The sequence below is a fragment of the Candoia aspera genome, chromosome 4, assembly GCF_035149785.1.
Source record: "Candoia aspera isolate rCanAsp1 chromosome 4, rCanAsp1.hap2, whole genome shotgun sequence".
Classification (NCBI taxonomy): domain Eukaryota; kingdom Metazoa; phylum Chordata; class Lepidosauria; order Squamata; family Boidae; genus Candoia; species Candoia aspera.
In genome coordinates this window covers 81,354,863-81,471,693 of record NC_086156.1, presented here as the reverse complement: position 1 = coordinate 81,471,693, position 116,831 = coordinate 81,354,863, and the positions used below count along the sequence as shown (strand labels likewise).

The 116,831-nt window shown below is 40.5% G+C and overlaps 1 protein-coding gene across 1 annotated transcript; it reads right to left on the bottom strand.

The window, feature by feature from the left end:
- Positions 1 to 27,958: 27,958 nt before the first annotated feature.
- Positions 27,959 to 116,608, bottom strand: TBKBP1 (TBK1 binding protein 1). The gene is made up of 10 exons (XM_063300758.1): positions 116,169 to 116,608; positions 103,146 to 103,420; positions 102,122 to 102,244; positions 95,399 to 95,503; positions 87,036 to 87,177; positions 83,260 to 83,456; positions 80,771 to 80,832; positions 33,580 to 33,698; positions 30,997 to 31,718; positions 27,959 to 28,795 (listed from the first exon to the last, which is right to left on the bottom strand). The coding sequence occupies exons 2-10, from the start codon at positions 103,365 to 103,367 to the stop codon at positions 28,667 to 28,669; spliced, it is 1,821 nt and encodes a 606-aa protein (XP_063156828.1). The 5' UTR covers positions 103,368 to 103,420; positions 116,169 to 116,608; the 3' UTR covers positions 27,959 to 28,666.
- Between the last annotated feature and the right edge of the window lie 223 nt (positions 116,609 to 116,831).

Below are 116,831 nucleotides of genomic sequence, written 5' to 3'. Positions count from 1 at the left end.
ACAGGAGCCACGACAAAAGACAACCCTTCCTGGTGACTGCCCAATTGCAAGGCTACACGCCCAGTAAAATGGGTGACCGGTTTGCCCCCTGCCATGGACCCATCCAATTGAGTAAAAGCGATGGGTCGTTGTAAAGGGAAAGTGGGGAGCTCCAACGCCGCCACCACGTCGGGGTGCATAAGACACCGGGAACACCCCGAATCAATCATGGCCCATACTTCCACAGTCTTGGATTGGGAGCCCAATTTCAATTTCACCATGAGTATGCGGTAAGTGCCACTCACCGATGGAGGCTCGCGCCCGTCGTCTACCACCTGCCCAGCGGCACCCTTTAGAGCAGGTGGCTGGCGTTTCCCGCCGGCTGCAGGATTTCGGTCTCCCCTTCAATTTCGTAGAACATCACATCGTCTCCCTCGGTTTCAGCCACCGCAGCTTTCTGTTTCCTCGGCAATGCAGGGGACTTTGCCGGCGGTTTTCCGGGCCGTTCCTCTACCTTTGCCTTCGGGCATGCTGCCACTCGATGCCCCTCCTTACCACATCTCAGACACAAGCCTTTTGCGTACCGCTTCTCCCGCTCCTCGTCCCAGGGTCGTTGTCCCGGTTTCCCCCTGGTGGTCGATGGGCGGCTGGGCTTCACCTCCCGCCCCGACTTGGCGGTCTTCCGCTGGGCAAAGATTTCCTGGGCATGTTCAGCCCTCCCCGCCAGCAGGATCCACTCATACAGCGTGTATGGGTCGTCCCTCCCCAGGGACCAGCGCAGCACCTCTGTATTCAAGCCATCCTTGAAGAGCTCGATAATGGTTGCTTGGGACCAGTCATCCACCTTCCCAGCTAGCGCTTTAAACTCCAGAGCATAATCGGCCACTGATCTGAACCCCTGCTTGAGTTCCTTCAGGGCTCGCTTTGCTCTCTCCTTTGCTAAGGGGTCCTCGAAGTGTTGCTTCAACGCCCAGAGGAACTCCTCGAGACTTTCCAGTTCAGGCGCCTCCGACTGGCACATCTGGACATACCAGTCTGCCGCCCTCCCCTTCAGTTTGGTGGCAATGGTGATGATCCTTGCCTTTTCCGATTGGAAAAACGCCCCCCATTCCTCCATGTAGGCTTTCGCATTCGTCAGGAAGAACGAGAGTTTGGTCGGGTCCCCATCAAACTTGACAGGGAAGTCTCGCATGCCGCCTCCCGCCGGGCTGCGCCCCACCACCGGTGCTGCCGCGGCTTGTGCTTCCCTGGCTCGGGGCGGCACGGGGCCCCGGGGCGATCGCCCTGGCGATGCTGCGATTTCCATCTGGACCGACTGGTCCCCTTCGCGCCTCCGCACCATCCGTCGCCGTTCCGGGGACGGCCCCTGGGACGAAGGGGTTGAATGCCTCTGGCTTGATTCTTCCCGGACCTCTCGCAACGAGGTCACATCCAAGCTCAGCTGTTTCAGTATAGCCTCCAACGAATCCATTTTGGACTCCAGCACTCGGATCCGATCCGGAGTGGGTGAGCCCTCCGTTGGCTGCACCTGCACCACGTTGGGGGATAAGGGGTATCTCTGCTTCCAGGATGGGCCCCCCGCTGCCGTGGCATCTCCTTGGGTCTCATCCCAGGTGAGCAGCTCGCCCGGAGATTTTACGGTGGTCTCCGGGGCCGTTTTCAGTCCCCCGGCTTCACTCTCCGACTCGGAGCTCGCCTCCTCTCGGACGGCTGACAGCTCCCCACCTTGGAACGGTCGGCCGGACTGCCTCACGGTCGAGTCCGGTTCCCCTTCCTCCATCATCATGATGTCGGGTTCGGTCATCGCGGGCTCTCTCCCTCACAGGGTTAGACGCTTGTCTTTCCTGGACAGGGGCCAGCGGAGTTAGGAACTTAGATTCTCAGCTTTATGTAATGATTGCCCTAGCCCCAAATACTCAGACTCACAAGAGGCTGCTAAATGAAATCTGATTTATTAGAGTACTAAAGACAAATACAGAGAAAGCTGAGAATGAGCAAAAGCGCGCCAAATACAAACTTAAACCCTTGGTGCAAACGTATCCCGCCTCCCTCGTAACAGCCCCGCCCGGCACAGGTGCTAGCAATCGTCAGAGTTGCTAGCCTGGGAAAGTAACCTTGAGCGCAGTAGATAATACAATTACATTCCAAAGCAAAGCCAAAAGATAATTGTTCCCATCCTCCCCAGAAAGATGAAACACACATCCAATTAATGACATGCGAAACGTTACGATGCATCAAAGACATTGAAACGGCGAACATGACACAGGGAGGCGCTGGATGCAAAAGGGTTGCTTTGAGACAGTAGGTGTCTGGATTGTTTTGTGGCTGGTCAGCAGGGCATCCACAGGAAGGGTTTAAAAAGTGGTGGTGCATCCATGTGATTGTATGGGCACAGCTGCCATCTTGACTTTTTTATACACACACACAGTCACTCCTGCTGGACAAATCTGTTTTACTAAGCACCAAGAAGAAAGGAAAGAACAAGAGAGGAGAACAAAGAGGAGGAAAGGAAAAAGAGCTGTTTGCCTGAAGGGAAAGTTGCCAATGTGGGGATCATAATACAAATAAATTCCCTTACTGTATATTCTATTTCTCAGGAAAAATGAATTCTTAAAGAAAAAGAGCCTTGTCTTCAGTGATTCATATTGCAAGTAAAATTATGTCTTTTCTTTGCTTTTTTTAAAGCAAATTAGCTTCTGGCTCATTTTCAAGTGGTGCCACAACAGAATAAATTAGAAGAACTACAAAAGGAAGTTGAAGAGCTTAGAAGAAAACTGCTAGAACAAGAAGACAAACATAAAGAACATAATGCTGCTCTTAAATGATCTAGAGTGGATAGGCTATATACATTTGATAAATAAATAAATGAAAATAAAATAAAGAAGATGCCACCAATGCTAAACTTCCACACAAGAGAAGGAAGGCTGTGCAGGTACTAATATGGGCCCAGTTGCAAGAATGTTTTGATCAAAAGCAAGGAACACCTTCAGATGAACTTCTGGGATTTGGCTCAGTTTGCCTTTGTCTGGGGAGAAGAGGAAGAAACATCTGTTTATGTCACCTGAGGCTCTAACTGAAAGAAAACTCAGGTGGGGGCTATATTCTCTGGAATGCCTTATGGACACCGGCTAAAAGTGACCACAGTTCATGAACAGTTGTTCCTAAATCATTCTGGAGTACAAAATGACCGGTTGGAGAAGGTACACAGGATGAAACTCGTTGGAGAAGATACACAGGATGTAACTCATAGCTGCCAATGGATTAGAAATCAACGATCTATAGCAGAGTATACAGATAGGCAGAAGTCCCCACAAAAATGTCTTTGTCATCAAGACATACACATAGACCTCAAAGTAAAAGGGGTATCTAGAATACTAGATGTGAATGTTGTGAGGGATGTATAAAATTTTCTTCTGAGCCAGCCCTAGGGAGCTCCACAAATTAGATTAGAGCCAAGAACACATCAGCAAAGTTCTGTCTGGGGGAAAGATCTGCATGGCACAGATCATGGCCAGAAGAAATCCTTCACTATGATCAGAGATTCAAGTAATAAACTGGCCCTACTCTGAAAAGATCGTCTCTTAACCCCATTCGACCAAGCTAAACTACTGTCCTAGTCAGGTGCCTTACAGAGTTGTCGGTCCTCACAAAGAGATAGAAATGCACATGCTGGAAACTCTATTGAACTAAATGAAGAAAATGATTCCATTATAATGGTCCAGATACAGTGTAGTACAAGACGAAAGAGATTTGCTCCATTTGTGCTGCAGAACCATATTTGGCCAATGTTTTTGCTGTCAGCTGGTAACATGCTGAAGAAGGAGGAGGACAGCAAAGCTGAAGGAAACAACTCCTGTTTTACTTATCACATGCAAGGACAGCACCACTCGGGAGTGGCTTGGAACAGAGACCACCAAGGCAAAATAGGAGTTGCGGGGGCGGCAGGGGGCAGTTATGCTGGTACAGTTTGGGTGCCAAGCACAGAAAATAAGGGCAAAAGGAAAGCAACAGTTTTACTTTTGCATTCAAGCTTGCTTAAGACTCTCTTTGAAACGGTTTCCAATTTTCTGAGTTGAGATGGTGGGTTGCTTTTTTTTTTTTCCACCTCTCTCCTCCTCCTCCTCCTCCTCTTCAGTAATCTTTATGAACTTTCTTGACTCATGCATTTGCCCTTGCTGGAAACCTTGCCCTGGAAAGTGAGGAGTGAGTAATTGTAAGTCATCTTGCAACAACTGTGGTGGTGTTTGAATTGTTATCACATGATTTAGAAAAACACAGTTCTCATTGCTGAGTTAGGTTAGGTGCTTATAGAGCAGACTGGTCAAATGAGCCTGTACAATACGACTGGCTTCCATATTATGGCGAATTCCATGTTTGGAGTTGAGTTTTTTTAGTGTGGGGGGTGGGGAGGGCTGAGGGAAGTGATTCTGATATGCTTCTGCCTCTTCAGGTGGACCCCCAGGGAGCTGTATGGGGGTGACATAGTAGCAGTGCCCTGTTGCTTTAATTTCCCTTAATGACCCCGACAGGTTAATTTCCCCCAAGCCCCTGACCTTGCATCATGCCACATTCTTCAGCATGTTTGTGATATAAATACACCGTGCATTGATATATAATGTTTTTAACTGGTGGCGCAATTATCACACAGCACTCGTTATGGAAATCATTGCCAGCTAGCTGTGAAGACTTCTGAGGCAGCAACATGTCAGTTTATAACTGGCAGCGAAAATTTGCAAAAATTTCTCTAAACTGGGTGCATTGGTGGAGAAAGGTCCCACAATGTGGAAAATACCAAAACTGCAATGCTGATACTGACAAAGAATTCTAACAATTTGAGGTACCAAAGAAAAAGGACAGTAACCACTCTGTAAACTGGAGAACTAAAACTGCAATCTGTTCCCCCCCCGCTTTTATCTCTCTCTCTTTCTCTTTGTGAAAGATAGTAGATATTCACCCCAAACTAGTTGCTTAGAAAGAGAATATAGACTTTCACACAACCTTAACATTGATGTTTTGTTTCCTAATAACCTGCTGCTAAATAGAGAAGCAGGAAGGTATTGGCTAAGATGACTGCTGTTGCCAGGGGCATCCACAGGAGGGGTGAAAAAAGTCAAAATGGTGACCACAACTATGCAAATGAAGCCCTGCCCCTTTTTTAAATATGCATCACATCTGCAACAGACATAAGGCAGGGTTCTGATTGCATGGTAGCAGCCACCATCTTGATTTCTCTGACTCCTCTTTTGGATGACCTTGGCCTATGTTATCATCTTCTTATACTAGTACCTCTGGACCTCCAAGGCATTATAGAAGAGAAGATGGCCACAACTGAGGCCATTTTTCTCTGCACTTTTCAGGAGACCAGACAAACATAGCAGTCTGCTATCATTACTCATCCCTGTACCCCAAATAAGCCAAACTTTGGGGGAAGGCTGCTCAGATGGATAGCAATTTAGAAGCATAGATTTGGAATGTTGAGTAGGGTAAATTGCTCCATATATAAACAGCCAGCAAACTCCACTCTCCCATGCACTGATGATGTTACCTAGCCTGGTAATGAAACGTAAGTAGAACTACCAAGCTCAAAGAACCCAAGAGTTCAATCCTGAGCTACATGTATTCCCTACTATTAGAGTTGGAATGGGCCTCTAATCCATTCCCCATTCAGTGAAGAGTAACCCACATCTCCTCAGGTGTATGGTGCCACTTTCTAACTGCTCTTCCTGTTAGAAAATGTCCCTAACATCCTACCAGGATCTTTCTTCCAACAGTTTAAACCCCTTATCCCATGTCCTACACTCAGGGCTAGTACAGAACAGCCTTTTGACTCCCTTCTGTGTAGCACCCATTCAAATATTGGAAGTATGCTATTTCCATCAGTCTTCTCAAAGCTAAAGAGTTTCCTCAATTTCTTTTCATAGGACTTAATTTCTAGTTCCTGGATCATACTTGTTGACCTTCCCTGAAGCTGTTCCAATTTATCTGAATCCTTCTTTAAGTATGGTAGCCAGAGAAACAATTGAAGTGCTGCTTTTTGTGTCTTTTGATATCCCTGCTTTTTATCCAACTGTTTTATTGGATGTTATTTTAATTGGCTTATGAGAGTCAGTTTGGTGCAGTGGTTAAGGCACTGGGCTAGAAACCGAGTGACTGTGAGTTCTAGTCCCACATTAGGCACAAAGCCAGCTGGGTGACCTTGGGCCAGTCACTCTCTCTTAGCCCTAGGAAGGAGGCAATGGCAAACCACTTCTGAAAAACCTTGCCAAGAAAACTGCAGGGACTTGTCTAGGCAGTCTCCAAGAATTGGACACAATTGAACGGATTGAAAAAAAATTATCTGAGCAATTTATACTCAGAAATAAGTCTTGTTGAATTCAGTCCTGTTTATTTCCAGCAGACTGTAGCCTTAGTTTTGTTTGCCATTTTAAATTATTTTGTCTTGAGAACAGTGGAGTATGAATAATGAAAAATAAATATATAAATATAGATGAAACATGCTAGGCGAAACTGTGGCCCACTTTAAACTGAGCATACAAGAGGAGATGTACTGTATATGTGCATATGAACATGTATATGCATTCTGACACATCACACTATTAAAGAGCAGGGCTTTTCTTTCATGCTTATTATAATTTCACAGAAATTTTATCATAAACATGGCTGATTCTCAAACAAGTCTTGCTGTGGGTTCTATTCTCTTTTCAAAACTGATTCTAGTTTTCTCTCAAGGCCTCTTTGCCACAACCTCTTCAAAAGCTGGGTTATCTCCTTCACACCATCTGGCCAGAGCTTTGTGGGGGGACTGCTTTGTTTTGTTTTTGCTCTACACACCACAAAAGTTCTTCAGAATCAATTTTGCAAGGAACTCTTGTAGGACAATATAAGGGATAGAGTAAATAAACAAACTATTTAGAAAGTTTACCATTTAGAAAATGGTATATAAACCAGAGTAAATAAAAAGTAGTTTAGCACAAACTTTGTACATTCTACAGTATATATGTTGGAACTACACTTTACCAAATTCCCAACTAGTTTGGGAAAAGCTACCAAAGAAGACACACAGAGGGACAAACTACATGTTACATTTGGATGCAGCTAATAACGTCTCAAGGGGTACAGCTAACAGGATGAAGATAACAGCAGAGACAAAATATTTTTAACATTAGGAAGGTAAATTATTACTTTATTATTGAATGTGTATTATTGCAATTAAACTTTTTGGCAAGCAATGGGAAGAGGTTCTTGTGGGGTTTTTTGCCTCAGGTGTCAAAGCTGTCTTGGGTGCTATGCTTCATAACGGGCAGGGTTGGTAAATGCTCCATTTCTGATATCCGGGATCTAGCCAGCAAGCCATAAAATATCAAGTGCCTGAACCCAACTTTCTAACAACATGTGATTGAATGATAAATGCAGTGACTAGTTTTTCTCAGTTATACCTTTGTATGCAAAGAATTGCATCTGATTATACTTTTCATTGGAAAACAAGACAAATCTCATCTATTCTGGCTGCTCAGCATGGGGTAACCTAACCAATGCTTTAGGAGACATTGCTGTACCTCAGCAAGCTAGAGTTTCATCACAGCCCCAACTCCCCTGAGTTATAATACATCTCCTTATGAAAATACCGATGGTTTCTGAATCAAACTCAGCTTCTTTTTGATAGTCAAAGAACACTGTGAGGAAATCTTTGACCACACAGTGGCATTTAATGCCAATGACTAGTAATTTTCTAGAGCATCTGCAAGGGTTGGGATTAGAGGATTTTTCTGCAGTGGTCCCATCCTTCTTTAGAAGTTCCAAGTGATGGCCTTAGGGGAGGAGAGGTAATCTCAGTGACTACTCTCTAGTGGGATGCCTCAGGGCTGCTGCCTCCTACTGTTTAACATTTACATGAAAGGTCATTCTTCAGATTGAGATGTGGTACCACCAGTATGCTGATGATCACAACTTTACACTGCTACACCTAGCCTTCTCCAAGATGGCCTGGATAACATATCTTGATATATGGAGGCTGCAGGGATCTGGATGGGAACAAAGCAGACTGAAGTTGAACCCAAGCAAGAAGCCCACTTTCACGAAGTGAGAAGACCTAAGATTTGGAGGTACTGCTTTTTAATGGCAACATCTGATCTTTGGAACCACATTCTGGTTGCAGTTAGACTTCCCCCTATGATCTTTTTTCAGGGGATACTGAAAACAGATCTTCTGAACATTTGTTGATCAAGTAGATGCCACCTAGGATCAGATGCTGGATGTTATACTTTGTTATTTAGGATTGTGTTGTCATTATTATTATTTCCTATTTACCTTACCATGGATTTTTTGTTTTATTCTTTTTTCTTACTGTGGATGTTTTAATGCTACGTAATTTGTTATTAACCAATGGAAATCCTTGCAGATTATGGTGGTATCCAAACTGAATGAATGAATATTTAAATAAAGACAAATTCTTGTTCCATCTCAATATTCTCACGCTCTCTGGGAATAAAACAGGATTTATTGATTCAATTCAATTAAGTAAATGGCTCTCTATATATTTCAACTGGAAGAGACACAAATGTAATGTGATACATTGCAAAAAAAAATATGGAGCTCTATGCAGGTTTCATTTTTGTGAAAGAAAAGTATTTATTTGTATTTACAAAGAATAGAGTATACGGATGCAGTTATTCCAATTCATTGTTCACTAAGGAGAAATAGAAATGAAAAGGCTAAACTTGAAATACTGGAGAAGAAAGCAACATGTAGGGATATCTGATTTCTCTGCTCTTTTATACAAACAAAGGGTTGAGTGGTAAACTGTCATTCCCTCTTTCCAGGGACCCTTCCTTGGGAATCAAAGTTCTGTGAGGCAACAATAGGGAATCTCAGCACCTCAACAAACTACACTTCCCAGGATTCTCTAGTGGAAGCCATGCCTGTAATCATAAGGTGATAAGCTTGGAGCCCAATGAGACAATATAGAAATGCTGATGCAGAGATTCCCTGGAATTCAAAATAAGTTCAGGGGCCAAGTTCCAACTGTAATGCAGTCCTACCCTGGTATTTTGCAAAACCACTCCATCTGTAAAACCAATTCTTAAATAACAAATGAATACTTTGCTTGAACCACCTTGAGAAGCAACTCTCATTTAACTCAAATTGGGTCAGTTAAACTTAGCAGTAATAAGCAAAGTTGAACAGCGGAGCTTTTTGTGATGGAGAGCAAGGAAGAGGTGTTACCTTCTCTACCTCAAAGAAGGAAGAGCTTATTAACACCTTCCCCACATTCCTAATAATGAAACAGGCCTCTGTATTGTGTGGGTTAGGGTGGTATGTTTCTCCCCCACAATGCACATGAAGTATCAGCCACTAATTAAGTTCTAATTATCTGAGGCAAGTTGATTTCTATTAACACATCTGATTCACAAGCAGGTGTATGATGCCTTAGCCTTAAAGCAGACTTCATTAGCACTACTCCACATCTGTTTTTGAAAGCTAGGGGAAGTTAGGGGAAGTCATCTTGCCAACCAGTCACAGACGGAGGCCTGAACCAGCCAATTGTTTTTATACCTCAGCCCCTGGACTAAAAGGGAAATTTATGAAGGGCTGGTGTTTGTAAGAAAGGGAGACATTTGCAGTGAGGGGTTTTTTAAAACACTATTCTGGAACTTTGTATCTTCGCATTGTATGTATTCTGGCTAGCTAGGGTACATACAAACAGCACAGCTGATTTCTGCATCAAGTAGCTAAGGGCCTAATGCAAAAGGCAAAAATTCCCCCCTGGTCTAAAGTGATAACAGAAGGAGATACTTGAGTCAGCACAGAGAAAATAGGTGAGGTTCTGCACAAGAGCCACTGCAGAACCCTACCAGAAAGCCTATTTGGTAAGTTAGTAAAGATAGATCCAGGGCAATTAAACTGATACCCTAGTGCTCCATGCTGTTCTTGGTTACTTTTGTTCTTTTTATGGGCAGGAAGGAACATGTCCCATAAAGTACTGGGCTGCAGCCATTCACTATTTTTATTTTCTAAAAATGTATTGGGGCACATTGACATAAACACATACTGGAGGCTAATGCTTTACTCTGAAGCATGCTAACTTTTCAATTCTTTTAATTAAATGAATGTTCTGAACACGTAAAATTAGTGGGTTAAGGGACCCTTATGGATGCCAGAGGAGGTGGCTCTGGAATAGAATCCAAGGCAAATAATAATGACAACACAATCCTAAATAACAAGTCTAACATCCAGTGTCTAATCCTAGGTAGCATCTACTTGATCAACAAATGGCAAAAAGCTCCAGTTTGAACTGTTTTGAACCTGAAATGGCTCATGCTCAGTTTGAAATTATTGTTCTGCATTTGAAACAATTATTTTTGCTGCTTTGGAAGTGTTTTAGGCAGTAAATACCTCAAAAATTATCAAAAGAGCCTGTTTCAAATGCAAAACTGGTGTTTCAAAAATAAAACAACTGTTTCATAAAATGGAGCATTTCAAATTCGAAATGTTTAGACATAACTACTAACATATGAATGCCACGTTAGGGATCATAGGATTAGTTAATCTAAGTGAAGTGTGAGCATTTATAAAGCATTATACAGATCTTAAGAACTGTTACTCCTCTGAGTATTTATCAGGAAGTATGTCTTATTAATCAGACTGAAACTCTTTTTAACATTTATAAACAATAATATGGTAGAGGTTTTGGTATTAAACCCAAAACTTTATGCTTCTTTTTATATCATAAGAATAATTTAATATACCCTGCTTGGAACCTTTACTAATGACATACTGAGTAATAATTGCACAACCTCAGTAATTATCTGTTCATTCATATATAGTATCTTTTTTGAAAATATACCTTTGTTTTAAGTACTGTTGAGGTACTTCTTAAAAGAGGGAAATGAATATATATCTGTCTATCTCTGTATATGCTGTATTTTATATAAGTCATTTCATGGAGAAAATCTATCTTTGTGGTCGCTAGGAGTTGAAAATGACTTGATGGCACATGGTCAATCAATCAATTAATCATACGCTGTATTATTGTTAAATAACTTTTTTTTAATTGGAAAATTCATGGTGAAACTCCGTTTAAAGAAAATATACATAGGCTAAGATGGTTAGGCTGCAGTCCTATATTTTACCTGGGATGAAGCCTTTTTGACTCCATTGGGTCTAGTTTTGAATAATGTATAGGATTGCAGTATTAGTTTATTACTTAGCATGTTTCTGAATGGAAAGAATGTAAAAGAAAATGGAGCCTGCAGTAGATATTATAAAAAGGATGATATATTGGGATAATTTGCATATTTTATTTTTTTAATAGTGCAAAAACATGAAATATATAATTTGAATACAGTATTTTTAATACCTGTTTCAATCTTCGAAGTGGTAACATCCCTATGATTACACCTATTTGTTTTAAGTTATAATTTGACATATCCTCTGACACATTTGTAAAAGATACCAATTTGTTCTTAAATGTTCCTCCATAAGTAATTGTAAAAATAGAATGCAAATTTTACAAAACCACACTGGAAAAAAAAGATCTGTGCCTTCTTAACAGCTGTGTGACAGGCAAAAGCATAACCCTAAATCTCTTCTTGCATGAATTAAGTCTACGTTTGTTAATTTCTGTCTGCATAAAGATAAAGGACATTCAGCAAGAAAACGTTTTTCCTAGACAGCAACTGCGCACCTTTAAAGGCTGTATATAGAAATAACTTTTCCCTATCTCTGAATACCATGCTGGGAAAAAAACTTGATTTCTTGCCTCTTTATTAAAAAATAGAGCAAGCTTTTGTTTACTATCATTTTGATTCATTCTGGAAACATCTGAAATTGCCCAAAGAGCAGCTTTATAAACTATGGCTTTAAAGTGGTTAGACTGTAGTTGTTGAAGCAGTATCTATTATTTCAACAGCCCAACATTGTAAGGCTCATATTACAAGGAGTTGAGATTATCTGTAGAGAAAGCCACAGCCTCTTAATCCAACCACATTGCAGCATTGTCAGGCACTTTCGCCACCACTTCCAGACCATCACCAGCCTTCCTGCAAACTATGTAGCAGCCAAGTTGGCAGGCACTACTAGTCCTCCTACTATTATTTTTCAAAAGCAGATATCCCCCCTCCCCCTGCTGAATACAGGGAAGGGCATTATGAAAGTTGAGAAATACTATATTCTAAGTGAACTCTTGATACTGCAAAAGGAACATCTCAGCAGCAACACTGGTCTTTTCCTCAAGTAATGGGTTGGTCTCCACTTCCTACAAGCAGGGAAGGTGTTTGGGTGGCAGAGACAATCCTTGCCTTCTCCAAGACTGACAAGTATAATTGTTGAGCATATGTAGGTTTTAGATTTATACAATTGTGCAGAGTAGAGAAAGCAGAAGACAGAAGTACTTTCTCTCTTAAAACACTAGAATCCAGTATCATCCAATTACCATGAATCATGAGAAATTTTGCCAGCAGGCAAAAGGAAATAGGTCTTTATACAATGCATAGTTATAAGGCATAATTATCTGGAATTTATTGCCCTAAAATGTGAAGATGGTAGTAGCTTCAGCAATTTTTTAAATGAGATAATGCACATTCATGGAAGAAAGCTTGTAGATGGCTATTAGTTATTCATCATGTTTATATAATCAGAGATACAGATTGATGGGGAAAAGTTATTCATGTATTGAAATTGCCTGGGAATTTCCTTCTGCTGAAGTCCTGTTAGTGTATCTGGTAAGCCATGTGAGAAACAGGATGCTATGCTACTTAGCCTTTGGTCAGACCATCAGGTCAGAACTGCTAAGGTATCCCTGTAACCTGGTGACAGTAATGCTAGAATCACTTGAACTTAGTGTTGTTTCAGATTTACTAAACTAATTTTCATGTGAAAATTAATCTTAGAACTTGTAGTTCAGTGTGTGGTGCGGGGAAGGAAATGAGAATAAAAATATAGGACAGCAAAAAAGGGGAAGCAAAACTTTCAGAAGAACCTCAGAAGTTCAGTAGGTAGAAGAGAAAGGCCCTGCTTTCTCTAGCCAGTTAGATATCTCCACAATTAGTTACAGATGTTGGATGCCCAGCATGGATGCCTCATTAATCCTACTGGATCAGCAGTGATCCAATGAGTTGCAGTTTGAATTGAAGTTAATCCCCAAGCAGCAGCATCTCCCCGCTCAACTCTCCACTGCAATCATGAAGAACAGCTTGAGTGAATTGTGGATGACAATGGCAATGTGTCAGAAATAATATTGAAGTAGAAAAGATAGACGGAACTATGCCAGGAAAATAAAAGTTGGCAAATCAAATTAACGGTCTTAGGATGTTTATTTTTTAAAACAAGTGTTGATAACCCTTATTTCTTATATGCAATTAAGAAATTATTATTTCTTATATGCAATTAAGAAATGCACTATAAAGTTGACTGATTAAAAATTTGAGATTTTCTTTCTGTTGGGTAGTGTACTTGCAGTTTATTTCCTGGCAAAATGGCACATAGAAGACAGAAAATATGAAGATTCCACATGATTGTGTGATTCCTCCCTCCAATGTACACATAGAGTAAAATGCAGTCCTTGTTACATTTTTATAGTTAAGAAGCAGCTGCAGGAGGTGACTCTCAACTATGGAACTTTGGATATTCAGTGGTGCCCCCATCTCGCTGCCTTGATCTCAGTGTGTGTGTGTGTGTGTGTGTGTATTGAAGTATGAAAAAAACTTCATTGCTGATAAATCCATACTTGCTCATATCTAGGATTTTGTTCCTATAAATTGCTCTGGGTGCCTGTTATCTCTGGGTGCTGTCAAGTAAACTGTAAAACAGTCTTCCCCAGATCCCAGCTTCTACTACTGAGATTCACTACGCCTAAACATGGAGGCTTCAATTAGGCCTTATGCCCATGATCCTTGGTACAGCTATTTACTCTGAATGTTTCTAAGGCTACAATCCTTAAATCCTTTTAAACTCAACTTCTGAATAATATGGATAGGATTGCAAGGAATGTTTGTGTTTTAAACACTGTAGATTTTAAAAACAGTCCTCTGAGTTAGTAATCCATCTAGCCCAACATATTAACGGCTGTCACTCTAGACCTGAACTAATCTTTCCATGCTTACAGATCAACAAGTAAAGGAACCTTTTCACAAGGTCTGTAATTTTATGGAATTTCAATAGTTAATTGCTCACTATGTGAAATTCTTCTTGCGTTGGACTTGAACCTCCTGCTAGCAGTTTCCATTACAGCATATATCCCTGCTAGGTAGTCTATGATACAAAGAAAAGCTTCCAGGTCTCTACCCCATTCTTCTAATTTCCACCGACTTTTAATTTTTTTTACAAAGTTTGAAACTAACAAGGAAGTTTGTGGGTATACTTATTATTTTGGTAAACCTCAGAAGAACTGCTTTTTGACAGGGCCCTATTTTAGTTTTCAAACACTATTGCCTCAGAAATCAAAAGCCAAAAAGTAATCCTATTTCCTTATAATACTGGCACCATTGCTTTAAACATTGCTGCATCTTAAAATGAGTTGGGTATTTTAAGCAGTGATTGTGTTGTGCCATTCAGGGCAGCACCTTTAGATACAAATGAATCAGACTCATGTAGACATAATCCATGTGAAACATCCTTTCTCTACATGCTGCCAAAGACCGTGCTGGCTAAAAATTCTGAAATCTGCTGTCTCAATATATCTGAAGGGTGCCAAGTGACAGAAATGAAAAGGATCCGCATATCCCCAGTGTAAAGGGTGCAGAGGAAAGCTTGCAAGGAACTCTGTTTAGTGGGAAAGATGCCACTTGGATTACCTGCTTTGGACCAGTACTCATTTAGATTTGAGGATTAGTTACCACTTCAAAGGAAAATGGTCTTTTAAATGTCACATTTTTCTAAATGAGTTATTTGTCCTTCATACAATGTTGCCCTCCTGGTGGTTCTGCTATCTGGAGTTAGGCACGTGGTGACCAGGGCATGAAGACCTTCCTAATAATTGCTTCTTTGATACATCTGTGAAAAAGTAAATTTGTCCCCCTTTGGGATCTTCTGAATTTTAGGATATTTTTGTCTCTAAATCAGTGTTTCTTCAACTTTTTTTGCTCAGGACCACTTCTTTCAGAAATTATGGAGGACCCCAAAACAGCTTTTGTTTGAATGGGCTATATTGATCAATATTTACTGTATTAAAAATTAAAATGGACACATTTGTAGAATATTTATTGAGTCATATAAAAATAATATTAAACTCATTAGATATTGACATATAATATTTTTCATTAAAAACTATTTTTAACAGATAAAAAATAAATGAGAAGAGTGACATTGTTTTAAATTTTCGCAAGTATCTTCAATATCTGGCTTAATAGAAGACAGTTGGATTCTTATATCTGGTTCTGCATTTAATCTATTGTGATATGTTGTTTTAGCTGAAGTATGTGAAGAAAATCCAGCTTCAAACAGATATGTACTTGGAAAAGGGAAAAGTATTTTGACAGCCTTTTCAGATAATTGTGGATATTCTTCTTTGATACTACACCAAAACTCGACAAGTCATAGTTTCTCAAAGGTTAGTTGCAGTGTGAAATCTGATTATCAATGAACTTTTCATATTCAGGTACATTAAAACCTAGTGGTCTTTCACTTTAAATGGATTTGTTACCCATGCATGACTTTGTAATAGCATGTTTTGATTATCTGGAAAATATTGGTTCACTGAGTTCTGTAGATCTTCGAAATGATGATACATTTCATTTTGTTGGCCCCACTCCAAGAAAACAGTCCAAAACCCAAAATATCCTCACCAGTCCAGGGCTTCCCCTCAGGCTGCCAGCCACCACAATCAAATCAGTCCATCCAAGTCCTGAGTGCCACAAAGAGGGAAGAAGAAGCTACCAAGATCGCTGCTGGACCATGTGGATGGCCAGTTGGCAGCCACAGGATGCAGGTCAGTTCTCCCACTGCACCACTCTGTTGCTGTCATCCACCTGGGCATCCAAGTCCTCCAGTCAGCCAGGACTCCTACTCCCAGGGCCATAGCCACAGCCACCTCACCACAGACAGCTGGGCCAGGCAACTGCCATCCTATTCCCAGAGTAAGCTGTGAAGTGAAGGACGGAAAATAGGCTGCAGTCTATTCAACTTCTGCCTTGCCGCATTGCTGCTCCTTCAGGGGCACCACCAGTCAGCTGCACCAAAAATAGCTGATCCGCGGCCCCACCAGGCTCCACCATCAGCCTATTGTGTTGTTCCACACTAGTCCATGCTCCTGATGCTGAGATGCCGCTGTCTGCAGCCAGCTCGCCAATCCACCTCTGCTGCCACTTGCATAGGTCCAGATAGAGCTCCTCTGTTCCTCTGCTACTGCCACTACCACTTCCCAGGATTGCTTGATGGGATTTTAATACTGTATTATTTTTCAACATAGCCTGACAAATCATTTTGATTTTGCAGACCCTGAGAGGCTCTTGGGAGACCTCCAGGATCCTTGGACCACACTTTAAGAAACACTGCTCTAGATGATATCAGAGCTTCATACGGGTCTTGCTGATACATAAAGGGAATCTGAGTGAACAAACAACATCCATGTTTGGTGCTGGTCTCATTTATTTCATGAACATTCAACATACCATGCAGTGTGAAAAAAAAATTGCTCACTCAGATTCAGCAACTGGTTGGACCATCTCTGGCTGCAGTAACTGCAACCAAACACTTTCTGCAAAGTAGAATCTGCCAGAATTCAAGTAGGAAACAGATCACCATCTGTTTCTTTCATGAATTCTGGCAGATTCTACTTTGACACCTGGCTTAGTAACATTTTAGGGTTTTCCAGCAAGAATTGTTTGTATCAGATCCTGGCACATTTTTGTGAAGCTTAGGTCTGGACTTTGACTTCAGTATCCCAGGACTTTGAACATACTTCAGGAGGAACTGACTGAAATCTGGAGCCCTCTCAGAACCTGCTCACACTCTGTCTGGATGCATAGACTATCGTATCATGTTCCAGCTTTCCTCTCCATTTTGTTTGGACAGTCTGACATCCAGCTTGTCTAGGCAAATGGCAGCAAATTCTGAGACTGTTTCCAGTTTACATGTAAAAGCCCTGCACTCCCCTTCAAATTTGCTTGTGGGTACCTGAGATTACAACCCACAGGTGAGAACCCCTGCCCTGGGCTATTGTGAGCACTTACTGTTAATGGTTAAGACCAGCACCAGTTAAACAGAAAGACTAAAAACAGCTGTTTGAGCCCTGGGTTCTGTAGAAAGGTGTCCTAGTTGAATAAAGTGTTTCCTAGTGAAGTGTGGTTTTTCCAAGCATTATCAACAAGAACACTGGCCAAAAAAAACCAAGCCATGATTGATAAAATCTCTTAGTTGGCAACTTTTATTTGAGTTATTCTGTTTCACAGAGTACAGAAAGAAAGGGACAACACAGACAGACCATCTCTCTCCCAAATATTTTACTCAAAGTGCTAAAAAAGGTCATCCTTTCTTCTTTATATCTGGGTTAAGCAAGCTAGAGAGAAGAGGGTTAGTTGAGTTTCTGAAAAATGAATAATAAAAAAAAGTCTATTTTCAAAGTGTCCCAAATATCTTCCCCTGCATTTTTGTGAAACTCTTTGCAAAACTGGAGGAATGACTTTCATGAGGTTGAATTTAAAGAATCTTCAGAAGACCTTAACCTTTTAATTATATGACCAACAGTACTGGGTTTTCCTTTGCACTAGTTTAAACAACAGCATAGCTGCTCCCGATGGATACATTCTATAGATTAAACTTGACAACTCTTTAAATTCATCAGCTGAAAATGAGTATTATCTTTAGGAGTATTTTGCCTCCTGAAAGTAAGGAAATTTGGCTGATGCAAAATTCAAGCCAATATTAAATAGTTAAGAAAAAAATACTAATCAGAAGAGAGGTTGTAATGAAAAATTATAATTGTTCACAAGAGCACTTAACATGAATTCTTAATATATCTTTCCATCTTTCTTTGTTGCATAAGCAGCAATATAAATGGCAAATGCTGGAGTATTCTGATCTTTTGAAAATACATTGGAATGGAGACTCTAATCTATATTAGTGTTTGTGGAAATCCTCGGAGTTAGTTAATAAAAAACAAAGACATCAACTGGGAGTTAAAGAAAACTATTTTAAACATGCATTGTAAGAGAGTGAAATAAGCTATATCATACTTATCATGCTGACTGACAGTAAGAATGTTAAGGATTAACATCATGGTTGAGTTTGCCTATTATGCCAAACCAAGGTATTTTTAATGATGACTTGTTGAATAAGATATAGACTGGTTTACATATAATACTAAGCCACAATTGGCAGGTTCACACATTGCCCTTACCCAAAAGCAAACAAACCACACTATAGTTTAGCATGAGATGTAAACTCAGCCACTATACTGTATTAATTTGTTAGTGTCTCATGCCATTAGTTCAGGATTGTGAGAGCTGGCCTGCTGCTTCAGAATAAGAATTATATTTATCCAGCACTCTCTTAACCGAGTGGATCATCTGAGGTTTTTGAAAAACTTTTTAGCAGGACATGACGTCAACAGCTCCCTGTACGAGAGATTGGTATTCAGTAGCATACTGCCTCTAAGACCATTTCACTTAGGTATTACAGTTAACAGCCATCAATCAACCTAACAATTACAGATAGTTTTAACTTCCAGCAGGCATCAGAACAAAATCAGTAATTTGTTTCATGTATTGGAGTAAAATACTCCAGAGTGTACAACTGTGGATATGTGGAAACCACTTCCCAACTAACTTTAAATTATATGTAGAGCGTAACTTATTGATTCCATAGATTTTATGTTGGATGTATACACTGAAAAAGTATTTATAAGAGCCAAGACTAAGTGTGCCTAATGTAGAAGGAATATTTTCATTCTCTCAGTCCCATTATAGCTGTGAGACTTTTTTCCCAAGGGATTTAGGAAAAATGTCCACTAACACCATGAGAATGGATATTCATTGACCTTTTCTAAGCTATACAATGTTTTCATAACAAATATAAAATTTAAACTAGGGAACTTGTGCATTACAGGTCAGTGGCATAGCCACCATTTTACACTAGCTGAAACAAATGTGAAGAATCTTGGTGGGGAACTATGTTTACATCTCCATGGTCATGGCTTCTCTCTCTTCCCTAACATTGCTGACTGCTCCTTGAGATTTTTAAAAAAGAATATGAAGCTTTAGGGCAAGAGGAACAATCTGGATGCTATTTGAGCCCTTAGTAGATTACAGATTTTTAAAAATATGAAATTATAAAAACATTCCCATAATTCAAGACCCACCCTCCCCCCATTCTTGGTTGGGTGGTTGGTTGGTTGTTTTTTTTTTTTTTTTGCTTGTAATCATTCCTGCTTCTCATAAACACTGAGGTAGATTTCATGTAGCAAATGAAAGAGAGGCGACAAGTTGCAAGATATATTTTCAAACTTGTTCCAGTTACGTGGCTCTCTTCCTATTTTAAAAAAACCAAATAGTTAGAGAAATCATGTGACTTATGCAGAGGAAAACTTTCTATAGACAGTTCCAAGATTTATGTGATAGAGAATATCACTGCCAGTGGAAGGCCTCTTTGAATTGCTTCACTTGATGATCTGAGCATGTGTGCAGACCCTCTGTCATGTTCACCGTCCCAATGTTGCCGGTGCATCGTAACGTTTCGCGTGTCATTTGGCTGATGCGTGCTTCGTCTGGGAGGGGAGGAGGATTCCATCTCGTGGGATTGTTGTATGTTAGCAGCTGGATTGGAAAGTGTTTGGGTTATCTTGTGTGTTCAAGGTTCCTTTCCCAGGACATCAGCAGAAACGGTTACCAGCACCTGGGGGGGGGGGGAGTTTGCAACGGCAGGGCGAGGGGAGGGATTACGTTTGAGCCGAGGGTTTTTAGTTTGTATTTGGCGCGCTTTTGCTCATTCTCAGCTTTCTCTGTATTTGCATACTATTCTTTAATAAATCAGATATCATTAAGTTCCTGCTTGTGAGTCTATTAGGGTAGGCAATCCTTACATAAAGCTGAGAATCTCAAAAAATTTTCTGTTAGCCCCTTTCCAGATTTATTTTGTGAGGGAGAAGTGCTAGCGATGAGCAAACCAAATCCCCAAACCACGGAAAGCGAGGAATCGAGCGAGGGGGAACCCAACTCCACGGTGATAAGAACAGAGAGGGTCCCTACTCGGGAGCTCTCAGAAATTCGGGAGGTGTCGAGCTCCAGCCTGGGAGAAGAGGAGGTTGGAGGTAAAAGAGCCCCTGAACCGACCGGCGAGTCGCCAGGCGAACTGGTCACCTGGGATGAAACACAGGGACCCCTACCAGGGATGTCCAAAACGTCTTGGAAACAGCGGTACCTGAGTTCCCCAACTGTGGTGAGGCAGGAGGGAAAGGAGGATTCCAAAACCCCTGACCGTATAAGACTGGTGGAGGCCAAATTGGAGTCACTAGAATTTATGTTTCAGAAAATGTCAATGGACTGGGGTCCCCGGGAGAGGAGGAGAGAGGAGTCTAGTAATAGGCATTCGTCTCCTTCTTCGCCCCTACCTTCTTCGGAGGAAAGGAGTAGGACCCGGTGCAGAGAGGAGGCAAGGGTGCCGAGGGTGAGAATTTCAAGGTCCCCTCCTTGAGAGCAGAGATCCCTGGGAGCTAAAAGAAAGTCCGACTGCCCAGCTGTGGCGAAGGGACCGCCCGGAGTGGGGGTTAAGGACTTTACAGTCAAATTTGATGGAGATCCAACTAAGCTATCGTTCTTCCTTACCAATGCAAGGAGTTATATGAATGAATGGGAACCATATTTTCGTTCAGAAAGAGCCAAGATTAATGCCATTGCCACTAAGCTCAAGGGGCGGGCTGCCGATTGGTATGTGCAGTTATGTCAATTGGATGCCCCTGAGCTGGAGGAGTTCGAAGAATTCCTGTGGGCATTGAAGCTACACTTTGAAGACCCGTTAGCTAAAGAAAGGGCAAAACAGGCGCTGAGGGAGCTTAGCCAGGGGCCACGATCAGTAGCAGACTATGCTCTGGAATTTAAGGCTCTGGCTGGGAAGGTTGAGGATTGGTCCCAATCTACCTTAATAGAACTTTTTAAGGATGGTCTGAACATGGAGGTCCTGAGGTGGTCGCTCGGTAGGGACGACCCAGATACCCTGTATGAATGGATACAGTTGGCAGGGAAGGCTGAGCATGCCCATGAAACCTTCGCTCACAGGAAGGTGATGAGATATTCCGGGCTCAGCAAGGGTTCCCGCCCTGCTGCGCCTACTGGAAAGTCCAGTCAACATGCCTGGGAGGAGGAGAGGGAGCGCCGCTATGCGAAAGGGCAGTGCCTCCGATGTGGAAAGGAAGGTCACCGAGCAGCGGCGTGCCCAAAGGGCAAGACCGATGATCGTTCGGGGAAGCCGATGGGGAAATCTCCCTCCCTACCCAGGAAAATGAAGGCAGCCATGGCTGAAACTGAAGTGGAGGAGGTTCCTTACTTCGGGGGCGAGGGGGAGCCCGATCTACACCAGCCGGCGGGAAATGCCAGCCACCTGCTCTAAGGAGCGCCTGTGGGCAGGTGGTGGAGGATGGGCGCAAACATGTTTCGGTGAGTGCCAACTATCCCACACTGAACGTGAAAGTGAAGTTAGGCTCCCGCACAAGAACCGTTGAAGTTTGGGCATTGATCGATTCGGGGTGTTCGTGTTGCTTGATGCACCCTGACGTGGTGGCTGCTTTGGAGTTACCCAGCTTTCCACTGCAACGTCCCATGATTTTCACCCAGCTGGATGGTTCTACGGCGGGGGGGAAACCGGTCACCCATTACACGGGCATGGTGGCGTTGCAAATGGGCAGCCACCGTGAGGGGCTGCCGTTTGTGGTGGCGCCTGTGGGGCATCCCTTAGTCATTCTGAGGATTCCTTGGTTGGTCCAACAAAACCCCTATATAAATTGGGTACACAGGACTTTGACTTTTGGCGATGGTTTCTATCAAGCCCCTGGGGAGGACGACGCTCCAGAGGCTGCAGTGGGGAGGGCAGCGGCAGCAACCCCGCATTTCACTGTCACACCACTGGAGGGCTTGCCGGAGCAATACCAAGGCTTTGCAGATGTGTTTGGTGAGAAAGAAGTGGACCAACTCCCACCCCATCGAAAAACTGACTGTGCGATAGAGTTGGTCCCCGACGCTCAACTGCCCAAACCAAAAATTTATGCCATGACTCAAAAGGAACTGGTGGCGTTGAGGGAGTTTGTGGACAAAAACTTGGCCAGGGGTTTTATTGAACCAGCAAATTCGCCAGTGGGCGCCCCCATCTTGTTTCGAGCGAAGAAGGATGGGACATTGAGACTTTGTACAGATTACCGCGGATTAAATGCGGTCTCAATATTAAACAAATATCCTCTGCCGTTAATAAAAGACATGTTAGCACATCTGGCTAAGGGGAAAATCTTCTCTAAGCTGGATTTGCAGGAAGCCTATTTCTGCATCCGCATATGGGAGGGGGATGAATGGAAGACTGCTTTCAATTGTCCACTGGGTTCTTTTCAGTATAAAGTTTTGCCTTTTGGGTTGGCGGGGGCACCAGGGGTGTTCATGCAATTGATCTATGAAGTGTTACATGAACATTTGTTCAAGGGTGTACTGGTCTATTTGGATGATGTTTTGATTTATACTGAAATGGAAGAGGAACATGAGCGCTTGGTGAAACAGGTGCTTGGCAAACTGAGAAAGGCTGAGCTCTATGCTAAGCTTTCTAAGTGTGAATTTCATCAGACTCAGCTTGACTACCTGGGGTACAGGATCTCTGACAAAGGCATTGAGATGGATCCTGCGAAGATTCAAGCTATTTTGGGGTGGGAGCACCCGTGCACCTGCAGGCAGCTCCAAAGTTTCCTTGGCTTTTCCAACTATTACCGCCAATTCATCCAGGGGTTCGCCGAAATTGCGTTGCCTCTCACTGACTTGTTACGTACGAAGGGGTTGGGGGACACACGCAAGGTAAAGAACCCGGGGGCATTGCTCAATTGGACACCTGACTGCCAGTTGGCTTTCGACAAACTCAAAAGCCTGTTCACTGCTGAACCCATTCTTCAACACCCTGATCCCAGTAAACCCTTTGTGGTTCAAGTGGATGCTTCCGATTTCTCAATTGGAGCGCTCTTGCTGCAAGTGGATGCTGACAACCGCCTGAAGCCATGTGCGTATCTGTCCCGGAAATTTTCTGAGATGGAAAGGCGGTGGCATGTTTGGGAGAAAGAAGCTTTTGCAGTCAAGGCTGCTTTGGAGGCATGGCGCCACCTATCAGAGGGGGCTAAATGTCCTTTTGAGGTTTGGACTGACCATAAAAATTTGGAAGCACTCAGCACGCCCCGTAAGCTCAGTCCTAAGCAGATCCACTGGGCTCAATTTTTCAGTCACTTTGACTTTAAGTTGAAATTCATTCCAGGCAAGAAAAACTTCCTGGCTGATGTGCTTTCCCGCCTGCCCCAGGATTCGGTCCAGGCACCTGATGTTGTGGGTACACTGTGGACAGAACCCCAATTGGGTTTGCTAGCTGTCACACGCAGTCAAACTCGTGCGCAGCTGCCCCCAGCTTCAGTTTCACCGGCTGGGGGAAGGACGCCAATTCCCTTGCAGTTGCAACAACAGTTTCTGCTAGAGGTGAAATCTGATACTTGGTTGCAAGCAAATAGAGACAATGTTACATTTGACAGAGGCTTAGCTTGGAAGCAAAACCGCCTCTATGTCCCTGACAGTTTGCGAAGGGAAATTTTGATTAGGTCTCATGACGATAAAGTGGCTGGTCATTTTGGGTTTGTCAAAACCTTGCATCTGGTACGCCGCCAATTTTGGTGGCCCACATTGAGACGTGATGTAAAAAGTTATGTTGCTTCTTGTCCTGTCTGTGCCATGTCAAAATGGAAGGGGGGTAAGCCGCACGGGCTGCTGCAGCCGGTGGCCAGCCCCTCCCGTCCTTGGGAGGAGGTTTCTATGGACTTCATTGTGGATTTGCCTCCTAGTCAGAGAAAGACTGTGATTTGGGTGGTAAAGGACTACTTTTCCAAGCAAGCCCATTTCATTCCATGTGCTTCTATTCCATCTGCTCAGCAACTGGCCTGCCTTTTTCTAATCCACATCTACCGGATTCACGGTAGCCCCTCCCGCTTGGTCACGGACCGTGGGACACAGTTCACTTCCCAATTTTGGAAGGCATTTTTGAAGCTGGTGGGCACCAAGCAGGCGTTGTCCACTGCGTCGCATCCGGAGACTGACGGATCTACGGAGGTTCTTAATTCCACCCTGGAACAATTTTTGAGGGCATTTGTCAACTATCAGCAGGATAATTGGGTTGATCTGCTACCTTTTGCTGAGGTGGCTTATAACAACGCCGTCCGTCAGAGCACAGGGCACACCCCTTTCCATATTGTTTTTGGACGGGATTTTGTTCCCATTCCTGAGTTGCCTCAACCCCCCGCGCAGCCCTGCTCTGCTTCTGATTGGGCTGCTCAACTGGCAGATTCGTGGCCAGTGATTCAGCAGGCGTTGGCTGATGCCCAATCTGCCTATAAACTGCACGCTGATAAGCGACAAGCCCTTCAACCTGCTTTTAAAGTTGGTGATAAGGTCTACCTTTCCACCAAGTTCATTAAGTCCCCTCAGCCCTCGAAGAAGTTGGCTCCTAAGTTTGTTGGTCCTTTTCCCATTGTGGGAGTTGTGAACCCTGTCACGTTTAAACTCGATTTGCCACACAATCTGAAACGTTTACACCCTGTTTTTCATTGCTTACACCCTCACTGTATTCACCAGGAGGGCTTCTTTTGTTTTCTGGGAACATTTGCAGAGATTTGGGAAATCTGTTCAGCCCTTGTACTGAGCTACAGCACACCAGGAAAAATTTAACGTGGGTGATTACGTATGGCAGCTATGACAGCCATTTGTTATAAAATATATGTGGTCAAGGTGGGCTTGAGCAGAAACAGGTCTATCATGTGAGAAAGTTAAAGCTTCAAGGCTGGTTTGGGTCCCCATTAAAAGGCAGTAGGCTGGGAGAGAGACAAAGTGGAGACAACAGGAGGTTCTCCTATGCAAGCCCCAGGAAAATAAGTCCCTAACTTCCATCTGAGTCCTACCACACCGCACAATACTGGTTTTACAAGGTTTTTCAATGGAGGATGAATTTCCTCCATGGCATCTCAGCAAACTCTATGAGGAATCGTTAAAAGATCAGGTAAGTTTATCAGGTTTATCCCGCAGAAGAGATGGCTGAAGAGATATGATAGTAGTCTCAAATAACTGAAGGGCTGTCACTTAAAAGAAGGAATGGAGTGATTTTTTATTGTTCCAGAGGGCAGGACCAGAACCAGTGGGTTAAAACTACAAATAAATAGGTTCAGGCTACACATCAGGAGGAACTTCTGGACTATATAGGTTGTTAGCCATTGGAATGGACTGGTAAATGAAGCATTGAGTTCATCAAACACAGACTTGATGGCATTTGTCAGATACGTTCTAGTAGAACCAGCCCTGAGCAGGGGGTCACACTAAGTAACGTCTAAGGTCCCTTCCAACTATACCATACTATGAAATGCAGTTTGCAAAACGCTTCCAGGTTTCACTAGGAGGCAGGGTATGGTGGGACTCAACCTCCTCAATCCCAAAACAAAGGTCACAAGACATGTGCCCACTTGTACATTTCTCCTGACCACAAGCACACAAATGAGAGGGGGAAAAGCAAACAAAAGCAAAACCCTCATTTCCTACAGTTGCACAGCAGCTAGAATTTTTGGATGCTGCAGTATTCTGCCTCCAAATCTCAGCTGATTTTGTGCAAGGGTGACTAGTTGGCTGCTAACACAGGGTATGTTCCGCACCCTATAGCTACTTGCTAGTTAGAACAGGAATAAGGTTTGGCTACTGAGCTCAGATCTGGAGGGCATTGAGGACATAAAGCACTGTCCAAGGGCTCAGCCTCCAGACCAGTGAGACACTTTTCCTAACCAATCTGTGAATCTTCCTTTTGGAGCAGGCAGGAAGAAGGGGACTGTGGAACAGGCCAGGAACCCAGCTTGCAAGAGATGAAGAAATGCATCACTGAATCTATCTTCTGTTCCTGTATTATGGGATGTCAACATTTTGAGAGCCTCCCTGCAGCTTGTTCTAGTCCTGTAATTGTCCCGAGACACAGGGACAGAAGCATGTCTGCGCACATAATACTGGCCCAGAATACTACATTTTCAAGGGATTTCATTTGGTTCTTTTTTTTCTTTTTCATTTGGTGTGCAGCTGAGGCAAATCAGAGAAGATCAGCTCCAAGTAAGGACCAATATGGCAATATGGAAAGGGTCATAACAACCATTCAGTCCTTCAGCTTTCTGCTGCCAGACATACCAAGAGGTTTCCTTTTATATATGCAAAATCCTTGCCAAATTGCTTTTTTAAAATTGGGTTTGGATCTTGAACAAAGTTAGTCTGAACCTGATGCAAGTATTGGAAGCTTCTCTCTGGGTGTGTACATAAATGCTGGGGCTACTTAGCTTTTCATATGCTATCTGGCCTATTTCCATTGCTAGAAGGCTGTGTTCCTCCTCACAACTGTATTTCTATGGCCTCTGAGACTGAAATAAGCCTGGTTAGATTAAAAATACCTGAGCAAGCATAGTAACTGAAGTTGTAGGAGTTCAGTACCTTTTCTGCTACCAGCTACTTTTTTCTGTAATCCCTACCATTCTCTTGTTTGACAGTGGTTTCACCACAAGGAAGGTTTGAAGACCTGAGCCTCCTGCTGTTCAGTTTCACCCTCGGCATGTGAAGAATTTAAACAAAGGATGGGCATAATGTTGACACCCAGGGAGCAGAGAGTGAAAGTCTGATTAAGGAGAAGGGATGGGGGAAATGTGGTGATTTACAATCTTGACCAGAAAAAGATGGGAAGGAGGAAACTGTTAGATTATATGATGATGATGATGATGATGATGATGATGATGATGATGATGATGATGATGATGATGCAACCTCCCCCAGATGCACTGGATTAATCATGCCTCAGCAGCATGGATTAGAATGAAATTCAGCACATATGGAGGTGCCTGGCTGGGGGAGGTTGCTTTAAGTCTTAAAAACACTGAAGGAACTCCAACTGGTTTTACGTGGCCAAGAAGATGGAGATAAAGAAACCACAATTGAAAGAAGTTTCTATTCTGTGATTCATTTCTAAAATTCAAATTCCCTCTTAGTTTGCAAAAGAAAAAAAAAGAAAAAAAGACTGCAAGCCCCAAGGACTCATGCCTATTGCCCATTGGGCATCCTGAGACCTTGGGGTAAGGCAGGCTGTAAATCTCAACACATACATTTGTTAATAAAGAACTTGGAGATAGGAAGACAGTTGCCTCAAGAAGGAAAAAAAATCTATGTAACTCTTCTTGCCCTCCCCCCTCCCCCTCCTCCCATTAAAGCCTGATGTACAGACAGGCTGTTTCAAGGAGATAATCCTCACAATACAGAGGCACCAGACATCTGGAAGCAAAAGACCAATTGGAACATGCCCCTCATCCTAGATCAGTATAACAAAATATATGTTCAGTAAGGCCAGAGAGAGAGAGAGAGAGAGAGAGAATGAAAGAAATACAGTGGGTGTCAAATATGGGAAGATGTTTACATTTACACTGTTACCCCAAATAGTGTCAACATGCTGTCACTGCAGGAGAATAATGAGGTAAAATGTGGCAGGTACAGTTCTTATTATACAGGAGCTATCTAAAGCAAGATGTGAAGTGGTTATGAAAAATGTGTAAAACAGTCGCCAAAAGAGAACACAGACTGTCATGTGGGAATGCTTTCTGGGCTTCTACCTAAGTGTGCAGTGTACAACTCCTCCAGAACGACTCACAAGAAGCCAACACAGAGGAAGAGAGGAGTTTCTTTTGTGGAAAAAAGCTTATTGTTCAGTGCAATAACATAAGAATGTCCATGCTACACTTTTGGAAGTTGGCTCTATTTCTCAGCAGCATTGCTAAAAGTGGACTTTTAATGTAAAAGACCAACACAAAGACACTTGAACCAGCAATTGGAGGCCAAGGCTTTTTACATCTGTTAAATGACCAACCCCAAATACCCTTTGTAGTAGCTGAAGAGGCAGAGAAATCTGACCCACTTGGATATCCCTGTGTAAAACAGGCACAAACAAAATCTTTGTGATTTGTTGTGCCTTCAGTGGGCTGGAGTTCATTAGTCTGTTCTCCTACCCCACCCCAAAAACACGCAAACTTGGGTTATTTCTCACCCATCCTACCCTGAGATCTTCCAGAGACATCAAAACTGAACCATGTAGATAGAGTCTCACCATCACCAGAAGCAACCTTAGTTCTGAGCAATCAGATGGTGAAGGTAACTGTGCCCTGCTAAGCCTAATTCCAGCATATTTCTCATTTCTTTCCCCACCTTTGTGGCTGGTTGAAGCACTGGAGAAATATTGCAGGTCCTGCCCATAAAGAACAGTAAGGAGAGGCTACCCACTTTAAAAACCAAGGCAAAGAAGACAAGAGAGAGGCAAAAATGTTCACGCTTCAGTCTAACGGAGACTTGGAGGTATTTTAGAGAGAAAGAGCCCCTGTTGTGCCTCCACTTTTCATGCAGCATCCAAGAAAGGTGGGGTGGGGATGAGGTGGGCAAATCTCCTTAAGGAAGCCAGAAGAGGAAGGACGGTGGAAGAGACCTCAGATCTTACTGTTCTCCAGGTGTGAATCAATGTGTTTTATCAAAGCATCGTCTGGATAACCGATGGGAAAGGCCACCTGGCAGAGAGGGCAGCTTCGGATGTCAGAGTCTACTGTTTCCATCAGCAACTAAGGGATACAGGGAAGGAATGCAAAGTAGAGAAAGATATCATAAAAGTGAAGTTATTATATCTTTATTTTGTGCTAATTAAATTAATCACCAAGATTCTGAAAGGCGGATCCTTTAGATACACTCCTATAATGGAAGGGTGGACAGCCTATGGCCCCCTAGGATGCATATCAACTACAACTCCCCAAAGTTCTTCCAAGCCAATAGTGAAGGATGCTGAGAATTGCAGTTCAGCCACAGTGGGAGAGCCACAGGTTCTCATTCCTAATATAAGGGTTTGGCTGGTAACAGCTGAAGTTAAAAGGTAAAATTTAATTACATTTAAATAGATTTGTGGCTAAAAATGGCAGGTGCCTGTCATAGAAAAGTGACCATAGTTATAGGGAAAGCATATAACCAGATGTGGAAAACTCCCAGAGGAGATATATATTGCTGCAAATTGTACTTTCTGGAATCCTCTGTATGGCACCCTGAGCATAAAATGGTACAATTAAATAGCACCGTCCTGTATTTGACATCAACTGTTAGAATAAAACCGGATAATTTAAGGTGATTTCACATACCACCAAATGTAGCAGCTACTTGAAGTTTTAGATCTGCCCTATGGCTCTATAACATGGGTTCATGTAGTGTTCTGCTGTGATCTGAGACTACTGGTGTCACTCATGTTATTTGCAATACATTTATCAATGCAATATTATTCTTTGTTAGCCTCCTGCAATATTTATCTGCACAAATCACAGCCTATCTATATGGCACATTGCTGATAGACAGCCTCTGACTAAGATTCTCTCTCTCTTTTTTGAGGGGGGGTAAATCTTGAAAAATATGCACGCAAGCTATCATTTGTATTTAAGAACAATGGTGAAGGTATTATTAATCAACTTCCAAAAGTAGCTAAACCAGCCTTCCTACAACTGACGCCATCCACATGGGTCTAGGCTATAATTTCCTGAATTCCAAACCAGCATCAATATACTGGTTGGCTGTTCCAGGTGCTGTACTCCTAAAAGAACTGGAAGGCATCAGATTGGGGATCATTGATTTAAAAAAGCCAAAGTCTCCTGTTTTTTCCAGGCAATTGCTAATTGGTACAAAATCTTGATTCCCCTTTCTTACAAAAGGCCTTGTAGAAGGTACTTCAGGCCCGCTCCCCTAACAGTTTGGATATTTAACCTTCTTTTAATTGATTTTTTAATTTCATTGATTTTTAAACTGATTTTTTTTATAACTGCCCCATTCTTACAAAAAGCCTTCTACAGGAGGTACATCAGGCCCCTCCCCTAATAGCCTTCTTTTAATTGATATTGGGCTGTATTTTATAGTTTTATGTGATCATTAATATTTTGGGACCATAGCGAAATTGTTTTCTACTGTTGTTGTTCTAGCTGTATTTTTAATAGAACTGTAAACATCATTGTTGTATGGTACTTTATTGTACAAACCAGCGTGAGAATGCAATTTAAAATAAGCAGTAAAAATGAAATAATGTTAAACCAAGACAAATGTTGAACATGGGAAAATAATTAAAAATCACAAACAATGCCTACAAATATGATGATACAAGAGTATCATTTTCATCTTTATTGAAAAGACCTGGGCAACGTTAGAGTGCAAACCCTGACCAGATGTGAGGAAAAATATTGTAAACTTGTCAAAGATCAAACATCTTCTGGAACATCATCAGGAACTACTTGGGTTGGATTTTAACGGCTGAGGTTAGATACAAGAGTTGAACAAATTTTAAAGATAAATGATCTACTTGATTTATAGTACTATTGATCTTTGCATCTTTTCCAACCTGATGTCCATCAGATGTGCTAGAATTCCTAGCCAACATAGCCTATGCCTAGGGACCCTGAAAACTGTACTCATAACAGGAGAAGCCTGATGTATTAGGACCTGCACAGAAGTTGAAATAAAAATATGAAAGTTTAACAGGATCACTGAGGCCTTGTCTATGCATAATTAAAAGACAATTGCCATCATCCTGGAAGCATCAGATCTCACAAATTTTGTTCCTTCCTAAAAAGATTCAGTGTGTGGTCTGTAACATTAAAATACTCACCATAAACACTTTGAAGTCTTACAAAACCTTTTAAGGAAAGTAAAATAAATTTGGCAACGTAACATCTACTTAACTGATTCTGAATAGGGTGTTCCAACTGGGTTGAGGAAAAGGCATATGGATGTTGCTTACATTGATGGAGGGCCAGGACTGAGCATGTTCAGCCCTGGAGTACGAAGCATCAATCCGGTGCATGGAGGTGTCGGGAATAGGGAACCCTGCACAGAAGGAGGCGCAGCGGATGCCCCCCGCTTCAGGGCTGGGGGGGCTTGGGAGGGCCCAGTCGTCTTCATCCGAGGACTGCTTCTCAAAGCGCAAGTGCTCTTCGAAGGTGTCTCTGGCATAAACCTCGCCGTAGGGACGGTGCTTTGGTAAGGTGGATATTTCTGGCTGCAGCCAGAGAGAACGGTTCTGTTGGTACAGAGCAGCATCGCTCACCTCCGAGTAGCTTCGACGGCCCTGGAAGCTTGCTTTGATGTGGTGGCTGGAGGGCTTAGAATATCCCAGATCCATAATGTTTCTGTCGGCCCCTGGAGATCTATGTTGTGAAGCGATGGCAGGGGATGAACAATTTTGGACTGGTGAGCAGCGCTGCTGGGCAGGAGACTGGCTGGGTGGTGGAGCTGGTGACCGACGCTGGGAAGCAGGAGACTGGCAAGGAGGAGGAGCTGGGGAACGACGCTGATGTGCAGGGGATTGACAAGGTGGGCCTGGGGACTGCCTCTGTAGGGCTGGAGACTGGCACTGAGGAGCAGAAGGTCTCCCTTGCTGAGCTGGAGATGTGCACTGAGGAGCTGGAGAGCAGCGTTGCTGGGCAGGAGAATGGCGATGGGAATGGGGAGAATGCCGCTGACCTGGAACAAGTGAGAGAAGAATATTCTAGCTGGGAGGAAGAATAGACGCTTTGAGGATGCAGGAAGCAAGAATAGATGCTTTGAGGATGCAGGAAGCACACACAGCAATGGCTGACTGGCTTCCAGAAGACACCGGGACAATTTCAAAAGATCACCTGATCTGTACCAGTCAAAACTGTGGTCCCATACAGTCATTACATTCCTGTTTGGTTCTGTGATGTGAAAGGTCCCCTGTGCAAGCACCGAGTCATGTCTGACCCTTTGGGGGGACGCTGCTTTCTTGGTTCTACCCAAGAAAATATGTTTTATAAATAGCAAAGGCTAAAGGGGCTTGCAAACTTTCTTGCTCATGACTGAAATCAGAATAATCACCAACTCATATTTATCAAAGCAGGTGGGATGGGGTGAAATACCATCTGTCTCTGCAACATACAGCATCCTTTCCTCTGCACTTTTACAGGGTAGGTATTTTAAAATCCCACTAGCCAAGGGGCCCTGCCCTGAGGATCTAGAAATAGTTCATCACGTGTTATTATACTGTAACTTCTATGGAGATATTCAGAATAGTTGTATCTTACCCCAGTGTTACGTCAATACCCAGGAAGGACAGATTAGGCAAATCTCTTTCTCTCAGACATCAAACTTTCTATCACCCATATAATGTAAATAATTTTTTGATGCTGTAATGAAAATGAGTCGACAGCCGATGCAGGTCTGAACATTGTGGCTTTCCCTTTTAAATAAATGTTTTATGTAATTTATTGATTGTTGATCAAAGTAAAATTTCTTCATTGGTCTGTCTCTGAGACATGTAATTCTTGTTTGTTGCAGCTATAACTTCTCTAGGCATTATTGCAGGATAGTGAAAACTTAAGTGGTCTTGAGAACCACTCTGAACTAATTTCTGTAAACTTGGAGCACGGAATTCAATTTTATTTATTATGGCCTTTAAGAGTCAAAATAGATAAATACAAATAAGCATATACAGCAATCCATCTTAAATCTTACTATGGATCCCCTGCTGAAGCCTTAATGCTAAATGACAAAACTTTGAAACACTGTAGTTTGTATACAAAATCTTATTGGTGAGCAGAAAATGGAAAATAAATGTTGGTGAACCTGGATATAGTAAGTTCACATGAAATATTTAAAGGGTTTTCATCTGTTAGTGACTGACCAGGAAGCAGATCATAGAGTTACAGTAAATAATTCAATGAAAAGGTTAGCCCACTGTGCAGAAGTTGAAGGGGGAAAAAGATGAACTCCATTTGGAACCATTATAGCAGCTGAACTGACTTGCCTATACTTTCCTTGAAGATGAAACCCACAACGCCTGAAGCTTCCTAATTTAGAGAATAAGATAATCAAATGTCTAAAGAGGAGGAGGAGGAGTGGGAGGAGGAAATAGTTTCAGGATGTTCAGCATGGAACCTGGCTTACCTCAGAACTTAACTGGTGTGAAATTCAAATACTCTTCCACACAGCAAATTATTCAATGTTTTGTTTAAAAAAAGGGGGAAATCATAAAATGAAGTGACTATAATTCATATAAGTTTAAATTGGGATTAGATGAGTCAATGAAGGATATTGAGGACATATTCTAATCCTGCAAAGCTTAATTTATGTTTTTATGGGCAAGGGAACTGGGTGGACAGATTACTCTCTTTTCTCTTCCACTTCCTTTTTTTCAATTCCTCTTCATGCAGGCCTTGCCTTAGGAGCTACAAATTATCTATCATTGTTTAATGTCCAATTTGCGGCAAGCTATCTATACAGTCACTCCTTTATGCCCAAAAGTCCACCCCTTGCCGAAATAAAACTAAATCCTGCTCATCTTCTCCCTCTCCCACGTTGCACTCACCACCATTTATGACCTGCTCCTGCATAAGGGTCCGGAGAATCTGACTTTGAAGAGAACTCAGGCTTCTCAGGCGGCACAGCTCATCAGTCAGTTCTGTGTAGGCAAGGGCCAAGTTTACCCTAGCAAAAGAGAAAAATGGGCAAAGCCCCAAAACATGTAAGTAATGGATATTTTGAGTATGGAAATCAATTTCCCCCAGCTGTTCTTTTCCTTTTGCTGCAACCTTTCTGGGTCATTGTTGGTGGAAAAAGCCACAGAGCCTTCCTTTGGAGCTAACTTCTGAGGACCCCAGTTCTACCTATGCCTGTCATAAGCAAACAATTTTTTCTTGCACTGGATTAGTACCCTAGAACTGGGGTCCCAGGTCATACTCTTGATACTATCCCATCCTTCCGTCTCATTACTGGCAGGAAAGAAAGGTTGATCCAGCCATGTGCATAGGACACTATCTGACCTCATCACACTGCAGCATACTTCAGAAATTTATTTAGGCAGTGGCAATTTCTGCATTCCTTCAGAAAGGGTTTCTGTGCAGCTGGATCTCCAGAAGAAATAATATTTCTGTGCACAGTCAGATGTGGAAGCATAATTTGTCAGATCTTCCCATATCCCAGAAAAGGCAAGTTGTTAAGTTCAAGTTATATATTCAAGGAGGCCTTGAGCTGCAGGGGTTTGTATCTGGTGGCAACATGTAGCAATGGCAGTATCAGCAATGCTCTGAGCAGCAATGGGTGATGCGTTTAGCTGTCAGTTATATTCCCCACAACACCCCAGAGTGACATATGTCAAGAGCATTATGGGAAATCAAATGGTGCTAGCTCCAACATTATTAATAAATAAATGAAGAGTCCTGGGACATGTCGGTGGGGGGGCGGTCCTGTTGGGGTTTCCAAGGATGCTGGATGCTCTACGATGCGAACCCTGCATCACAAAACCAATTGCTCTTACTGTGCTGATGTGGAAACCAGTTTAGTAATACCATTTCACTAATGCAAAATTAAGCAATTGGCAAGTTTATGGTTATATTGTGGTACTATGCCTGATGTCATATGCCCTCTGCAAGGGAAACTCCCTTCCTTGACAGCCTATTGCTTGGAAAGAGATAAGAGATGAAAGAAAATGATCTGTCAGGACAACCTGGTATGAGCTTGCATATCCCCTTTGTAATTTAATGTATCAGGAGCTTTTCACAGTAGAGAGTGACTGCAAAGATCATTCCCAGCTCTGTCTCAAATACCAAATAAAAGAGGAGGTGGGGGGGGGGATTAGCACAGAGCAGTGGATTTAATTGGCCAAAATGTCACCTTGCAACTCCCCTGTCCTCAGAGGCCCTCGCAATGCCTAAGAAATAGAGCAGTAGCCCAAGTTTGTCATTTAGGTGCCCTTCTTCAAATAAAGAATATAAAAATATGGCTGAGCTTTTATTTTGCAGGTGGATGGTGCTTCTCCTTCTTGGTTGTTAAGAATGAAGCCAGGGATAATCCATACTATATTCTCCCAAATCTGGTTAACATCCAGATGTATCAGGAATGCAACTTCCAGAATTGGGGGTCAGTGGGGGGAGTAGGGATTCTGGAAACACAACTGGAGGCACCAGGTTGGGAAAGCCTATTGTGGGGTTTCTGGCGTCCCAAAACTATCTCAGCACCTCCAGAGTGAATCTCAGCAGTGGGGTCAATTCTTATACCTGCCCCCCCTTCCATGCTTAAAGCTAGAGAGGGAAGCAAAAGACTGAAATTTCACTTCAGAGGTACAACTTTAGCAAGGATAAGCAATGTAAAAGATTTGGAGTTCCCCATGCCCTTGTCCTACCTGATTTTTACAAGAATGTTTTTACAAGAATATATACAGGTAGTCACTTGTTCAGCTAGCATTCTTACCAGCCACTTGTTCAGCTAGCATTCAAAGTTATAACGGCGCTGAAGTTATAATGGCACTGACTTATGACCAGTCCTCGAAGTTGTAGCTGTCGCAACATCCCCACAGTCACAGAATCACAATTTGGGCACTTGGCAACCAGTGCGCATTTACAAAAGTCACAGCATCCCACAGTCACAATTGCCATCTGCAACCTTCACAGCTGGCTTCTGCCAAGCAAAGTCAATGGGGAAGCCGTCAGGAAGTCGCAGTCACATGACATTGTACTTAATGACCACGGGTGATTTGCTATTGACAGCAGCCAGAACTGCTGTCATAAGTTGGGCAGTCATGTGATTTGTCACTTTACAACCATGTCACTTAGTGATGGAGTTGCCAGTCCCAATTGCAGTCAGTAAGTGAGGACTACCAGTATGTATATTTTCTTAGAACATAAAATTCCATGTCACTGCAGTCCATTACTTATCAATTTTCCCAAAGTTTTGATGTGACAGCAGAAAATATCCTGGCAGTTTAGACAAGATGGCAAAAGACAGTTTCATCAGTTTGCCTTCAGGTAATTTTTAAAAAGAATTATTGGTCAAGCCTTCCATGGTAGACATTTTGAAAAATAGGCAAGCTTCTCCCAAGAAATCCATTGTGTAAGAGCATCTATAACCTGTTCTATTAGTTACGAAAGTATTTATCAGACAGTTGTCTACATCTGATGTAAAGGAAAGGACAGCTGTTGGTGATCAACCGTTTTCATTGGCTATCAAGGTGAGTCAACGTTTCTACCAGGACATTTTTGTGTCTAGCTTAAAAAATAAAATATGATGTGCCCGTGTGGTAAAATAAATAAATAATAAATCCCAAGTATTATATAATACTGCTATATAAGACTTCTTTTAACACTCCTTTTGTGATGCTTCAAAACATGGCTTAGATTCAGAAGTAATAAATTATCTTAGATGGAAGAGGGCTGCATGGAGAGCTCTTGTCCATAAAGTCGCCAAGAGTTGGACACAACTGGTTAAAGCAGCAGCAGCAGATGGAAGATCATTCAACCCAACTGCTTCCTTGCTGCATTATAGTTTGGTTGCACAGCAACTGCTCTGACTCTAGAAAGTCCCAGTATTATAAAGCGTTCTTAAGCAACATTATCCAAAATACCTCTGCTTAGAGACCTAAGAGTTGCTGCCTGTCAGAGCAGCTATAGGGGACCAGCAGCCTTCTTTGGTAGATATGTGTTCAAAAATGCATGGTCTAAAAATAACTTTTACCACCACCTCATCTCCAATTTGTATCAACTAGGTCATCATGTGGTTGTTTTCTATATAAACATCATCTGTAAGTTCATGTGGAAAGGAACCATATATTTTGGCCCACCCATGTAGTTCCTTCCTTTTTATTACTGGATCAATGTAGGATGATGCTTGTTGTTTATTTGTTTAGTCACTTCCGACTCTTCGTGACTTCATGGACCAGCCCACGCCAGAGCTTCCTGTCGGTCGTCAACACCCCCAGCTCCCCCAGGGACGAGTCCGTCACCTCTAGAATATCATCCATCCACCTTGCCCTTGGTTGGCCCCTCTTCCTTTTGCCCTCCACTCTCCCTAGCATCAGCATCTTCTCCAGGGTATCCTGTCTTCTCCTTATGTGGCCAAAGTATTTCAGTTTTGCCTTTAATACCATTCCCTCAAGTGAGCAGTCTGGCTTTATTTCCTGGAGGATGGACTGGTTGGATCTTCTTGCAGTCCAAGGCACTCTCAGAATTTTCCTCCAACACCACAGTTCAAAAGCATCGATCTTCCTTCTCTCAGCCTTCCTTATGGTCCAGCTCTCGCAGCCATATGTTACTACGGGGAACACCATTGCTTTAACTATGCGGAACTTTGTTGTCAGTGTGATGTCTCTGCCCTCAACTATTTTATCGAGATTGGTCATTGCTCTTCTCCCAGGGTTAAGCGTCTTCTGATTTCCTGACTGCAGTCAGCATCTGCAGTAATCTTTGCACCTAGAAATACAAAGCCTTTCACTGCTTCTACATTTTCTCCCTCTATTTGCCAGTTATCAATCAAGCTGGTTGCCATAATATTGGTTTTTTTGAGGTTTAGCTGCAAGCCAGCTTTTGCACTTTCTTCTTTCACCTTCATCATAAGGCTCCTCAGTTCCTCTTCACTTTCAGCCATCAAAGTGGTATCATCTGCATATCTGAGATTGTTAATGTTTCCTCCAGCAATTTTAACTCCAGCCTTGGATTCCTCAAGCCCAGCATGTCGCATGATGTGTTCTGCGTACAAGTTGAATAGGCAGGGTGAGAGTATACAGCCCTGCCGTACTCCTTTCCCAATCTTAAACCAGTCCGTTGTTCCGTGGTCTGTTCTTACTGTTGCTACTTGGTCATTATACAGATTCTTCAAGAGGCATACAAGATGACTTGGTATCCCCATACCGCTAAGAACTTGCCACAATTTGTTATGGTCCACACAGTCAAAGGCTTTAGAATAGTCGATAAAACAGAAATAGATGTTTTTCTGAAACTCCCTGGCTTTTTCCATTATCCATCGGATATTGGCAATTTGGTCCCTAGTTCCTCTGCCTTTTCTAAACCCAGCTTGTACATCTGGCAATTCTCGCTCCATGAATTGCTGAAGTCTACCTTGCAGGATCTTGAGCATTACCTTACTGGCATGTGAAATAAGTGCCACTGTTCGATAGTTTGAACATTCTTTAGTGTTTCCCTTTTTTGGTATGGGGATATAAGTTGATTTTTTCCAATCTGATGGCCATTCTTGTGTTTTCCAAATTTGCTGGCATATAGCATGCATTACCTTGACAGCATCATCTCACAAGATTTTGAACAGTTCAGCTGGGATGCCGTCGTCTCCTGCTGCCTTGTTATTAGCAACGCTTCTTAAGGCCCATTCAACCTCACTCTTCAGGATGTCTGGCTCTAGCTCACTGACCACACCATCAAAGCTATCCCCGATATTGTTATCCTTCCTATACAGGTCTTTTGTATATTCTTGCCACCTTTTCTTGATCTTTTCTTCTTCTGTTAGGTCCTTGCCATCTTTGTTTTTGATCATACCCATTTTTGCCTGGAATTTACCTCTGATGTTTCTAATTTTCTGGAAGAGGTCTCTTGTCCTTCCTATTCTATTGTCTTCTTCCACTTCCACACATTGCTTGTTTAAAAATAATTTCTTATCTCTTCTGGCTAACCTCTGGAATTTTGCATTTAATTGGGCATATCTCCCCTTATCACTGTTGCCTTTTGCTTTCCTCCTTTCTTGGGCTACTTCTAGTGTCTCAGCAGACAGCGATTTTGCCTTCTTGGTTTTCTCTTTCTTTGGGATGTATTTTGTTGTCACCTCCTGAACAATGTTGCGAACTTCCGTCCATAGTTCTTCCAGAACCCTATCTACTAAGTCCAGTCCCTTAAATCTATTCTTCACCTCCACTGCATATTCCTTAGGAATATTAGCGAGCTCATATCTAGCTGATCTGTGGGTCTTCCCTAATCTCTTCAGTCTGATCCTAAATTGTGCAAGAAGAAGTTCGTGATCGGAACTACAGTCAGCTCCAGGTCTTGTTTTTACTGACTGTATAGATGTCCGCCACCTTTGGCTGCAAAGGATGTAGTCAATCTGATTTCGGTGTTGTCCATCTGGTGAAGTCCATGTATAAAGCCGTCTCTTAGGTTGTTGGAAGAGAGTGTTTGCAGAGTGAGTTGTCTTGGCAAAATTCTATCAGCCTATGTCCTGCTTCGTTTTGTTCACCCAGGCCATGCTTACCTGTAATTCCAGGTGTCATTTGACTGCCCACCTTAGCATTCCAGTCTCCTGTGATGAAAATAACATCTCTTTTAGGCGTGTTGTCCAGTAGGTGCTGCAGATCCTCATAGAACCGCTGTACTTCAGCTTCTTCAGCATCTGTGGTTGGGGCGTATATTTGGATCGCTGTGATGTTAGATGGCTTGCCCTGAATTCAAATTGAGATCATTCTATCATTTTTTGGATTGTATCCAAGCACTGCTTTAGCCACTTTACTATTATTATGAAGGCTACTCCGTTTCTTCTGTGGTCCTCTTGTCCACAGTAGTAGATCTGGTGGTCATTTGATGTGAAGTGGCCCATTCCAGTTCACTGACGCCCAAAATGTCTATCTTTAATCTTGACATCTCACTAATAACCACATCCAATTCGCCCTGGCTCATAGATCTTACATTCCAAGTTCCAATGGTGTGTTGATCCTTAGAACATCGGATTTGCCGCTTGCCACCAGCACCGTCGGCTGCTAGCCGTCCTGTCGGCTTTGAGCTAGCTGCATCATCACGTCTGGGGCTAGTTGAACTCATCCTCTGTTCCTCCCCAGTAGCATTCTGACCATCTTCCGACCTGGGGGTCTCATCTTCCGATGGTATACCGACATATCTCTGGTTGTACTGATCCATTTAGTTTTCACGGCAAGAATACTGGGGTGGGTTGCCATTACCTTCCCCAGGGATCCCATTTAGTCTGACCTCTCTGTCATGACCTTCCCGTCTTGGGTGGCCCTTCACGGTTTAGCTCATGGCATCACTGAGGTGCTCAAGCTCCAGCACCACGACAAGGTAATGATCCTTTGCTGAAGAGGACGATGCTACAAGGAAATATTTCCTACAACACTGCAATAAAGTCACAAGCCACTATGTCACTTTTGGCTATAGAGAACCCTAACGGAGTAGAGCAGAGATGTCCTTGTCACAAGATTCATGGATGGTCTGCCAGTGCTGGTAAGACATTCTAACGATGTTTTGGACATGCAGTTTCGAATATGTGCCAAGAAAGCAGACATAAAATCATACAGTGTTGTTAAAATGTAGCTCTTACAGTTTTCCAATGCTTTTCCATTTGAACCGTAGAGAATGTCTTTGGATTTGTCACCAACCATCCCTTCAGGGTACAGAAGGATTTTTAAAAAAGGATTACTCAGTTCTGCCAAAAGTATTATTGTTGTTGTTACTGATAATATATTGCTCATGTATAAAATAAAACAACAATCCTCTCAGAGGGTACAATGGCTTCTCCAATATTTGGCAGGTTTCATTGAGAGGTTAAGATGGATGGTGAAATTAAATGGCCGCAAATATTTCATTAAGAATCGAATTACTGTTATGGTCTGATAAGCAGTGCGTCAGGCCCATAAAACAAAAAAATAGTTCCTAGTTGGGCTTGACAGTGGATCTTACTGCCAAAGATAGCACTTCCATTTCTAAGATAGCGACATGTCCCAACTAACTTCTGCACCTACAATAACAATAAGCTTTTATTACAGTCTACTGAGACTATTGATTTTAAGCATACTACCCCTCTTCTCTTTTCAGCCCTGAACTCAAGCTCCATTTAGGAGTTCAAAACAGCTTAACAAAATGCTGACTGTGGTTAAGCAAACAAAGCATCAGGGGTCTACCAATGCACTCACCATGGTCAAGGGGATTTTTTAATTGGGAAGCCCCTGCTCTTTTCTGAGCTTATAATAAAGTGGGGATTCCCCCCCCTCCACCATCCAGAAAGACTTTAAATACCGTATATTCATAGATATACTTGAAACATCTTGTTTGGTATGAGGGAGAATCTTAGTGTGGGGAAAATCAGGGGCTTAGCAGGATGAGAAAGAAACTCACCCTCCTCTGGAGCCTGCAAAAAAGAGAACGATTTCGAACCCGTAGCCCTAGGTTTGGAACACTAAGGATTTTTCATTAGATCCACTTCAAAGGAGGAAAATGATAACCTCCTTTCCCCCACTTGTTGCAACCTCAGTAATTACTAGGCTCCCTAAGTTTTCTTTAAAATTGTCATTCTTTCCATCTCAGCAGAATGTATGGTACCAGGTGAGCCTTCCAAGGGAAGAGAGATCTCCAATTTGGATATCGTATCTCAGGTGGCCAGAGTTGCCTCAAGGTACTGCTGGTCAATTCCAAGTCTGTCTGTAACAAAACTTTGTCCATCCATGACTTGATGATGGACAGACAGACCTGGCTGGTATAACCAAGATCAGGCTGGGCAAGGGCAGTCTCCTTGTCTATTGCGTCAGCAGGCCGTCATCCAGCAGCCTTGTTTAGGGCCACTAATTCCCTTTTGGGGAGGACTCAAGATCTGCCTGGCTGCTTTGAACAAATAGCACAGCACTTGGCCGACAAAGTTGCTCAACCTACATGATCTTTCCAGGAGAATCAGCTCATGGTCCCCCATTTTCAGGAGATAAGGGGAGCTGAAGCTAGAAGGTAATTCTCAGTGATAGCACCAGTCTTTGGAATGGCTTCCCAGTTGAAATTAGACTGACTCCCTCCTTAGCTGCCTTCCAAAGAGAGCTTCAACCAAAGCTATTTCATAGTGTTTGGTGACTGCCATTTTTTTATTTTATTGTAATTTTTCCATGTTTTATTTTTAATTTTAACCATGGATGTTTTAATTGGACATATGTGATGGTTGCCTTGCTCCTAAAGAGACATGGACTCACTTAGATGGGCTAAGGATTTCCCGTTTAATGGGAACAGAATGCATACACGGAAAAAGACGGGAATGAACACATGGCATGCGGGGTATCCCGTAAACACCCGCGGTGCGGACCTGGCCCTCCTCCACCCCCCATTGTCCCGCGGTCCGGATCCGGAGTCTTGATGGGCGATCGGGTGCGATACCAGGGTCTCGATGGGCGATCAGGAGGATTAGCGTTGATCGCCTCTGTCTCCACCCCCATTGCCCCACAGTCCGGATCCGGAGTCTTGATGGGCGATCGGGGTGCGATACCGGGGTCTCGATGGGCGATCAGGAGGATTAGCGCTGATCGCCTCTGTCTTCTTCCCGTGTCCGGCGCAGGTGTGTCCCCGGGGTAATGCAGAGATCTCCGGGAGATATGATGATGGCTTCTCTGGTCAGGGCAAAGGTATGTCTCCTTTGTCCTCTAATTGCATTTGTATCTGAGTGATTGAAGGATTGGTATGATTCCTTCCTCCTCCCTCCCCTTTTCCGGAAAGGCATGTTCCCCGTTGTGATGCATGATTGCATCGCAACGGGGGACATGACAACATGTCTGTATTTGTGAACTGCTGGGAGTCTTTAATTGGACTACAGTGGGATATAAATGTAATAAATAAATCCTGGAAAGGAATTGGGCAAAGGGAGTTGGGATTCTGTGCATTCATCGGTAGGACAACCCTCCAAAAACAGAACCAAACAAGATCAAAAAAATTTGTGGGGGAGGGGGCGAAGCCAACATAAGAAATAGGCCAAATCTGGCTGGGGACCGTGGAGAAGAACATTCCAGAAAAAGTTTGCCCAATGCAATCCTATGGGAGAGGTAGTCGGGCAGTGATTCAAAATGCCGTTGACTGTTCCATTCTAAACCCATCTCCTTCCTGGTCACAAGAGCCAGAGCAGGATGTATGCTTCCCAGAGTACATAGATGCAGTACATGGATGCAACTGCACACAGATGCAATACTCTAGGACAGCATAAACACACACAGATGTACCTGAACAGATTAGACCCTTACAGATGCACATGTGCATATATAGGCAACATATATGCACACACCCTGATTAGTCCCTGGGGAGAAAGTGAACACACTGACACATGCATACCTTACATATCGCATTCTTCATGACAGTGATGAAAATACAGTTGCCTCCTAAGGCCACTGCTGGTAAAGGAATTGGAAAGCATTCCAGGAATCATGCTCTGCATGCTGTTCCTGGTTTTTTTTTTTAAAAATATACATATGAACTTCAAAAATGTATTTAATGTCACTTCAAAGTTTGGCTCTAATGCCCTGCAAGATCATGTCTACTCCCCAAGTTAGGGAAAAGGGCAGGGGCTCCGTCATTCCCATCTTCCAATCGCCATATGCATCAATTTGGGCATATTAGATAAGGCCTTGGGGAAGGCAGGCAGGATCATGAGAACATAGTGATTGTCATAGTCAAAACTTGTGGACTTCTGTAAAACAGGACATAAAACTGTATGAATATAAATCAGAAATAACAGTATACCAAAGGGGTGGGAAACTGCAGCTCTCCGGGTATTCCTAAAGTCTCAGCAGCCTCAGCCAACTGGCCAATGATGAGAAATCTTGGTGTTGCAGTAGCATTACTAGCTTGTGATAAGATCCTCGCTTTGTTTCTCAGCTTTTGTTTACATAAAAGTTTGCAATGAAAGTTCAAACATATGCATTTCTCATAAGATAAACAGTTTAGGGTACACTTTACTTGACACATGCATTTTTTTTCAATACCTAAATGACAATGTTTCCCCTTATTATGCTGCTTTCCTTTGAGAATATCCAGTGAGATCCTCTTACATGTCTGTTGGAGATGGAGGCTTCCTCTGTGGTCAGAAAAATACCTTGTGTACTGAGGAAGGCAGCTCTCCTGTATTTGAGGTCCTCCAATTTGCTGAACAAGAGCCTGGGTCTTCCCTAAAGTGCTGGTGTGACAACAGCATTTTCTGTTCTGGTACTCAGGATGTTCAACCTCTACACAGGAGGTCACTTGTCTCCATTTAACTGATATTCCAGCTTCACCTTAAGACTTCTCTCTCACTCCCTGACAAACTTTTTGTCTAGTTTATCTGCTGCACATTTCTTTTTGTTTCAGTTTTGGCTGTTGAAAGGTATGTAGTTAACTGCCGCTTGTATTTTAATCAACTTTTAATTTCTTTAATAATGGCAGTTTATTTTGTGCATCTACTGTACATTTCCTTACGGGAGCTAGAACAGTATGGTAAAAGTAAGAAGACTTAATCAAATGCTGTGAGAATTTTTGTGCAGCTTATTAACAACTGATAACTTGACAAGGATGAAACCCAACAGGTGCAGTTTTCTTCACCATGAAGTTGTAGCTGGTTGTACTGTGCAGTCACTTCAGAATCAGGAAACTTAATTAAAAGAGAAGTTGGCAACACAATAATAACGATGCAATATATATTTTTCATGCAATTCTGTTGAAATATGGATCATTTTCCTCTTTCCTCTGTTATACTCTCACATTCATCTGTAGCACCTACTTGATTTTTTTAAAGATGAGACTGTCTTTTTATATACGTATAAGAAGAAAATAAGTCTCTAGTTCTCATGGTCACAGCAGGAAAAGATGAAGCTTAAGTACCTATGCCAAACTTAGAGAGTGGAACTGCAACAACTGTGGTTTCATAGCCTCAGCTGCAACCACCAGCACCAAATACACAACTGTGTGGTTTAGCTACATGCTTGGTTAAGTTAAATTTTACCTAGAGACAGATGAAACCACGAAGTTTGCATTTCAAGGCCCCAATCCAGAAAATCATTGATATAAAATAGATCATGTGTATGTTATTCAAATACTCAAGGCCTCTTATAGTCCTTACGAACAGCCCTGTAAAGTAGGCTGGTATGATTCTTCCCACATTACAGATATGAAAGAAAGATGATGAAGAAACAATTCTCATATGCCAGTCTTCCACAACCTTCATATCTACCAGAGGCATGACTTTCTACTCCCAGAATTCCCCAGCCAGCATGCTATTGCCAAGAATTCTGGAAGTTGAAATTCATATATTATATATGGAGGCCATCCAGTCTGGAGAAAGCAGCCACAAGTTCATTCATCAAGTAAACATGTGAAATGCGATTTGTGGTACCCTAGCTCTTTATATGTTTTTGTGTATTTCACAAATTATGCACATAGAGATGGAACAGAAAAGTTACAGAGAAATATTTGTGCATTTTGTGACTGTACATATTTGAATCCTTCTTGGATCTTTCCACAAATTTGTTCCTTCCAAGGCAAGCTGTATTGTTTGGATTAGTTTAAGTATAAATGATCGATCTTATATCTCATAGGGCACTTTGATCCTAGAAAGACAAAGGAATATCTGACATGCTTCTGAGTATATACAGATTTCCCTCTTCTTCACCTTCCATCTGAAGATGTCACAGCTTAAATTCACACATCATGCTAAACTGTGGTTTGATTAACCATGGTTTGTTGAATAAACCATTACTGGCTGCTTTCACACATATTAAGCCATAATCTATGACTTCTGAATCACAATTGGCTGACTTTATGCTAAACCCAAACTGAACAAACTATACAACTTGATGTGAAGTGTGCAACCAGTCTTAAAACACTTCCACACACATGGATTTTTCCTCACTGGAAAGGAGCAGAAAGGACATTGCGGAAGAGATTGGCAGCCAGCCAGTGAATTCTAGCCAGCGCAGTCTCTCCAGAAAAAGGAGAGATTGTGAGATTGCCCACTTGCACTCCAGACAGCTGCTCCTTGTGAGTAAACTGTAGGAACTGAAGTTTTTGTGGTCTGCTCATGAGTTGAGCAGCTGGAAGTCGAGGGATTTCAGTCAAGCTCACAGCCGTTATGAAGCCTATTCGGACATAAGGTTCGCACCAGCCTCATTTCTTAAACAGTTTTGGATGTGACTAATTTATAGCTAAAGAGAGATTTTCTGAGGAGCAGGATAAGAACATTCCACTAGGTGAGTCAACATTCTTTATGGATTACAAAGGAAAAAAAAGGTTTTAAAGATTTTAAAACTTTTGGCAAAAAACTTAACAAGGAATGAAAGATTAAAAGTTTAAAATGGATAAAGGGGATAGTTATTCTGAAAGATTATTTTTAGTGAAAATGCTTTTGAACAAATTAAAACAAGCAAATGAAATGGATCTTTGTGGGTATGTTTTTTGTTTATTTTTAAAGAGGGCACACAATTGGTGGATTTTACAAAACAAAAGATAAAGGTTATATGAGCCAGACTCTGATGCTGACTGAAACTATGGGGTGCCATTTGAGACGAAAAAGAAAAAAAAGTGGGGAGAAGCTTGCCCTTTCTTTTTCCCTTGTTTGAGACACTTTCAGTTTTGGATTATAATACCATAATGGCAACCACCAGAAAAGTGGCGAAAATGCAGGGGAGGAAAGGATTGCTAGAGGAACCTGCAGAGAAAGGAATTATACTAGATTTGCTTCAGAAAATGTTTGAGCAACTGGCCAGTAAGTTAACTGAATCACTTGATACCAAATTGACAGCTTTTGAAAAAGAATGGATGAAAGGTTTGTAAAGATGAAAGAGGAGATGAAAGAAGAAGTTAAGAAGACAAAAAGCTCTGTAAAACAAGTGTCTGGAGATGTAAAACAAATTAATGACAAAGTGGAAATTCTGGAGAGTGAGACAGAAGTTATCGACAAAGAATTGAAAAGCGAACTAGATAATTTAGCCTTACTGGAATTGAGAGAGAAGGAATTTTGTTTGAAATTTAGAGCAGTCGCAGAGGATTCTGGAGAAGATATTAGAAAAAAGGTTATTAAAGCTTTAGCAAAGTTTTTGGATTGGGATGAGTGGGACACAGTGGCAGAAATTGATAAAGTATATAGAATAAATACAAGATCTGCAAAAATAAGAAATGTTCCAACCGATGTTTTGGTGCACTTTTGTCAGGAAGAAGACAAGGGATCAAGTTTTGCAGCAGCATTTTAATACAAGACTGAAGATTGATCGTACAGATGTGACTGTTCTTAAAGAAATTCCTATTAGAACCTTGCATAAGAGAAAAGGGAGGGGGGGGTTGACTGAGAGATTAAAGCAGAAAGAGATTCCATTGTGATGGGACAAATTGGAAGGTGCGATTTTTTACTTTTAAACAGCAGAGGTTTTGATTGAAGCGGGTGCTGCTGAGAAATAGAAGGCTCTTGGAGTTAGGACACAACCTGAGATTTGGGTGTCATGGATATTTGCCGTATGACAAAGACAAGGTTAATGTGGATTTTAAAAATCATTATTCTATTTTTCTTTTACTTTTTTTTCCTTTTCTTGCACTTTTAGCTTTCTCTTTGATTTCTTTTTCTTTTCTTTTTCTTTATTTTAGTCTGTATCAGTTATTACCTTTGTTTTTAAAAACTTTTAACAGATTATATACATATAAAAAATAAAGACAGAAATAATACATCTTCCTGTTTTTTTTAGCCCTTAGACTTTGAATTTGTAAGTTGTTCCTTTATGGCTTTCTAAGATATTTGAGACCCTTACAACAGACTCCAGTTCCTAAATACATGGCAACTGGATGAAATGGGTTTATTTCTGATCACAACCTCAGATGTTAAGCTGCAAGTGAAAAGCTAGTTGGATGAACTAAAATGGAGTTGGGGGGGTGTTGCTAAAAGAAGGCAGGAGATACTTTTATACTAGGGTATTTTACACCCGAGATATTTTGCATCCTTGCAGAAATCAAATGCAAAACAAATGTACATTTTGCATTAGTTTCAAAAACCGAGTAAGGGTTCATCATGAAGAGAGGATATATAACATTTATTTATTTATATTTCAAATTTTGTCACTGCCCATCTCGCATGAAGAGACTTTGGGTGGTTTACAATAAAGCTAAAAATAAATACAGATTAAAATACGCTAAAAAACCATACTTCTAATATAGTAAAGGTAGAGGTTTCCCTTGACATTAAGTCCAGTCGTGTCCAACTCTAGGGGGCGGTGCTCATCTCCGTTTCAAGGCCGAAGAGCCGGCGTTTGTCCGTAGACACTTCCATGGTCATGTGGCCGGCATGACTACATGGAACGCCATTACCTGCCCGCCGAAGCGGTACCTATTAATCTACTCACATTTGCATGTTTTCGAACTGCTAGGTTGGCAGGAGCTGGGACTAGCAACGGGAGCTCACCCCATCACACGGATTCAAACCACCGACCTTCCGATCAGCAAGCTCAGCAGCTCAGCAGTTTAACCCGCAGCGCCACCGCATCCCTTACTTCTAATATACAAATATAAATATAAAATATAAAATCCAGGATGGTGATATTAAAAGTTCTTAAATTTAAATTTGTAAATTCATAAATTCATGGAAGCCTCTTGGATTGGCTACCCACCTCCTGCCCCAGGCAAGATGGCAGAGCCAGGTCTTTACTCCTTTCCGGAAGGCCAGGAGAGTGGGGGCCTGCCTCATGAAGAAAATATTGCAGAAAGTTAAATTTGTTAAAAGAATAGAAAAAAGGGGTTCAAGCAACCTAAAGCAGTTGCCTTCCTTGTAGGAAAAGCTAGCACTATACGAGTTAAAGATGCCTTTTATAATGGTTTATTTTGGCTGATATTAATCTTGGGCAGTGGCAGTGTATGTCTGGAACAGGATTTAACTGGGATGGATTCACACCTGCATTTTTGTAACTCAATTTCCCATATATTTGGACTGAATATATGGGAACTCAACTTCCCATATATTTGGACCAATGGTGCTGAAATCTATTTGGACCAAAAGAATATAGTATTATGATTGAATATTACAAGCTATACTTTTTTCCTGAAATCTTTTAGTTGGAATCCTGTAAAGGCTAACCTCTAAGTCTACCTAAACCAAATGGATCTTCTGAGTAGACAAGACTGTGCATGTAGTTAGGTTCTGGGCTAAAGCCCCTTTTATGTATGATGCAATGGAATCTTGCATTTACTCAAAATACAATTGGTCCAATGGGCAACATTGCTGAATATAGCACAGCATCCACTAGGTTTCAACCAAGAGCACAAAACTTACATCACTCCAAAGATGTAGCAGGTAGCTTAAGAAACAGCCTCTTTTTTACAATCTATAATGCTACCACTGTGGGCTCCAGTTACTGCCATGATTGTTTTTAAATACCTTAAGAGTTTCAGAATATGCACTTCAGCACAGAAACACATTTTCACACTGTGGTTATTCACAGTTCCTCATTTCTATACATTCATATTAGCATTCAGTTGTTTACTTGATTTTTTTTCATCACTAATTTCTAGTTAGTGACCTTAAAGGCACTCAAAGGAGGAAGATCTACTCTAGCTTCTCTGCAAGGCAGGCAGATCCTATTTGCCTGCCCATCAATACAGCTAGATTTTGAAACTACTGTACTGTTGCTGGTAACAGCTGAAATGCACCTCACCACGCATCACACAGAAGCCCTTGTCACTCGTAACCTCATAAAAGCAGTTCTTTTAAAGCAGACACCATATGGTTCATATTTAGGTGGAAGACCCAGCAATCACAGGGAGTCAAAACATTAGCTTTCTTAGTGTCAGGAAAATGGATTGGAGAATGTGTCACGTGCCTGGTGAATGAATCAGAAATCACATTGATGGGATAAAACAGATTGATTTTTCCAAAGTTACATTATTTAAATCATTTGCTCAGTCCTTTATGACCTGTGTATCTTTTATATGGCAAATAATTTTGCCAGATAAATGAGCCAAATGAGCCAATGTCCCTCCCAGGGTGGGAGCGGCCTGCCAGCCGTCTTGCGACATCCCAGCTTTGCAAACTCCTTTTCCTAGAAGTCAAACTGGCCTCCGCATGGTTTGTTTTTCAAGATCAGCATCAAGTGAAGTTCTGGCTTTTTAACTCATGTATTTAAGTCTTAAAGATCACAGCTGGCTGCACCTATTGTTCCTGATGAAAACCTTTATTTCTCCACTGTCTTCTATAGTCACTGTCTTCTATGGTCACTGCTATTTTAAACTTTTAAAGTATTATTTATTTCAGTTTTATCAGGATTCATCCTTAGGGCAGTAGTTCTCAACTTTTTTGGAATCCGTGGCACCATATTGAATATAGCAGGAGTTCTATGGCACACCAGAAAGGTATTAATCGTATATACATACAGTATTTTTAAATGTGTAAGGCGTGATTGGAAGGGAAGTTATACAATTTTTTAAAAAAATCTGCACTGTATTGAATATATGGATTATGCAGAATATACATAATTTTAAAAATTGAAAAAAAAAATCAGACAAAATTGTTGTCTGCCTGAGAACCACTGCATTAAGGTAATGGGCAAGCTTTTTTTTTCAAATAATTTTATTAAGAATTATAAATGAAAGGAATAAAAGCCAATACAAAATACAAAAGGAAGAAAGAAAAAAGGAAGGGACGGAAAGGTTTGGAAAAGAAAAAAGAAAGGGAAAAAAAAGAAGCGACCTCCCCCTTCATCCTAGCAAGTAAAGACAATTTTAATATCCTGTCACCATCTCTAAATGCAACATAATCTCTTTTCTCCCTATAGCTAATCTCTTAAGCAAAAAAAAAAATCTAAATGCTTTGTCAATCATTCTTTATCAGCAAAAGTCCAGTAAGGGCAACCAGATATAACTATTTTCCTCTTTTAGCCCTGATCAAACAAGCCAACCTTGTATTCCTTCCCAGAGTTTTAAAAAATATTCTTTAACTCCTTTAAAGAGAGTCCCAGAGGTAATTTGCTGGTCATCTGTGTTTCAAGGCAAAAATCGTTCAGAACTTTAAGAAGTTTCTTTTGTATATCCAATAAGTAAAGTTTATCCTTTTGCTTGTCGCTTGTAATAAAATCCTTCAAAACCATAACAGAACTCTTTTGTATATTCAGTAAGAAAAAAATATCCAAATCAGTTTCCTGGTTTGATATCTTTACGTGTCTTTTAGGGAATAAGTCATCCATCAGTACCATTTGTGTTACATTTAAGTCCCACTTCCAAGTAGTTTCCTAGACATCCATTGCAATTTGTTCTTGTTCTATATTTTCATTACAACATCCTCTGTCCATCTTGTCAAGCAGTTGATCCATTCTATTAAGAAGCTTAATAGAGAGATATTCAAAAGTTTGAAATATAGATTTCTGTTCTATATTCTTTATTTGCTCCATGTTCTTTATCCTCTAGCTCCCTCTAGTGTCTGACCTTCAAGGTCTCCTTATCCTAAAAAAAGCCAAAACAGTCGCCATTTTCTCATGAGAAAATATCTTCTATTTAATTCAAAGTTATAAATCCAAATTCCTCTGGCCCCTTAATCCATTGTTAACTTTCCAAAATCCATATACTAAGCATCCTTTTGCCGCATAGTCCAAAAAACATAGATTTTCAAAACTTTTAAAAACAAATTTACATCATCATCCTCTGAGGAGGGGGAAACTCACCTGATAAATACAGTAAAGACTTGCCAGTTCAAAGGGTCTTAATCTCTCCAGTAAACAGGGGGGGAAATTAATAATAAAAAAAACTGATTAAGAAATGAGGCTCAGTCAAGTTTAGTGTCTGTAAAAGGGTGCTTTGCTAGCATGAGTTTGATATAATCCCAACAATCAGCCACTCCACTCATAAACTGACCGCAAAATGACAGTTTCCACAGTCTACTCACAAGTAGCAGCTGTCCAGAGTCACATAGATAATCTTAATGAAGCAAATATTTGTAGCTCAGGGTTGAACTGTGGAGTCCTTGGTGCTCTCTGAGCCCTGTTGTTTTCTTGCAGACATTTCATTGCCAGACTAGGCAACATCTTCAAGTGCAAAGAGGGAGTGGGCCTTGCTCTCTGTTTATATACTGTGGTTTGTCCAGCTTGTGGTGGTGGAGGTGTTGTTCTCTTCTTGGGAGAACATCCTAAGTAACCCAAAAGACCCAGTAGCCCAAGAAGAAAAAACAGGAGTTATCTACAACATACAGTGTTAAGGACTGTAACAGCCACTATGTAGGACAGACAGGCAGAAGACTAGCAGAGCGCATCCATGAACACCAACTGGCAGTCAGAAGACACAATGAAAACTCCTTAATCTCACAACACATGGACAGACTTAACCATACTTTCAACTGGGAAACTCTGAGCATCCTAAACCAAGCCAAATCCAAAAATGCCAGAGAATTCCTGGAAGCCTGGCACTCAGACAAAGCAGCCATCAACAGACACATAGAGGTAAACAACATTTACATACCATTCGAAAGAGACAATAGAAAAGCCAAAAGACCAGAACACCTCCTCCCCAGCAATCAACACCCAGATATGCAAAAATCAACACTAGGATTAACACCAGATGAACAACCAAACAGCACAATACGTCCTAATCAAGGAACTATTAACTCAGGCAATCAACCAAGCAGCAAACAACAGCCCAATCAAAGAACTCCCAAGGGGAGAACAACACCCCTACCAACACAAGCAGGGCAAGCCACAGTATATAAACAGAGAGCAAGGCCCACTCCCTCTTCACACTGAAGATGTTGCCTAGTCTGGCAATGAAATGTCTGCAAGAAAACAAGAAGGCTCAGAGAGCGCCTAGGACTCCAAAGTTCAGGGGGCTTGAACTGAAAATGTTATATATTCAAAGGTATAACTTCTGTTCCAAAGAAGGAGGCAGTAAAACACTGCTGTTTCCCTGGGTAAGGTTCTAAGAACAATGTTCTTAAAAAATAGTAATAATTCACCATTATATAGAAAGTATAAGCATTGTAGTGCACAACTAGGTTGGGAGAGATTACTGTGCAGCATAAACCTATTCAACAGGAGGGTTTTTCTTTTTTACTGCATTTTTGCATACAATGTAGAATTTATTCTAGCCCACTGTACTCATCAATCTCAGCTAAGATTCCCTCATCGTCACTTGACTGGAATTACTGCATTTATATATGAAACTATTTTACTCTTTGGTCCTGAAATGTTTACATCCTCAGTTAAGAAACTTAACATAAGAAATAACAACAAAGAATTAAAACAAACAGGCAGTTAAAATTAATTTCTACATGAGGGGCAAAACAACGAACAAAACAAAACAAAAACCAGCCCAAACATTTAGTGAAACAGCAAAGCTTTTCTGAATTTTGTCAATGTTGTATACTGTGACAATCATACAGTAAACTCCTGGAAATAGTCCTGGTTATTGAAAAGCCAGTTATGGAGAAGCTGTAATTGCCAAGTTAAAGTGACACAGTGGCCTCGGGGGTTATATTTCTATTTATATTCAACGAAGTCTGGTATATACCAAGTGTTTAAATGAAAGCAATTAATTTTTTTTTTCTTCAAAACCAATTTTCAAAATCTACAGGCTAATCTATAGTAACTTCCTTTTTAAAAAGTGCTGATTTGGGTTTTTTTATTCTTTGTTTTGACTGGCTTTTTAAAACAAGTTGATTTTTACAATGTACAGTACTAATTTGTTAATAATCATTAGTTCAGAAATAGATAAACATACTAACACTTTTAAAAAACTGACCCTTCTTAGCTACCCCTTTCCAACTGTTTGAAGTAGGTAGCACAAATTAAAAAAACAAACAAATTGCACAATATACTAAACAATATAAAGTTGGACTTGATAGTTAATAAGGGAAAGTAAACTTTAGCCTTTAAAAATAAAAACTCAAGCAAACCTTGAAACAGGCATAGAGTTTTGAGTATTTGAAGCTTTATGGGGTTTGAGGCCTGCAGCATTAAGGCTGATTGTCTTTAGATATGCTGGACTAGAATAGCGAACCTACCAATGTAGCCTATGTATCTGGAGGACAGCAATTTCCAAAGGGCTGATTTATGGCCTGATCGGATTACTCGTTCCTTCAGGGGCAAGAAGGAGCAGTACTTTTTCCTCATCTTATGTTTGCCCAAGGTTATGGTGAAGAAGAGTCAAATTTAATTCAATAGTTGTTTCTTTCCTCATACACTCAGGGCTCCTGTAAACCCAGTTCTCTCAAATCAGCTGCAGCAATTAATTGCAACCAACAATCTGCAGCAATGTTCATTCTGTGGCATTCTCTCCTTGGTGGCTTCCCCCAGTCTAGTGCCTTCCAGATGGGCTAGGAAGATGCTCTTAAGATACTTGCTGTACTTTCTGAAGATATTTAAAAAAGCAAATTCTGCAGAAATATATGGAAGTAGTTATGGACACAATGTATTTTACCCAACCCCTCCAAAAAATGTCTGTGGAAGAGATCCAGATTCAAATACCCAGTCATTTAAAAGCTTACTGGGTGGCTTTGGGCCAATCAGTATCTGCCAACCCAAAATCAGCAAGGACTGCTTTGATTTTTTTTTAAAGGGAGGTATAAATGTCTACCTCAGCTCCCTGAAAGAAGAGCAGAGCAAACATGCCATAACATAACATGCTTATGTTATGACATAAATAATCCAACAGTATATGAAAAATTTGGAAAGACCAGAATTAGAAAATCAAAAAGAAAGAACACTAAAATATTATACGTTTATGTCTGTGTGCTTTGATGCAGTAGAACTAAGGTTGATATATCAGTTCTGTAGCTCGGTCATAAGCATTCTAGCAAACCCATCAGCACAACACGATAAACGAATAAACTGAGAAGGTGGCTTTATGTGGTTCTTAAAAGGTTTGTGTGGGCTCTAAGAGCTGCAACAAAAATTGCCCCAAACTGTTACCTTTAATGGGACAGAAAGGGGCAAGCATTTAACACAGGGAGAAGAATCAAATAGTTGCATTTAATTTATTTAAATTTAATATAATCATACAAAATGTATAACGTTATATTAATTTAAATTTTCATTCACTTTAGAATCTTGTAAAAATTTTTGTTTAACTCTGGGTCTTTTCCCACTCCATATGAATTTACTGACAGTTTATTGCCATTCTTGTAAGTTTCTCTCTAATACTCTGATGGGTGCCATTTAAAATAAATAATTTATCTTGGATAATACATTCATTTTAATAGCTGCAATTTTTGTTCTGACCTAACTATTCCTTTAAACTGATCTTATGCAATTTTTAGAGTATGGTCTCCAATATGCCACTCAAAAGTGAAGGGCTGGTTTTAATTTGATTTTAACTATACATTTTATTTCTATCGTATCAATGTTATTGCTACATTTTATATTTTGTATTTTTTTATACAAAATATAAAATGTAACAATAACATCAATACAATTGTTGAGTGTTTATGCAAACAGAAAGAAAGGGTTATAATTTCAATAAATAAATAAATACGCAAGCAAGCTAGCAGCCTTCAACAAGAAAAACATAACACACTCCTACAGGTAAAAGAAAAACTCTTGCTACAACAATATTAAATATCTTTCCCCCTTGAAAGAAATGTGACGGTCAGTACTTCCTTAAAACTGAACCTACAGTATATACCAACAATAGAAGAATGGATGATTAAATTATTAGATTTAGCACAAATGGCAAAATTGACATTTCTGATGAAAGATAAAAATACTTTGAGATTTAAGGAATTATGGGAACCTCTTCTTGACTACCTGCTTATAACCGAACAAAATGAAGCTATGACTATGGGTTTTTTATATTAATGAATTAGTTAAATAGAAATAATGGTAATATAAGGGTAAATAGAGCAAAGAGATTATAAAAGGCAAATATATCTATAGCTATGATAGTCGGAAACTCTTCCTTTTTTCCTTTTTTTTTTTTTTGTCTTAACAGAAAATATTTTGTTTTGTTATTTTGTCTTACTATATTTGTTGTACCATGACTTTTTGTACATAGACTGTACTATAACTATAAATGTATTTTAATAAATAAAGGATATTAAAAAAAACTGAACCTACAGTCTTTATTAAAATTCTTTGGACTTATGTTAAATAAACACAGTTAAGACAGCAGATGAACTGGATTCTTGTGCACAAAGTTTATGTCAAAATAAGCTTTATTAGACTTTATATCATGGGACCGCTTGCTCCAACCAATGTGGCTATCCTGTCTGCAAAGACATAGAATTTAGATCCTCACATTAACTTCTTTTTGCAATGCTTTACTGTATTGCTCTCAATTAAGAGCAAATCACCCTACTTGAATTTTTAATCCAAAATAACTCAACAAGAATATCTTTCCTTTTTAGTTCTTTATCTTATCAACCCCAACTACTGATACATCTCAAAATCCACCCTTAATTTTTTTTAATGTTACACTCTCTCTATTCTTTTTTTAAAAAAACAAACTTATTAGAGTAAGGTAGGAATCCATATCAACTAAGGCAACTTTTAAATTATATTAAAACCTTACATGAGGAACCTCATTGTTAATATATTTGACTCCATAACAAAAAAAATTAATTGGCTGTGTTCACATAATATATTTAAAGATGCAACAGTTGTACCTGCACTGTACACTAAGCCTGCTTGATGTTAACCATAGTTAGCATTTGTGGTTTAGTATATTGTGTGAATCCAGTTGTTTGGTTAGTTTATGGTTAAATGTATTATGCAATCCAGAAAATGGGCTTATTCAGCAATCAAGTTGTTTGAATGCGATCATTGAAATAAACAGGGCTTACTTTCAGTTAAGTGTACATGCAATTGAAGTCTTAATTAACACATATAAAGAACCTAGAACTTTCCCTTAAATTAATGTGCAGTGTGTACATTTGAGATATTTTTGTCTCAATCCTATAAAAGAAACGAAAGGAAACCCATAACGTGAGAACCTTCTCTGGTCTTTCTTGCCCCTTTTAAATTTCAGCCCAGGGAAACTTTTCTGTAATTGAACTAATTAAATAGTCCTTTTGATTTTTTAAACCATGTTCAAGCAATGGTTTTTCAGTGCTTAGTTCATAACATCTCCCACAAAGATTAATATTATCAACGTTATTTTCATTACCCTGATCTCAAAAAGTAACAACCTCAGGAGGAAATAATATGCATAAAGATCAAGACCCAAAGAAGAAACAAACATCATCACTATTTGTGCACAAACACCTCAGAATGTAATCAGAAAAATGAACATTTCATTTTTTCAAAGTTTCTAGCCCTCATGGCTCTGGATAATGTAGATGAGAGGTTTTGTTCACTAAAAAAAGGACTTTGCTGGCTTTTGGTTCATACTCATTACAGAATGAGGGTTGGTATAGTTTATGAAATATACTATATGAATGAAATCTGAAAAGGATGGACATTTTACATTGACTTCCATATTTAGTAAACATGGAAAATTGTCATGAGTGCCGTTGAGCTGAAGTCATCAGCGCAATGGCACACATGACAATAGCAAGGAAACAGGGGAAGGGGCTCAAGATAAGTAGCCATCAACCCACAACGACTGAAGGTCAAGAAACAATAGCTAAACGGATCGCGGAGCACACCCAAGCCATTAGCGCTAATACAACGGAGATCGCCCAGCTGACAGCAATCACCGGAGGAATAGAGAAACCGATGATGGGCGATCCCGGAACGCCAGCGGGGCCTCGCAACCCCTCACCCACCGGCAGGTCAACGTGTTGGACAAAGGGGGGTGACGTGACCGCGAGTGAGGGGGCGCTGACCGGCGCGGGGTATTTAAACCCCGCACCGGCGCGCTCCTGTCACTCTCAGCTTTTTTTCCGATGCTGTACCTGCGCTGTGAATAAACCAGAGCCTGTTCCACCGAACCAGTGTCTGAGCATTATTCAGAGGTAGGCAGCGCATGACATAAAAATGTTGGTTCGTATAAATCATGTATATGATTTATATGAAGTAGAAAATGTATTCCTCATCAAAACATTTACCTTGCCTTACTCAGTGGTCCCCAGTGAGAAATAAAGACTATAATAAAACAATATACAATAAAACATGAAATAGTTAAATCAGGAGCTGCAAGACAGGAATTAAAACCAATTTAACTCGTCTTCCATTGCTGCCCCATTTGTTTACAGCAAATTTGCAGGAGACCTGTGAGACCATTTTCCTTTTGCTGAGGAAGAGTACCCCAAATAAATAAATCAGAACAAGCCAGGATGCAGATCCACATAAAATTCACTTATGCCAAATTCCATTTATACTTTTACGTTTAGCAATATTGCAAATAATTTAAATAAAAATACTACACAGAGTCATCCACAGGATCCAACACTTTCATCAAAACAATGAAAAGAGTATCATCATGCTGTTACAAATGCAAACTCCGTTCCTTTTACACCTGTGTGTACGCCACAACACGGCGCATATACAAAAGGGGCAGAGCTTGCAGTGTGTCATTGTGACATGGCATTTGTCATTTGTCATTTGTCCTGCCCTGCCCCTCCCTGCAGACATCTGACAGGGACTAGCTGACCAACAGGGACTGCTTGATCGTCCATTTCAAAGCCTTCGCTGTCTCTCGACCCTGAATTTGACAGCCTTCAAAGAGAGGTCGTTCTCCATAAACAGGACGCCTGATGGCCACCACACTTTTATAACGTCACCTCTCTTTCTTTCCCTTTACATCCCAACTTTTCTGTAAAGCCTTAGCAAAAGTTCTGTAGCCCCAGACACTGCTATAAATATACCTAGCTAAGTATGATAAATCTTTCGTTCTTAACTACCATCCCCTTTAATAATAAACTTTTCTTTTTGTATTCAAAGTGTGGAAAAACCAGCTTGGGACGAGACCCTAGCATGGGAGGGAGGGAGCTTTCACTCATGCCCTGCTCTGGAGCATATCACCATGTTTGTAAGCTTTACTGGGGAAAAGCTGTCCCCTTGTACTCTAATAAAATGCCACATAGCCTGATGGAAGGATCATCAAAATAAAATGAACTGTCCTCATTTTATTAATACAGAGTACAATAAATTATTATTCTTATCCATCGTCATTCCTCCTATCTCAACTTTCAGGATCAAATCCTACTGAACAGCTTATCAATCACATCAACACTCAAATCAAAACACAATAAACAATATGTTTCAAGATCAAAAATAACAGTGGCCGTGATCCCTTGAGAAGCTGATGCCAGAGGAAGAGACATGGAAGCTGTTGCCTGCCTTCCATTCTCTTTGTCAGACCCAGTTCATTTGAGCATTCACACAATAACAGTCAGGAGACCAAGATCCTTTAACTGTTTAATGAAGCGAAATGGAGCGGCCGAAGGTGCTGGTGGTGAACGGCGAATCCGATATTCTAAGGATCAACACACCATTGGAACTTGGAATGTAAGATCTATGAGCCAGGGCAAATTGGATGTGGTTATTGGTGAGATGTCAAGATTAAAGATAGACATTCTGGGCGTCAGTGAACTGAAATGGACTGGAATGGGCCACTTCACATCAAATGACCACCAAATCTACTACTGTGGACAAGAGGACCACAGAAGAAATGGAGTAGCCTTCATAATTAATAGTAAAGTGGCTAAAGCAGTGCTCGGATACAATCCAAAAAACGATAGAATGATCTCAATTCGAATTCAGGGCAAGCCATCTAACATCACAGTGATCCAAATATACACCCCAACCACAGATGCTGAAGAAGCTGAAGTAGAGCAGTTCTATGAGGATATGCAGCACTTACTAGACAACACGCCTAAAATGTTATTTTCATCACGGGAGACTGGAATGCTAAGGTGGGCAGTCAAATGACACCTGGAATTACAGGTAAGCATGGCCTGGGTGAACAAAACGAAGCAGGACATAGGCTGATAGAATTTTGCCAAGACAATTCAGTGTGCATAACAAACACTCTCTTCCAGCAACCTAAGAGACGGCTTTATACATGGACTTCACCAGGTGGACCACACCGAAACCAGCCAAATGGTTGGTTGCAAACTACATCCTTTGCAGCCAAAGGTGGCGGACATCTATACAGTCGGTAAAAACAAGACCTGGAGCTGACTGTAGTTCAGATCACGAACTTCTTCTTGCACAATTTAGGATCAGACTCAAGAGATTAGGGAAGACCCACAGATCAGCTAGATATGAGCTCACTAATATTCCTAAGGAATATGCAGTGGAGGTGAAGAATAGATTTACGGGACTGGACATAGTAGATAGGGTCCCGGAAGAACTATGGACAGAAGTCTGCAACATTGTTCAAGAGGTGGCAACAAAATACATCCCAAAGAAAGAGAAAACCAAGAAGGCAAAATGGCTGTCTGCTGAGACACTAGAAGTAGCCCAAGAAAGGAGGAAAGCAAAAGGCAACAGTGATAGGGGGAGATATGCCCAATTAAATGCAAAATTCCAGAGGTTAGCCAGAAGAGATAAGGAATTATTTTTAAACAAGCAATGTGTGGAAGTGGAAGAAGACAATAGAATAGGAAGGACAAGAGACCTCTTCCAGAAAATTAGGAACATCGGAGGTAAATTCCAGGCAAAAATGGGTATGATCAAAAACAAAGATGGCAAGGACCTAACAGAAGAAGAAAAGATCAAGAAAAGGTGGCAAGAATATACGGAAGACCTGTATAGGAAGGATAACAATATCGGGGATAGCTTTGACGGTGTGGTCAGTGAGCTAGAGACAGACATCCTGAAGAGTGAGGTTGAATGGGCCTTAAGAAGCATTGCTAATAACAAGGCAGTAGGAGACGACGGCATCCCAGCTGAACTGTTCAAAATCTTGCAAGATGATGCTGTCAAGGTAATGCATGCTATATGCCAGCAAATTTGGAAAACACAAGAATGGCCATCAGATTGGAAAAAATCAACTTATATCCCCATACCAAAAAAGGGAAACACTAAAGAATGTTCAAACTATCGAACAGTGGCACTCATTTCACATGCCAGTAAGGTAATGCTCAAGATCCTGCAAGGTAGACTTCAGCAATTCATGGAGCAAGAATTGCCAGATGTACAAGCTGGGTTTAGAAAAGGCAGAGGAACTAGGGACCAAATTGCCAATATCCGATGGATAATGGAAAAAGCCAGGGAGTTTCAGAAAAACATCTATTTCTGTTTTATTGACTATTCTAAAGCCTTTGACTGTGTGGACCATAACAAATTGTGGCAAGTTCTTAGCGGTATGGGGATACCACGTCATCTTGTATGCCTCCTGAAGAATCTGTATAACGACCAAGCAGCAACAATAAGAACAGACCACGGAACAACGGACTGGTTTAAGATTGGGAAAGGAGTACGGCAGGGCTGTATACTCTCACCCTACCTATTCAACTTGTACGCAGAACACATCATGCGACAAGCTGGGCTTGAGGAATCCAAGGCTGGAGTTAAAATCGCTGGAAGAAACATTAACAATCTCAGATATGCAGATGATACCACTTTGATGGCTGAAAGCGAAGAGGAACCGAGGAGCCTTATGATGAAGGTGAAAGAAAAAAGTGCAAAAGCTGGCTTGCAGCTAAACCTCAAAAAAACCAAGATTATGGCAACCAGCTTGATTGATAACTGGCAAATAGAGGGAGAAAATGTAGAAGCAGTGAAAGACTTTGCATTTCTAGGTGCGAAGATTAGTGCAGATGCTGACTGCAGTCAGGAAATCAGAAGACGCTTAATCCTTGGGAGAAGAGCAATGACCAATCTCGATAAAATAGTTGAGAGCAGAGACATCACACTGACAACAAAGGTCTGCATAGTTAAAGCAATGGTGTTCCCCATAGTAACATATGGCTGCGAGAGCTGGACCATAAGGAAGGCTGAGCGAAGGAAGATCGATGCTTTTGAACTGTGGTGTTGGAGGAAAATTCTGAGAGTGCCTTGGACTGCAAGAAGATCAAACCAATCCATCCTCCAGGAAATAAAGCCAGACTGCTCACTTGAGGGAATGATATTAAAGGCAAAAATGAAATACTTTGGCCACATAATGAGAAGACAGGACACCCTGGAGAAGATGCTGATGCTAGGGAGAGTGAGAGGCAAAAGGAAGAGGGGCCGACCAAGGGCAAGGTGGATGGATGATGATATTCTAGAGGTGACGGACTCGTCCCTGGGGGAGCTGGGGGTGTTGACGACCGACAGGAAGCTCTGGCGTGGGCTGGTCCATGAAGTCACAAAGAGTCGGAAGCGACTAAACGAATAAACAACAACAAAAGCTGTGAATGGAGAGTTCCCGCTCAAACCTACATTTAAAACTACATTCCTTTAACTTGTTCCCTTTCCCACGAAAGTATGTCACCCTGCTTCCCATCCAGGTGGTGTTTCTGGTGTATCTCTACCAATTGTCCTTGATGTCTGCCATCATAAATATGTAGCTATAATAATACAATTCACACTCCAACTTCACACCTCCTACCCAGCGACAGAGAGTCTACACCATTGATAAGGAAATGATGGAAGATGCTCCAATAAGGGGTTCTGTGAACCCTTTGATTGGAGGGATCTGACACTCTTCTTCAAGGTCCCTCCCCTCAGAGCTGTTGGTGGAAATAGCGCTGTACGCAAGGGAAGGAGAATCAAGCTGAGCAGGCTTCCCTGTTGGTTTTCCCCTGCCTTTCTCCCTCTTGGTTCAGGAATCCATCCATCCCCCTGGGCAGGTGCTGGTGGCCACCGTCCTGTATGAAAGAAGTGGAGGATCTAGCTGGAATAGGCTTCAGGAACTGTCATTGCCTGCCTGCCTGCCTTCTTCCCTCCATCCAAGGAAACATCTTCCATAAATATTTTGGAACAACTTGTCAATCACCTTTCCTCCAATGTAGTACCCTCTTGATATGTTAGACTATAATTTCAATATTTCTTAGAATGGTCAGGGAATTGTAGCCCAGTATATCTGTGCTACCATCTGCACAATACACCACACCATCACTTAGATTTAGAATTTGTTAACAAAGTATTTTATTTCAATTTATTTTAGTATTTTCATTCTTAATTTCAGATCATATTATACTAATTGTTATTTTTGTTTGTTTTATATATATATATACAAGGTAAAGGTAAAAGTTTCCCTTGACATTAAGTCCAGTCGTGTCCAACTCTAGGGGGCGGTGCTCATCTCCATTTCAAAGCCGAAGAGCTGGCGTTTGTCCGTAGACACTTCCGTGGTCATGTGGCTGGCATGACTAAACGGAACGCCGTTATCTGCCCGGCGAAGCGGTACCTATTAATCTACTCACATTTGCATGTTTTCGAGCTGCTAGGTTGGCAGGAGCTAGGACTAGCAACGGGAGCTCACCCATCACGTGGATTTGAACTGCCAACCTTCCGATTGGCAAGCTCAGCAGCTCAGTGGTTTAACCCGCAGCGCCACCATGTCCCTTTTATATATAAATGTAAAATTATTGCTATTATATAATTTTATTGTATCTGGCCTTAGGGCTGTAATAAACGTGTTGTTGTTGTAGTCTGAGGGGCATCAGAGTGGGGAAGACTGTCTTAAGTCAATTGTTTTTCATGCATGTGACTGCTTGCTGATAATTAGTGTGAGGTACTTTCTTAATGGCCAGTAGGCATGAGCAAGAACATAGAATTTGTCTTGCTCAATGAGGCCAAGGGGCCATCTTAATCCAGTATTTTGTTTCTCACAGAGATACCTCTGAGGTGCTCACAAGGAGGTGGAGACATGCCTTTTTCTCTCACTGTGGTTCCCCTGAAACTTGTATTTAAAGGCAAGATGCCCTCAATTTGGAGATAACATGAGTCTCTGACACCAACAGCCCTTGAAAGACTTGTCCTCCGTGAATTTGTCCATTCTCATTTTAAAAAGTAGCCAAGATAGTGGGGGTCACCGTGTGTTGTGGTAATGAGTTCCATAGGTTAATTATACACAAAATGCTTCCTTTTGTCTTTTAAAATGTCTCTGGGTTCTGGCATTTTGAGAGAGGGGAAAAAACCTCCCTGTCCACTTTCTCCATACCCTGCATGATTTAATACAACTCAGTCCTATCCCACCCCCCACCCCCCCCAGATGATATTGGCCATTCAGGTTAGGGGTACCTATGTTATTCTGCCTATGGACAGCAGAACTCCAGATGACCTGCTGAAGAGTTATTTAAAATAATATTAACATATAACCAATCAGTATTTAAAAGTCCAAGAAAATATAACCATCAACACCATCATCCATATATAAGTAAGCAACCATCAACAGTAGCAGTAAACTGCAAACAGGAAAATGCCATGAATACTCCCCTTTTTTTTTCCTGGCATCTAAGAACCATCATTGAGTATCACTCATAGAAACTCCACCACCACCACGAATGTGCCAGAACTTGAAAAAATTCAATGTATTGTGGTCCAGAAGGGAGAAAAAAGGTCTGAATTTTATAATTGGATGAAATAATCAGCTTGGAAATAGTAGATTAGTAGATGTCCTATGGCTTAGAACTAGGATAGGCAATCTTTTCTGTCTGGTAGGCACCTTTGGCATTATTGCTGCTTCTCAAATGGTTGCCATAGAGACTATGGCAAGTTAAAGAACACTCTTTAATACAAGATTGCTCCGTGCCACTCACACACACACCTAAATACATGAGCACACAAATACATAGAAGCCGTTCTTCACCCCAACCGATATTTGGCTTTTTTTTTTCTGGACATTGAACACATAGTTAAACAATGCCATTTTTATTTTCTAAGCATGCAACTGGAGCCCCTGTGGTGCTGAGGAAAGGTTGAGCAACCTGTGATTCCCCCCCACTCCCACCTTTTATATCTCTCCTTCCTAAATCTCCTCCATTCTCCTCACTTGTGCAGTGGAACACAGGGCTCTCTCTGTGGTTTCTAGGTGGCTAGAAAAAGTCTCGGTCTTCAGCCACTGCAGAAGGAAGGAGCAAAAACGATACCTCATAAACAAGATCTGCCTATACACAACCAAACAACAGAGCAGAAACCACAGTGTTATCTGCCATCTCAGGGCGGATGAATAGGCAGAGTATTGTGGGAGAGGAAATGGCCAGGCAGAACTGAAATACCACCCTTTAAAAAAGGGCTGAGAATGAATGGGGCCACAAAACCTTTATTTGCCACATATACTCTTGAGTGCTATTTTTGAAATTAAGCTTTCGTACATGTGATATGTTTACCAGCTAAGGTTGTCAGTGAGACAACGACCACTGGGATTACGTAGGACCTTATTTTAGAAATAAGGACCGCTAAGGACTGTGTCATGTGCATTTGAAAAACTGTGAACAGCAATAACATTTGGAGTATCAAGTTCAAAACTATATCTGAATTTCTGAGGTCTGATGGCTTAGGTAACCAAGAGGAATACGTTATCTTAATCTAAGAAACATGTGCCAGAATCTCTTCCCAAACCAGTACATAAAAACAAAGAATGCACTGTGAGCAAGTACAGCTGTCTCATAATTCACTTCCAGCCTTTGATATCTTGCCATCTTCTAAACTGATAGTGCCCCAAATTGCACAATCAAGGATATACTCATCAGGAAGTTCAGTTTTTTCAACCTTAGATTTGGTTCATCTTATTTCTACATCAGTTTGCAATTTTTTAAAAATGTGCACAAAATTCTTACATTTAAATTTAGACTACAATTTAAACGTTTCAGTATTCAATTAAAAGTATGCATTTCAAATAAATAATATCTCACTATATAATGTATTTATATTAACCCTACACCTTTTATTGGAGAAATATATTGGAAAAATTAAGGGAAAAACCAGTCCCGAAGTGTTCATATTGGTTTTATATAACAAAATCAGGCAAGTTCACGTAAGATGTGATCAGAATAAAAAAGTCTGTGTATGATCCCAGATTTCAGCTTCTGCTTTAGAAAGAGATTGCCATGAGTCCCTCCTCTCATGCTTTGCCCTGCATTCTTTTTTTCTTGTCCCAGTCACGCTTCTTTCCTGATGCTGTCCCTGGACATAACTGGGCACTTGGAACCCAAAAATTTGATTTTAGAGTCCAAGGAGAGTAATAGAAATCCTAAGGGATTGCCCCCACCTCAGCTACTGTACTTCAGGAATGGAACCAAAGCTTTATACTGAAATGTGAAAGAGGGCAGAAAAGAAATACCCATCCAAGTAGTATTGTTATGTGCTGTTGGCTTTTCAAGGAGCACATTTATGTTGGTGAACTCATAACAGAAAAAGAGAATTGCAAAATGCATACAAGCTTCCGCTAAAAAATCCCAGAGAGATACGGTCTGTTACAATCAAATATGTATACCATGGCACCTCAAGATTGATCTACTGGAACACAATTTTTGGTGAAGTACATCCTCTATTAGATCCAAAGTTTACCATTATTCCCTTGCTGTAGCCATGATGACTACATGCCATGCAGTAACATTTCATGATGGCAAATATTCTACCCTATGGATGTAGCAAATATTTTGCTAATCTTTAAAATTACTTTTTTGTTGTTGTTTTTGTTCAGTGAAGTAACAAAATAACTTGAGCTCAAACCAGTCTCTGCAGAACAGGCTGAAGAAAGGAAGAAGAAAAACATTTCTGCAAAGCACACATGCTACAATTGGCAGAGCACAATTCAAAGGACTGGTGCTGGAAACACTAGGTAAGTCCAATCTTCTGTGCCATTTTCAAAAAAGCCAATCCTTCCCCAAGATAGAAAATTGGGAATTTTCTGTGATTTTGCAAGAACTTCCCAAAATGCTCTGTGCACACTGTGGAAATTGAATTCACAGGGTCTCACATACATTTTAGAACAAAAATGAACAACCTGCAGCTCTCCAGAAGTTGTTCGCTAGACTTATCATTGAAAGAATTTTTTTGAAGTCATCTAGGACAAGGGAGCCTGGAGGCTAACAAAGGCGGTGGTGAGAAACGTAGCCTCAACCCACGTACCTCCTTGAAGGCACCGTCTCTGCATCAAGACAGGACTGGGACCAAGGGAGTGCAAGGTGAAAGTGCCCACAGATGTTTTCACCCATGGAGTCTTACTTTCCTTGGACTCAAAACCCAAGTCCAAGGGAAGATTGAAAGAGGAAGTATTTATGAGTCAGGACTTCTTTTATCGCACTTCTGTGGGTTGCAAACCCCCCAGGAAATTTTTTGACAAAAGCCCCACAAAAATGAACAGTTTCTCTTGTACAGTCCCCATTATTATAAAGAAAATTCTGCAGATTTTTTTATGATATTCTATCATATCCCATGGTGATGGGGGGGAGGGGGAGGGGGAGGAAGAGGAGTCATCTGGGCTTTCAGGTGTCAAACCAGCCTTCGAAATCTGGTGCTCTTCAAATGTATTGGGGCTGCATAGGCATTCTGTATTTAGGATGCAAATATCCAGATGACCACTAGGGGGTAGTCATCTCGTGGCCATTTGGATATCTGCAGCCCACCTATGGGATGCCTGAGTGTAATTTCCAGAAGTCTAGATATGTGCAATTGCACACAGCAAACGTTATTACTTTTATTCATTTCTACTCCATGTTTTAGCACAGCCTCCCTTATAGGATGACTTAAAAAAAATATTGAACATAAATTGTACCCTGCCCAACCCCCAAAAGAGGAAAATTGCAATTCCTGTGCTGCCAATGTGCAAAGTTGTTTGGTATATCTTTCAAATTTATGGACCTTTCAGAGGGTGATCTTCCAATACTTTTTTTTTTATATGCATGCACGATTTAATTAAACAGAAGCAAAATAGGTTTCATTTTTTAAATTTGTAATTTTTTAATATGTTCCTATTCACCCTAAGGTTATATAATAAATAAATACTGATATAAAATCCAATGGCCATTGTATTTTAATACTAGAATTCTAAAAAAAAAAAAGCCCGTACATTGTTGGGTTTTATTCATAAAAGGAGTTCCATTGCTTTGCCATTTCAATCTCTTGCAGTAGTGTTGCCAGGCATTACTGTGAGTTTTTAGCTGACAACGAATATCTAGTTAGACTGGAACTGGAAGTCTTCAATTTAATTATAGACTCAGTTCCAAAATAGAACACAGAAAGTTGTCCTACATTTCTGATACTCCACCAGCATATTTGTTATGCTTTTAGTTATTAAGTTTTATGCTTTGGAGTTGTTTGCTATTTTCTGCAATTAAATAGGGGGTTTAAAAGTTACATATGAGCTGCTTTACTTGTATTTATATTACTGTTTGCCCTTTTAATATAATGTCTCACTCTCCAATATAAATTCAGTATGTACATTTTTACCAATGCCAAGCTCAGCCATCCAGAATGAAGCCTGCTCCCACATGCATAGAGCCATGCTAAGGGGCAACAACGTATTAAGAACAGGCATATATTAAGGTCCTTTAAGTTATCAGATGTCCAAGCTTTCTAGTATCATAGTCTTCTCACTGTGAAGAGTATTTGAAGTCAAGCTTGGCTCTTAGTCACTATATGGATGCATCTATGGACTTTTCTTGGCAACACTATAAACGTTATTTGTCATTGCCACCTTCTCTGATGGATTCTCAACTTTCCAAGCTGGCCTGAAACCCTAGGATTTTCTGGTGCTGCCCCCTCCAAATACTAATCACTTCTGAACTGGCTCAGCTGTTTTTCTAAATCAGCCAAGATGCTACCATAGGTATGACCTTCTCCTCTACCTTACTTTGTTTTACTCATTTTGTTTATGGAATCTGTTACATATTTTTGTTTTCTGCTGTGGCCTTTACCAAATTTAGATTTAAAACTAATTTAATCTTCTAATCCCTTTTTCCCAATTTTGCTGAAAGGTCTTGGCCACATTTACCACCACTCAGACTTGATTTATCAAATGGGAATAATAATGAATCTGCAGTAACCATTTGGATGGTTACTTCTAAAAAATTTGTCAAAAATTATATTTAAATTGACTTAAAAGCTAACAATTTGACCACAGCACAAGGCTTATATTCCTTATGTAAGAACTATTCCATCAAGTTACGAAACAAATATTCAGCACAAGATACAATATATAAAGCTCAGAAATTATTACTTCTTGCACTTCAATTAGAAAAAAGGGGGGATTTATCTAGATTTCTATCAATAACAAATTCAATGCTACTACATAGATCTCCTTTACATATAACAAAGGAATATCTTTCCAAGTGCTGGCATCCACGTTATGGGATACAATACATATGGAATCTGCCCAGTTCCCTCCTTCCAGTCATACTACTGACAAATGAGAACTTTGGTTTTGAAAAGCATTTCAAATCACTGGTGATGTTTCCATTCACTGGTTTTGTTAATTTCTTTTTCTTCTTTTTAATATAACTTTCTCCCAATCTTTGTTGAGTTGCCACGCCAATCTCTTTATGTGTGTCATGAGTGCCGTTGAGCTAAAGTCATCAGCGCAATGGCACACATGACAATGACAAGGAAATAGGTGAAGGGGTACAAGTTAAGTAGCCATCAACCTACAACGACTAACGGCCAACAAACAATAGCCAAATGAATCACGGAGCCACCCAAACCATCAGCGGCAATACAACGGGGATCGCCCAGCTGAAAGCAATCAGCAGAAGAATGGAAACCTGATGATGGGCGATCCCGGAAACCCTCACCCACCGGCAGGGCAACGCATGGGACAAAGGGGGGTGACGTGACCGTGAGCGAGGGGGCGCTGACCGGCGCGGGGTATTTAAACCCCGCACCGGCGCGCTCCTGTCACTCTCAGCTTTTTTCTACCAACGCTGTACCTGCCCTGCAATAAACCAGAGCCTGATTCGCAAACCAGTGTCTGAATGTTATTCAGGGGGAGGCAGCGCATGACATAAAGCTGAGAGTGACAGGAGCGCGCCGTCTTCCATTCGTCCCCCTCCCTGATTCGGATGCGATAGTACGCCTCGCGAAGGTCCAATTTGGAAAAGACTTTGCCCGTGGACAGGTGGGCGAGCATGTCCTTCACCAGGGGTAAGGGGTATTTGTTGGACAGGGAAGCCGCGTTTAGGCCCCGGTAGTCGGTGCAGAGCCGTAGGGTCCCGTCTTTCTTCTCCCGGAATAAGACGGGGGCTCCGACCGGTGAGCATGCTGGCTCTATGAATCCCCTGTCTAGGTTTTTATCGATGAACTCCCGGAGGGTTGCCATCTCCTTCGGGGTCATCGAATAGATCTTTGGTCTAGGTAAGGGGACGTCGGGCAGTAGGTCGATCCGGCAATCCGTCTTGCGGTGGGGGGGTAGTTGGTCCGCCTCTGCCTCTCCGAAGACCTCGGAGAAGTCGGCGTATTGTTCTGGTAGGTCTGCTGTGGTAGCGGCGTTGTCTTGTGTGGTCGCCTCCGCTCGTCCTACCGTGGGGTTGCTTTTGCCAGCTGGTACTGGTGCTCGATACTCGCCGTCGCCGAATTGAGCCAAACAAACAGGGTGTGGTTGGAGCATGCGCACGCCAGGTCAGAACCCGAGCATGCGCACCATGGACACACCCTGGGAAGGCACGTGGTAGAGGGAGGAGCAAAGGGAGGGGCGACAACTACTCCGGCGGGAACTTTGAAAAAAAAAAAAAAATGTGGCGTTTTGACAGCTCCACGGGGAAAACCCAGAAACCCGGGGGAGAACACTATTCGAAAAGGGGGCAGTATGTCATGAGTGCCGTTGAGCTAAAGTCATCAGCGCAATGGCACACATGACAATGACAAGGAAATAGGTGAAGGGGTACAAGTTAAGTAGCCATCAACCTACAACGACTAACGGCCAACAAACAATAGCCAAATGAATCACGGAGCCACCCAAACCATCAGCGGCAATACAATGGGGATCGCCCAGCTGAAAGCAATCAGCAGAAGAATGGAAACCTGATGATGGGCGATCCCGGAAACCCTCACCCACCGGCAGGGCAACGCATGGGACAAAGGGGGGTGACGTGACCGTGAGCGAGGGGGCGCTGACCGGCGCGGGGTATTTAAACCCCGCACCGGCGCGCTCCTGTCACTCTCAGCTTTTTTCTACCAACGCTGTACCTGCCCTGCAATAAACCAGAGCCTGATTCGCAAACCAGTGTCTGAATGTTATTCAGGGGGAGGCAGCGCATGACAATGTGTTGGATTGCAATTCCCATCACTCCCAGCCAAAAAGGGAGTTCTACGCTTCTGGAAATAGGAACTGTAGTGACCTAAGCTGGTTAAAAGTATTTTAAGAGCATAGTTATGGTCACTTACTTGAAAATAAGATTAAGCATGATCAATGGAATTTAGTTTTACTTACAGGATTGCACTGTTTACATTGCAATTTAATGACAGTTTCACATTCAATACAGTTTTGAAATAGTAATCATATTAACAATAGCCTGAATAAAAGTAAATGGAAATTTACTATTTCCACTCACATGTAAAGAACCAGAACGGATATGTTTGTTTCAGTCTGGCAATTGCAGCATCACCAGTTCATTTCAACTATGCTCAGTGAGACTCCCTCCCTCCCTCCCAACCTTGCATTTTCATTTTCCAAAAAGAGAAATGAAAGGAAGAAAAAGATAATGAATGAGGACAACATGATTAAAACCAGAAATTCCCTCCGCCTATTTGTGGGTAAGGTTTGGGAGGGAAGTGACTAGTTCAAGAAGTCAGAAGACCAAAATGAAAGAAATTGGCATCTAAAAAAAATTTCTACTGCCAAGCGATGGAAAAGCGTAGTTGACAAGAAACGGAACTGCAGTTACAAGAACACCGATTACAAGAAAGCCAAAAGGATCGTTTCTTCTTCTTTTTGACGACTGAAATGGTTTACAGTGTGCACTCTTGTTCTTTCCCACTTTCCCTCCCCCTCCTCAGTTCAGAAGATTTAGTCAGAATTAAGCCCATTTATTTGATCAAGGTCTATTTGTCCATTTATATTAGGACACCAAAACTAATTCAGAACACACTAATATCTCTGGATAACACTATCAAGTTTGACTTCCATATATGAATGAGCTATCATAACACTTCTACAAATATAGTTTTTATAACACCTAGTATAATCCCAAATACAATGGGTTTTCAATGGCACAAGTTCCATTGCTAGCCAACACATTTCATGAGGACAAGGAATACAGGTAGTCCTCAACTTACAACCATTTGTTTACCAACCATTCAAATGGTGCTGAAAAAAGTGACTTATGACCAGTTCTTGCACTTACAACTCTCTCAGCGTCCCCACGGTCACATGAACTAAATTCAGGCACTTGGCAACCAGCATGTATTTACAACAGTTGCAGCATCCTGGGGTCACGTGATTGCCAAGTTTCTGTTAATGTAGCCTTATAATAAAGTAGAATTAGTTCATCTAGTCATGTCTGGTTTACCTGGAAGGGCTGACATGAATCTTGCAAGTCTCAAAGTACAAATCTCCCGCCCTCCCTATTTATCGCTTGAGTGGTCCGGGAGGGTCTTTCCTAAGGTTCTTCTTTAGACCGTTACCCTCTTGTGGACTTCCTTTCCTTTTATTTGATCATTCCCTAGGCAGCATCTCTTCCCTCTGTTCTCCAAGGTCACCCTCATATTCTATCACATTGGCTTCCAACAAGCAAAATCAATGGGGAACTGCATGATTCACTTAATGACTGCATTATCTGCTTAATTACGTGATTCACTTAACAACCACCTCAAAAAATGTCCTAAAATCAGGTGTGGTCATGTGATGCCTCACTTAGTTTTAGTGGTTGTAAGTCAAGGACTTCCTGTAAAGTAATGAAGTGACGTATATACAGAATTGAACCAAGTTATGGCCTCTACCAGAAGCTAATCTTTGGGAAACCTGCATGTTTATCTAAATGGAACATGACATTGAATTGAAGACAATCTTACTTCCAAATTAGACAAAAATCTAATCTGCCTCTACTACCATATTCTCAGCAAATGTAACAGAGAGAAATTCAGACAGAAAAAGAGAAGGACAGTGCAGTACTTCTGATTTGATAACATCCTTCTTCAACTCTTTTAAAGCAGCTACAGCTTTTGGTGGGAAAATATATGGCTGACATAAAGAATTGCAGACAGGTACTCTATGTATGCCCCTTCATGTTCTGAAGTACTTTTTTAAAATCAAATCTGATAAACAAACAGATATAGGAAGGCTGAGTTAATTACATTCCTGGAGAATATGGCCATCATACTAAATAAAACCCTTCATGTTCTCAGAAAATCCTCAGTCTCTGCATATGAGTTCTCCTTAAGAACCGAGAGACATAACCATCAGTTATGATCTGATGGTGTTTACTTATGACCTATCTTCAAAAGCCACTTGTTACAGCACTTTTGCAACCAGAATGCTAGGCTAAATAGAATTTGGATCTGGCACTGTGGTTCTTACTTTGTCATTGCTTTGTGTGACTCATCATACCAAAATCCAATAAACTGAGATTAAATGTGTGCAAATTGTAGGCAACCAATAATTGAAACTGTCCCTCTGGTTAATTATTTGGTTTCTTAACATCAGAAAGAGTCCTTTTTTGTTTTTGAGTAGAACAGAATAGAGTCTTTTGTAGTTTATTGAATAAACAATGGTTAACAATCATGGCTTAGAATAATGAACCCAATCAACATAGAATAAGTCAGTTGTCGCTGGTGATGAAAGGCATTTTGTGACATTCACTCCATACAACCTGTATTATGACTTTCTACATGCCTGGGTCACGCTGACATCCAAAGTAAACTTTGAGATTACGTTCTCTTTGAGCTGAGTACTGCTGGAATATAAAATGCTATTCTAGAAGATTTTTACAAGTGATAGATCTAATCCTCACCGCAATTGTCCTCAACCTATTGTCTTTCTTAGGCGTTAGGCTGCAATACCAATTATCTCCAGCCAGCATGACTATTGGGCCATACTGAGGAAACTAGCTAGGGCTGTAGGCAGTTGAAAGCACTATTCTGGGAAACACCATCTTGCAACAATACAAACATTAGCAAAATGGTTCAATTCTCCTAAATTTCTTAGTCTGTATCAATGTTTCTCAACCTTGGCAATTTTAAGATGTACAGACTTCTGGCTGGACCTGGCTGGCTGGGGAATTCTGGGAGTTGAAGACCACACATCTTGAAGTTGCCAAGGTTGAGAAACACTGGTCTATATCAGTCTGAACATATAAGGTCCTACAGCTGTCTTCCTTTTATAATCCTACATTACATCAATGGATCTCTATTAGGAACATAGAGATAAAAGAAAACAAGAATCCTTTCAGCCATCTGCAAGCCAGCACATTTTCATTAACCGCTCCATAAAATGTCATGATCTATCTACCCTTTGTCTCCTTGATTTTTGTTTTGGTACACAGATTGTTGATCCAGTTTATTTGAACATTGCATAGTTGTCAGGGGACACTATTTCACACTTTATGAGGTATAGGAAAGTTGAATTTTACATGCTGGCAACTAATAAACAGAATAATAGAAGTCCCAGCCACAATAATACAAAACATAGCTTAGCTTGAGTTTAGACTAGCAGTCCTTTATAAGTTCAGTTTGGTGAGGGGAATTGGAAGAGAAAGATACACTGTATGCTCCGAAATGCTCTCAACATAAATCAATTAAATAAGCCTTTGTTAACTAGAACTGAAACTGCTAAGCAAAGACTGTATCAAACTGGCAATTATCTGTTTTAAGATCAACCAATGGGTCTCTCGAGAGCCAGTTTGGTGTAGTAGTTCAGGCGTCAGGCTAGAAACCGGGAGGCCATGAGTTCTAATCCCGCCTTAGGCACGAAGCCAGTTGGGTGACCTTGCGCCAGTCACTCTCTCTCAGCCCTAGGAAGGAAGCAATGGCAAATCACTTCTGAAAGACCTTGCCAAGAAAAATGCAAGGACTACTCCAAGAATCTGACACAATTGAACGGGGAAAAAAAGGGTCTCTCGATAATTGTTAAATCATAGTCCATAGAATTCAAGATTATTTCCAGGTTCCCCTACATCTAAAGTATAAAAAGTTATAGTGCAGTCATATTGACACCTGGTAAAGACCTTATTATTATTGTAGGCCCTTTAATCTTTTAAAAATCTGTGTGACCTTTATAAAAAAAAATCTGCTTTTGGGGCTTTACATCTGTTTGTTTTCAGTTGGTTTTAGTGGTTTTTTTAGTGTTCCTGAAATGATTTTTTTTTTTTTTTTTTTGCAATGCAGCTATACTAAAGGGAGAAGTGAATTTACTCACTAGGTCAAGGAGAGATTTTGTCAGACAAACCACCAGGTTTAAAAGTAGCACTGATCCCAGTGACATAAGAGGATACAAAGTAGTATCCATTTGCTTCCTGGCAAGGCCTCCTCTTCCCCTTCCTCAATGAATACCACAGGGTGGAGGAAATTGAATTTTTACTCAAGCTTCTTGCAAAATATATTGTCAAGTAAAAGCAGTAAGAGTTGAAAAGAACGAACAGTTTAGATCAGCCATTTGCCGCACAACAAATCTTTTAAAAATGTGCTTCCTAAATTTATATTGCTTTAGATTACAGATTAGATTTTTAAAACTCAACTCTGTCTTGAAAAATTTGCTACAGCTGCTCAAAATTACTCTACCAAAGCACCAGACATCAAAGAACCTGTAACCTATTTATAAGGTAGTTAAAATGTTTAGATGTGACTTTTTTTTGTTAAATATGGGAATGAAAACAGAGTGCTAGATAACTGACATTTTTTCCACCTTGTGAAAGAAATTCCCATCAAATATTATCCTAAACAAAATTTAAGAAATGATTTGAGAGAAAAGGAATAGGCAGAGGAAATCCAGTAAGATAAGAATATGTCCACATGCTTTATATAGAACCCAAATATATACAGTTAAATAAGTGTGTTTTGAGTTGGAAGCCCCCAGTCCAAATCTACCCCAATAATTAATTGGGTGTTAAATTACTCCCATGTCTTTATTTCTTCTTCCTCTGGCACACTTCCATCATAAGTAGTATCCTCTCAAGTATTTTTGGGAGAATGACAAAGGTAATATGGGAAGCAACTTGAATATTTACAAAAATAGCTATATAAAGACTAAAAATACTGGCTTAATCTATGAAATTTATATGCTCAGAAAGAGTGAATATCAGCAGAAAGCACCAGTTTCCTCTGCTCATCCTTTTACCTCATTTCCTTTCGTACTTCTCTGCCTCTTGGCTTTCTTCACAATTGTCCCATGAAGCTTTTCTTCCTTTCTGTCGCTCAGTCTTTCTTACACATACACACACACACACATTCTCCTACCTCCACTCCCATCATTTATTTGCTCCTTTCCATCCACCTTCAAGGCCATATGTTACCACCTTAAAGAAAGCAGGCACTCCAGCTGCTGCTTGGTTCTGAGGGAGGGAGCAAACCATAGAAGGGACAAGACACCAGTGAACAAATGCTCAGGGTAGTGTTGGAGTGCACAGGTCTTGCTCTTTCTAACCAGTGGGGAAAAGTTACTTGGGTTGGGTTAGGCCTTAAATGGTAAATTGATTTGAAATTGTGATGTGAAATTGAAACAGCAAACTTGTGACACAGTAAACTCAAAGCACCTCCATCTAAGTTACCCATTAATGCACTTACTAATAAGCCAGAGAGAGCGCCAGTTTGGTTTAGTGGTTACGGCACAGGCTAGAAACCAGGAGACCGTGAGTTCTAGTCTCGTCTTAGGCACGAAGCCAGCTGGGTGACCTTGGGCCAGTCACTTTCAGCCCTAGGAAGGAGGCAATGGCAAACCACTTCTGAAAAACCTTGCCGAGAAAACTGCAGGGACTTGTCCAGGCAGTCTCCGAGAATCGGATACAATTGAGCGGATTGAAAAAAAGAATATTACATACAGTATATTAATGTGACAAGACAGCCATATGAATTGAACTGCAGCCTAGTGAGGATCCAACAGAAGGAAATGAGTAAAGAAGAGGAAAGGACGGCATGAACGTTTTTACCCTCTCAATTGCTCTCTGAGCTAGATTTCAGCTGAGTCAGGCAGATGACTAAGCTGTTCTATTTTACAGAGCTGTAGAGAACAGAGGCAATGTACTTACAGTTCATTCAGAACCATGGTCCCCTGTTCTCCCTTCATGCTTCCATGCAGAGTTCAGAAATCTATGGCTCAGAGGCCTCTCTTCTCACTCAGCACAAATAAAGAGCAAGTTAAGTGTCACAGCAGCTCCCTTTAACACATTTTAAATTCACACTTCACACCCCTTTTCTGTAATCTTTCCCTCGTCAGACCCTGATTAATTAAAAAGAACATGCAAATCAAGATGCTAGATTTTTTTTTCAAAAAAAAAAAAGCTAAAGCCTAAACCTCACCTCCCCCAGAGCCTCTACCAGAGTTATCATACTTCTAGTGTAAACTGCCCAGAGTCCCCTTTTCGGGAGAGATGGGCGGTGATAGAAATTTGAAATATAAATAAATAAATAAATGCCAATGGGTAAAGTAAATCTCAGATTAATATTGACAACAATAGATGGTTAAAAATCCTATGAGGCTATGTGGAAGAATAATCATTCCACATAGACTCACATGACTTTTAAATTGAATGTTATTTCAGGATTGATATATATTCTTGGAAAGAATCCTATCTTAATACCTGCTACATATTTTAAGCATATTAAGATACTGAGAAAGTTTCTATGGGATCTTTCTTGATTCTCAGCTGTCAGTTGGGCTTATATTTTGACCTCTATTTCCTAGTGGAAATTAAATGATTTAAGTGATCTCTATGGCTCCAATTAAAAAGTTATTAATTGAGCTTCCTGGCAGGGGTTCCTGGTCTGACCAACAGTGAGCTGCTTTTTCAAAATTAAAGGTTGCAAGACATAGTTATACGAGATTCAAAAGGTAATTTAAATTGGACTACTATTTCTATGAGAGATTGTCACTCAGGGATAATCCTACTCTGAAAATTGCAGGAAAAAATTCTTTTGGAGTTCATGTGCAAAAAAATTGTATAAATTCACCATGTTGCAATTTGGATTGTCTAAAACGGCTGAATAGCAATACATTCAGTTAAAATATTTGTTGACCATACAATTTGGACTGGATATATTAGCAGCATTAGACACTCATACATTTTTATTATCATTTGATCGAATGTTGAATCATTCCAGATTTACAGTTTATTTTTTATAAACAAAAGAGTATCACTTATACACACACACATACACACAGAGAGAGATATTAGTAATTTGCAAAAAATGTGAAATAAATCATTGGAATAACCTGTTTTAACAAATCAATGAGCTATTGTATTAAAGAGTATGAAATTTTGTGGTCTTAAGATGCAATTAATTCAACAAAATTCTCTTTTGGTATTTTCTGTACACTCCAGAAGATGTTTAGCAAGGCCTGGCTATCAACTTCAGTATCTTCAGAAATGCAATATGGCAGAGATGACACTGACACACATGTTGCGCTTGTTCCTTAGTTGTCCCATTTTGGCTGAATATACTCTGATAACTATATTAATATGATTAATATGCTAAGAGGAAAAAAGATTGAATTGAAGATTGACTGTTATACTAAGGTGTATACCAAAAATTTGATTATGTATTGATTCATGAAAATCTCTGGATTTATCATGCATGTAGCCAAAAATGGTATTTTACTTTGATGTAAAGAATCTGTTACACCAGATTTAAAATCCTGCATTGAAGATAAGTGTCACTCTCCATCTATTAATGAACTTACTGTCAGTGCATCAAAGAAATTAAGCAACAGTATTTCCTGTGGTCAAGGCTTAATCTGCTGTTTAAAAACAGAGTTATTTTTTATATACATATTTTACTATGTACTTTTAAATTTCTAATTTTTCTTTTGTTTCTTGTTTATTTGTTTTACTTTCTTATGTTTGTATTTTACCCTTTCTTTTGTATATTCAAGCAATACCATTTTTAAGTGTGTGCCTGGTTAAAAAAAACACAATATAAGGTGCTGGTCTTTCACTGATTAAACATACATCCCTTTTTACGTCTTGAAATGAAAATTACTACTGGAAGACATGAAAGATAGCATCAAATGAGAAACACGGTGGAACTAACTGAAACCATGCTCAGGACATCTCCAAACTGTCAAAGGGTTTGTTGTGTTAGTTTATAGTAGCAAAAACCATCAGTCTTGTGACCCCTTAAAGACTAACAAACTTATTACAGCATATGTTTTAATAGAATAAAATATGCTTTTTTTTTTTACCCCACAAAAACTTTTGTGATAATCACTTGGTTAGTTTTCAAAATCCTTTCTCAGTTAAGGACATAAGGAAATCTAGTTTTGGTAAATACAGGATGCTGTTTCAACTCTTCTGATCTCCATAGCCTAGAACCTTGTTGTGCTGCTGCCACAAAGACATGAGTTCTTATGGTTGTTTAAAGGTAACACAGTTATTGTGATGTAAACTTTCATGGGCTGAAATTTCATGAAATCCTTGGTGCATTATCCCAACCCTGTTAGTCTTTCACAAGGCACTGAGGCCCTGGCCATTTCTGAGCTCTGCTACTACTGATGGCGAGTGGGATTAACAATTTATCCTTGGGTGGCAGAGGGTTATATTTGGTGGGTTGGTTTGCTCTAAGCTTGTAAGACACCCAGAGTCACTTAGGTGGGATGGGTGGCTATATAAATCAATTAAATAAATAAAAAGAATGGAATAAATGGGAAGAGGAATTTTAAAAGAAGTCAGATGAAAATGAGATGAAGGAGATGCAGACAAGAAATAATTACTGTCTTGTGTTAATTCACAAAACAGTTGCTGATTATGACACTGATATTCTTGCTGATGTGTTGATTGGGGTATGATCAGAGACTTGGTATCCATTAAATTAGATTATCACCTAAATTTTAAAATGCCTAAAATTTCAGATCTGTTCTTTTGTTATGAAATTAGCCTTTGAACTCCTTGGCTCAAGATTGATTACCTTGAAGTCAACATCAGACAATACTGGGGAAGCATTCCTTGCTGGTTTTTGGATGCAGCTATTTTAAAGTCAGATTTGTGTCCATTATTGTTCTGCATAGGGATTGCAAAATTTATCTAGTATACAGTGCAACAGACTGCTGCTGTCAGACTGCTCTCAGCTAGCTAGTGAGACTCTGCAAGAATAGATTTCCAAGTACATGAAAGCTCAAATAAGTTGGTTGGTTGCAGAAAAGCTAAAGAAGCTTATGAAAGAATCTCGTCAATTGTTCAAAGACCTATTTATAGAGAAATCAAGGTTTCAAATTCTTATGGCTCTTTCTTCCACCCATTCAATTAGCTAGAAGTCAATCTCTTTGGGGCAGAAATGATTGTCATGGTTTTGGTGATGGTCTGATCTGGTACCAGGCTGTTCACTTGTGGCTGTCTAAAAACTGGCTCTCACAACTACTAATGAAAGATGGCATAACTCCTATAAGCAGATGTATGGATCTCTGATGCTCTGGCTAACAAAAGGGAAATGAAATGGATAAAAAACAGAGAGATTTCATTACTTATAGAGTGTGACCCTTTACAAAACTGTTACAGCGTTTTTGCATAAATGAGTTGGTTATCCCATGTAGTATGGTAAGAATCTCCAGCCTTCCATTGTAATAAAAATTTTGTTCTTTAAAATACCACAAAAATTATTTTGCTTTTGCTGAGCTGAAGTATCTCAATTATCACATGACAAGGAGTCAGGGACTATCCAGGTGTTGGGATGAGATACCCCCTTTTCTACCCTCAGGATCAAAACAACTAAAGGCTGCTTGGCTTTAATCACTAACTAGGACATCCTTTGAAGGGCAGCATTTGAGGAATGGACATTTTACAGGCCTGTCATTATACTTGAAGTCTTCACAGATCTCCATAACATTAATTGTTTCTTACTATGAACAATCCTGGAGAGAGATTGTCAGGCAGAAAGGCAGGATGTAAATACAAATACACTGAATAATAATGTGGACCCACCACCTATACTCACATAATTAACTTCTTCTTGGAAACTCTCTGGCACTTCTACCTCCTCTCAGTTGCATGATGAGCACCAGCCATTATTAACCTGAGATACCTCAACTTTGTCACAGTGGACATCATTGCCTTGTTCAGCCAAATCTCAATTCATCTCATTTCACAAGTTGACAGTTCAGCACTTGCACATCCAGGCAACTCTATCCCAATAAACATGATTATCTACTAATAAGAATAGCACTTACTGGTCATCTCCAACCTTCTTCACCCATGCCATGTCCCTCTCCGACTGACTAGCTGCAAGGTCCTAAAAAAAATTAAAGCAAACTCTGTTATATGTACAACCCAACAGTTCCACAATCCCCAGTACAAAAATCAGGGGAACACAGCTAGGGCGAAGCTGCAATCTGCACCTGGAACAAATGAGGACTCATTTAAACTATTTTGATTTAATTTGTGTCCATAAGGCTTCCACAAAAGTTCTTCACAGTAATCTGAGTCTGAAATCATCATGTACAATTATAAAGCATTATCTTTAAAAAAGGCAGAGCATGGATATAAAAATCAATCTCTGAAATCTGGGCAAAGACAAATGTAGGCCAAAAATTGGAATCAGGTTTAGCTGACAGTCAAAATATGTAATAATTTCATGCAATTTCTGGTTTACACAAAGATGTCTGTCACAAGGAGCCAAACTTATTGAATTCTTAGCAAACTACTTAAATAGAAGTATGAAACAGAATGGGATTAGTTTTAAATAGGAATTCTGACACTGAAAATATTAATATTAATTGTTAAAAAATAATCTTACAATTTTTACTCATGGATCTCAAGTCAAAGCTTTATCAAACCTAAGCATTCCTGGCCATTGCTTGGAGGAAACTATATGAAATACTGTGCCTTAATAAAAGTTGATGGCAGTTACAGTGTGGAGTGTTTCTGCTCAGAAAGTTAAAAGTGGTTTTGCATGGGAATCCATATTTGTAGAGAAATCTTCCATTTCTAATAACCGGGTTTTTATAGGTTTGCATTTCCAAATATACAAACCCTACTTTCTGTCCTATAAAACCTGCTTGATAGGCACGAAAGCCGGGTGGGTGACTTTGGGCCAGTCACTCCCTCTCAGCCCAACTCACCTCACAGGGTTGTTGTTGTTGTGGGGAAAAGAGGAGGAGGAAGGAGTATTAGGGATGTTCCCTCCCTTGAGTTGACCCAAATATATAAAAGGTGGGATAAAAATCTAAAAATAATCACAACAGCAACTCTCTTCTCCCCCCCCCAATAAAAGTTCAAAAGTTCATCAGGAGGAGAAAAATCTCCTTCGAACTGTTTTCAGTAGAACTGTCTATTTTCATACAGAAATCGTTTGGGCTTTCTCAGTTACACAGAAAATTTTACTCCTGTTTACCAGTGAACATGGCAAAGATGGAGCTGTTTGCAAGGCCAATATTCACAGTCAATCCCCCCTCCCAAATATACATTCTGAAACCACACATGTTCAAAAGAACACTTACATAGAACTACTGGATTAAGTCATTAGATCAAAGTTTTTTTAAACTCTTCAAGGCCACAGACCAGCAAAGAACGCACATATTTTAAAGGGGAACCCCTATGACTGTTTTGTTAAAGTGTGTGGAATAAGAGGCATACTGAAATAAAAATATTTAAATAATAAATTTTTAATAATATTAGATATACTAATTTAATTAGGCGTATCCACTCCCATATGATGGCATACTTCATCTGGAGTGAGAGTTGTTAAAGAAAGAGTCACCCAACATTCAGCCTTTTCAATACTTGGCTTTGGGTGTAATGAGCACTGAAATTCTACTTTTCAGAAAGACGGTCTGCAAGGAAAAATAGCAAGAACTTCATTGCCTTTAGAAGTGCCACTGAAAGTTTTTAAGGTGCTGAATGTTGCAGAATATAGTTGATGAAACACTGATTTGACAATGTAGGACAGTGTATCTCAAACTTGGCAACTTTAAGATGTGTGGACTTCAACTCCCAGAATTCCCCAGCCTTGCTGACTGGGGAATTCTGGGAGTTGAAGTCCACACATCTTAAAGTTGCCAAGACTGAGAAACACTGATGTAGGACATACCCAAAGAGTAGGACAAGAGTTTTTGCTTGTTGTACAATGTGGTCTAGTTTCACTAGCTTGAAGACAGAAGGACTGAGATGGATATTCCTCACTGAAGCCTCTGGAATTATAGTAGATAGAAGAAAACTCCTATCTGAGCTCCATTTTTATTTTTTAATCAGGGAGATGAGAATAATTCAAGGGCATTGTCTCATACAGCAAATATCTTTGCATATAACATAACTAGCTGCAATTATCAGCTAAGTTCACCTCCTTTCTGAAGGTGGGAGTTACAATACCAGGGCTCAGTTATTTTCGTAGCCAGAAGTCACAGAGACCCCAGAAAAATACAACCCCCAGGATTTCCCAAGGGTATTTTAAATATCCTTCAGCACCAAACAGACTTCACCATGGACATCCCCCAAGATGTGATACCACTAACAACTAACATCAGTGCAGACAGGAAATTCTTTCCAAATTATTTGCCACTTCATAATTTCCCCAGTTTCATCTTTTGAGGCCTCAGTTATGGGGATTTATTACAAATAACATTTCAGACTGCCTTGATTTTTTTATAAAAGCAATTAAATGTTTCAAACAAGACTCCCCCTGTCATTAAACAACAATAGTGGGAAATCGAGTTAAAAGTACCTGAGCCCGGGTCTCCTGCAGCCGCTTCACCTCTGCCTGCAGCCTCTCACATTCAGCCTTCAATTGCTCTTCCCGGTGCTGAGAGTTTTGGACTTCTTGCCTTGACTTCTCAAGCTCCACTTCCAGCCTTTGGACCTCCAAGCCTTCTGCCTGTTCCAGGCTCCGTGGGCTCGGCCAATTCACTGAGCGATCCAGTACTAGGGACCGGGTGTGTGTGAAGGAGTAAAAAAAGGTGGGAAGAGAGAGAGAATATGATCTTCAAAGATGGCAGGATTGAGAACAGGGCTAATCGTTTCGCAAAATGATGAAGCACCATTTTGTTGAGAGTTCCTCAGAACTGGAATTGCAAAGAAGTTTGACTCCTTGTACTTTTTTTTTTTAGGACAAATAATTTGTGGCAACAATACTCGAACAATAGCTCCCATGAAAACAGGCCATATGTGACGACAATCTTTGGTGGCCACTGTAAACTAGCAGAAGGTTATCTCCTGCCAGAATTCGAAATATGCAAGCAGGCTTGTGGTTAATCTCTAAACCTGAAGCAAGAATTAATAACAGACCACTTAGTTTACTGACTTGTTATTGATTTTACTTATTCATAATGATGAAGTTAGAAAAAAAGCAGAGACTGAATTAAGTATTATTGATATGGAGGCATGATCTATTGCAGCAAGCACAATATGTAAAGTTTGGAGAAGTCTGGACAGTGCTGACTCCAAGAATGAGATGGGCCCAGCAACAGTGCTTGCTTTTTCTCTGTGGGAGCCTTTTGTTCATCAACGGGCCCATATGACTGTGCTGGCAGCCTTCAAAAAAATCACCAAGGATGATGCATCTAACAATCCAGTTAATTTCCACGTTGTTCAGAATAATGCTAAAACAGGGAAATTGTGGGGAATTAAAAAGATCCATGTACGTGGCACTGCTGGGTGCTGGAACCAAAGAAAGAGACAGATGGCAAATCCTGAAGTGGGACCATCATATACAGATGATTACTTCTTTCAAGGTTGCTTTCTAGTGTCTTTAAAAGGTGCTCCAGCCATATTTATGACTGTATTCTCACTAAAATAGAGGTTCATGATCTGAGGCCCCAAAGCTTTACATAGAGGCACCAGAGCCCATTCTAAATTGTAAATCCATGGGGGAGTTTATTTTCATTTTCATTTAATTTAAAGCATTTTTAGTTTTATCCTGGCCATACGTATGGGGATGGAGGTGGGGGGTGGGCATGGCCTGAAGCGTACAACTCAAAGACCAGTTGTGGTCCTTGGTCGGAAAAAGGTTGGCCACCCACCCTTGCAGGGACACTAAGGTCTGACTATGCAAAGGCCAAGGTCGGTTTGTACTCCAGCACCTTTAAATTAAGAAGCTAAGACTCCCTTCTGATATGCCTCTAAGGTCATAGCTCTGTATCGCCAGGATCAACAAGCATTTCAGATCTTCTCAGAGATGGGCAGCTGCCCTCTAAGCAAGAGCAGGAACTTTGCTGTAAGAAGTCAAGAGGTAATAGGTAAAACCATCCAGAAAATTGGACTGTGAAAACAGATTCACTAATTAACCCTTTTATCCCTTTCCTGCCTGCCTTCTAGGGTGAACTCTTCTCCTAGGAATTCAAGGCAAATAAGGGTCAAAGAGTTGTAAGGGAATCTTTTGGAAATGGGCTATCCTGCACCCACCCAAGATTCAAGGAATCACAGCACCATCTACTGGCTGGCAAATATTTGTGCCACAGTGTGAATAATCTCCATTTAAACATGGGAAATCAATAGATTGGGCTATGCCAGCCTGATTAATTAGATTCTGGATTATCGGTGTGTTTGCCTCATTTTTCCAAGCCTCTAAAAACATATCTGAGGACCTGACTGAGAAACATTTTCCACTGATAATCAGGTGGAAATCTAGTGTCAGGGACTAGAGTGCATGGACTCAACTACAATTACTGAATCCAGTAAAGGAAATATTCACACAGAAGTCATTGGTCTAGTAATTGCGGTCTCACAATTCCCCTTCAGTCTGCAATATTTCTTGTCAGCATATAACTCCTCCCTCAATTACCTAGGATGGATGGATATTTTTATGTTTTAATGTAAAGTAATAGCTACTTCTGCCAATTATTGATATTAATAATGATTTTAGCATTTATACAGCAGGAGGTGGAGCAATTAAAATATTCCAATCCTCATCAATCCCACACATCATGGTGAACTGTGAGGCATGCTGGGAACTGTAGTTCAGCACCTTCTGGAATGCCCACAAATTCTACATTTCTGATATACAAAGTTTCAGGGTCTTAAAATATTTCACAAATATTATCCTACAGTACAATCTTGTTTTATCCCCTTAAGGCAGTGCTGGGATTTTAGTTTAAATTCAACACAGCTAAAGTGATCCTGTTTGGGTAATTGTGGTATAGGATTTAAAATGAATAACATTGAACAATTAAAAATCTGAAATAGATTCATTGTTTAATTCATACATTAATCATGTTTAAGTCAATTTTCATACATTCATTATATTTACAGGTTCAGTGTATCTGTTCACACAGCCCTTTGAATGATTGGCACTGCTCTACATTTTCAGCTGGATACTAATACTGTGTTACATTGACAGGTTTTTAAGGGTTTAAGTTATATGTTATTAGCTGTGTTGTGTGTCTGTATATGATAGATTTTTACTGGATTATATTTCCTTTTAACTATAACTGTTTTCAATTCAGTATTTTAATTCTTTTTTATTTTAAATGTCAAGATTGTTATACAATGAAAATGCAAGATACCAAAGTTATAATTTATTATATAATTTATTTCTTTTTATATAATTGAATAAAAAATGTTGATGAGTCAATGTGCCACGGTAAGGTAAGACTTTTTGGGGTTAAGACTTCCCTCTAGTCTCTAGGTCCAGACTCTCAAGAGTCTCAATAGTCAGCTGACCCCACAGGCTGAAACTACTAGCTGACTTCAGAGGACATATTTGACCACCATTCCACCCTACTTCATCTTCTGCCTCTCTGAAATCTGAGCACAGACCCATTTCTGACCACCTCTCCTTTCACTGGCCCTTTGGACATGCAGCTGTTTTTTCTGAACTATGACTACTATGTCATGCTCCCTGATTAAATGTTCCCAGAACACCTTATAAGACTTGCATCCATCTTCTAGCAACCCGTGTCAACCTGCAAATCGCCAGCAGGGAGTGGGAGTCAGGCTGGAATGTGAATCATTTTGTTTAGGCTAGATGCTCCTTGCCCCAAGGTCATTGGGAGAGAAACCGTTCCAGCCATCTGCCAGCACTGGAAGGAGGGGCACATACCTACAGGGATAGTGGGGGGGGGGGAATGAAGCCTCTGTGATTTTAAATGTAGAAATGCGTGGGAATTGGCATTCACAACTTTTTCCCTGTATTGGACACTTCGCTTCATTAAATAGATTTCTAGGCATTTGCTTATGAGTCTTGACTGCGTGAAAAACTCAAGCGTTCTAGTCATCACAACTGCCTACTTTTGACCCACCTCAACAGTCTGCAGTCCTTTTAACCTTGTATTGTAGGTACCAAAACTGAATCTCCCAAATTGCAGTGTCACATTTTGGCTAATGCAACATTCTCTAAACAAGCACCTCCAGATGTGCTGTAACTACAATTCCCAATATCCCCACCCAGCATATCTAATTCTGGGACTTGTAGTTCCAAACACTGGAGGGCACAGATTGAGTAAAGCTGGTTTCAAACTTAACAACCAACACCCTGTTCCCTGGACTAGAAATCAAAAAATTCACCATGAGTGCCATGAAGTGACCGGAACTGGACTTCTTGATTTTGAAGTTGAGTGTTGAGATTTTGGTAAGTGTTGCCATCTCTCTGCCTTAACTGTTGTTCCAGGCTCCGGATGCGATTCAAATGCGTATCAACAAGTGCTCTCTGCAGAGAGACCAAGATAGAAATGGATATGACGACAGAAAGGACAGTTAATCACCATTAAACCAGCAAGCAGAGAGGCCTTCAAATCAGAAGAAGCTGCCCTCCCCCCCACCTCAAATTTAAGGCCAATCCTCACTCTTATTTTCTGAAATCTTTGTTCTTAGTTTACTCTGATCCTGATCAGCTTCTCCTTCTTTTTAGTTTTCTGAACGAAGTCACTGGCTTCCCAAGAGCTTAGCTAGCAAATCAAAGCAATAACCCAACAGCTTATCAATTTATTGATGTTTGGAGGACTAGTAACTCTTCAATTAAAGATTTTACACGCTATTCAGCTAAACATCAAATCTACTCAACAATAGCATTTTAATTTCATTCAAGTAGGGCTCATATATTAAGCAAGAGTATAGCTGTAACAATAGCAATTTCTGATAATGCTCCAATTGCATTAGGTCTTTTTAATGCAGGATCTCGAGTTTCCTTCCTTTTAAATTGAGATTAAATATCTCATTATTACATAATGCTTGGCTTGAAGACAGCATTGCTAAAGGATTACAAAATTCCTCCAAGGAAATAATACAATTGAATGCATTACATGGCATGCCATGAAAACTATTTTTAGAGGACATTTTACAAGTCTGATACATTATGTTTAAAAATGGAGACAAAGAACTAAGATTAAATACTGAAGTTCATGCTGCTCTTAATATGAAATGTAAAGAATCATTAATATTGGATTGCGAAGATATTTATAGAAATCTAAATTATTTGAAATTCAGATACAGTAAAATTTTCAGTTGAAAGGACTTTGGATGCAACAGACAAATTTTCCATTGTACACCCCACTGAAATGACAGACTTATCTGTTGCATTGCAGCTAAAGCTCTTAAATTTGCGTTACATTAGGTTATATCTATTTAATTTGCATAATGAGGTCATAGCTTAAATCACCACAAATTATATACTTTAAAATTTAATTGACATTTTGAAATATTGGATATCTTAATCCCCCAAATGGCTCATTAAATCAAGATTTTACTGTATTAATAGCTATAAGAAGGGAGGGAGGGAGGGAGGAAGCTCTATGATGAAAAGCGGGTTCCATTAACTAAACAAAAGGACATACAGAGTAATTACAGCATATTATTTTATTTATACATCTAATAATTCTCAAAATACTAAGATCACAAATTGCATGGTAAACTCTAACCTCACTAAATTAATTGACGAACATAGAGATTATCTTGGTCAGGTAAGAGAAGCTGAAGTAGCACATTTTTTAAATGGTAAAATGAATGGCTTTGAACTGTTTAAAGCTTTAAAAAAATGAATGAATGCCAAATCTATATTTTTTATATAAAAAGTGACATAGAGGTTCAAAAATTCCCTACTCTGTGGAAACAAGCTAAGTTTTTTTATTATTCCTAAATCAAATAACAATCCCCACAGGATGTCAACATATAAGCCTATTACATTCTTAAATCAAGATGAAAAAATATTCATCACTTTATAAGCTAAACAGTTCTGTAAGTAATTAAGTGTTCCTGATCAGTCTGGATTTATTCCTAAAAGAAATCTAGACAATTAAATTATAAGTGTACTTAACATAATATGTTATGCTAAACATAATAAAATCCCATTTGCTTTGCTCTACCTGGGTATCTTCACACATCTGATGCAGTGAAATGCATAAACTATTTCTCAAAACTTTATTGGAAATAGGATATAAATAGGGCAATCCCAGCAGTCCCCATTGCTGTCATAATCCCAGAACTGTGTGGGTCGTTATGCAGGAGTCCCAGGCAAGGAGCATGGGGGTGCTGCAGGCGGGTGTTGGGAAGCATGGGCAGGCCAGCAAGAGCAGTGGGCAGGCGCTTGGAAGTGCAGGCAGGCCGGCAAGGGCAGCGGGCGGGTGCTGGGAAGCACAGGTGGGCCGGCAAAGGCAGCAAGCAGGCCAGCAAGGGCCTCACATGGGCGCTGGGAAGCGCAGGTGGGTAGGGGGTAGGATCTCATACTCCACAGTGGGGCTCCTTGGGAGAAAAAGCAGCTGGAGCGACTTACAAAAGCAACTTGCGACCTTCCCTGCCAGCTTCCCCATTGAATTTGCTTGTGGGAAGCCAGCAGGGAAGATCGCAAATGGCAATCACATGACCACGGCTCACTGTGATGTCCTAATCACAAGCCAGGTGCAATCACATGACTATGGGGATGCTGCAATGGCCATAAGTCCCCCTTGTTCAGCACCATCATAATCTTAAACAGTCGCTGAATGAGTGGTCTTAAGTCGAGGACTACCTGTATGGACATAATTACATTGCTATAAACCAAAGGTGGGCAGGACCAGAACCCATTGAGGGAAGGGGTTTCAAAAGATGGTATAAACATTGTTAATGCTTAAGGCACCATTTCTGCACTTTAAATGTGGGTTTGGTCTCACTCACCATGGAGGAGCTCCGGGGCCCCCAAAACAGATTCCGTTGGGTCAATGTCAGCCCATCAAGGTAGATCAGACTAGGAAACCATTGTCATATAGGCCAATACTACTTTATTGCAAAGCTATTGTACAGAATCTTGCCAGTCTGAATGTGCATCCCCAGCCTTCCCTTTATCTTTGTGAGAACTAGGGAAGGGCCTGAGATGTTTAATCTCATGCTACATTTTTGCTCTGGACTCAGACCTCTTTTATCTGATGGTTGCCTTGGTAGCAGCTCTTGTCCCTCAAGGCTATGCCCTCTGTCCTCAACATTCACATGCAGCCCTGGGCTGCACACTTCGTATTCTTGAGCAGTGGCATCTGTGGGGCCATGGGGGGGGGGCAGAATAATGAAAGGAGCATCGCAATACAAGCCCACCCCCTTTTGTACATATACTGTGACATCCCATGCACATTCAAAAGTGTCGGAGCTTCTGTCACACTGCTCCTTTCATCATTCTAAAAAAAGCAAGAAACTCATGCAAATGTCCATGTCCTTGACTTAGTCAGGGCAACATTTTTCTACATCACTGCTTGGTAGAAGAGCTGCAATTAGAATTGCTATTCTTCTTTAATTGGTATTCCTGTTTCAAAAAGTTCCAACTCCCTTTAAATATTTGGTTTTGTACATGACAAAGAAATTTTTATTTATATAAAATTCTTTTTAAAGGCTCAAACAAATCATAGAAAATTTGCCAAAATATGGAGGTTTTGGTATATGAATCTCGAATACTACTACTACTACTATTTTATGCCACCTTTTTTATATATAACTCAAGGCAACAAACATACCTAATACTCCTTCCTCCTCCTCTTTTCCCCACAACAACAACCCTGTGAGGTGAGTTGGGCTGAGAGAGAGTGACTGGCCAAAGTCACCCAGCCGGCTTTCAGGCCTAAGGCAGGACTAGAGCTCATGGCCTTCTGGTTTCTAGCCTGGTGCCTTAACCACTAAACCAAACTGGCTCTCTATTTTTGAAAGATAACAATAAAAAATAATTCTATTTTTATAGTAACTTCAGTTAAAACGATTAACACATATTATTCAGATATCAAAGGAGGTTTACTGAGTTACTGCTAGACAGAACCTGTTTCTCCCTGATATTAAAGGTAATGTTCTTTATAGCACTATTCTCCTGTAAAACTATATTATAATACTTATTGTCATTTTAGACTGTTTTAAAGGACTGTAATCTAATCATTACATACAGCCATTTCTGATGGCAATGCCTATATAGTTATATATTTGGGTTGTAAGATTTTCAAATAACTTGGAAAAACTATACAGTATCTTTAATAATTCGAATCATTTTGATTTATTGTCCATTTTTCCTAGAATGTACAAAATGGTATAACACAAGAAATTAATTCAATTTTGCTATTAGCTGCCAGTGTTACTATAGGAAAACACTGGAAAGCTCAACTACATCAGTGGAGTTCAAAATGTGAGAATTAGCAGAGACTGAAAATTAATACAGCAGCCAACAGTCTTGAAGAACCTTTTAATTAAATATTGTTTTATTCACACTGGGTGTTCTTTTATTTAGTTATATCAACAAAATAATTCCTAAGTAATTACTTCCATCTATAAAAATATGTTTTAGATAGAAATACTGAATGTGGATGTTTATTTTTGTTTCTCTTTCCTTATTCGTATTTACTCCCAAAGTTTGGGGGAGGGTTAGTGTATATTTAAATAAAAATTAAAAAGTAGTAGCGCAAATATTTCTACATATTTGTCAACCCTCCCAGGTAAGCCAGACAGGAAACATGACCAGATGAGCTACTTCTACTTTATTGTTAGACTACATTAACAGAATCTTGCAAGTCTGAAAGTACAAATCTCCCACCATCCCTATTTACCGCCTGATCCTTAAGGCGGGTTCTTTCTAAGTTTCCTTCTCTTCCCATTACTCAGCTGGGGCTTCTCCCCCTTTTATCTGACCATTCCCCAGGCAGCATCTCTCCCACCTGCCCCATCTTCCAAGGTCATTCTCACATTCCATAACAATATTAGTGTAGGTTTTCACAGCTGGCATCAATGAAGCAATGTTGAGCTTCATTGTGTGACTACAATAAAGAAGCCATCAAGATCCATAAACATGCCAAAAACGTCAAAAGAAAGGAGAGCTTGAAAATCAATAAAGCATGGATCCCAGCTTTACGCCACACCAAGATTAAATAATCTAATCTAAAGGAATCTGCAGCAGTCCAGAAGGACACCTAGCAGTATCCTGGCTCAAAAACAGGAACCAGCTCTCTTGAAGTTCTCAAGAAGTTTACCTACACAGGAAACCAATCAGAAGGCTGGCTCAAAAACAGACCAATCAGGACTGGTACTCTTAGAACTTGTTCAAAAGAGGAATCAATCCAGAACCAGCTTTCTTGGACTCCCGTGACATAGACCAATCAAAGTTCAGCTTGCTGAGTTCAAGTACAAGAGCCCAGTCAGCCCATTTCAGCTGCCTCTGAGCTGCAGAGACAGGTACACTGCAAAGCAGCTCACTCTGCCTCTGAAGATGCCAACCACAGCTGCTGGCAAAACGTCAGAGCAAAAGAAAACCGGACCATGGCCATTTAGCCCAAAAGCTTATCACTGCTTCAAATCCTTCTCTTGCTTTTCTACAACCCTGACTTCTTCCTCTTTCCCAGCCTTTTATTTTTTTTCTCCCCAACCTGCTCCCTCTGTTTGAAAGAGGTTCTTTCAGTTTTCTTTTTCTTCTACTGACACAATTTTTAAAAACAAATTGTATCACTACTTTCATGCTTGATTTTAGTTTGTACTCCATTAATACAGTCTTAAGATTCTGGGGCTGGACCAGCCCTACCATTTGGGAAACAGAAGCAACTGCCTCAGCCAGGGGTTAGCAGTGATAAATAAGATCCCCCACTTGAAAAACTGAACAGTGTTATCCCACATTTCATCCTGGACCTCTTAAATTATTGACTGCCCTCAGGAATGCTGAAGAGTCCTATCTCCTTGCTAGCATTGTATGAATCTAAGAGAATGTCCTACAATCCTTTGCTTTGGGCAGTAGAATGTCTTTTGGGTGACCCCACTCTGGTCTCATATCGCACCCTCTAAAGGAGTTGAATTACTTCCCTTAATTCAAAAAGATGGGCCTGCTGTATCTGGGGGCCCTCTAGTTCATTCTGCTGAATAGGACCCTGGACTTCTGCCTTAAAATCAGTTCTGTTGACTATGGAATGTTGGGATCTGAATATCAGGGCTCAATAATCCTTAGTTTGACCTACCAAGTGAAATTATGTTTTTTTTCAGAGCATATTTAAGAGCAATTATTGTGATGCTTACAAGATTGGATAACAAGAATTGCAAGCTCTATATTAAGTTATGTCCTAATCCACAATTTGAGACTGAACAACAAGGAATCAAGCTTTGCCAGTATAGTTCTGGCTGGGCTAAATAATAATCTTACAGCTTTTTATAAACAGTATGGCAGATTATCGTGGGTGGGGGATAAAAGAAAAGATATACCATTAAATCCATTAGTCATTTAATTCATGAAAAGTTCTAATTCTGCCACTTAAAATCAACCCAACTGAATGAGACAAATAGCCTCTGTGTGATTCAGAAATGCCTTATGGGGCTTTTTGGCAAAAGTCAGGGAAGCAAATGGCATTCACTACTCACCTAAATTAAGATTTGTGATGCTTATGGCCAGCCAAGCTATTCTGGAAGATGAGACAAAAACTCATACAAATACCCATTCCATCTGAGGCAGAGTTGCAGTCCATGGCAGCAAAATCTCATAGGGCTTCCTGAAATCTTTAGTGGAAACTCCAGAGCCCCTCTAAGCTTTCCAGAAAACTACAGATAGTCCTCGTTTAAAGACAGTAATTGGGACCAGAATTTCTGTTGCTAAACAATGAAGTTGTAAAGCATGATGTCACATGACAACATCACTTAGTGATGGCAATCCCAGCACTTCCTGTTGCCATTGTTAAGTGAGGATCACAGCTTGTTAAGTGGGTTCCAGGTGGCTTGCAAGCAGGCCAGCAGACAGGTAAGTGGCTGCTGCCAAGTGGGAGAGGGTGTGCAGGTGGCCAGGGTGTGCAGGCAGCACGAGCACGGCCAGGCCAGGGGTGGCTGCTGCCAGGGGTAGAAGGGTGCATGGGTGGCCCGTAAAGTGCAGTGCGAGCACGGAGGGACCAGGGGTGGCTGCTGTTGGGTGGGGGAGAGTGCAAGTGACTTTCCAGAGCAACTTGCAACCTTCTCTGCTGGCTTCCCCATTGATTTTGCTTGTGGGAAGCTGGCAATGGTGACTCTGTGGCACTGCAACCATCGTAAGTGCAAGCCGGTTGCCAAGCACCCAGATCACGGTCACATGAGCATGGGGGTGCTGGGATGGCCAGAACTTCAAAGACCGGTTGTAAGTACCACTCATTCAGCATTGTAACTTCAAACAGTCACTGAATGAGTGGTCGTTAAATGAGGACTATCTGTACAATTTTTAATGTGATGGAAGAAGAAAAAGTGAATACACAAGGAGTTAAAACTGTCATCCGTTTTATGTTTGGGTGGTGTTGTTTTAATGTCTTTATGGATGTTGTGTTGTTTATGTTGGACATGGTTTTAATAATCTCTGTAATCAATCAATCAAAATTTATTTACAGTCCAAGGCCAAACATAGTAAAAAGACCAGCATACAATACAACAACTATAAAATTGCGAGAAAATCCTAAAGCAATTAGCAGCTAACAATTAATAGCATGAGGGAGGAACCAGATGATTTCTAACAGCTATAGCTACAGGTCAGAATTTTGCGTCCTTCTTAGAGGTTTCCATAGAGCCGTCACCCAGGAGAAGGGTAACAGCCTCCTGGTCACAGTGGCAATTAGAGTTATTAACAATTGGAAGTATTAAACTTGATTGTCACTGGGTGTACAATGGACATTTTAACAGCACATGGGAGACAGATTCTTCCTCCGTACTTTTCATATGGGAGGCTTATAGATCTACTGGCTGTTGCCTTAATAGGTAGAGCCCCAATTCAGGCCAAAGTAAATAGTCTCCTAAGTGGAGCATATAAAATGTTACAGAAATATCTAGGGACAGACCTTGGAGGAAGGGTGTTTGTGCTATAAAAGGGATGGGAAACTTTGGCTCTGTCATAATCTCTGTAAATCACCAGGTCTCTGGATTTCAGCAAGGGAGAAATGTGACGAACAAATCAATACATATAAAAATATTAGTGATTCCATTACATGTAACATGGTTAATCATTAGTGATTCTATTAAATATAACATGGTTAATCATGTTAATTATATTAAATTACTTTAAAGTAGTTTTAATTAAATTTACATATAAATTATGTTAAATTTAGTTCTAGTCCTGTCTCCACCTGTATTCCCATATTTTGGACTACAATTCTTGCTATATCACCCAAAGACAAAACAGGCTGATAGCAAGGATAACTGTGGGGTGGGGTGGGGGTATAAGAAAGGTCAAGATGGTGCAATTGAAGCCCTGCCCTTTTTTTACACGTGTGATGTTCATAAAAAGGGGCAGTGCTTCAATCATGCACTTGTGGTTGCCATCTTTATTATTCTGACATAACACCATCTCCTGCAGATGCCCTTGGCTGGCAGAAGTAGACATCTTTACCCGGTGAAGTAGTACTTCAGCCAAGGCAGCTGGAAACATGGCTATTTCCTGAGTCTACAAACCACATCATCAAGCATATGAAAAAAAAAGGCAACACATGACCGGGAAGGTAGTTGAAACCCACCATCTGGCCCAGCTCTGACTCAAGGTCTGTTTTCTCCACGCACAGCTTCTCATAGGCTTGGATCATCTCCTCCAGCTGTTCTTCCCTTTCCTTGCTTTTCTGCAGCTGGTTTAGAGAGAGAAAAGACAAGAAACAAATGAACAAAAATGACAGTTCAGCAGCCAGTAATTATCTAAATCTGTGACTGCCCAATTTCAAAGGCTGGAGACAGGCAATTTCACATTCCCTGCATTTTAGACCCTTATACCATCCTCTCCCGCAGACTACATTCAAAAGAATCTGTTCTTTTGGTTTGGCTCCTAAGTCAGATGTGTTCAGCCAGCTTGCTAATCAGCAGATAATTGTGTGGGTAGCTGTAATAAAACAAAACAAACCAAACCTGGATGATCCTTCTGAATTATGGAGCAAATATGGCAACAATTCAGATTGAATTTGGAGCCAGGTACAGGTATCACTTCAGAAATGAAATGGGGAAGAACTCATTTTACGGTGAAAGAAAACTCAAGCTCCAGCTATTTTCACACAGAAAAGTGTTGAAGATGGCTTGAGAAAGCTTTCATTTACACAATTGTGTACCTGCAAAACCTATTTACTAGAGGTGAAAATGGGGTGAATATATACTCAGTAGTAATTAATAACTCTATCAAATGGCCTCCATTGCTCCTAAAAAAAATCCTGCAATCTATTTTCAGTCAACGTTTTTCATGGACAAGCACCCTCTGGCATAAACTGTACGTGTTCCCCAGCACTCCTTTTATATCCCTAAAGTACCTTTTGAGCTGTACCTGTGAGCAAAGTCAACATTTTGTGTCACCTTTTCTCTTTTGGAGGTATTATGAGGCAAAAGTAGGTATTTTAGGCCTTTGCAGAAGTTCAAATCCATTTTAAAAACTACCCACCCATCCCCAAAAACTTTGGTTCAATTTTTCCTATTTGGGGAAAAGTGTTAATTGATGCAGTGGATGCCTTAAGTCTCTCATCCAAAGTATTTATTCTACTTATCCCCCACCAAAAATATTTTAAAATGTCCCAAAGTCAAAAATTTGGCACCCTCTACTCCAATATTGTCACAATGTCACTCTAAAAAAATTAACTGCATAGAAAAAAGTGGCTGAACCTTGGATTAAATTAATTTGTGCATTTGTTAATTCGACACATACAAGAAAACATGTACTGGGATATCACCAAGAGATTAGCTTTTCAAAATCATTTTGTGAAGTCATTCTAGTTTTCCTGAATCTCTAAGAGGAAGCCATTAAGAACACAACCAATGTATTATGAAGCAATGGAAATATTTGTAACGTCATTGCTGCTACTAATTGTTTTGTTTTTGTCTCTTCCAAATAAGCATGCTTTCTATACAAAAAAAGACAAGAACCTAAAGCAAACAGAAAGAAGTCTCTTTCTCCAGTATGCTCAAAACGTCTTATTCTGGAGGTGAGGCACAGTGTAGTCGCTAAGCCAACTGAAACTGGAATAATGTGAACAACAACAGCAGTCAAGAAGCCAGATACTTGTGGGAGCAGGTTTTGGTTCATCTACTGCTAACCCTCTCCTATAAGAAGTAAAGTAAGTATCAGATAGGGAGAAGGTGTTTTCAGACGCAAAGCCTCACATGAACTTTCACCTGGTGCCAGCTTTCCTTTCCTTTTATTTACTCAGGCTTTTAAAGTAAATCTAAGTACTATGGACTGCTCTTTTAGGAAAGGAATCCTGATTGCCCAGTTTTTAACTGTATTCAAATGAGCCTGAGCAGAAGGTCCCCCTCAGACCTCCTGGCTTAACGTGGGAAGGATGAAGACTGAGTGGGGTGGAAGATTAGGCACCTTTCACTACTTTAGCCATTACGTGGTTGAACCCCTATATAAGGCTTCTATTTCACTACATACAACGATATAGAATATTCACCAACATTTGTTTGGTGGGGATGATCTAGCAGTATTAATTCCTGCTGAGCCATACAGCCACCACTAAAAAAAAGCCATACTAAGAAATACCAATACTCATAGGGAACCACTGTGTCAGAAACAAATAAGTGAATTCTGCATCCTAAATAAGTCATATTAATTAAATACTCTCTGCATATATTTCGCTTTTTTGGATGTAATTTTTTTTCAATTTCCATTAACGATAGGGAGCCTCTGAAAGAGATGTACAGTGTGAGAGCTGAGGCTGGTGAAGCAGAGATCAGCAGTTTTAAGACCATCATGTAAATACATCTTAACTGCCTCTTCAGGCCATCAAGAAACTAGCCAAGTATCTGTTAATTCAGAAGGGTGAAAGGATAAACCCAAGAGTTTAAATGATGGCCCACAAAACATGTCGGCCTTTTTTTGCACTGTCATGAGCAATGAACCGTTTGGGTTTGAGGCCTCCTTCTTGTCTGCAATAAAAATTGTGAGCCAAGGAGCGCCTGGAAGCCTTCTGCTAAGTCTGGCCAAGAGCTGAATTTAGGGTTAAGTGCCTGGGTTGCCTAGCCCGGGTATGACGTTTGACACGGAGCACTGAAAATCAACCACTGGAATCTCTGCTTCATCATTTTCTTCTAGTGTCAAGAGAACTGGAAATGTTTTAAGAGAAGGAATGCAGATGGTCCATTACTAAATTAAGAATGACATTAGAATAAGATCCCAGCTATACTAAAAATACACCATTCCAGATTATTGAAGAACAATAGAAAGGCCTTCACTTCCACCTCAGTTCTTCCCCCTCTTTCTCACCTCCCCACCCCACACAGCACATTGTCTTTAATTCAAGCCTGCTCATCCTTCCATGGCAAAATTCTGCACACAAAGCAAGCAAGCAAGTCCATTTCTTGTTTCTGTAGCTACAATAATGCTTCCTTCTTTATCAAGGAAAATTATTTACAGCATAGTTGATTTGGGGTTGCCCAAGCCTTTGGAGCCAGGGAGCTGCCTCCACCTAGCCAAATTACTGAGATTATCCGTTTAGAGTTAGACATCATGTTGTGCATCATAACCATAAATGGTTGAAAACCTACTTTAAGGAGGGGATGAGAGGAAATGAAAAAGCAGATACAGTATTTCTACAGAATTTGGTTCATATTAATATAAAATTTATATATAATAGCCTATTCAGTCAATGAGCAGCGAAATTTAAAAAAAAGATACAACACTAAAGTAAAATCAAATAGATGAGATAAAATACTAGCATTACAAGGATAAAATAACACAAACAAATGTGACACATACTGCTATAATGGTGCATTAATTACCTGTGCAAGTTTAAATCTAAAATACTGCAGACTACGAAGTAAAATATATATCATCTAAAAACAAGATAGCTAGTATGTGTTAAATCTAAAGTGATAAACAAAACAGAAGTGATTATTTCTGTAACCAGTTATGCCTTATTTTCATTGTGGCAACAAAGAATTTGGCTATTGCACAAATAACTGCACAAATAAATGGTTTCAAATCTTCTAGAAGATGGTTCACATAGAAATTGTCTGGTCTTCCTGGAAATTTACATATTAGGGGCACAATATAAGCAGACCTGATATCCCTGTAGTGTTTACAATGTAGTAATACATGCAAAATTGTTTCGATCTCCTTGTCGCCACATGGGCAGGTACACTTGGGTAATGGGTTTTGGTGTATCTGCCTTGCAGCAGTGCAGATGGTAAGATGTTATGCCTGGCTTTGAAAAATACTATTCTCAGCTTGGGGAAAGTTAGATTTAGTAGGTATCTTGCTGCTTCCCAAGAACCTTTATTTATCCAATTTCTGCCATTGTTGGGGCAATTCCATATCCCTTATTCTTTGAGTGAACAGCTGTTTGGCTTGGTCATATCCTAAAGAAATTAGGAATGGTACTGAAAGCCTATATAATGCCGACTTCTGCTGTACGGCCTGTTTCCAGGGAGAAGGAAAATTGTCTGTTAAAACTAAAGGGATCAGTCCAACTGGGAAGAATTGGATTTTCAGCCAGTAGTTTATCATCCTCCTCCAAGCCCTTACCTGGATTGCAGGCATTCCTGTCTCGAGCCTTAACCGGGTGATTGCTGTTCTACTGGGTGAAGCAAGGACTGATCTCAAAAATTTTGTTTGCACTGTTTCCAGTGCATTCAACTTCACATACATTCCTACTTGTGCCCTATAAAGGATTTGGGCCAGCGGTTTGGCCTCAAAAAGTTTTGATGCTGCAGGGATTAATTGTCCTCTGCTTGCATAAAAGAAGCACTTAATAGCACTTGTAGACCTAAGAGCTAGATGTACTACATCATTCTGGTGCACATTCCAGGTGTCTGTAGAGTAGAAAACCACCCCAAGGTATTTAAATTCAGTAGCCTGTTCTAACATGTGCCATTCTTCTCTCCAGGGTTGTTGGGTGGCTCTTTTAGCAAAGACCAGAATTTTAGTTTTATCAAAATTAAGAACCAGGTGATTTTGTCTGTAGTACCAAACTATTGCTGCTACTGCTCCTTTCAGCACTACAGGAGTTTGTGACATTATGGTGGCATCATCATAGATGATAGAGGAATATAGGGATTTTGTGCCTTGCTAGTTTAGGTGCGTGGAAATTCAGATTATGAAGAAAGCCCACCATTGAATCGACATACAAATTGAAAAGTGAAGGGGCAAGAATACATCCCTGTCTCACACCTTTCTTACTGTGCCAGAAAGGGACCCTTGGGGATTGTACCTCACTCTTAAGGTGGTGTTGGACTATAATTTATGTATCAGAAAGAGGAGATGCCTATCAATAGTTGTGTTTTTTAATTTTTCCCAAACATATATTTTAACAACAGACACACACACACATTAAGTAATAATACAATGGAGACCTTAATATTAAAAAATTAGTTTCAGACCAAAACTATTGTTACATAGCTACCACTTTGATATGAAATGCAGCAGTCCTTTTTTATGTTATATTCAATTTTGGATGAAAGGTTAAATAATTTTATGCTTGCAATATTGACATCCAAAAATTCTATTAACATTGATAGAATTTTTACTTGTTTCTTATTTTCAATACTTTAAGCTTCCTAAATAATACAATGTTCATAATTTATAATCATATTACATCAATATTATTGCATTGAAATCTTCATTGAAATAATACAATGTGTCAAGATTTATAACATCACAATAAAAGGAAAATAAAACAAACAATATATAGAACTAAACAAGGGCACTATATAAAACTTATTTGTTCAAAAGAGTCCCTTTGTTGCGATTATTGGTGGTTGATTGTATTTCTTCCTTCCTATATAGTCATTTGATTATTTACTGCATGAAACCTTGTATATTTCATGATTAAATAAAATATTTATGCAATGAAAAAAAGAAAAATAATACACACACACCCACACATACAGCCTCCATCCCACTCTATCTGCACAACAATGTTATGAAGAAGGCAAGGCTAAGGGAAACAGCAATTGACCCAAGATTATCTCATGAATCTTCTAGGTGCAGCATGAATTTGAAATATTAGCTCCTCTTATCTCTATTGCCATTGCATTACTTTGGTTATGATGAGTTACATTATTAGAAGTTGCATAGAATTCTAAACAGTTTCACTTGAATACGAAGATAAATTTTCTAGAATTCATACAATCCTGCCAGGTGCATGTCAGTTCAGGGTAAAAAGAAGTCTTTACAGAAAGTATAATTAATGCATAACTTAGTTTAAACCTGACACCATCCACTGTAGCCTATTGGCTCTCTACTCTAACCCAGACCACAGGTATTAATATTTCAGTTACTCAATCATTTATTTCTAAGAACAGAGACAATAGAGATAACATTTCTCATAAGGTACTTCGTTCTCAGGATTTTTTCCCCTGGTGTGTGTGTGTATGTGTGTCTATGCACACACTTTTGGACTGTTGTCATTTGGGAGCTTCCTGTGCAAACAGAACACTGGAATCTGAGATCCAAATGTACCGCTGGTCTCACCTAGCTGAAGGTGTGATTTGAGACATGTGAAACTCTATCTCTTGAAATCTCTTTGCTACTATTAATTACTTGCTCACTATGCTTTCTGAAATTGAAACTGTACTGGACCTTTCCCTCCAGATGTGTGGAGATTACAAGTCCCAGAACACAACAGCAGAGAACTGCACACCAAAATGAGCACACACCATCACATTATCCTCCATGAAAATGGAGGGAGAGTCTTTCTTAAGCCAACCCCAGCTGTTGGGAACTTTATTTTCTTATTAATTTTGTATACCATCATAGTCACATACTACTAAAGTCAACCAAATAAGACAAACCTTCACCCTTGAACCACATCTCAGTTCATGAGGCAGTGGTAGAAGGTACCATAGGTAAAGGTAAAGGTTTCCCTTGACGTAAAGTCCAGTCGAATCCGACTCTAGGGGGCGGTGCTCATCTCCGTTTCTAAGCCATGGAGCCGGCGTTGTCATAGACACTTCCGGGTCATGTGGCCAGCATGACGACACGGAACGCCGTTACCTTCCCGCCGAAGCGGTACCTATTGATCTACTCACATTTGCATGTTTTCGAACTGCTAGGTGAGCAGGAGCTGGGACGAGCAACGGGAGCTCGCCCCGCCGCGCGGTTTCGAACCGCCGACCTTCCGATCGACAGCTCAGTGGTTTAACCCGCAGCGCCACCGCGTCCCAGAAGGTACCATACGATAGGCAAAATTCCATGAGAAGATCAGCAAAGTCAAGCGTATTCAGATTTTGAAAACCATTTTCAAAGGATGCTGAGACATTCCCCTCACCTCACGCTGGAACTGATTCAACTGCTGCTGGAGGTTGGCTTTCTCGCTCTTCAGAAGAGAAGTCTCTTTGGAGTCATAAGCTGGGAACATACGTTCTTCTCCAAAATCACTGATCAATGGAAACTACAGGCCAGAAACAAAAAAACAAAGCATGTGTATGTATATGAGAATAGGTGTGTGTGTACACATTTGTGCAAAATGGGGAGCAATAACAAATCTGCATGCAAGATTTAAATGTCAGAGGGTAACAATGTTAGCTATTATAATAAACACACAAAAATGACACTAAGAGTTACCTGGCCTGGACAAAATGGATTTTTAAAAAATCAAATACAGGGCAAGATATAAATATGTTCAGTGCTTCTACAGCCTTTCCACAGAATGTCTAACTAGAGCTGGTAGTATTCTGTGGGCCATAATATGAGAGCCATTGGCTTAAGGAAGAGGTTCTCTATTTATTTACTTTTCTTTTATTTAAAATCAAAAACAAAAAAAAAGGGTTGTTCCCTAACCAAGAAAAACTTCTGAACAGAGTTATAAGATGTGAGCATCAGCAGCAACATAAATTTTCTCCTAGGAAGAAAACACAATAGACTGGCTGATACTTTGTCAGCACATTGGTCCATCTAGCAACTACCTATCCTAGCTTTGATCAAGTTGTCCGGGGGTGGGGGGTGGAGGAACACCAGAGAATGGCTTCCATAAATGAATAAAAGGCTAGAGTAGCCTTCCTCAACCTGGTATCCTCCAGAGGTATTATATGACTTCCCAAAACCATGCTGGCTAGAAAGTTCTGGAAGCTGCAGTCTCAACACAGGCAGCTGGAGAAGACTGTCCTAGAGTAACAGGAACAGACACAGTAAGAAGTAGGAGGGATGCCCTCAATCCCAAACTGTGTGGGTTCAATGTTCTGCAGCAACAGTTGATTCTATGCACCCCTGCCCATGTTTAGAGCAACTTTTTTTTTCCTGAATTGGCATGTGCTCCTTTCTGGCTGGCCTTACTGTGGACAGCTGCCGCTCACCTTGATCTCGTACATCTTTAGTTTCCGTTTGAGGTTGGTGTTCTCTCGCTCTAGCCCTGTCAAGCGGTTCTTGATGTCATCATATGCTGTGATGAAAGCAAAGTGAGAGGCAGAACACATATCACTGGAGAGGTCAGTGTTCGGACTGTCCAGCCATTCATCATCCTGCACCAAGGCATCTTGGGTAAGGATGCTGATGTCATCCTCAAACATGGAGTCCATGTCTGGAAGAGGTGAGCATTTAGCAGGAAATATCAATACATGGCCAAATCCAGCTGTAGGAGGTGAGAAGAAACAAGAGTAATAAGAGAAATAGTAAAATACTTTTTTTTCCACCACTCCACTTCTTTTAAGTATCTTCTTATCATTTTTGTGCAAAAGATCAATATAAATGGATTCTTAATTGTTGAGAGCTACTCTGAGGGACAATATCTGTTTGGAATCCAGTACAAAGGTCTAATAAAGAAAAGACAGGGAAAAATGCAGCTTAATAATTAGTATTTAATACCAGAAGATGCCTCATAAAAATATCATAGTTTAGTGATCAAGGTATCTCCCCTGCCAGGTAAGTTTAGTGGCACTTTAAAACTTGCAACATATATGTTAATTTTTATCTGCCACAAGATACTGTATTGTAATGCAGAAACATATTACAAAGGCTACCCCTTTAGAAGTCATATCAAGATTTTTGTTCATGCTCTGCTTATGTCTTCTTTCTGATTTATTAGTGACACTATCACAAAATTGCCCTGTGCTTCCTACTGTTAGCATATCATTTCTCTTTTAAAGGTTTAAGCTACACTAGCTATCATACTCAAGTACATATTCATGTTTCTAACCCTCCATTTGTTAAGTATGCACAAGAATTGTGGTGGATTGCTGTTCACCAACTACATCTACCAATTATGCTGTCCATCACACATTGCAGCTATTTGGAAATCCCTATCGTGCTTATTGATGTGTGTTTGGAAGGCAGAGGAATCCCATGTACTGTAAAGGGGAAGTTTAAGCACAAATTGACACAGTAGGGCTTAGTTGGTGTGACCATGTATCCTTCCCATTTGCTTTCAGAGAGCACGGAGTTTGTCAGAAACACCCCAATGAAGGTTGCTTAGCCTTCTCATTCATGTCCACAGGTCTTGCGCCGGAGAATGTCTGGATCACTGTTCATCATGGATCAAGGTCTTACTGTGTAACATTATATACTGCCCTAAATGACATCTGGAATCTAGCTCTCTAGCAAGCCACTTTATCCCCGTTAGCAGACTCCTCTAAGTCACCACACAAAAAATGAAAGAGAAATCTGCAACTTAAATGCTGAGCTGAATTTCCTCAGTACTGGTTTTGGAAGGAAGAAGATGGATCAGTCAAGTCCAACACACAGATGGCTTGCTGAAAGAACTGGACAACTTCAGGCATGGCCACAGAACGTGACAACCCCACATGGAAGGGAAGGGAAGGGAAACAGCAGCAAGATAAAATCTGGTATTAAGGGAAGGTGGGTGTCCAAACTGTGTTACAGCAACTTGCATGCCATAGCAGGCTTTTTTTTTAATGGCTGATGTGGGTGTATTGGGTGCAGAAATGAGACTACAAAAAAATCATTTTAAAAAAAAAGCAGAATATTTTTTTTTTGCAGTTTTGAATGGCTCATATACTCACATATAAAAGAACAAAAATAGATAACAGATAGCTACTGGCTCTTTAGGAAATAAAAGCACAGGAAACTACCCATATGGACTCAGTCCACTGGCCCATCTAGTTTAATATTCCACGTCCAGACTAGAAGGAACAGGGTGGATCATCTCCACTGCAGATCTCCAGATGATCTGCAGTGCTCAAAACCCCTCTGATTCCCAGTTGCCTAATGACAGCAACAACAAAAAGGCCTCACTTATCCTAAATTAGGTTGCTGAAAGAAAATTTGGAGAAAATTTAAACTGGACATTTACCCTGGTCAAGAGGCACTACAGAGGCACTTTTCTGCATCTAAATCCATCTGGTGACTATATGGATTCTAATTAAAATAAAATAAATAAATACATGCATTATTATTATTATTATATGGATAATCTACAATCAGGTTCATAGTCAAAGACTGGAGAAAACTTAATAATTCAAGTACTAACCAAGGACCTAAGAATTATTAAGGTAGCATCTGAGGATATAGGCAGTTCCAAGCAGGGTATTTTTTTTGTAAAATTAGGGTGTTCAGGTCTGATAAATTCAAAATTTCCAAATATCGAGGGAGTCCTTTAGGTATTGCTCCAAGTGCTCCAATCACAATTGATATAACAGCGGATTTCTTTTTCGATAAGTGTTCAACTCCAATCTGCAATTATTGCCCCCCAACTATTTCCAGAACTCTGGAGGGTATGCATATTGATTTCTCCTATTTTATCCAAACAACAATCCTGTGAGATAGGTTGGCCTAAGGGAAAATGCCTGGTCTATAGTCTTCCTGAAACTCCATGGTTCCATATTTATTTATTTTTATTTCCTATCCCTTTATTATTTTTATAAATAACTCAAGGCAGGGAACATACCTAATCCTCCTGCATCCTCCTATTTTCCCCACAACAACAACCCTGTGAGGTGAGTTGGGCTGAGAGAGAGTGACTGGCCCAAGGTCACCCAGCCTGCCTTCATGCCTACGGCAGGACTAGAACTCACAGTCTCCTGGTTTCTAGCCCATTGCCTTAACCAGTAGTAGTAGTAGTAGTAGTAGTAGTAGTAGTAATAATAATAATAATAATAATAATAATAATAATAATAATAATATATAATATATACTATTGTCTTGTACCATCGTCATGTATCTCTATCACCATGAGAGCTTCATCCAAGGCATGAAAATCAATCTTTCTCTTTCTAGGAATCCAACCCTGCACTTAGGGCCCAACAGCAAAGAGTCAAAGATAGTAAGTTACTTTTATTACAGATACCAAAGGAGCTCTAATAATTCAGACAGGCTTTAAGCCCTACGCCTCTTTCTCCTGCATTTATGTGGTAACAGATTTCTTGCCATTCGTTTCTTGACCTCGGATGTGGAAAGCGCTGTTCTGACAGACATCTTGTGTGGCCTCTGATCCTAGTTCCAGACTTGCCAGCAGGGCTGCAACTAGAGGGGGGCAAGCGGGGCATGTGCCCCGGGTGCTGCGCTGGGGCGGGCGCCAAAATGAGCTGGGGGGGTGACAAAATGGGCGCAGAATCCATGTTTGCCCCGGGTGACACAGACCCTAGTTGCAAGCCTGCTTGCCCGTTTCAGTGCCCACAATCACCAAGACAGGACCAGACAGTATCCTTTTAAAATATGTAAAGAGCAGAAAACGGCCACTTTGAGACAGCCTTGAAACCAAAACTATTTTCTCTTGTCTTGGGTCAAGCATATGCTATCAGGGCTTATACAAGCATGTTAAACATAGGACTTAAATTACTTCAGATTGTAATGTAGGAAGCCCATATCTACTGTATCTTGACTAGCACATAAAGGTAGGTGAAGTGCTCGTGTCTGCTCCCGTCTGTTCCTTTCCTAATCATTTGGCCTCTGGTAGAAATTTTAGGAAGGAGATGCAGATGTGCAGTCCTAAAACGACGTGGGGCCCCTTCTCATCCTTGTCCCATCAACAAAAGCCAGCTGGACCGGTGGTTGAATTTCTCTTCAACCCTACTGATAGGGTTGTATTCCCACCACACCTGCAGCAGCAGGCTACCTGAGGGGCACGGAGGGCCTTTTCTTTCAATATCTTGTGGCCATCTTCCAATATCTGTCCTTTGAAGCAACTGCTTGCTCATTGCTACAAAATGGGCCAAAGAGGAAGAATAGGTGGCTATTTTTTGTAGCACTGCTGTTAGAGGTAAAGGTATGTTATTATTTGAGTGTCACCCTTACAATGGCTGTGAGCTAATGGCACACATTTGGTTTACTGCTAATAACAGCTTTGGATGGAAGGGGGAATTTTTTGCAGGAAAAGAGAACAAGAAAGGTTCCTTTCAATGACTTCCCAATTTATGCTAAAACAAAAGCCCATTTAACTATATTGTTGTAATAGGTCTTACTATAGTAATACTACTAAAGGAAAATGCTAAACAATCAGTTTAATATAGCCCTTCTTTCAAAGCCTGGCATCATTTGTTATAAAATTGTAACTTTCCATAGAACCCCTGCAGCATTTCATAGGCATTTATATGTAGATATTTTTATCTATACATTTATTTTAAAATTGACCAACTAATCAATTCATTCTTTTTTTAAAATATTTTTTTAAATAAAGAGAGTGAACAAGCAAGCAAAAAGAGAAAGAAAAAAAGAAAAGAAATTCATTGGCACAGAAATATAACATCTATAAGTGGACAAAGGGTTTACCAAGATTGTACAGTTACTGCTCAGTATCTTTGATTATAAATTAACCATAAAAACATTAAATTACATTTAAGTACATTACATTATTTTAACGATGTAAGTAAGAATTTAAATCTCTGAGCTAAGTGCCAAAATCTCCACTATTTGTTTTTTAAGAATACAAAAAAGAAAGAAAAAAGAAGAAAAAATTATTAAAACATTATAAATATTAGTTTCTAACTTCTCCTTTGTCATACTCCAACTAATGTACAATATTTATAGACATTTATTTTTTGTACATCTCTGATTTCAATTCTTTAGTCAGTTCTTTTTCCCCTTAAAAATCATATTCTAGATACTTATATTTGCCTTGTTGCATAATATATATATGAAGCCATTCTTGCTTAAATTTGTTTAAACGTCTGTTGTAAATATATGCTGCTAATTTTGCCATTACTGCATATTCTCCAAGTTTAAGTTCCCAGTCCAGGGTTTCTCAACCAGGGTTCTATGGCCCCCGAGGATTCTGCGAGAGGTCATTTGGGGTTCCCTGGGAGACCATGATTTATTTTAAAAATTATTTCAAATTCGGGCAATTTCACATTAAAGAGATAAGTTTCATTCTTGATTTTTAATTTAAGAACAGTATTAATGCATATATACAGGCCTACACGTGAAACGAATATAATGATTTTGTAACTTCTGGCCTATATTTGAGCCTGAATGTGCAGGGGTTGCCTGAGGCCTGAAAAATATTTCAAGCGTTCCTCCAAGGTCAAAAGGTTGAGAAAGGCTGTCCCAGTCAGATATCTTTGGTAATGTATCTCTTTTCTAATGCTGTGCTACATTTATCCTTGCCACTGTAAACATGTATCTTAGTAAATTATATTTTTTGTTATATGTTTTGGAATTATGCCTAGTAAGAATAATTGTGGTTTCATTTCATATTTGACTTCTAAAATTCTCTAAATAGTGCTGTGTATTTCTTCTAGGACTTTTGAGAGGTTTTTTTTATAGTCTACCACATATGATAAAATGTTCCTCCCGGCATTTCCAACATTTACTACTATATGATTTGTCTATCTTGGCAATTATTAACAGAATTGTACACCACCTATAAAAATTTTATGCAAGTCTTCTCATAAGTTATAACTTGGAGTAAATTTTATAGATTTGTTTCATAATTTTTCCCACTGTTGTTGTCATGAGTGAGGATGGCGAGCAGGGGGCTCCCATCCAGACTGTTAAGCGCATGCGTAGCACTGAGGAATTGGGCAGCCATTCAAAGAGACACAGATCGGGCCCGCCTTAACCTCTGGGGTTTATATGGCTGGGTTTTTCCCACGCTTCTTCAGTTTGTTAGGATTTTCCTGTTATGTAGCAGAAATAAAACATTAGAGACCAGTTCCTTGTCTCAGCGTGTTTCCTGGCTGTTAGGACAGTTGTATTGTGATTGTTTCTTTAAGGTTTTGCATCCATTTTATCATGCGGTTTTTTATTTGTTCTGTCTCCATATCATTCCTGAATAATAGTTTTATATGTGTGTGTGTGTGTGTGTGTGTACATACACACATATACATGCTCTAGTACGTGGTCCTGATTGTGCATGAGCATTTCAAATTCTTAGCATTTTCTTAGAAGCCCTCCCTCATTTTTGAGGTCAGTTTTTAGTCTTCCAGCAATTTGTAGGTACATCAACCATGGTATGTTCCGGCTTTGCCAAGTAGCTCTTGGTATGTCTTTGGTCTGTTCATGGAGTCTAAATGGACCATATCTGCATAAGTAATTGCACTTTTCCTACTATAGTTTTCTCCAACGTAAAAAGCATTTAAAGGAAAGGCTACCAGTGAGACTGTTGGACTTAATATTTTTCTCATAAGATTTCATACTTTTATCAAGCTTTGCCTTATATATCCTTTTACATTTTGTCCTCTTTCGTATCCCTGTACCTATAAGTATCTATAAAGCCCATTAGCTAGACCAGCTCCTTTCAACATTGATGTTCTACTGTTTGGTGATTTTATCCATTCTGTTAGCCATGATAAACAGCTTGGAAGGCCTTGGAAGTTTAGAACAGAGAGACCACTTCTATATTTTCAGCCTTACAAAATTTTGAATTTGACTCTAGGTTTTCTCCCACTCCCTATAAATTTACCAACAGCTTTTTTCTTTTTTTACCATTCTAATCAATTCATTCTTAAATGTCAGATGGTTGAATAGCCCACACTCTATATTACTACTTGCATAGGTTTATCATGACAACTTTACAAAATTAGAAACTGAGACCAAGCAACTTGCCCAAGCCCTGCCAGGAAACTTAGGGCAGGGGGTGGGGTTGAATATTAATCCCCCAGGTTTCAGCCCAGCTAACTTGTCTAAAGCCTACCCTGCACAGAGCTCTCTTGCTTGCATCTGCAAAATCTCACAGATGGCAATGGAGGCAGGGTGGTGATAGAAGGGAGCTGAAAGAGTTAATGCTAAAAATCAAAACTGTCCACGTTAAATCAACTGGCAATCAACAGCTATCCAGCTCTGCACACCTAACAAGCTGATTTAATATGCTACAGTTTCAAGGTCATTCCAGGTGAGAAGAAAAGCTGTAGCTTCAATAAACAAAATACCAGCTAAAACTTAAATTTTCTAGCACTCGCACAAATGCATGTATATGCACACCATTTTTTGCTGCAGGTAAATGTTATTTTCCTTTTTCATTCCATGGTTTATTTTTTAAATTGTGCTTTTTAGAGGGGTGTTGTGGTTACTATAGGAATCAGTATTGAAATACATTCAATTAAATAAAAGCCTACACATATCTGCTAGGAACACATAATTAAGAACTGGGGGAGGGGGGAAATCCTTCCACCAATGTCTAGAGGATAACATATAGTTTTAAAAAACTGGAAAAAGAACAAAACTGAGCAAGGCAATGGTTTATTTCAAACCTGGAAGAAAGAAAGGACTTACATCACCATAATGGATCGATACTCTTGTGTGTGTTGCACCTGCCAGTATGAATAGCTTTGAACCCATTCCTCAGATTAATCTCTGGATCAGAATATACCTTACTCCTCAGATTTCTCACCTCCAACATTTAAACAGAAAAAGTGGCAGCTGTGTTTGAAAATGTGCATTGAGACAAGCTACATTTATAAATATATAAAGCAAAGCAAAGCAAAACAAAGCAGAAGTAATGAAGTAAAAAATAAAAACATCTACCCCATCTTAAGGTAACATCCCTATTAGGCCAACTTAAGTTTCTAAAATAACATGCAAGCTAAAAACTCTTCACCAGACAAGATGGAAAAAAAGGGGGAGAGGAAAAGGAAACAGCTGGTGTTTAAGCCATGACAATACCAGGTTACACACTTAGGTAGAATGTGGGAGTCTGCAGACATGCAAATGATGGGAGAGCACCACCAGTTAGAATACACAAATGCTATGCTAGATGGATCTATAGTACAGCCTATACATTATACATACAGAGGGCACTATTGACAAAAAGAGGGAATTTTGAAAGAAGCACATTATAAAAAATCTTCTCAAAGTACTATAAACCTCTAGCAGTTAACCACCTGTCTTCTTTATATACATCAAATAATTTATTAGATGGTGCATTCAAGTTTATCTTGATATCCTAAGTTCAAGAAACTTTGCATAAGTGAATGAATTAAAAGAAAGCCAAGATTTGCAGCCAACATAAACATCCACATGATGTGATGGAAAAATCCAGATAAAACCCAGGAACGCTTCCAAGGATTGTGTACAAAGACCGTGCCTTCCATTTACATATTAAATATGGAAAATAGGCACACAAGAAGTGTGCATTTGACAATCCAAACCATATGAATTGGGGAGTCTAGACTGACCAGGTCTCCCCACTACATCTACACAGCAGCCAACAGATCTTCTGTAATGACCCGTTTCCCAACTGTAAGGGAAGCTGGCAAGGATTCCTTTTGTCCATATCCAGCATGTAAGTGGCACAATCAAAAGGTTAACATTTGAGATCACACTGGGAGAGATGAGAGGATGTGATGTGAAAGCCTGGGTCACAGCTGGCTCCTTTCATGAACCTGTCTCAGTCCTCTTTAAACTTCACTATCTTAGAACCATGATTCTGCTTTGTTTCTTCCTCTTAATCTCTTACACCAACAGCAATGAAAATCAGAAGATTATCAAAATGCAGGTAGAAATTTCAAATATTGTAGAAGTACACATAAAATGAAAACCAGAAGGAACAACTCTGCTCCAGAAGCCAACGAGGACTATAGTAAAGATCACTTCCAGGGAAGAAATGGCGAACTGAAGTGAAGCTGACGACCACGGTGGAATGAAGAGCTGGCGAGTGGACCAGCTCTTCGGGATTACTCTCCGGACAAGGAGAGGACTTGGGATCACCCACAAGTGCTCCAGACAGTTGCTCCTCATGAGGAGACTGCAAGACAGCAGTCTGCAGCAGGTTTAGAGCTCCAGGAGATGAAGGAAGGACGTCTTCTCCCAAACTGTGGTCGGCACCTTTATGAACACAGGGTTCACATATTTCCTTTTCTAATCACTTTTGGAAATTGCTTGTTAACTGCTTTTCAGCTGTTAGGAACCTTTGGAATGACAGGTTTTACAGTACCAGGTGAGTCTCCTTCAACCCTTTGCAAAAGAAATTTTAAATACAAGTTTAAGGACTTAAAAAAAATATTTTTTGGAATAAACATTAAAAGGGTGATTAGAACATTGATTTTGGAAAGTTACAAATGAACTAAGGGCCCTGATGGATTTGAAATAAGATTTTGAATTAATTATAAGAATCCTTCCTCTGGGAAAATGCTGTTGTTTTGTATTCTTAAAAAAAAAGGTAGGATGGGACTTTGAAGGTTGGACACTAAAGGGAACCAGAAGGAACTAAAAATTACAATTAAAGGAGAAGAACACTTAAATTTGACTTACTATTACAGAATGGAGCAAAATGCTTTAACATTGGACATATTGAGGGATATTTCTGAACAATGGACCCAGAAGTTAATTTTAAGAGTGTCTGCCATTATAGACAGACTGTGTTTAAAAGATGTTATAGAAGAGGAACATGTTTTATCGGACAAGACTGAGACTGATCTGAAAGTGAATTTAAAATTACAGGCTACAAGAATGATATGGAAAAAGATGCTACACTGGATATACAAATGAAACCAGCTGATATTTTAATAAATAAAAGGGATATATAAATAACAAATCAAAGCAGCGACCTGGATTACCATTCTATATTGGGTTTACAAAAGAGACTTGTTAAAGTTTTGAAGAATTTTGTGAGAAGGGACAAAGAAAAAATGAAAAGAAATCAAGTTCTAGGACATTATTTGAAAGGATTGAAGATCACAATTGTTAAAAGTAAAAGGAAGGAATATAAAGTTGGTTTATTTGATCAAGGTTAAAATGATATGTTGTTATCTCTAGTAACCCTTAATGGACTTTTGCTGATCAGGATTGAATGAAAAGACTTTAAGGATTTGTTTAGAGATAAGAGATGGGATATGGGAAGAAGAGATCATTTGTTGTATTTTAAGAGAAGGTGATAAGCTACTAAAATTGTTTATACTTGTTGCAGTGAAGGGGGAAGTCATTTCTTTATATATTTCTTTTCTTTTTCTTTACTATGTTTCTTCTCTTTTCTTTTCCTTTCTATTTTTCTTTTTTTAATTTTCTGCACTATTTTTTCTTTTTATTCTTTTATTTTTCTTTGTTTGTATTAGTTTTTATCTTTTTAATTGTAATGTTTAATAAAATTATTATTAAAAAAAAGACTACAGTGAAGATGTTTAATGGTCAGAGGCAGCTACAGAAAGCCAAGGATTAGCTGGAAGAAAAAGCTAGAACAAAACAAAACAAAACAAAACAAAAGGAGAATGTGAGAGAAAGAACTGGCCTGCATCAACCCCTTCCCATTGAGGGCATCTTGGAGAAAGGCACAGCCAGCTAGTCTCCTGCCCCCAGAGGAACATTCTTCTAAGGCAAGAATATCCTGCAGCACTTTGTTGCAAATTTCATTGCTAGGCACTAAGTTGAAAGAGTTCCATATTAAACTGCAACTGCCCATTTCTCTTATGATCCCGAAGTTATACAACATGTTCACATGGAAGAACCATGCACATAACCAAGGAATTTGTGTGATTTGTGTGGTGAGAACTGCTCTACACCCCCATCCCCTGCTGCCAACCACATGCACTGAAGAGGCAGGATAATTTTCAATTTAACAAAATAATCATATTGTAACTAAGAAATGAATTAAGTATAATAGAAGAACGTTATGCTCTCATTTATTTTTCTCTTCCTTGTACTGTCTAAAATGCTCCAATTATTATTGGTGACCCCAGATGTCACATGGAAAACCCAGAAAAACCCATGGCTGGCTGGGGAATTCTGGGAGCTGAAGTCCACACATCTGAGAGTTGCCAAGGTTGAGAAACACTGCTCTGGAGATTAGACTTGCTGCCCGCCTTCTGCTATTCACAAAATCTAGAGTTGGCCTCCCGCAGCAGCTGTTTCACCACCGCCTCACAGGAAAGCCACTTCTGTGAAAGGGAACTCTGGGGAGGATCACAGTTGCCCAGGATCCTGGTTCAGGCAAAGGAGTTCATAGAAGCTTATAGACAGGTTATGCATGGTTCAGGGACAGGACAACCATGTGGATAGCAACAGGCTTGAAGAAAGTGGAGAGCAAGAACTCAAAACAAACACTCATACTTTTCTCACATCATCTTGGACCCTCCTTCTACTGTTGTCAAGAACTGACGTGTGTTACGGCCAAGAAACAAGTTCCAACCCAATGAAATAAGTGGCATCAGGTACCTCTGGGGTTATGGAACACAAAGGGATGTCACATTTATCACCTCAGGACAAACAAGAGCAACACTCAGATGAGGAAAATATTCTCAGCATCTATTCAGAATCAGGCTCTGAAGGGTGAACCCTGATTGACCCAATTCAATTAGGTAGAATGAGAAATGGGCTTAAAAGTTATGTAACATATGGAAAAGCAGAAGGAAGTTGCTGGGGGTGTTACAATAGCAGGGAGCAATCAGCCAGGCAACCCCTCCCGTAGCTGCATGTTGTAGAATGAGGGAGAAAGCACCCCTGGAATTCAGAGGGATTGCAGCATAGCTGGGAAGATCAGCGTACATCAATTTACTACTTATTTAGTACGTTCATGATCCACCTTTTTTCCATTATGGAACTCAAGGCAGCTCTGGAGTTCTCACTTAGTTTCTCATCCTGGCTTTGGGTAATTAGAAGGGTGGGCAGGTAGCAAATCCAAGATTAAGTGTCAAGATACAGACTGAAATAGTGCATGAGATCAAATGAAGGTACAGTCTGCATTAAAAAATGTAGGGAGGCTCACAAAATCCAGGTATACTAGGAAAAGGGGAAAGAGGCAATGAAAAATTGGAGGGGGGGGGGGAGAGAAAGCACCAAGCCCAGATGGCATGCATGGGAAGTACAGGAACAGCAGATGGAAAGGGCAGTAAATACGGTGGGGAATGTGGAAGCACAGTTCCTACCACCAGCATGGTAAGTAATGGGGAAATTGGCCAGAATATAGTTAGAGAATACATTTGATACATTGATGTCTTAGTTATGTTTTCCATTAAAAAAAAACAACCTATATCTTTAATGACACTCCTGGGGCCCCTTTCTTGGGTGCTCCATCCCATCCTGACTGCCCCCTCCTGCTTTACTTCCAACCTTTCCAACCCTGGGTGCTGCTGAATTAATGAGCTTTCTTAGAAAGGGCCAGAATTTCATACAATCGGATTGGGGGAGAGGTACACAGATCCTGGGATCAGAACGGTAAATAAATGGAAATATTTACATGGGAAGGATGGTTATAAATCAGGAAAACAATTAACAGGGAGCAGCCCACAGTCTATTGGAGAACAGGTATGCAATTACAGATGGGCGGGAGAAAAAAATGCAATATTAATTTAGATAAGGAAGAATGGAGAAGGCAGGAAAGGGATCAAAAGGGGAAGGGGGTTGAGGCACCACATATGCCCTTCTGGGAAAAGGAAGGGATGGAAAGCAGGAGCTGTGTTAGGAGAAACAGCCTGATATTAAATGGAAAGCAAAGTTGAAGGGGTAGCATGAAACTGAGGAGGGGGTGAGAAGTGATCTAGCCAGAGGGACCACCACCAGGGATAGTCAGCGTAAACATTAGATGAGGAGGGCTTCAGCCTTCTAGCTTTCGGGAAGGGAGAAACGGGGGTGGGGGGGGAGCTGTTCCCAAAAGAAAAACACCCAGGGTAGGGAATAATGGGGTTCAATATTCCAGATGGGGTGGGGAGGAGGCATGACACAAATAACTGTGAGGAAGAGCCTGCCTCTGTTCTGAAGAACCGCGCATCCTTCCACCACCACCCTCCCTTTCCCCGGCGACCCAAGGCGCTGGGCCGAGGCTACGGGGCGCAGAGTTTGCTACCCGGCGACATCCCCCAGCCCCGGGGGGAGTCATGTCATGTGGGTGGACCGTCCCTCTCCCGGGAGAGCAGCGGCATTATCCCCAGCAGCAACCCGAACGAGCGCACTCCCGGGGAGGCATCACCACTCTGCCCCCTCAAAAGCGCCCCTGCTCCGATACGAAACCCCCTCCCCGCTCGCCCGGCTGATCCTGATTAGGAGATGGGGGTTGGACTTACATCACTTCCCAGCTTGCTTGACAAAGAAAATCCATCGTTAGCAGCCGTAGACTATGGAAGTGGATGCTTTGGGGAGGTGCTTGCTGGAGATGGGCGCGCAGGAGGGGGGGCTTCTCCGCCGCTTTTCTTCCTCTTTTGCTGTTGCTTCCTCGGTCTCTTATCCCTCCTCGATTTCCAGCGGCCCTCTCCTTTTCCCCTCCCCCAGTCTCACACCACAAAGTGTGCCACCGTCAGACTGGCAGCACCATAACGCGTCCCACGTGGTGGCTTCACCTTTTGTGGCCTAAGGCAGCTCTGCCACACCTCCCCGTGGCCAAAAATAAAGGGGAGGGGGCGATCTCACTATTGCCAGAGGGGGAAAAAATTATTTAAAATGGTCCCCTTCCGCCTCCGCCTCCGCCTCCGCTGGGTAGCCTGGAATAGCCTCTCCTCCCGCTCGCTCTTCCAGCTCCTGTTTCCTGCTCCTGTTAACATACACGCGCGCGCGCGTACACACACACACACACACACAAGCAGGAAACAGTCACAGAGTAAGAGGTACCTTTTTTTTTTAAAGAGAACCTACAAAAACAGTAATTTTCCTTTCCCCACCCTTAAAATAAAACAGATCGCAGCATAAAGCAGATAATACTAAAGGTTGCCTCAAGAGTTATTACAGTGTTT

Excerpts from the sequence above, each read along its gene's own strand:
- TBKBP1 (XM_063300758.1), bottom strand. The coding sequence starts at position 103,367 with ATGGACTCCATGTTTGAGGATGACATCAGCATCCTTACCCAAGATGCC. Across the intron at positions 102,245-103,145 it reads TAAAGATGTACGAGATCAAG|TTTCCATTGATCAGTGATTT; the intron begins GTGAGCGGCAGC and ends TCTGGCCTGTAG. Across the intron at positions 83,457-87,035 it reads GTCACTTCATGGCACTCATG|TACTGGATCGCTCAGTGAAT; the intron begins GTGAATTTTTTG and ends CCCGGTCCCTAG.